The sequence below is a fragment of the Tiliqua scincoides genome, chromosome 8 (genome assembly GCF_035046505.1).
Source record: "Tiliqua scincoides isolate rTilSci1 chromosome 8, rTilSci1.hap2, whole genome shotgun sequence".
Classification (NCBI taxonomy): Eukaryota; Metazoa; Chordata; class Lepidosauria; order Squamata; family Scincidae; genus Tiliqua; species Tiliqua scincoides.
The window spans coordinates 28,439,466-28,554,137 of NC_089828.1; the positions used below are offsets into that span (position 1 = coordinate 28,439,466).

The window sequence follows — 114,672 nt, forward strand, 5'->3', positions numbered from 1 at the left end:
TTTTGCTGTGGTAGTTTTGGTAGGAAAGGGCTTGCGCTGTCATCCACTGCCAAGAATCGCCCTGCAGCCAGGCTTCAATGCTGTTCCAAAACCAGGGGGAAGCATGAGCCCTATAGTTGTCTGGCTGCTTGAGGGGCAAGAAGCAACCCCATTTTCTGCCCCAACAAGGACGGCAATCAGGGGAGCATGGCCAAGAATTGCCCTGCAGCCAGGCTCCAATGCTATCCCAAAATCAGGGGGAAGCATGAGCTCTATAGTTGACCGGCTGCTTGAGGGGTGAGAAACAACCCCAGTTTCTGCTCCAACAGGGATGGCAGTCAGGGGAGCTCAGGCAGGACGGTTGCAGTCCTTTTCCTCACAACTTGTTTAAAGGTAAAAAAAGGGGCCAAAGCCCCAGAAAAAAAACAGTTTTGAAGGTCAGGGAATCCCCAGCGTGTATACACTGCTGAAACAGAGACGCCTGCATTGGCTTGGTCATGTCGTGAGAATGGGCGATGGTCGGATCCCAAAAGATCTCCTCTATGGAGAACTTGTGCAGGGAAAGCGCCCTACGGGTACACCACAGCTGCGCTACAAGGATATCTGCAAGAGGGATCTGAAAGCCTTAGGAGTGGACCCCAACAGGTGGGAAACCCTGGCCTCTGAGCGTTCTGCTTGGAGGCAGGCTGTGCAGCATGGCCTTTCCGTTTGAAGAGACACTTTGCCAACAGTCTGAGGCAAAGAGGCAAAGAAGGAAGGCCCATAACCAGGGGACAGACCAGGGACAGACTGCACTAGCTCCCAGTGTGGAAGGGATTGTTACTCCCAAATCGGCCTTTTCAGCCACACTAGACGCTGTGCCAGAACCACCATTCAGAGCACGATACCATAGTCTTTCGAGACTGAAGGTTGCCAACAACAAGCTGACCAAGAAAAAACCCAACCTGCCTAGAGGCAAGGTCAGACTGGGGAATCGAGGGAGCCCGTCCCCTCCCGAAGACTTTGTAACCTGACCTGCCTGCCTGAGAGGGAGGAGCTTCCCAGTTGTCAAGGTCTGACCCTGCCATGGAGATTCCACTGGAGAACAGGTTGCTTGTGACCAAGAGCTGCTTACCCCTTTCACTGGAGCCCAAGGAGTCAGAGAATGAGGGTGCTGCAGACCTCAACCCTAGTAGCAGTAGCCCTTCTCCCTTACTTACAGAGTCCCACCATGAGGCCAGATGAGGTAAGAAATAACTAGGGTGGACAGAAGGGATCCCTATCCACTAACAAGGAAGCAAAAAGTATGATCAATGTTTTTACTGCACAGTCTCAAAGATGGAGCAGCATCTAAAAGAGATACACACAAGTGGGGTTGTGAACCATCTTGTCCTGCGAGCATGTTGTCCCTTAGTAAGTTACCCGACACAGATAGTCATCTAACAGGTGTCTTTGAGGTCTGACTGCACCAGTGAGTTAACTGTCTGTCATTGAGTTTGCAAAGCAACAGGGCCTGTCTAGAACAAAAAATAATAATAATAATAAAACTTCTGTCCCGCCCTTCTCCCCAAAGGGACCCAGGGCGGCTAACAACATATAAAACAGATTAAAACATAATTTCACAAACAGATAAAAACACATTAAAAAACAAGTAGGTCAGTAGCCCCAAACAGGAACAGCTGGGATCACACTGGTCACTGCTGCTGGGCATTCTTCAAGCTTCCCTTGTGATCTGCACAACTGGGCAAGTGGAGGTTCCCATCAGCATCAGTAAAACATGGTCTCTGGATTGGAATGTATACCTCGTGTGTGTGTGTGTGTGTGTGTGTGAGAGAGAGAGAGAGAGAGAGAGAGAGAGAGAGAGGTGCTACCTGGATCCATGTGCAGCGGTTTTCTGCTGGGGGCAAGACCATATTGGCTCAGAGCATTACTTTTCTCTTTCCTGATGGAGGGCTGCAGTGGAGCTCAGTGAGAAATGCTGCCCAGTTATACCCCATGCGGTACTGCTGCAGTCAGTCTCAAAAAACTAAAGGGCTCCAGAAGAGTCTCTGGCCACAGTGATAATTGCTGGAGTACATGGCATTCACCAAGAGAGAACAGAACATAAACATAAAAACATAAGAACAGCCCCACTGGATCAGGCCATAGGCCCATCTAGTCCAGCTTCCTGTATCTCACAGCGGCCCACCAAATGCCCCAGGGAGCACACCAGATAACAAGAGACCTCATCCTGGTGCCCTCCCTTGCATCTGGCATTCTGACATAACCCATTTCTAAAATCAGGAGGTTGCACATACACATCATGGCTTGTACCCCATAATGGATTTTTCCTCCAGAAACTTGTTCAATTCCCTTTTAAAGGCGTCTAGGCTAGACGCCAGCACCACATCCTGTGGCAAGGAGTTCCACAGACCGACCACACGCTGAGTAAAGAAATATTTTCTTTTGTCTGTCCTAACCCGCCCAACACTCAATTTTAGTGGATGTCCCCTGGTTCTTGTATTATGTGAGAGTGTAAAGAGCATCTCCCTATCCATTCTGTCCATCCCCTGCATAATTTTGTATGTCTCAATCATGTCCCCACTCAGGCATCTCTTTTCTAGGCTGAAGAGGCCCAAACACCGTAGCCTTTCCTCATAAGGAAGGTGCCCCAGCCCTGTAATCATCTTAGTCGCTCTCTTTTGCACCTTTTCCATTTCCACTATGTCTTTTTTGAGATGCGGCGACCAGAACTGGACACAATACTCCAGGTGTGGCCTTACCATAGATTTGTACAACGGCATTATAATACTAGCCGTTTTGTTCTCAATACCCTTCCTAATGATCCCAAGCATAGAATTGGCCTTCTTCACTGCTGCCGCACATTGGGTCGATACTTTCATTGACCTGTCCATCACCACCCCAAGATCTCTCTCCTGATCTGTCACAGACAGCTCAGAACCCATCAGCCTATATCTAAAGTTTTGATTTTATGCCCCAATGTGCATGACTTTACACTTACTGACATTGAAGCGCATCTGCCATTTTGCTGCCCATTCTGCCAGTCTGGAGAGATCCTTCTGGAGCTCCTCACAATCACTTCTGGTCTTCACCACTCAGAAAAGTTTGGTGTCGTCTGCAAACTTAGCCACTTCACTGCTCAACCCTGTCTCCAGGTCATTTATGAAGAGGTTGAAAAGCACCGGTCCCAGGACAGATCCTTGGGGCACACCGCTTTTCACCTCCCTCCATTGTGAAAATTGCCCATTGACACCCACTCTCTGCTTCCTGGCCTCCAACCAGTTTTCAATCCATGAGAGGACCTGTCCTCTAATTCCCTGACTGTGGAGTTTTTTCAGTAGCCTTTGGTGAGGGACCGTGTCAAACACCTTCTGAAAGTCCAGATATATAATGTCCACGGGTTCTCCCACATCCACATATCTGTTGACCTTTTCAAAGAATTCTATAAGGTTCGTGAGGCAAGACTTACCCTTACAGAAGCCATGCTGACTCTCCCTCAGCAAGGCCTGTTCGTCTATGTGTTTTGAGATCCTATCTTTGATGAGGCATTCCACCATCTTACCCGGTATGGATGTTAGGCTGACCGGCCTATAGTTTCCTGGGTCTCCCCTCTTTCCCTTTTTAAAAATAGGCATGACATTTGCTATCCTCCAATCTTCTGGCACCGTGGCCGTTTTGAGGGACTCACTACTATTAGCTATTGCAAAAGGAAGGGATAATTAAGCAAAAGAGTTTATAGCAAAGATACATCTGACAATAGTGAAGGGTCAGTGGTGGCGGTGGGGGTAGAAGACAGCTATGCATCATCAGTAGGTAGCAGCATGGGATTCCCTCCACAAAAGATAAGCAATACCTACATGAGGTATGTTGTCCTTGCTCCCCTTGAAGTAAAGAGTCCCCCTGACTGATTGTGTGTGGAGTCCTCCAGGGGCAGAGTCCCTGCAATAAGAATTCTGAGAAGACTAGTGTTTACAAAGTTCCTTGTCCTGCAAGTTCTGAGGGGCGGCAGGCTATGTACAAAGTGCCATTTCTCCATGTTTTACATCACCACAGTTAGAGTGTGCATGCTCTAAGTGTGCACAACATGTGCCAGAGAGGTATAGCTTCACACAGCATTCCCTGTCTTCTGAGTTCTGATTTACCTGGTAGGAGTTTTGCTAATAGGGTTGGTGTCCTATCATTGGCTATGAAGCGTAGCCTGTATCCTATGCTCTTTCATAGGAAAGTGGGTGGGGTGGAAGGGGGTCAGGAGTTGAGCTTTCCCGTTATTTCCTCCTTCCCCATTGTTTCCTACAGCTTTAAAAATTCCTAGAGCAGCTCTGATGTCGGTGTAGCCTTTTGCTGACATTTAGGGCATGTCTGTCATTTGGAGGGGATCTAGGAAATGGCATGTGTTGACTTCGCCCCACCCCTGTTTGGGATTTGTACTGCTGGTAGTTGTGCTGGCATCAGAGGTATGTCGAGGCATTTACTGGGCCACTGTGAGATACCGGAAGCTGGAATACATGGGCCTATGGCCTGATCCAGCAGGGGTCTTATGAAATAGTGTTGTGCCAGCATCTGTGGTGTATCTATCTATGGCACTGGGGCAATGCTGGCAGGACTGTTGTCTTGTTGGCAGCGCAGTTGTCATTGTGCTGGTGTCCAAGAGCACATGCCGTATCCTATGCTGCACAGACTGGCATCTCAGAAGTATAGGTTTATTTTATTTATTCAATTTTTATTCCACTTTTCTCCCAGATGGGCACCCAAAGCTCTGTAAATATTTGGGTAAATTAAATATTATAAAGACACCATATGCCTCCAGTAATTTTTCCTTCAAAGGAAAACAGGAACCTTAAACTTCTTAACCCCCCCCCCCCCCAAAAAAAAAAAACTTTCCACTGCTCAGGATAGTGAAGATTGTGCATAACAATATGTTGGTAGTTTAAATATAACCCGTGAAAATAATTTCAGTACTACAACTCCCTTTTTGGAACTGCATATCTCTGTCTCTGTCTCAGACTGTTTTCCCAGACTAGCACAGATCATGTTCATATGTTCCTAGGGCTGCCTGCTTCTGATGTTACAATTACTGATCACAGGTGGGCCCCGGGCCAACAAAAAGTAGGTTATTCAGCAGTGCAGACTAAAGAGAGACACAGAGTCAGTGATGTGATATACTTGATCAACTAGTATTGATTTGCAAGGCTGGGATTGCTTTCTTCTACAAAGTGCAGACATCAGAACAAGAGCAGGATGAGTTTTTCTCCTGGTCTCAGAATGTGTATTAATCAAATGCACTTTTCAGTTACTGTACACTGGCCAGAGTAGCTCTCCTGTCTGAGCTGCCAAAGAAACTGAGGGAGGAGAACCCAAATTTAGCTTGGCCCTCGTATCAGGGAGACTGCTAAATTTATTCTTGAACTGGCTGCCTTGTTATGCCAGTTTTGCCTTGTCTAACCTCTTGCAATTCTAATGTTTAATGTCTTGGACAAAGTAACAAATTACAAAATTGTCTGGACTGAATAGATTTTCATTTGATAGGTCTGAAGTAAGCTATTGGAGCATATTTTTGTGTGACCTCCGTTTGTAAATTTGTTTTCTAACCTGAACTGTGCAGATAAGGATTGTGACTTGTGATTCTTTCTTTTGCAATTGGCACAGGAAAACTACATCTGATGAAATGCCATCTCCTGTTAATCCCTCCTCCCACAGGCTTTTAGATTTTCCTACTTTGAGTGCTGCCACTATCTGAAGTACAGCAGGTGTGCATTTGACTGAGGGTCTTCTTGGTGACTGTGCCCTTTCTTATTCAACTTTCTACTCAGGGATGTTTGCTTAACCTATTTTTGCCCAGCCCACAGGTTTACACATTTGACCCCTGTTGCGTATATGCCATGTTGGGCAGAAATGGCTTAAATTGGGTCACTTCTAATGGTGTGAGAACTGCCAGTTTGATAGAGCCGACTGTTTTATAACCTTTTTAATGTCCAAGCCATGGCATGAGCCATGTGTCAGAACTCCGAGGAACACAGCCCCAGTTTGGCAGCAGCCCTGCTGGTGACTTGAGCTTTTTTCTCCCCTGTTCTAGGGCAGCAAGTAAAGGAGCTACCTCAGCATTGACTGGAATCTCCCCCAGCTTAATGCTAGTGCCCAGAGTTCTGGCATGGTGAGAGATTTAGGATAGACAAAAGGAGTACATCTTCACTCCATGCATAATTAGTCTATGGAGTTCATTGCCACAAGTTGTAGTAATGGCAACTAGCCTGGATTGTAAGGGAATTAGACATATGAATGGACAAGATTATCAATGGGTAGAGGTGGATTTTTCAGTGGTAACGAAATAAAATGCATAATATCACTTTCTGCACTTCTTATTTTAGTTTAAAAAAAATCTGCAAAATCTAAAACAAATAAAACCATTCTCAAACACTGCTACATATTCTCTAATACTTCTACATGCATGCATCTGCTAACACTGTATCACCTATATCACCTACCTAGTACACTTTTAACGCAATTATAAAAATGCACCCTTGGAATAAAAACATATAACACAACTTTCTGCACTTCTAACTTTAGAAAACACCAAAATCCATGAAAAAGTAATGGTACCTCTATTAATGGGTATTTACTATGCATTACCTTCATGCTCAGTGGCAATATGCCTGTGAAAACCTGTTGTAACAGAGCAATGTTGGAAGAGCAGTATGCCTTCCCCTCTTGCTTGTGGGCTTCCCAGAGGCAGCTGCTGGGCCGCTGTGGGAAACAGGATGTTAGATTAGATGGGCCTTTGGCCTGATCTGGCAGGGCTTCTCTTATGTTCCTATTGCTTACATGCAGCCTACAATGCCATGTCAAGCCAAGTCAAATGGGTGGTTCCTCAGGCAAGCAGGGCAGGCTCCCCTCCAGCATCTGCTAGCCCCATCTGCTCACTATTTGGCAGGACTCATCTGCTGCTTGCTCTTCTCCTTCTCGTCTTGCTTGAAGGAACCCTTTACCCTAACTTCTGGCATGTTTTGAGACACCAGGGTGTTAGCACTGGCAGCATAACATTATTCTTGGTCTAGCCATGTTTACCTCTGGATGAGCTTGCCACAGCTAAGAGCCATTGGCAAGATCTGGGTGGCATGGCTCCTGATGCCTTTGTTGATGATTTCAAAGCTATGCTTGATGTAATTAATTCTGGCACTACATTGTATAGATCAGAGCATGATTTTAGGAGCTTATTGGTTTCGTATTATGGTTTAATTGTGAATGACTTCAGGAGCTGTTACTGGGAAGTGAGATGTAAGTTTTTTAAATAAACTAACTTCTTGGTGGAATGTAACACTGGACCAAAGACTCTTGAATCACAGAACCAATTGTATGCTACCTCTTTATCTAATATCCATTAAACACAATCTGGTTGGAAAAAAAGTTAAAACAAATTAATACCTAGTAACAAGGACCTTTCAAGCAAGAGGGATCTCAAACAGTGTTGCAGATGGCCAGAGAATGACTACCAGCTCAACAAGGGGAAGCCAGGTGACCCAAGGAGCCAGTCAGCTTCTTCCTATATCCATAAAAACGTTCAGACCATGAACGAGCTCCTCTATTTAAGTTGTTTTTTCAATCAATCTTAGTCTCCCTCCCTCCATTGCTAACCTGATTCGTAGTTGAATGCCTCCATATAATAATTTTTGATGGGAGTGCTTGACAGGAGTGTGAATACTGGATTTATAGAGCAGTTTAAACCTCCAATAGCCTGTAGTATTTGCTGTTGATTTTGTGATTAGTTTTAAGATTAATTGTAAGAGGTGAAATCTGTGATCAGTAAGTAAATCCCACTGTGTTGCTTGCTGCTTGCTCCCAAGTGTGTAGAGGATTTCAGCCTTAAAGACTTTTTAAAAGTTAGTTAGTGCGTTCTATTCAATTAGATGTAGTGCAGCAAAATCCTATCTTGTGCTGTATCCAGTGCAAGATTGGAGCCAGAATTGGTTCAGCAGGAGGTAAGGGGAAACTCTTCCCCTTACCCCTGGGTAAACCACCACAGCTCCAATGGGTTTCCTTGGACCTGCACCACCTCAGGAGTTGCTCCACACTGCTCGGGGAATGGGGTTGGGATCCAGCATAACTGCCTGGTCCCATCCTTGCGGCCTGCCCCCTGGAACACCCTCCGCCTGCCCTGGAACACCTCTCTCTCGCCTCCTTCCCGCCCCCGAGCCCTGCATCAACCAAGCTCGGCTGGTGCAGCCTTCCCTTTCTGCGTTGGCGCAGAGGCTGGATGCCTGTAACATTTCCAAAGTAAAATCAGTATGGAAGAAACTTTCTGCACACTTCTCCAGTGTGAGAATGATATGTTCTCAGGATCAAACTTCCCACAGAGAAAATTTGGGAAGGAAATTAGGTAAAATTATTAAGACTTTAGACTAGAACTGCCAGGACAAGGCAATATTTTCAGCTTTCTAGCAACGCTCCTGGAGAAAAAAAAAAAAGTTAACTCCTGCCACAAATTTTGGGAAATTGACTTTGAATTGCAGCAGACTCCCACTATATTTCCCAGCAGCAAGTCTAGTCTTACTTGGCTTCCCTGACATTGCAGAGAGACGGTGTGATGTAGTGGAGCGTGTTGCACTAGTTCAAGACACTTGGGTTCATATCCTTAGTTGACCAGGAGACTCTCTGGGTGACTCTCTGAGTCAATTGTTGTCTCTTTGCCTATTTAATTCAGAGTTGTGCAGATAATGTGGGATAACCTCAGATACTGAGGGAGACAACGCACACAATTGTTAAATAACATAGTCCCTGCAATAAGAGTATTCTCTGGTCCTCAAATGGGATATTGCAGACACTTTGTGGTTATTGCCATGGAGGAGGGGCTCTAAATACTGTAAAGCTGGATATTTTTCCCTTAAAATCTTTGGTAGATTCACTAAAGATTTATAAAAATTCTAATATTTATTTATTTATTTGCCAGGGCTATACTAGGCAAAAACATGTCCTTGTGGAAACTAGGGAAGGAAGGCATTTTCTGTTGTAAGAAATCTGATCATACATCTGTACCCTACTTGGGCATTAATATCCTTTATGTGAGGAAAAAATAATAATGCTCAAATACCAAGTCTGAGCCCTGCATAAGAAATGAAAAATTTCAGTGTGCCCTATCCTGGAATGATAGTTTCAGCACCAGGTTTGGAACTTTGAGGTATCTATAGATCTTTCAAAACTGTGGGTCCACATCCTGACCCCTTCAACCCTAGCCTCAAGCTACAGAAACACTCATACTTTGCTTATTTTGCAAACAGTTCCAGTGCAGAGTGTTTCTAGATGCCTTTTCACCTTGAGATGGTTAATGAAGATTCTTGTACACTTTCTGGCACGTTTTGGCAGTCAAGGAGTTAGTCTTTTCCATACCCAGATAATATTCTCAATAGATCTGGTCAAGGGAAAAAGAATATTTACACCTGTCTTTCCTACCTCTGAGACCACTATTTCATTTTCAATTTGGCTAAGAGTTTTCTTTCTTTCATTCTATAGACAACAGATGCTAGACTAATGACAAAACAAATATACCTTTTTCTACTGCCCACTACATGATGTTTCACGCAAGAAATAGCTAGGCCCATTGTTAACTAGGATGCAGGGCTGGGAGGACTTCAGTCTCTCCTTTCCACACCTGACTGAGATCCTTGATAAGGTCACTTCCTTTTTATCTGGGGTAAATGCCAGGCAGAGCTTTGGGACTCTGGGCAGTGTGTGAGGAAAAGACCGATGTCTATGTTGTGTTGTCTTTGTATATTTTTGTTTTGTTTTGTTCTTTCTCTGTATTTTATGCCAATAAAGGTCTTACTGAACTGAACTGACAAAACAAGTGTGTTGATGACAGCATCCAAGATCAAGTCATTAACCAGAACTCTAGGCACAGGTTGGTTTTGTGGTGCTAGGAAGGTCAACCACCAGGCACAATGGTCTCTAGTCAGCTAGTCACCAGTCACCAGTCACAATGGTCTCCAGCAGCTAGTCACGGAGCCCACCAGAGGACAGGTGACTCTGGATTTAATATTGTGCGGTATGCAGGACCTGGTTAGAGATGTAAACGTTACTGAGCCATTGGGGAACAGTGATCATGCTGCGATCCGTTTTGACATGCACGTTGGGGGAAGAATACCAGGCAAATCTCTAACAAAAACCCTTGACTTCTGACGGGCAGACTTCCCCCAAATGAGGAGGCTGGTTAGAAGGAGGTTGAAAGGGAGGGTAAAAAGAGTCCAATCTCTCCAGAGTGCATGGAGGCTGCTCCAGAGTGCATGGAGGTCTGGTCTAGAGGGTAGAGCCTCCATTGCCTGAAGATTAACATCCTCAAGGTCGCCAGTTCGAGGCCACCGGCACCGTGCGACCTTGAAGCAGCTGGCAAGCTGCAGCTGAGCTGTTCCATCTGCTCGGAGCGTGGAAGGATGGAGGCCAGAATGTTAAACCAGATCGGAGTGTAACACCTTGAATGTAGTGGTTCTTGAAAGAAAGAACCTTCTTTCAATTTGTAAAAATCCCTGCGTGGATTTAATAAGCCTGCCTATGTAAACCGCCTTGAATAAAGTCTTGAATAAAGACCAAGAAAGGCGGTATATAAATACTGTATATTATATTAAAACAACAGTAATAGAGGCCCAGCAGAGGTGTATACCGCAAAGAAAGAAGGGTTCTGCTAAATCCAGGAGGGTGCCCGCATGGCTAACCAGCCAAGTTAGAGAGGCTGTGAAGGGCAAGGAAGCTTCCTTCCGTAAATGGAAGTCTTTTCCTAATGAGGAGAATAAAAAGGAACATAAACTGTGGCAAAAGAAATGTAAGAAGGTGATATGGGAGGCCAAGCGAGACTATGAGGAACGCATGGCCAGCAACATTAAGGGGAATAATAAAAGCTTCTTCAAATATGTTAGAAGCAGGAAACCCGCCAGAGAAGCGGTTGGCCCTCTGGATGGTGAGGGAGGGAAAGGGGAGATAAAAGGAGACTTAGAGATGGCAGAGAAATTAAATGAGTTCTTTGCATCTATCTTCACGGCAGAAGACCTCGGGCAGATACCGCTGCCCGAACGGCCCCTCCTGACCGAGGAGTTAAGTCAGATAGAGGTTAAAAGAGAAGATGTTTCAGACCTCATTGATAAATTAAAGATCAATGAGTCACCGGGCCCTGATGGCATCCACCCAAGGGTTATTAAGGAATTGAAGAATGAAGTTGCAGATCTCTTGACTAAGGTATGCAACTTGTCCCTCAAAACGGCCACGGTGCCAGAAGATTGGAGGATAGCAAATGCCATGTCTATTTTTAAAAAGGAAAGAGGGGGGACCCGGGAAACTATAGGCCATCCATAATTCATACCGGGTAAGATGGTGGAATGCCTCATCAAAGATAGGATCTCAAAACACATAGATGAACAGGCCTTGCTGAGGGAGAGTCAGCATGGCTTCTGTAAGGGTAAGTCTTGCCTCACGAACCTTATAGAATTCTTTGAAAAGGTCAACAGACATGTGGATTTGAGAGAACCCGTGGACATTATATATCTGGACTTTCAGAAGGCATCACCAAAGGCTGATCCCTCACCAAAGGCTACTGAAAAAACTCCACAGTCAGGGAATTAGAGGACAGGTCCTCTCATGGATTGAGAACTGGTTGGAGGCCAGGAAGCAGAGAGTGGGTGTCAATGGGCAATTTTCACAATGGAGAGAGGTGAAAAGCGGTGTGCCCCAAGGATCTGTCCTGGGACCGGTGCTTGTCAACCTCTTCATAAATGACCTGGAGACAGGGTTGAGCAGTGAAGTGGCTAAGTTTGCAGACAACACCAAACTTTTCCGAGTGGTGAAGACCAGAAGTGATTGTGAGGAGCTCCAGAAGGATCTCTCCAGACTGGCAGAATGGGCAGCAAAATGGCAGATGCGCTTCAATGTCAGTAAGTGTAAAGTCATGCACATTGGGGCAAAAAATCAAAACTTTAGATATAGGCTGATGGGTTCTGAGCTGTCTGTGACAGATCAGGAGAGAGATCTTGGGGTGGTGGTGGACAGGTTGATGAAAGTGTCGACCCAATGTGCGGCGGCAGTGAAGAAGGCCAATTCTATGCTTGGGATCATTAGGAAGGGTATTGAGAACAAAACGGCTAGTATTATAATGCCGTTGTACAAATCTATGGTAAGGCCACACCTGGAGTATTGTGTCCAGTTCTGGTCACCGCATCTCAAAAAAGACATAGTGGAAATGGAAAAGGTGCAAAAGAGAGCAACTAAGATGATTACGGGGCTGGGGCACCTTCCTTATGAGGAAAAGCTACGGTGTTTGGGCCTCTTCAGCCTAGAAAAGAGACGCCTGAGGGGGGACATGATTGAGACATACAAAATTATGCAGGGGATGGACAGAGTGGATAGGGAGATGCTCTTTACACTCTCACATAATACCAGAACCAGGGGACATCCACTAAAATTGAGTGTTGGGCGGGTTAGGACAGACAAAAGAAAATATTTCTTTACTCAGCGTGTGGTCGGTCTGTGGAACTCCTTGCCACAGGATGTGGTGATGGCATCTGCCTAGACGCCTTTAAAAGGGGATTGGACAAGTTTCTGGAGGAAAAACCCAGTATGGGTTACAAGCCAGTATGGGTTAAAATCCATTATGGGGTATAAGCCATGATGTGTATGCGCAACCTCCTGATTTTAGAAATGGGTTATGTCAGAATGCCAGATGCAAGGGAGGGCACCATGATGAGGTCTCTTGTTATCTGGTGTGCTCCCTGGGGCATTTGGTGGGCCGCTGTGAGATGCAGGAAGCTGGACTAGATGGGCCTATGGCCTGATCCAGTGGGGCTGTTCTTATGTTCTTATGTTCTTATGTCTCCTTAGTGCGTCTGGTCTGGATTGCAGCTAGTTCAGAGGCTCCTTCTGCTTTCCAGTGTGAGATAGCAGACAACATGCTTGCAGATTAAGGTCATGGAAAATGTTTGAGTATCACTACATTAAAAAAACAAAACTACTACTGATTAGTAAACATTTTTATTACAGATTGATATAGAGTAGTGAGTATAATCGTGGGGGGGAACAAGCTGTGTACACAATTTTCTTTCAAATTTAAATTGATGAAAACTGAGAATGAATTTTAATGTTTATGGTTGTTAAATAGCTTTTGAAATATTGTGGCTGTTAACCTTATTTTATTTCTAAGACTTGGCCTTAAACCTTTAAGTGGTTAGAATCTAAAAATTAAGGAATAGTAACCAATACAAAAATTGTAATTAGCGGGTATGAAAGATGATTGATTGTACCAAATGATATAATTACCGTAGTTCAATTTAGTTAATAAAACGAACTATTCAGGGCCAGGGCCTCTGAGAGGAATTTTATCAGGGGGTACAAAGTTTCTTTTGTGCCCCTTTGCAAAGGGGGAGGGGTGAAACAGAGCAGGGGAAGGGGGTGTTGGGTGAGCAGAACAGGGGCAGGAAGGGGCAAAGCAGGGTAAGGGGAGGGTAGAGACAGCTGAAAAAGTCTTTGGAGCCCAGAGCTACCCACCCATGTGGCATCAGTAGTGTCCCCAGCACCCCCAGTCATGGTAGTGTCCCCAGCATCCCATACAGGCAACAGGTCTGAGTAGACAGGAAAATATCAGATCCCAGGAAATTTCTGGGTCCCCTCCTTTGGCTCCTGGGCTGCCCTTTTGACCCTGGGCCCGGGTACAAATTATCCCCTTTACCCCCATCTACTATGCCCTGTTCAGGGCCTAAGCCTATCCAAGTTTCCAGCACTGATGCAGCTGTGCAATGGGACATGTGCGGCATCCTGCGGTGAGGGGCAGTCAGGGAGGCCTCCTCAAGGTAAGAGAATGCTTGTTCCCTTACCCTGGGGCTGCATCAGTGCAGGAAAGTTTAATAGGATTGGACCAGCAGTTAAACAGTTGCTAAAATATTACACTAATATCCATAAACTAATAACAAAATAGTTAACTGTTTGAAGAGGGATGATAATATTCAGCTGCAATCCTATGAGCATTTGCTTTGGGGTAAATAGTACTGATCTGAGCAGACTGACACTGGATTGGATTGCATGTCATATCTTAAAACTGGCAAACAAATCAGAACAATGAAGAAAAAAGAGATATATCAATGTCAGTATTGAACTTTAAAGAAAGTGTTGGAACACATAAAACAGAAATAACCAGAAACATGTGGATGAGAATTTTTTTAAATGAATAAATTAAGTGAGTTAGGGTGAGGTTGTAACTCAGCTGTAGAGGACCTTTGCTTGCATATGATCCTAGGCTAATCCCTGACAGCACCTCCAAGTAGGAGTGAGGACTTCCTGAAACCCTAGACCAATGGTTCTCAAACCGTTGGGTCATGAACCACCAGTTCATGTAAAGCTTTCCCCCTCCCTTTAAGTGGCGGGGGAAGGGGGAGGTAGTGATCCCCAGGATCGTGTCACTGAGGGGGGTGAAGGAGAGTGCTTTTACTTACTGTGGGCTTGTGCAAGGAGGAGGAAATATTATAAATGATTTTCAAAGTTCCACAGTTCCAATCAAAGAATAGTTTAGGAAACTGATGACCTGGAAAATAAAGTTTAAAAAATAATTTATAGGGAACTTCAGAAGGTAGAGAACTAGTTTGTAGACCAGGTAATTATTAGGCTTTTCCATATTTAGTAATAGTTTTTCTTCTGTCCTTCATTCAGCAGGAGTTCATCAAGGGTGTTTTGGGCCCTCCTTTCTCTATCTCTCCTTTCTCTTCGTCTTATTTGCCATGTTTAAAATTTATTATCACTCCTGCGCAGATGACATGCAGCTCTGTTTCTTCTGCTCTCTCTCTCTTCTCTTGTCTCTCTTCTGATCCTGACTAGATGTTGTCCTCACTGCCTGAAGCTTAATTAATCTAAAACTGAAGTATTTAATCTGTCTTTTGCAAATCTCTTCACATTCTCAATCTTTCTGTTTTCTGTTTTGTAGAGTATAGAACCTTTGACTCTTCTTTCTTTAATTCTAGTTATTTAAAAAAAACTTTAATTTCTAACTTTAAATACATTGCTAAACAATGTCTCTCTACAATGTATCTCTCTGCAAATGTCACCTTATTCTTTCTCATCTTGAATACTATAAAGGTATAACCTAATTATCCACGGATTTTTCACCTGTGGTTTTAGCTCTCAGTGCCATGAGAAATTAAAAGAAAAACATTCCTTTTAAAAACAGCCTCATATGCCATTGTAATGGGGGACAGCTAGCAACAGACAATCACTCTCTTCGGGCACTTAGAAAGGCTTCACCCAATGATATGCCTGCTCCTCCCACTCTCCAGTGCTCTAGCTCAGCACTCCCCTCCCCTCCCACCTCTCTGTCTCAGTTTTCCTTTCCCAGTACAGGGTTTGGAAGGAGAAGCACTGGAAGGGAGTAGATGGACATGATGGGTGTCCCTGCAACGTGTGGCCAGTTGGCCTCATGGATGGCTGACCCTGTACACAGGGCAAGAGACGCCCCATTCATTATGGTTTCCTTTCCACCATCACCATGTGCAGAGCCATGTTGTGTCCCCACAGATGGTTTAGCGATGGAGCAATGCAGGGACTGTTCCTGGTCAAAGAGTCTGTCAGAACATGGGAAGGTTGGGAACCCATGTGCTTATGGCCAGGTCACCATGAAAGAGCCCAATCCTGCCAGCAAAAGTGACCTGAGCTCCCCTGACTACCATTCGTGTTGGGGCAGAAAACGGGGTTGCTTCTCGCCCCCCCCCTACACAGCCGGACAACTATAGGGCTCACACTCCCCTCCAGTGTGAGGGAGAATATAGGAGCCTGGCTGCAGGACGATTCTCAGTGGTGGCCGAGAGCTCAAGCCCTTTCCTACCTAAACTACAGTTGCACCACAGTGGTAGGCTGCTACCCAGAAGCTGTGTGGAAAAGGCCTAACTATGCTCTATATTCATGCTCAAATGGTGGTGCTGACAAAACAAGCCTGTTTCCCACCAAAACACCACACAGCAGGCGCTGCCGAGGATGCTGTGAGGGTACAGCAGAGCAGTGACTCAGTCCTTCAGAAGCCCTGATCTCTGGGCAAGACTTTTTTCATTCAGTAACAGGGCACTTTGTGGAAGATGGCACGTCTCTCTAGAGACACCTGAGACTCCAAGTTCAAGTTCTCTGCCCCCTGCCTCTACCAACTGGGAGGAATTAACAGCCACAATTCAGAGCATGGTTCAGGCCAATGTCTCCTCCAGCATGGCCACAGCCATGGCCACCCTCCAGAGATCTTGGATCCTTGGATCTAGCTGCCTTGGGTGTCCTTCGGGGAGAAAGGTGGAATACAAATCGAATGAATGAATGAATGAATGAATCAATCAATCAATCAATCAATCACTGGCCCCTAATGTGATTCTGATCCCTTCTAATCCACATCAGGATCAGGCTGAGCTAGATGTTGAGCTCTCTCTGTTCCTCCCTCCAAAAAATCACAAGGTATCTAGTGGGCAAAACAGTGTCCATGGCAAGTTTCCCAATGTCCTAGATCTAGACATTGAGGAGGAAACCTCAGGCGTTTCATCTTTCAAGGAAGGGTTGTCTTTCAACCAAGAAATGTCTCCCCCCCCCCATCCTTAATTAGGTATTAAGACCCTCAATGCTGCAGGGGGTGGTTTTTACCTCAGAAACTGCTGCTGCAGTTAGAGAATTGTTAAGCTTGTGCCTGGGCACACTCCACTCCTCAGCATCTCAGCTGAGGGGGGTTTTTCAGCCTGCTCCATTGGGCATGGAGGCAGCAGTCCTAAGAAATCATGAGGCTGCCAACCCAGTCGCCCTTAACTGATGCATGAAATCCTGGCTAGGATTGTGTTACCCCTTTGCTTTTCAACGCAGTGAAGCAGAGGGTTCAGGAGCTTACAGACCTCCTGTTGGTCCATGCTCTGTGCTTCAGCACATTGAGGGCCAGGCAGGCATAAAAGAAATATTGCCCATCCTGTTCCATGCTCGTGAACCTTTTCTGCACAGCGTTGGCTGAGCAGTTCCTTACGGGCGCCATTTTATGAGTGATGGTTCCCTCAAGGCTTCCAGGGATGCAGCAGCCAGCATGCCTGAAGTCTCTGCTTTCTTGTATAGAGAGGCAAGTTCCCTTTATACATGGCATTGAGGGAAAGTGCTGGTTTGGCTGGAGGTCAGCCTGAGGAGGATTTTGGGACGCCCCTTCGGCAGCTGCTTTTCCCCAGGACAAGATTCCCCAGACACAGGCTGCCTTGCCAGTATCCCAGGAAGCACAAAATTTAGTGCAAGACTGGGTTGACAGGCTTGTGGACCAAATTGGGGAGACTCATGGGGACTCGACAGGGTGTGAGAAGACTTTAAGTCCCACAGGGTCAAGCACTAGCACTCATCTTCCCCTCATCTTCACAGGGTTTCACTTTCTCTGACTCTGAGAGGACTCCACCTAAGAGGTGCAAGGCCCCATCATTCTCTTCATCTTCCCTGCTACCTCAAAGCTCCAAGGTTTACAGGTAACATTTGTTCCCTTACCTTGGGGCTGCATTGCAGCTGCATTGATGCTGGAAAGTTGGTTAAGATTGGGCCCTTAGTCTCTGAATCTTGTCACAGAAGCTGGGTCATTGTCTGCCTCTGGCACTCTAACCAGTCCAGGGGCCAAATGTCTGTCTTTCCTCAGGGTCCAACAAAGCCGTCAGAGGTATTTAAGTTCATCTTGGAAGCAAAATGGGCGATGCCATCTCAGAAGAAGCATACCTCCAAATTGCTCAGAAAGCTTTATTCTCTGCCTCAGAATACTCTGCAAACTCCAAGTCGATGCTCCCATTGCTGCCTTGTCTTCACATGCTGTGATACTATCAGAGGATGAAGGCGGACCAAAGGACCCTTGTGATAAGAGATAGAGGTGGCCCTCAAAAGTGCCTTGGAATCTCTTCTTATGCTCTCAGGGCAACTGTCACTAACTCCCTGATGTCTAAACCTACCTATTTTGGGGTGGAAGAGCTGACCAATACAGACCACAACCTATTCAGGAGTGCCAAGGATACGCTGAAGAAAATTGCTCTGTCAGTAGCCTTTTCTGCAGATGCCTCTCTTGATTCTTTTCAATTTATTGCAAGATCCATAGCCTCTGTCTTAATGGCTAGGAGAAACATCTGGCTCCAACTTTGGGATGTCAACACTAATTGGCCAGGTTGGTCATCCTCACCTTTGAGAGGAATAAAGCTTTTCGGGGAGGCACTTGATGCCATTCTCACTGAGAACAGGGATAATAGAAAGGTTTTTGCCCACCCTTCAAATAGACAATTCCAAATATAAACACCAGTCATTTTGTGGTGACAAGCAATCCTTTCGTCCCAACAGTCAATCCAAGTTTAGATCTTAGTGGTCCAAATTTAAGCCCCATCGTCCCTCTGGCAGGTCTCCAAACTCTGCATCCTCCAGCCAGGGCTTGAAGTCCCAACAGAGGACGAAATGCCTGATGCCAAGCTTGCCTTGGAATCTGCTGAGTAGGTCAGTAGGACCCCATCACAGGTCTTCCTGTACTAATGGGGCAACAGAGATTAATAGGTGAGTCTTCTTATGGTAATAAATGGGGCACTTCAGCAGTTTTTCCAGCACATCAGGAGGCACTTCAGGGCATTCCTGTCCCTCAGACATTTAGGCTGCTGATAGACAAGGAGTGGATTACTCTGTCTAAGAGCAAAGCAAACTGCCTGAGTTGCCAGAAGATAGATCGGGCTGAATGGCAAATTCACTCCCAGGTGTTCTCACTGCTAAACAGGAGGGTTCGGCCATTGATGATAGACCTGTTCGTAAGCCAGTGCTACAACCCCTTGTCAGCTTTAGTACAAGTTATTACTTCTAAGGGCCTTCTAAGTAAGGATCCTATGAGCCTTACTGCCGGTGGTATGTGCATACTGCCAGCTCTGAATGCTGTAAAGTACATTTGATGATGTAAAGCATCATGAACATGCTCTAAAGCACATTTGTTACATCTGGAGAGCAAGAAGCACTGGTGCTGGGCCTCAGCCCTAAGAGGATGACAGTGTGGCGCTGCCAGCAGTATTACACCAATTGGCGGAGTGGCTTTTCAAGGCGAGGGGATGCAGAACTAGGCAGTTGGAAGGAGAGGATTGGGCCTGGGAGGGGAGCGGAGATAGCAGCAGCCTCTGCTGCCATATCTTGTGCTCCCTTCCTGCCCAAAAAGCCTGGGGCGGGTCTCCTTGACTCTGCACCTGCTCAGTAGTGGGCGCAGATCCGAGGACACCCATACTATCCAAGGTAAGAGAGCAAACAGTTCCTTTACCCCAAGGAGACTCCGGTGGATGCCTTGGTGCCCATAGGATACAGCGGCAGCCATTTTGGTGCTGGGGTGGATAGGACTGGGCTGCCCATCTCTTTATTATTTATCTCTTTGTGGTGAGTCAATGGCTCAGTGGTAGAGCACACGCTTTGCATGGAGGAGGATGCTTACAGGCAGGGTTTGTTTGTATCTAAACTTGATTATTCTACAGTGCCCAATATCTGAGGCTCTTTGTAATTGCTTATCTGTGTACTATATTTCAAGTGTTCAGAGTTATTGATTTAGTAATCCTTGCTGGTATAGGCCAATATTATTCATTTTTGTATTTCAGATGGGCTGAGGTTGTCTGAGACCATCTAATAAGTTCATGACTAGTCTGGGGTTGCTGCTGGATTCAACTCCATACCTGGATACTCTGGTGACAACTGTGCACAGGAGTATCTTTGTCAAACTAAGGTTGGTGCACAAGCTGTCCATGCTGACCCATCCCCTTAGTTACACTGCAGTTGGATTACTATATAACCATACTTTGGATCGCATGGGGAAATGTTTCCCAACACCAGAGATTTATGTGAAACAGCACTATTGGAGGTATCAGGAACAGTCAGGAAAGCAGTACTGAGTGGCCCAGGATGGACTGCTCCCATTGATGAGACTATCTGTCTCTGACATTCTGGGACAAAGAACATTGTAACAAATAAAGGAAGCCATGTTATTGAAGGTATGACATAATGCATTGGATGTGGAATGTCTTTGATGAAAGTTTGATGAAAGTCAAATGAAAGTTTGATGCCAGATTGACTGGAGCAAATCAATGAATGTGCAACTCCCCTGTTGAACCAACTTCAGTGGCCCAATTTAATATCATGTGCCTGACTTTAAAGCTTCTTATGGCTTTGAATAGGGTAACTCAGAAACCTTCTTCTCCTGTACAAGCATTCCCACCTATCAAGATCTCCTTGGGAGACTTTTCTGTGTCCTACTAACATCTGAGGCATTTCATTTGGGACACAGGAGAGAGCCCATGCCATAGCTGTGGAATTCTCTATTAAGGAAGGGAAGCCATACCCCTTTACCGTTGAGCAGCTTGTGAAGACCTTTCTTTTTAAGCATACTTTCCCTGTGGGGCTCTTACTTTCTTGTTGCTGGCTTTGGTATTGTTTATATTGTGTTGGAACAGTCCTGGAACGAGCTGGAATCCCTAGCATGTATGCACTGCTGAAACAGAGACGCCTGCGTTGGCTCGGTCATGTTGTGAGAATGGATGATGGCCGGATCCCAAAGGATCTCCTCAATGGAGAACTCCTGCAAGGAAAGCGCCCTACAGGTAGACCACAGCTGCGATACAAGGACATTTGCAAGAGGGATCTGAAGGCCTTAGGAGTGGACTTCAACAGGTGGGAAACCCTGGCCTCTGAGCGGCCTGCTTGGAGGCAGGCTGTGCAGCATGGCCTTTCCCAGTTTGAAGAGACACTTGGCCAACAGTCTGAGGCAGAGAGGCAAAGAAGGAAGGCCCATAGCCAGGGAGACAGACCAGGGACAGACTGCACTTGCTCCCAGTGTGGAAGGGATTGTCACTCCCGAATCGGCCTTTTCAGCCACACTAGACGCTGTTCCAGAACCACCATTCAGAGCGCGATACCATAGTCTTTCGAGACTGAAGGTTGCCAACAACATATTGTGTTGATTGAAGTGGTTTGTGTGTTTGTAAACTACCTTAAGCATGTCTTAATGAAATAGTGAGGTAACCATTTTTTAAATATTAGTGTCTCTGGGGCTTGAAACCTACCAATTCTGTGTATGATTGGGCTTCAGTAGAGAACAGAGGTGTACAACATCAGTTCCTGGGATTGGTGGCTGTGTGAAATCTCTAGATTAGCCAAGCCTAGAATAAACACTAAGAATCTGGCCTTCTGCCCTTGTCTGGTCAACAAACCAGGAACTTCTGTGTGCTGCATTTTTACCCCAGCAACTCTGAAGTCAGTGATGGAGAACACACATTGTGGGTCTGGAAGCACATCTAGCCAACCAGGCCTTACCATGGCTCAGGTGAAATCAGAACCAGATGCTTCCTAGCTACACTTTTGTGTTATCATCCCTCTTTGAGCTTTACTACAGAAAGAGAGAAAGTTTCCACTCTTTCCACCACAATTTGGCAGTATTATTTTCATAAACTAGAGAGGCATTACCTTTCATCTTTTCCTGTATGGAAGATGCTGCAACCCCTAAGTACACTAAAGCAAGGGTGGGAGGAAGGTAGAGCACAGACTACTTTTGGACTGCTGGCCAATCTTTGGTGAACCCCTCAGCACCTCCTGGGATTCTTCCAAAAAATACCTGAGGTGTGTCTTTGCCCCAATCCAGCAAGGCACTGGTATTTACAAGCACAAATGCAGACTTAGGATCACTTAATAGACTAATTATTCCTTAACTGTGAAGAGACCCTAAATTGGCACTTTTGCCTAAAAATACAAGCACCTTGCTGGACCACAGGGGTTGTAAGGTGGGGAAGAAAGAAAATTACAGTACACCATGCAAGCCTGAAGTCAGAATGCACTGCATCTGCTCAAATGGGTTACATAAATGCCAAGGATTATTAGAAGGGGGGGGGGGTAGGGGAGGCACCCAATGAAATGAGAAGTAGACTCAGAATAAAGATTTTCTTCACCCCAGTCATAATTAATGTATGGAATTCCCTTCCACAAAATGTGCTGGTGGCTACTGGCTCTGATTGCTTTAAAGGACGATTAGACAAATTCAGGGAGTAGGAGTGGTCTATTACTGACTGTTAATCATGATGGCTATGTGGAACCTCCAGGTTCAAAGGCTGTAGGTCTTTTAATATTAAGAATGGGAGCCATTACCTTTGTGCCTAGCTTTTGAGCCCTAGGGCCATCTCCATGCCACCACTGAAGACAGAAAGGTGTAAAGCAGCAGTTCCCAAACTGTGGGTTGGAAGTGGAACCCACTGGTGGGTTGCAACCTGATTTTTGGTAGGTCACAAAGCCCCAGAGCCTCCAATGAAAACACTGGTGATGGAAAAATTAGATAACTAATTGCCTCAAGTCCTGAAGCTATTTAAAAATTAGATAGCTGCAAATAATTGCCCTGCAAAGAGCTCAGCTCCTGCAGTTTGCAAGCATGTGTAAATATATGAAGATAAAATGCTTGAGTGTCTTTCTTCTGGTTATTATAACTGGTAAATATATTATTTCTTTCCAAATCTTTTTTAAAGTCTCAAAAACCTAGGTGGGTCTTGATCAAGTGTCATTTTTAAAAAATGGGTCCTGGTGCTAAAATGTTTGGGAACCATTGGTGTAAGGCAAACCTTATGACTAGTTTGAGGGGAAAGGAGGGAGAGATTTATTGCTCCTGCATCTGTGAAATATTTTCCCCTGCACATATGAGCTGCTATTGTTATGGGACAATTTCCTTATCAGGGCTGGTCTTGAATTAAAAGTGGATCAAAAAGCATGAAGCTCCACCTATATGCATCATGTTTACTGAGAAGTCAGTGGAGTTGGGTTCAGTCTGCTCCCAAGCATGCTTAAGGCTGTAACATTGTTCTTAAAAATGTGTTACCTTATGATGGGGAGGAAGTCAGCCTGCAATCCTATTCACACTGACCTGGGAGGAAAGCCCCACAGACTATAATGGAATTTACTTCTAAGTAGACATGCATAGGCTTGAGCTGGGATATAGGTGTCAGGCAGCCAAGCATACTTTTGAGTAATGCACTGAAGTGCATAGCACATTGTCAACATGAGAACCCAATCCTATGCATGTCTACTCAGAAGTCCCATTATAGTCAATGGGGCTTACTCCTAGGTCGGTTTGGATAGGATTGCAACCTCAGAGCCCACTCCTATGCATGTCTACTCAGAAGTAAGTCCCTTTATAGTCAGTATTGCTTACTTCCAGGAAAGTGTGGATAGGATTGCAAGCCTGACTTCCGAGGAAGTGTGTCTTGGGCAGCAACCCTATCCTCACTAACACGCCTAGGCTTGGGCTGTAGGATCGCAGCTAGGTTGTCTGCTAGACATTGGACTGGGCAGGAGTCACCATGCTCGGGATGCGCTGTCCTGAAGGAGAAAGTCTGTCCCAGGAGGCTAGAGCCTCAGCCAGGCATCTCCCAAAGGGGGGGGGGTCGTCGGTGGGGCTTTGGAGAGCGGGGCTGGAACGCGGCTAGCGGAGAGCGCTTCGCCTACCAGCTCGTCTTTTCCCTCCGGCAGCCGGGCACGAGGAGGAGGAGGAGGAGGAGGAGGAGGCGGCGGCGCAGAGCACCCTTGCCGCCTCCTGCTCGCCTGCGCCCGGGCGCGCGCGCCCTAGTTCACTGCTGCCCTCCTTCTCCCTCCTCCCTCCCGCAGACAGCAGCAGGGCGGGCGCTGCGACTGAGGCTGCGCGCACGGAGGAAGGCAGGCAGCCCAGCCAGCCGAGTCGGCGGCCGCTGCTGCTGCAGGCGGAGCAGGCAGGCGAGCCAGGTGCTGCGCCGCGGTCCCCTTCCCTCCTCCGCGCCCGGGCCGCGATGCGCCTCCCCGGCTCTCCAGCGTAGCGGCAGCAGCAGCGGGAGACTCCTCCTCCTGCCCGGGGATGCGCTCCTCTCTCCCGCAGCCGGGCCAGGCGGCTCCCGCGGCGGCGGCTGGGAAGGCCTAGCCGAGCTCCGCGTCCTTTCCAGCCGCACGCCTTGCCTGCGCCCGCACGCCCTTCCTGCAGCCGCCTCCTCCTCCTCCTTCGCCAGCTAAACCCGACCCGGCAGTGATGGCAGACGAGCCGCCGCCGCCGCCGCCGCCCGAGCCCCCCAACGGCGGTGGTCCAGCCGCGGAGGCTCCCCCTTCGCTGCCGGCGCTGGTGCCAGGGCTGCAGGGGGCGGAAGCCAGCGCGCTGCAGCACAAGATCAAGAGCTCCATCTGGTAAGACGGGGGCGATGGGGGAGGCCAAAAGGGGCGGGGGGCTGTGCCCCTATCTACACTTTGCTGTGCCCCTATCCACACTTTACTGTAATTGACTACAATGGCAGTTACTTCTGAGTAGACATGCCTAGGCTTGGTCTCTAAGGCTGCAATCCTATCCACTCTTTCTTGGGAGTAAACCCTATTGACTATAACGGGACTTACTTCCGAGTAGACATGCCTAGGCTTGGGCTCTTACTCATGCATGCGCTGCATGTGCACAGCCGCCTCCTGCTGCATATTTATCGGGTGCTCGCCGTGGTGGGTTGGGGTGGTGGTGGTGCTGCATTTGTGCACGCGCCCCCACCCTATTTCCCATTGATCTCCGTGGGGCTTCTTCCTCCCCACCCTCCTTTTGACACATGGGGGGTGGTGGTGGTGGTGGTGGTGGTTGTTTTCTTTTTGGAAACGTTTGCACCACCAGCAACACCACCTCTCTTGTGGTTGTTGATGTTGTGTTCTGGCTGGAAACCTGCAGTGCTATTTAAAAAAGGAGGAAGGTTGCAAGTTCCAGCACGCGACAGTGTGTGTGTGTGTGTCTGTCTGTCTTTCTGTCTGCAGGGTGGGGGAGGGGGAATGGAAAATGTGTTTACTTGGCTCTGCAGAGAGAGAGAGACTGACACGCGCGCGCGTGCGCGCACTCTCACGCGGAGGAGCGGAGCAGGCGGTGCAGCATAGTGTGTGTGTGTCAATGCAATGCATGCAGGAAGGAGAGCCCGTGGAGCATGCAACGCAAAGCTTCCCACACCCATCAGAACGGGGCTGCTTCTGAGACCATAGGGAGGGAATGGGGGTTGCATCAGCCCCACTTGTCTCCTGCGTGCAAAAGCAGGTCGCTTGGCAAGTGGGCATTGGGGCTGGGCAGGAGCACAGAGGCAAGAAATAGCAGAAGCCACAGAGGAGGGTGCTTGCTGCTCTGGAGGAAGGCTCATCTGCCTCTGCCGCATGTTTACATGCATGCCCTGGCATTGCTGCTGCTGCTTTTGCTGCAGACACCCAGAATGGTGTGACTTGCTCTCTTGTTTACAGCAGCTTCATCGCCTTCCCATGGAGGGTGTCATTTTTTGGGGGGGTTATGATTGGCCTCCTTTTTGGAATCGAAAGCAGGCAGACCTGCTCCTTTCAGTAGTGCTACAGAAGGTGTTCATTAAAAGAAAAAAAAGAAGACTGCAATACATGACCTGTGCTCCCCCACTAGATAGTGTGGCTTGCAGCAGCCTGCTATGAAAGAAATTGGGCACATGAAATGGAGGCACCTGATTTTTTTTATGATGGCATTTGAAGCATCTTGATCCCCTGTGCTGCAAGACTTGGAGGGTGGGGGCATAAAAGCATAATGCATGACTTGTCAAAGAAATGGCCTTTTATTATTTTTATTTTTAAATAAAATACTGCAAAGGCCTGCCCACCTTCCAATATGTGCATGCTACTCTTTTGAAACCTTTAGTAGAATACATCTGATTTCATCTTTTCAGGTTGACCGTTTTTATAGTATGTGTGTTTGGTATTGCTCCAAGTGATAAAGGACAGATTGAGAGCTGCACAATGAAAAATATGTAGGGTAGGAGACAATCTCTGAAAACAATAAGATGCACTGGAGATTGTGCTGTACCTTGTAGGAAAGAATTCCATTTCGAGTGGTAAGTATTCTGAGCAGGCTGTAGGAGATGCTCTCTATAAAGTTGTCATTAAAAAAAATAGCTTGGAAAATGTTGTTCTGTTTGCTGTCTCCATCGTCTGCACACTGCCTTTGTTTTGTTTACAGAATGCCATGAGTTAGAGGATTTCTTCGTTAACATTCTCTCCATTAGTGCCCTGGTTGTATGTTAAGGCTTCTCAAGCATTTGACTTAAAATTATTTTTTTAGTCACTGGTTTGGAAATACTCCTTTCATTTTCCTTAAGAAATCAGCTTCTTAAATAGTATGTTTACATCCTTGGTATTCAGATGAGGTGTAATATCCAAGTTGAAAGACAAAATGGCTACTAACTCAAGCCTCTCCCTTTTTGTATGCACTCACATGTATAGGCTTAAGTCAGACACAAAGCCAGAGGGTTCTTTTTCACTCAAACTCAAGCCTTTTTTTTTTTTTTTTAAGACGGTCGAATATATTGTTGATGATGAATTCACTCAAGCACAGCTTCTGCATAACCCCTGTCTTTTCCTTGGGGCTTGCTGAAGAGTTCATGGGCAAGCATGACCAGTGGCTGTGCTTACTGGGTTATGCTTTTACTGGGTATGTTATTGATGGGCCATTGCAAAATACATGAAGCTATCCATGGGTTTCATGAAGGTGACATAAATCGTGGAGAATTCTTTTTTCCCCCCCGTAAAGGTGATCCTAAGCGCTCTCACTTGTAAGGGTGCCCCCTAATTTCAAGAGAGGTTACTTTTTTAGTGTTTAGGTGTCTAACTCAGCATTTTCCAAATAGTGGATGGTGACTCACTGGTGGGGTGAGACCTGATTTTGGTGGGTCACAGGCCCACCACAACTAGGGAGCCACCACCCATTATGAACTGGAACCATTGCTATGTATCGCCCTGGACTGACTTGTAGCTTCCTGGTTGCAGTGGGCACACTGCAGATCAAAAATCAGGTCACAACCCATAGTTTGGAAATGTAATGCATCATGGCATGTGACATGGCCAATGAGGCAGTCCATGTTCCACCGTGACCTACACGTGACTTCTGGTTTACACCCCATAATGTCTGGTGGCCCAGCAGCTTGCATGGGCCCACAAACCCCTGTAGATAACTAGGTGGGTTATGGGGGGGGGCAAAGCTTGGGAACTGCAGATCTAGTTGTTTTGGGCACATGCTTCATAATAATAAGTATTCATTTCCATCAGCCACTTTGTACTCCAGGGCACCCATCCTGAAAATGCAAAGCAAAAAGAGAGCCCACCTTGAACTCCATGGGAGGAAGTTCTGAGTAAACATGCTCAGTAACTTGACCAACAGGATGAATACTCAAGCATTAAATTAAATTTAAATTCCAGTTCTCCTCTGCTTCAAATAGCTAAAGATAGTGTGTAGGAGGTTAACCCATCTGATTCTGGCCCTGCGAGAAAGGCTAGGCTGTGAGAGTGAGGGATTCGTCTGAGATGTGAACTAGGTTTGAGTGGAAGAATTTGAATGTAAATCTTCTTGATTCAAGGCCAGTGCAGTAGCCATTTTACACCATTTATTTCCCAGTGCACACCTGTGTGTAGGGTAGTGATTCAGATTCATATAGTCTTTTGGTGCTTTAAAGGGTAGCAAATTTTATTGTAGTATAAGCTTTTGTGCTGTGATCAGTTTTAGTTTTTGGGGTGGCACAAGACACTTATTGTGTTTGCTCCTGCAGACTGATATGGCTGTCCCTCTGAGAAGTTAAAATAATGTAATGTATTACACGATTAATCAGATCCTTATTAGTGAGAATAGAACCAAGAAGTGGAATTTTACTGTAGATGCAGTTTATATCCCTTTTAACTGTGTTTCTCTTGTGGAACACACCCTTTCGGTATCAATGAGCCATTCCTCATGTTGCATAGGAGATCATGTCTGTGAAACAATCTAAAAAACGTACAAGGTATCTTTAAATTTGTACAGTGCTCCCACATGGCAGTGCCCTTGCGCATGTTCTGCTCAGGGACCCTTTTTGTTTTGCTCTGACAATGGCTGGCTGTGGAAAAGGCATGTGCTGCTTCTACTGTGCACTGTGTGGCTAGTAAACAGTCTTCAGCTGAATGGGCTTATCTCTCTATTTACTGGTACTCATATGGTCAGCCAGGGTTGTTGCAAAGTGTTGCAATTTATATTAAGCATTGGTATGATTTTCTAATGCCATTCCTATCTAATGCTCTGAACCTTTGGGTTAGGGTGGGTAAAAATCCAGTAAATAAATGAGAAGGTCCATGTATGGTAGGTGGCATGTGGTTCATGGTGTCTGTTCAGTAGTAAGGCTTAAAGTGACATCTCGTCTTTCTGAGTTGCTATGCTGGACAAAAGCATTGAAAGACTGTTAACTCCCTAATCTTTAGGGAGGATTTAATTGATTGAGCAGTGTCCCAGAAGGGAATTGGGAAGAAGCATATGTCTTTTAAAGGTGTTTAAAACCGTAAGTATATGTTTGCTTGCAGGATGAATTGTAATTAGAACTGTCATTTGTTTAAAAAAACTCCAATTGATTGATCATCTGCTTTTAATAGATTAAACTGAAATAAATGTACATATATAAGTGCCTCTCATGTTCATTACTGAATGAACTAAAGCTCCCACTCAGATACTTTTTTTGCTTTTGCAACCATGCATCAGTGCCAAAATGTCATCTTCCATTGTGTCCTAAACTTGTAGCCCCAATAACTAATATTTGACCTTACCAATTAATTGATATACCTCTTCTAATTAATCCACTTGGGCTATAGTTGATTTTCCAATAGAACCTTAATCTCTCATTTGCGTTCTGTAAAAGTGTACAACAATAATATAAATTGTTATTATATGCTATATTATATATATTATATTATATTATATATTATATTATATATATAAATATAATTATATATATATATATATATATATATATATATATATATATATATATAATTATAAATATATTATATTATATATTATATATATTATATATATGTGCTGCTAAAATTGAAGAGTTGGAAGTCATAAACCAATTTGAACTTGTTCTTTTTTTTTGTAAGAACAACTGTTATGAATGTCAGCCCTCAGCACCACAGTGAATATATTTTTGCTTCTGGTTAGTTAATTTTGGGTGCAAAACCTAACCAACTTCCCAGCACTGACATAACTGTGCCAATGTGGCATGTGTTGCATCCTGTATTGGGGAGGCAGTCAAGATGGCTTCCTCAAGGCAAGGGCTTGCTTATTCCCTTAAATTGGGACTGCATTGTGGTAAGATCAGTGCTGGAAAGTTGGTTAGGATTGTACCCTTTGTTGATTAAAATAAGTTTAATAACACTGAAGTAACTTAGCAATTGCTAAGGTTGTCTTTAAAAACCAAGTAGGGTCTAGTTGCATTTGTTAGAAGTTGATAGGAACACCGTATGCATAAAGGATTTTTGAAAATACTACACTGGTTTCCAGAGACAGCCCTGTGTAGACCACATTCTAGGTGTTACTAGGCATGACTGGCAGTGGTGAGGTCTCTGTTCTCTAGGATAGACTGCAGCTGGCAATGGTAAAGGGTTGTCGTGGTATGTCTTTCACAGTTCACAAATATTGCAACTATACAAAAATGGGTAAAAGATACAAAGATAACCAGGATGGGATGATGCAAAAATGAGATTGATCAGCGCCCCTCCCCCAAATATTCAGAGGTCCAGTTGGGTTTTTTTAACTCACACACTTGAGTAGCACCAAAAAAGCCCTAGATTTTTATAGCTTTTGGTGATGTAAGCAATTATTGGTTAAAGAATATTTATATGCTATTTTTCAACAAATGTTCACAGAGTGGTTTTTGTGTCAAAAAATGAAGGGAAAAAGAGATCCTGTAGTAGAAGGACTTGCCATCTTAAAAAACAAGCATAAGTGATAAGGGAGATAGACACCACAAAGCAGCCACTAGAAAAGATGCTCTGCTAGGATGAATAGTTGCTTCTCCTCTGCAAAATATAAAGAGAATTGCCTCGTAAAATTATTAGGAGCATTTACAGAAATGTATCTGTTCTAAGATGTGCACTGTAAATGAGTGCAGGTCAACTGTGTATTGCAGAAACATCATATTGGTGCTAAGTAAATATACCCAACCCTACGTATGCTTACTGCAGTCGATCACAGAGTTAAGCTTCCATAAATCGGTTAACTTCAGCATGTTGAAGTACACTTACTCTGTGTCTGGATTGTGACCACTTGTTGTTAAGATTATTTACATATATAGCTTTTCAACAAAACAGTAATTCACCAGGTGGTTTGTGTAGCACATCTGTTCAAGTAAGTCCCACAGTTTCAGCCGAACTATCTTCCAAGAAAAGATATTTAGGATGGCAACTTGTGGACTAGTTCACGTGTTACAGTAATAGATTCCTACTCTTGGGAGCACAGAAGTGATCTCTTTGTGTGAGCAATTTGGGACTTTCAGGTTCTGAGAGCTGAAATCTTGTATGAAATTAGGTCAACTTTTTTTGTTTACATGTATATATGGGGCTAGGAGCATACCCAAAAACCTGTATGCACACCGTTTCCCCCCCTTGCCAGGCATTGTCTGTATCAGTGGTTCTCAAACTGGTGGGTTGTGACCCACCAGTTTGTGTAAAGAGTTCACTGTCCCTTTAAGGGGAGGGGGGTGAGGACAACGATGTGATCCCCAAGATTGTGTTGCTAATGGGGTGGAAGGGGGTTGGCTGCAGGAGGTGCGGGAAGCCCTGCACTGCCGTCTGCAGGGCTCCCTGATGCTTAGAATGTTGAAAAAAGCAATCACAAAGAACTTCTTCTTTACGTTTGCAACTAGGAAGTGCTTTGCACCTGATTTTTCAATGTTCTAAACATCGGGGAACCCTGCGGAGGGCTGTGCGGGACTCCCTGCACCTCCTGCAATGTCCTGCAGCTACCTGTAAGTAAAAGCACCCCCTTCCACTCCCGTTAGCTATGTGATCTTGGGGATCATGTCACCTCACTCCCTTCCCCTGCATAGACTTACCCTGGTAGTAAAATTCCCAGGAAGTTTGAGAACCACTGGTCTATATCATACAATGCTGATCAGAAGGCCCCAAATTATTGGAGACCTCCTGGATAAGTAGTGCAGGGTAGAGAGGCACTTAAGGTTGCAAATTGCCCCAGCCTTTCTGTGTTTTTTGGGATTTAATTTGTGCTTGTTTTTATTTTAGATTCATTAAAGTTTAGTGGTTCCTAAACTTTTTCGACTGGTGGCTTCCCATTAGGGCTGCAATCCTATATATTGTATACAGTGTCAGGTTTTTTGTGAGAACTCTGCAGCTCCCCTGATTGGATTCCCTGGGGACCCATGGTTCACAGTTTGGGAATCACTGCCTTAAAGCTTTTATGGTAATCACTTTTGTATCCAGACACATAAAAACTCAAAAGGGAGACCTTTGTTTTGCTCAACTGTGTGTGAATGTGGGGTTTCAGTTAATTTTAGGAAGAGAGAGTATTTTGTTTGTGTATGTGGAGGGGAAGTCGTTGGCCCAGAGATTGTGGACAGACATCTATGATGTTCCTGACCTTTGAGATTCTATCTGCAATTTCATTAAAGTTGCAAAAGCGCATGCCACTGATTCACACAGGCAGCACCGCAGGGAAAGAAGAGGGCTAGGGGGGGGTCAGTTTCACATTCTCAGTTTTCCAGACCCAAGAAGCATGCTGTCACTCCAGGGGGCTGGAGACAAGGGTGTGGTTCAAAACAAGGTTAACTTCCAGAGGAGGCTGGCTGGGATCCACACATGGTAAGAATGAACCAGAAGGTGGAGTTCCAGGATAGGCAGAGGAAGATCAGAAGGACTGTAAGCAGAAATACAGTAAAACAGCTAGGGCAGTGGTTCCTAAACTTATTAGAGGCCCTGCTTTGCTGCCTGATTTGTAAATGCCTAAGGGTGTGGCTGTAATGGTGATTGGGCAGCATACTCCCCCAATAGCAGCTTGTTTAACCCTTGATGCACATAGCTAGAGGTGTTTGAAAATGGTGTTATTTATTTTACTCGAAAGTAAGCCCATTGGGTTCAGTAAGACTTAGATTGTAAATCTATCTTACTCACCAGAAGCAAACACCTCTACACATAGCCTAATCTGCCCTGTCAGTTACGTGACCCAACAACAATTGAGTCAGGACCCACTGGTGGGTTCCACACCCATAATTTGGGAACTGCTGAGCTAGAGGTTAATCTGAGGCAGCTGCAGTAGAGGTCACAACCCACTGGTGAGTCCAGAAGCAGATGTGAGGTCAAAGTCAGGCAGGGATTGTGTTTCAAGGAAGCAGTTGGGAAAAGGGAGCCAGTTGTGTAAGCTAAATCCTCTCCCTAGCAGACTGCTAAGACTGAAGAGTTGCGTCTGAGGCCAGGGATGGTGGACAGGGATTGACCCTTGGGGTCAGCTAGCTAGCTGAATGCTCAGGTCGGCTCCCTTGAAGCCAGAGCTCAGTTTTGCAGTAGAAACACAGTACCTGTGGAGTACAAAGTGCTTCCTGGGTGCTTTGTTTGGGAACGACTTGCTTTCCTAGCAGATTGAAAAGTGTTGAAGATTTGAGAGCATAATCCATTGGCATCATTTCTGGTGGGAGGCCCTTTGAAAATGGGAGCTGCATGACATAGGAGGAGCTTATGGCTAGTGCTGGGACCTGTGTCTGGCCAGCAGCCCAGAAAGGGGAAGGGAGGTGGGATTGAGCCAGGGTTTCCTCCTTGCCTGCATGCCTCAGTGCTACTGTTCCAGGCCCAGGCAAGCATCATGTTGCTTTGCATAATGCTATCTTTTGTGCTTGGCTCTAAGAACCCTGGTCTGGCCCAGGATTTGCCTTGCCTTCCTCTCTGTGGTAGACTTGGCTGGTTAATTCACAAACTGAGTTGAACTTAATCTCCTTTCTTGCCAGTTTTTTGAGTTTCACTCCCCTGTTGGGATTTCCAAATTCACACCTGGGGAGGGATGGGGAGAGTCCCAGTAGAGGCGTGTCCCGTATCTGCGGGGTTTCTGTTCCAGAACCCTCCTCATTTAAGTGAAACTGCAGATACAGGTGAACGTGGCACCCAACCCTCCAGATCTGAAGGAAGCTCTGCTCCTCCTGCCTCCAGAGCAGGGGTGCTCACACTTTTTTGGCTCGAGAGCTACTTTGAAACCCAGCAAGGCCCGGAGATCTACCAGAGTTTTTTTACAATGTTCGTGCCATCATAACGTATAACATTTATGTGTACAATGTATGTTGGTGTACCTTGCATAACTGCATGAGCCAATATTGCACAACACAACATAATTAACTATAAACATTTTTTGTAATTACTTGAGTTTACTTTGATGACTTGCACTGAAGTGAATCAGCCAAGGATGCATAGTTCGGACAGTAGCTGCTGACAGCTTATGAACTACTCTTGTTGAAAAGTAGTATATAAGGCAGTTTACATAGTGAAATAAATCAATAAAGATAAAAAAATCGGGCATTGGCAGTTTCCCTGGTTCAGGGCTAAGCAATACATAGTGCCTCCAGTGAATTCTTTTGCTTCATAGTAGTATATTTGCTGGCATTTCAACATAATAGCATTTGCCATAACAGAATTAGATGTGTTGGGGTCAACCTTATGCATGTCTACTCAGAAGTAAGTCCCATTAGAGTCAGTGGGACTTACTCCAGTGTAAATGTGGATAGAATTGCAACCTCAGAACCCAACCCTATGATGTTACTCAGCAGTAAATCCCATTATAGTCAGTGGGGCTTACTCCTGTGTAAATGTGGACAGAATTGCAACCTCAGAGCCCAACCCTATGGTGTCTACTCAGAAGTAAGTCCCATGCTAGTCAATGGGGACTACTCTCCGGTAAGTGTGGATAGGAGCTTTAGAGCCCAATCTTTTGCATGTCCCCTCAGAAGCAAGCTCCATGCTAGTCAATGGGGCTTACTCCCGGGTAAGTGTGGAGAGGATTGCAGCTTGTGTACCCAAGCCTAAGCCTGTCTCCTCAGAAATAAGTCCCATGCTAGTCAATGGGGCTTACTCCTGGGTAAGTGAGGAGAGGACCGCAGCCTTGGGCGCCTGCATCTCTCAATTGCTGCTGAACTTCCCCAGCCAGAGGCTGCCACCACCCTGCATCAGCGGCACTTCTGAGTGGCCCCAAGCAACTCCTCCAGACAGTCCCGGGCTGCTCCCGAGCCCTTCTGGAGACACTCCTCAGGTTCTCCAAGGCACAACCGAAGTTCTGCTCCGAGCCTTCCCTCGGCGACTCCCTCCTAACGGAGCACCATAGCCTTCCTCCCGCCCCCGCCGCCGGGAGCCCCGGCACCTCCACCACAACTGCTGCCCCCATTGCCTCCAGCCCCACTCTCCACTCGCTGTCCCCTCCCGGCCCCCGTACCTCACCTAAGAGGGGAGGGTCCGCGCCCAGTGGCCGCTCTCAGCTGCTGGGAGGGGGGCTCAATGGCTCCGCAACGGCGGCCCCATCAGCGGCGTCTCCACCTGAGGAGGGACCAAGCCCCCCTCCCCGAGCCACTTCCGGTCCCTCTGCTAGGAGACAGGCGTGGGGAGAAGAGCGTCGAGTGATAGAAGAAAGCGCCCAGGCACTATAGAGGCAAAATGAGTTGATCGCGGAGCCCTTAGTCTAGTCTAGACTAGACTAAGGACTCCGCAATTGACTCATTGCCTCGCGATCGACCAGTCGATCGTGATCGACGTGTTGAGCACCCCTGCTCCAGAGGGTCATCTGAGTGGACTTTGCCAGGCTCAGACTGAGCCTTAGAACAAAAAGAAAGTTGCTTTTGGCTTTTTCCGTTAAAAAAGCTCCCCGGGGCTTCCCCGGGCCTCCCAATGACTTATCAGGCATTTTAAAAGTACAGGGAGCCTTATAATGCATTAAGATAAAATTATGGTTATTAATAGGCATTAAACGTACTAGGGCTCCCCTTGCCTCTGGAGTGGGTGCAAGCCAGAGGCGTGCACGGGGCGGGCCCCGTGGATCTGATACACAGATAAGTGAATCTGCAGGTATGGGATCTGTGGATACGGGGGGGGGGGCGTACGTGAGAGGTAAGTATTTCCATAGATCAGTGGTTCTTAAACTGTGGCTCATGACCTAATTTTTGGTGATATGTGTAACTGGCAGGGCAGATTAGGTTATGTTTATCAAAGCTTAAACAAGCTGCTATGGGGGAGGGAGTACTGCTGCCCAATCACAATTATAGCCACATCCCTTGGCATTCATAAATCTGGCAGCAGTCTCGAAGGCCTCAAAAACTTTGAAAACTACTGCCATAGATAATACTGTAGTCATAGAACAGTTTTCTGGGGTCAACTTATCTGGTGTGGCCGGCAGCCCACCCAACCTTTCTGAGAGGGATGGACTCTCACCAGTGGGCAATGCTACTTGTTTCGAGGCATTGCTGGTGCTCACGGGCCTACTGCAGGGCCTTCTGGGTCACTCAAAGTCTGCTGCCAGCAGGAAGACTGGAGGTACTGGGTGAGGTGCTGGAAGAAAGAAGTAGAAGCCCCTTACAGCCCACCTTAAGACCCCTGGCAGGGAGCTGGGTCAAAGAACGCAACCTGGGAGGGTTGCTCAAAGGGGTGGGGTGGGGGCAGTAGAGAGAGCCTAGTGGGGACTCCTGTTGGATTCAATGGTGGGCAGGAAGGAATGGAACCCATAGGGGATTCCACCATTTTTAAAGTTCTCTAGCAGGCCAATGAGGAGACTAATACTGTGCACAACTCCAAGCCTCTAGTGACCCTTGTAGAAGAACCGCACTCAGGAAGGAGGCAAGTGAGTGGCACAACCCCTTGCCCAGGGGTAGCTGACCCCAAGACCAAGAAGGCCAGGGGGCCCACGGCAAGTGCCCCCTCCCACAGATCCAGACAACAATGATGGAACAAGCTTCACTCAGTGGAACATTTTCTTTTATCTCTTTTTATTAAACATATTCAGGGCTTTAACAAAACATCCAGCATATAGATGAGTTACTAACACATGGAAATCTTGCTGTACCCTTCTTCCAGCCTATATCCCACCTCAGTAGCATGACCTAAGAGCCTCCTTTCAGTTTGTTTCAGACTTGAAAACATTAGAGAAGCAAGGGCCATATATAACAAAAAGTTTTTCCCCACTTTTTGTAGACCATATATTGACTTCTATGATTCACTCCCCAAGGCATAGGAGGTCTTTCAGGTTTGGACCTTGGCTACTGTGAACTCTTGGCTCTTTATTGAAGGGTCCTCTAACTTTCAGGGCTATTCTGTATGATTACCACCTTTTTCTCCAGGCTGGTCGCCTGTGGCACAGAGGAACAGAAACTCCTGTTTTTTTCATCTCCTTGCTGGGAAAATCTTCTAATTTCTGTGTGTCAAGTCAGGTGCTGTTAAAGGCACAGGGAATAGACTTGGAGAGGTAAGAACCTCACTTGCTTGGTCATGGTAGTGTTGATATAGAAGCCCATGGCTAGCTTACTGCTTATCATGCAAGAAATTTGCAGCTCGTTCTCCTCCCAGGAATGGGAAAAGCTGGTCCTTTTCTATTAGCTAAAGTTCTGAAAGGGGAAGGAGTCGAACACAAAGCAGTAGCACAAATGGTTGATCCCTAAACTCTCCTTTTGTTCCTCTTTCTGTAGCTCCCTGCCTCCACCAGCCATGATTTCCTTGAGTCTCTTCACCATCCTCTCTCACCTTCAGCTGTCCTCCCTGGCTTTCATACAGCATTCTTCACTGCCCAGCACTTTTGTTCTTTGTGCCATTGCACCCATGGGATCTGTGCTTGGGCAGAGCAACCTCAGACTTCTGCAGCTTTAACCAGGAAACTGGCACTTGCTCTAGGAGGGTGGACTTAGAACATAAGAAGAGTCCTGCTGGATCAAGCCAAAGGCCCATCTAGTCCAATTTCCTGTCTCTCACACTGGCCCACCAAATGCTTCAGGGAGCACACAAGACAACATGACACAATCTTTGTCTTGGTGCTTTCCCCTGCATCTGGCATTCTGAGGCTTCCTTGCTCCTTGGGCCGCATGAGCTTTTCTACACATAACTTTTCTTCCTGTTCTTTTCTCAGTTGTTTGGCCTCCCTCAGGCCATTCTGCTCATTCTGAGAGTGGTTTACATTGCCATTGAGGATCAAAGTATAAGTGTATAAAATATTCTGCCTTTGGAGTTCCATGCCACAGTCCTTAGATGTCTGTTTTAATTGCTGTCTAGTTCCAGAAGAACTCCGGTTTGCAGTGTAAGAGTTAACATTATCTTACCCTTCCCCTGGGAAGTTTGAGGTGATACACATAATCCCTCCCCCATTTTATCCTTATCAACCTGTGCAATAGTCTAGACTGAAAGAGTGACTAATTGAAGATTACCTGTTGAACTTTGACTGGAGGGGGGGCAACTTGAAGCAAGGTAGATTCAGTTCTGGCTCAGCACTCTCACTGCTACACCACACTAGCTTTCATAAGTAATAATTTTAAAAATCCATCCATATGCAAAATTACAGTGCAAATTGCTTGGTGAACTCTTTTGTTTAAAAGCTGTGTATAAACATTTTTAATGATAAAAGGTGGTTAAATTAAAAGGTGGATAGTTTAATACTGGAAGATTCTCTCTCTTCCCTAAGTGGTGATAAAAAAAAAAACAATTTGGCAACATTTTGTAGAAGTCTTTATACTCAGCCTCTCACATCCCTAAAGAAAATTCTGAAAATATTGGGGTAGTCACCAAGTTAGCCCTGTGTTGAAGAGATCACAAACAGAGTTTCATGGTGGGGGGGGGGGCATTCCATCAAGTAATTGGAACGTAGGCCTTTATGGTGAGTCTTAACCATGGCTCTGAAGTGAACTGGGAGCCAATGTGGCTAGAAGTGGGTAGATAGACTCTTGTGTCTCTGTATTTAGTAAACAGTCAAGTTGCAGTCAAGGTTTGTTAATGCTGGAAAAAACTTGAGACTTTGTGAATGTTAACAAAGTTGTTTGTGAGGCTCTTAATTCTGAGGCCCCTTTGCATTTTTTCTCTCACTTGAGGATGGGGTGCGGGGTGGCAGCATAGAATTTCTTACATGGTAGCATTTTCATTATAGATTCTTGCAGAAAGATGTTTTGGAGACCTTTCACATGACCAGACTCCTGAAACTAGAAGTCATTGGTACAGTTACAGACATTCCCCCAAATCTGAGACATGAGTGCTTGGTGCCACAATAAAGGAAGATAGATAATGGGCACAGGAGGGGTGGAGAGTCATGGATAAACGAACCTGCAGATATGGGAACTGCGGATACGGGGGGGGCGGATACAGATACTCTCAACAGCAAGCCTTTTTTTTTTTTTTTTTTAAGGAAGGCTTAGGGGTTGGGCTGGAATTTGTTGTTTCTGGGACCCTAGCTGCTATATCCAGAAGAGGGGAGAGTGTATGTTCAAAGAACCTGAAATGCCACGTCCATCCAGGTATATTTTTCCCATTGCTTAGGCCAGAGGTTCTCAAACTCTCAGGGAGACTTTGAGCTATAGTAAGTATGCGTGGGGGCGGGAGGAAGGCAGTGACACAATCCGTTGGATTGCACCTCTTTGGAGGGCACAGGGGCTTGCTGCCACTTATCAGAGCCTTTACCAGCCTCCACAGGGTTTCCCATGCTGCAGAGACCCTCACAATCGTGGTTGTGACCACTTGCGGTTTTGCATTCGCAAAACCTGAAGTGATTGTGATCACGGTTTTTCCTGACTCTGCAGCCTGGTGAGGCCTGTGAAGGCTGGCGCGGGGGCTCCCCAAACCCCCAGGAAGTTGCTGCAGGCTCTGGTAAGTGGCAGCAAGCCCCTGAGCCCCTCCAAAATGCTAGATCGCATCATCCCCTTTCCCCCCTCCCTGCCCCTTAAGGGAACAGAGGCCAGGGCTCTTTGGCTGGGACGTTACGATGCTGTATATTATATTAAATACTGTATATTATATTATATGCCCCAGTTTGAGAACTACTGGCTTAGGCTTTTGTGTGCTACATTTTATCTTCTGTCTATACGTAACCCAACATAAGTCTCAATAAAGACTTATTAGGTTGTTCTCCTTCCAAAGGAATTTCATGCTAGAAGTGAGGGCAATGGCCAAGCATCTTCTGGGAATGTAGAAGAGTAAGACCCAGCGATACATTAGCACTGGGTCTTAACCCTGTTTGCAAAGCTCTTTTTCTGTAATTCCTCATGATGATATTGGTTTCCTGGAAAATTCGGAATTTGAGCACTTTCCAAAACCTTACACAGGGCATGATTGGATAGTATGTCTTATTTGAGGTATATTTAGTTAACAAAATTATAAGAATACCCTATGATAATTTTTTATGTTCCAGTAGCCAAATATTTGAACAGAAATTTGATTAAGAAAAACTTTTCAATCAAATATGTGTTAAAGGTTCAAATTAAAAGCTTTTGCAATTGAGACCTCTACAGTTTTCTCCCTTCCCTCAGTGTCTTCACTTATGATGGTACAACAGATTGAAGTAGTCATAATGCCTCACTGAAAAAACAGCAAAGTAACTAAAAGCACATAAAAACTAACATCTTCTGCAAACACTCCCAACTTCCTCAGCTTAGAAAAAGAAATGACTTGGCTCTGTGTGTTTACTGAAAGGGAAACAAAAATTAATCAATGTTGGTTTTGCTTTCACATACCATCTGAGATAAATGTAGCTTTGGTTTTGATTTGATGAGATGAATTCATAACTTGATATTTGATTTGGATTGTGTATTTGTGGTTTTATTATTCTCCTGTTAGCAAATCAGTAAAACTCATGTTCATGCACTTCTTAGGAATCACCTGAAAAACATTTCATTACAACTTTGAAATTACCAAGCTTGCCTAATACTATATTGTATTGGCAGTGACATTAATTCATTGTTAATGAATTTTGCGAAACAATGAATCTTTTAGAGGTAGAAAAATAAAGCACTTCTGTCCTACATCTGAGAGTATACAAATTGTTTATTTAAGTTTATATCATGCCTTAGGCAACTTGCAACAATTTTTAAGGCAATAAAAAGCAACTAAAATAAAATGAAGCAACTACAGTATAACAAAGGGAGCATAGAAACAGACCATCAAAACAAATAAAGCAAATTGACAACTGATTAAGTGCTTAAATCCTTGAAGCTAAAGAAAATAAGTAGGTGGAGAAGGAGCCAGCTTGATCTCCGGTGGTAGGAAGTTCTAGAGCTGGTGCTATCATAGAGAAGGCCCTCTCTTGAGCTGCTACCAACAAAGCTTCCATTGCTGATGGCACCCAGGTTTGGGCCTTCTAATAAGGAACCATTTAATAATCGGGGCAATAATTTTGTCCTGCGCCATTTACGATTTTAAAGGAAAAGACCAGCACCTAGAATTGTAGATTTACATGGACTGGTAGCCAGTGAAAGTGGTTTAAGAGTGGTACAATCAGAGCACCTGGTGCTGATCAAATCTTGTGCAGTCATGTTCTGCACTATTGGAAGTTTTCGGATTGCCTTTGAGCACAACAGGACACAGTTGGTGCAAAGGTGCTGTGTGCTGCCTCCACTGTCTGGCATTCAGGAGCAAAATTCAGTCTAGAGCACTCCTAAACTATGGACCTAATCCTTCAAGGGGATCACAGCCCCATCTAGAACAGTTTAACAATCCTGTACCCATGTCCCAGGACTCATGATAAATAACTTCTTTATCTAATCTGGATTTAATTTTGGGGAGTTTGCCATCATCCAACTTGTCACTGACTTCAGCCAGTGGTTCAGGTCTTCCACAGATCATGTGGCATCTGTTGTGTGCAGAATTTGGGATTCAAATGATCTTAAATTTTCATTTAAAGAAGAAAAAATCTCTTACACAATCTAGGCTTGTTAGCTCTTTCAGGCATGTGTTGTAGAGCTCCAAGGGACCAGTAGATCAAGTAGCCCAACCCCTATAAGTAAAATATCTTGATAGAGCTGGCTAAATAAGGAGGCAAGAGAATGGATTTTGTGCGCTGTTGAGGGCGCTAGAATGAGAAGCAGCCATAATACTCGTGAAGCACAATTTAGTAGGAGGTTGACTTCAACACATCTTATTGAGATGGAGGGCTGCGTAAGAATGTGGTGATATGCTTGTGTGTCTCTCATTGATTTCAGTAAAGCTGTGACTAAAGAAGCTGCTGGTGGATTTTGCCCGGCTTTTAATGTTTTGGGTGGGTGCAGGATACTGTTTGGAATATTCTGCTTTGGGCACCAGAATGTCCTAGGCCTGCCCTCCTCATCCCTATTGTGTGCCTGTCTGGCTGCCATCCTTCATCACATTAAAAATGGCACTTTCTGGTGTTTGATATTCAGGTTTCCAATGTGTCTGGATAATGTTGGATGGATGGATCCTATTTTTAACAAACTGTCTGGTAGATCTACACATTTCTTCAGATGTCCACTGACATCAATGGACCTGTGCCTGGTGGTTGGACAAATTTCTGTGTTATCTGAAGTTAACTGTTGATCCTAAAGATGCAGCTGAGTGCTTTTAATTTCCCCACCACCTCTGAGTGAGGATTTTAACACCAGTATTGCAACATTCATTCTATAGCTTGCAGGACAGAAGAGAGCTTTGGCATATGGAATACAGGTACCCGTCATGTTATTCACTGGGGTTCTGTTCTGGAATCCCCAGTGAATAAAAAAAATCCATGGATACCAATTCATTGGAAAATAGTTTTAAAGACCCAGGTTTTGTTGGTCCTCTGTTGTTGCCCCTGAATGCTTTGGTATATAGACCAGCGATTTTCAACCTTTTTCATTTCAGGGACATGGACAAGATCCTAAAATTGTCAAGGCATGCCATCTCTTTTTAACCATTGATGAGGCACACCATGCTGCTGGTAGGGGGCTCATATCCCCCAATTACCCTACTAATAAATGGCCCTCCCCAAACTCCTACAGCACACCTGCAGACCATCCTCAGCACACCAGTGTGCCATGGCACAGTGGTTGAAAATCGCTAGTATAGATACTACAGGTGCAGCCTATTTATCCACGGATTTTTTATCTGCAGATTTGTCTCAATGAGAATGGGGTGGGGGGTACTGAAAGTCACACACACCTTTGCCTCCTTTGCCCTGAGCTGTCATCTTGCTTTAAAAAAACCGGGAGTGTTTGCCGAGCCTTGGAGAGACAGGTGAGGGTGAGCAGAGAGCCGGACTACAAGTCCCAGAATGCTCTGGGGCAGAGGAGTTTCCATGATGGCTGCGACCAGGGAGGGCTGCAGGAGCGGCAGCAGCGAAGAGAAAGAGGAGAAGCTGCAGTGCTGTCGGGAGGCTGCCTGGGACACAGAGGACTCCCAAGCAAGCTCAGGATCCCACCTGTGAAAGGGGAAGGGGGGAGGGGAGGGGATTGAGAACAGCTGCCTTAGTTTCCTTCCATCCGGAAGTGTCAGACTGCAGGCTGTATTTGCGTAACTCTATGGGATTTAGCACAACGTATTTTTTGTTAATCACACTGAGTCACGGAACGGAACTAACGTGGATAAATAGGCTGTACCTGTATACCACATTCAGCCACTAGATGGGGTGAATAATGGAATACGATGGAATGAAATTCATCTAGTGGCTGAATGTGATATAGCATCTATACTGATACATTCTGGGGTGACAACAGAGGACCAAGAAACCCAGAAATGGGTCTTTCAAGCTATCTTTAACCCCAAGAAGCTTGCAACCTGTGCTGTTTAACAGCGCAAAGGTAGGGAATTGAATTTTGGTGCTTTTTCCCCTTGTTACAAGGCATTTAAAGTTGGTCCCCGGTTTCAGCAGTGAGTCAAATCAGTGGATGCCAAATCAGTGGATACTGAGGTCCCACCTGTACTCATATTCACACTTGGTATATGTGTGTCCAATCCTGGTCCCATATTGTAGTTCACATTTTGAAAAACATTGTTTAAAATGTTTGCTAGGATGTTTTTACAGGAGGAGAGGTCATTTTGGTTAGAGACGTAACGTGTAGAAGCCATTAGAAAAAAATGTTTGGAAGCAATTAAAATACAGGGGCCCCCATATCCACGTATCCAGTATCCACTGTTTCACTTACCTGCGGATTGGGTCCGTGGTCCCCTCATGAGTGACCCCCACACATGTCCTCTCTAGAGACAAGGGAAGCTGAGGGTCTTCTGAGCCCAGCAGAAGCTGCATGCGTCTGCCCGCTGCCTCTGCCAGGCTCAGAATGACATTTACAGGCTGAAAAAGCTACTTAGGCTGAAAACCAGAAGTGATACTGTTATGCCTTTAAAAGGCACTAGGAAGGGACTAGAAGAGGGGACTATCCGCAGTTTCACTTAACCATGGGGGGTTCTGGAACGGAAACCTTGTGGGTGTGTGGGCACGCCTGTATATACATACACAAACTCTTACAAAGTTATGTAAAATTGAGCTGGGACAAACTAAGAGGTTGTTAAATTTCTGAAATAGAAATGTGTATTTAGTTTTTTTCAAATACTATACTAGAAGCTAGTGTTAGGATGCAGTAGCTTGCAGGTCTATCTGTAAAGCTACATTGTATGCACACTTGGAAGTAAACCCCTTTGAAAAAGGTGAGATTTACTTCTGAGTAAATACCCCTAGGATTAGGGTGCATGCTATCCAAGCATATATATGTTGCCAGTTCACAAAAAAAATAAGTATAGTAAAGGCCATGGTCTGGCTCAGTTGGTAGAGCTGCTGCCTTGTATGCCTGAAGATCTGAGGCTGCCAGTTCGAAACAACCGGAAGTACCCGAGAACTGACCACACACTGATATACTGATGAGCTTCCCTGAATGGCCATCGGTTTCCCCACTGGAAATTTATAAACTCATAACTTCCTTAAAATCAGCCAAAGCCCCCGGCCCAGATTTTATCATCAATGAAATTCTTCTTACTAATCCTGGTTGGTGGGCTGCTCCCTTGGCTTCTCTTTTTACCACGATTAATTCTACAGGTCTATTCCCAGATATCTGGCGTTGTTCATTTCTTCTTCCAATTTTTAAGAAAGGTGACCCCGCTTCTCCGTCAAATTATCGTCCTATAAGTCTTATATCTTGTATAGAGAAGCTTTATGCCAAATTCCTTCTTCAAAAGCTGTCATCCTGGGCCCGTTTGAAAAACCTTCCAGGAGTTGAACAATCAGGTTTTCGCCAGGGTGTTTCTACTCTGGATCATGCCTTTGCACTTTCTTTTTTAGCCCAGAAATATTCCATACATCATAAATCAAATCTATATGTAGCCTTTATCGACCTACAAGGTGCTTTTGACTCGATAAATAGAGCCCTTTTATGGAAAAAGTTATCCAACTGGGGCATTGACCAGAGGCTTCTGTTTTTGTTACAGCAACTTCATTCCCATAATAAATGTCAAATCCGTCTTCCTTTTACCAATATTCTTTCTTCTAGTTTTCCTATCAATAAAGGAGTGAGGCAAGGTTGCATCCTTGCCCCTCTTCTTTTTAATTTATTCATAGCCGATCTTCCTGCCAGCTTAACCACCACCTCTCATTCCTTTCCTGTAATAAATAAAAAGCCAATTCCGATTCTTCTTTATGCCGATGATACAGTACTTCTCTCACTCACAAAATCCGGTCTTCGTGAGCTCATTTCCAAATTTCAAGTTTATTGTCATTTAAATGACCTTGCAATTAATGTCAACAAAACTAAAATTATGGTTTTTTCCCGCTCCTGGACTCCTTCTATATGGTCAATCAACTCCCAATCTTACATTCAAGTTAAATCTTTTAAATATCTAGGTTTACATTTTCACTATAATTTATCATGGATTCAACATAAAAAGTCAGTTATTTCTTCAACAACTACCCACCTTTTGGCTATAACAAATTTTTATTTTAATGCAGGAAATCAATACATCCCAGCAGCGATTCAAATTTTTAAAGCAAAAATTATTTCTCATTTATTATATGGTATCCCGATATGGATACAGGCAGTTTCTAAGGATTTGGATCATATTGCTTCTTCCTTTTTTAGAAAGATATTAGGTATTCCTAATCTTATACGGTTGTCCACTATTCTGTTAGAACTTGGTTTACACCTTCCCTCCACTTATGCCTGGCTTTTTACCTTTAAGTTTTGGTTAAGGATTCATTTATCTCCTTCCCCTGACTCTTTAATTACAGAATTAATGAGTGACACGTATATCTTTATTTGGTTTAAAATAGTGGAAACTAAACTCCACTCTATCAACCTATCAGTAGAATTACTTGCTGATTTAAACTTATCTCAAGCTTATAAAATTATCAAAGACCACCTTTTTCTAGCTGAATTCAATACTTTAAAAAATTCTCTTAATTTGACCTGTTCCCCCCTTTCCCTAGGTCTTTTTCCGCAACATGTTGTTGCTACTTCAAACTATTTTTTTCACCTCACTAATCCTAGACTGAAGAGAGCCTTCATGCTCGCTAGACTCAACATATTTCCCTCAGCTGTTCATTATGGTCGTTTCATGCGAGTTCCTCGCGAGAAACGATTATGTTTATTCTGTGGGGAGACCCCGGATACTCTTTTACACATTTTGCTTTTTTGTCCCTCTCATGATTCTCATCGTAGGATTTATCTAGAATCCTGGATTTCTAATTTTCCCCCTCAGGTATCACCCCTTCCCCAGTTGTTGGAAGACTCTATTGCTCCCTTGACGTATTCAGTGGCTAGTTTCCTGGCCTATATATTACAAAAAACGCCGGACTTTAGTTCTATAAAATCTTCTTTAAAATTTTTGTAGTCACCTTTTTCCATCTAACACCTGTTTTATTGAAAGGATAAGGTTGTCCCTTCTGGCTCCTTTTCCTTCTAGATCCTATTTCTTTTTTCTCTATTTAGTTTTCCTGAACTAGTCTAGTGGATAACGGTTGTATTGTTCCACTTTGTTGTCAGTTGTTTGCTGTAATATTTATAATGCCAATAAAGGTTAACTAACTAACTAACTAACTACTGATGAGCTGACCCTTGGTGGCAGAGAGGAGTTGCCGTCAAGTGGAGCGTGGGAGGCGAAGGGCCAGAGAGAGGCCAGATCAGGAAGGAATCCAGATGGAAGGAGGAGTTCTATGAAAGACTAGAACTATTCAATTGTAAAAATCCCTATGGGGGTTTAGAACAGCCTGCCTATGTAAACCGTCTTGGATTAAAGTCTGAGGAGAAATCTGACGACCAAAGAAAGGCGGTACATAAATACCTGTATAAATAAATAAGTAAACAAACAACAAGGAAGGTTTCATTGTTTGAGAATAGAAATAGTACATATTGAGGACTGTCATTGAAATTGAACCAATTCTTGCTGCTTGAGAAGGAACTCAGAAAATGAATGGTGTTTTAGTAGATTAAAAGCTAGTGGTAAATTTGCAAGCTAGTAAGCTTTAATGCCAGTGCGCAGTTCATAGTGTATAGTATTGTCCTCATCAGTGGTAATTGTCTTCTTAGCAGAATGTCTATAATTTCCGCAACTCCAGATTTTAAGCCATTGCAGGGATCTTCAAATTCACAGCCTTCTAAAAGCTGTAGATATGCAAGAGTTGTACTTCTGAACTCCTGTCAGTGTTTGCTTGTTGCTTGCTTCTGTGTGTGCATTTCCAAATATGAGCCTGTTGGCTTCACTGAAGACAGAAGGTGGGAAGTGTGTGTAAGTTGCTGGAATGTTTTGTTCTGTGCACCACCACATTTTGCTAGTCCTGTTGGACCAGTAAAATACAGATTTTTATCTATTCAGTATTTGTTGTAAAACAGACTAAGTAAAGCTGCTAGTGAATCGGACAAGCTGCAGTGTGGAGTGAGAGCAGCAAAGTCAATAGAGCAGGTTACTCCATGTGGCCTTTTGCCTGGGGTCACTTGTAAGGCTGTGGACTTGTCCCAGTTTGAACTCAGACATGGCATGCTGAGTTCAAGAATTGCACAACAGCAACCTGTGTCTTGAGGATCACTAGCATCTTGTGCCAGTGACTCTTTTTGTGTCATCTTGAAGTTGGCAAAAAGTGTGCACAATGTGACTGTTAACCACTAACAAGTCTTACTGATCAAAAGTGGTTGTTGGATTTCAGGAATCTTTGTTTTGTTCAATTGTTGACTTCTGTTAACATGCACAAAAATGAAAAACCTCTCACCTGCAGATACGTTCCACTTTCTTTCTTAAACCTTCCCCCCCAAACGTCAGGCTCCAGTAATCCATATATATTTTCTGGTTGCTGTGGTCGATTAGGCTTTTGCAAAAATTTTTCACGTTAATGAAACATTGAGTTGGGAAGATGGTTGAGATGTGAACGTAGCTGCTGTTCTTGGGCCAGATGGTGTTACTGCACCAAAAGTGACTCATCAGGTACGCACAATGCCATCCTTTGCATGTTTACTAAGAAGTAAATCCTAGTATGTTTAGTGGGACATGCATTCTAGTAATTCTCTTGGGCAGTGGTTCTCACATTTTTAGCATTGGGGCCCACTTTTTAGAATGAAAATCTGTCAGAACCCACTGGAAGTGATATCATGACTAGAAGTGACATCATCAAGCAGGAAAATTTTTAACAATCCTAGGCTGCCACGAAATGCCGCCCTGCTGCCCGGGTCAGTGCTCCAATGGTGCGTCCTCCAAGTGCTGAAGCCCAGCACTGACCAGTGCTGGCCTCTCCGCTGGTGCAGTGGACTTATTGCTGGTGGCAACCTACCTTACAGCACTTGCACAATGGCAGTTGTTGGGGCAGTGCCCTGCCCCCAGAGCTGTTCCAGCATAGGATCGGGCCTGAAGAGTATCCAGCGTTGTTGGTGAGTTGGAATTTGAACCCAAGTCTCCTTGATCTGAGACAGATGCCCATTACATTACAAACCAGTTTTCACTTAAAAAACACTGAATAAATTACTTACGAAGTAAAAAAGGACAATATACAGTTTGCTTGTGATATTGTAAGGTAGAAATTGGGCACTCTCTTCTTGTAGACCAAGGGTCTCCAAACCCCAGCCTGGGGGCCAGATGTGGCCTGCGGCAAGCCTCTATTTGGCCCGCGGCCAACCTCTTGTCCCCTGAAAGCCTCTGGCCACTTGGCCAGATGTGACTGGAACTATGCTCTGGTTGCGTCTGGAGGGTGTTCAAGGGCCAGAGAGGTTGAATGAATGAGCCCATTCATTCATTTACTCATTCATCTAAGTTCCATCTCTAATTATTTAAATAAATTTTATATTTAAATTTTTTTTTTCTGACACTCAACATTGTGCCAGATATTTGATGCGGCCCTCTGGCCAAAAGTTTGGAGACCCCTGTTGTGGACCATTGGCTGCTTGTGCTACTGACAGGTTTTCGTTCTATTTTGTTTAATGTGCTTTTACCTGGGAGTGTTGAGAGAGTTAAGATGATCAGATAATTAAGGGCCAGCTGCACCCCAAGTGCCTGTCTTCACCAGCCATCCTGAACTGCTCCCCTTTACCTTTCCCAGCATTCTGCACCCTTCCCTTTTCGTCTCCTTGACTCACCCATCAACATTCCATAACTGTCGGTGACTAACCCAGCCTCCAGGTATAGGCATTGGCACCGGTTTGTTGTAGCTAGAAGGTGGCATGGTTACTGACCAACTGGCAGGTGGCGTGTGTGTACACTAGATGCATAGAGTAAATTTATGCTTGGGAGGGAGGTGGGTTTTTTCTTCCTCTCATCATAATGCAGCTCAAAGTTCATCTGCATGCAGTGTGCAATTTATGAGATTTAGGGCACAATTCTTACCAGGTCTACTCAGAAGTAAGCCCTGTTTTGTTCAGTGGGGCTTACTCTCAGGAAAGTGTGAGGATTGCAGCCTTACTATCTCTAAATGTTGTGATGGTCACTAACAACATATTTAAAGGGGGGTTTAGATAAATTTGTGGACAAGTAGCCCATTACTGACATTTGGAACTTCAGAGGCAGTCTGTCTCGGACTGCCAGTTGCTTTGGAGAAGAAGACTGTTGCCTTTGTGCCCTCCTTGTGGGCTTTACAGAGGCATCTGTTACCAGTAGTGGAAAAGAGCATGCTGGACTAGATGGATCTGATCTAGTCAGCAGGGCTGTTCTTAGGTTCTCTCACACCATTTTGCAAGGTAAACTTGTTGATATTCTGCAACCAAACTGTATTCCTGTGAGCAAGAAAAACCTGTGCGCTTCCATAGCCCCCTTTCTTTCTCACTGAAATTTGGTTTAAGTCAAACACTGGATAAAGTTGGTAAAATCTTTTGAAATTATTGCCATATAATTTGTAACTACAAAGGGAGACTTGGGAGCCTGTTAATTATCATTATCATCACTGGTTTTCCTGGACTCACAGCTCCTCCTGGATGTCCAGGTGTTGGCTGTGGCCAGGAGTGCCTTTGCTCAGCTTCAGCTGGTGTGCCAGCTGCGGCCGTACCTGTCTCGGGTGGATCTGGCCACAGTGGTCCATGCCATGGTGACATCAAGATTAGATTATTGTAACGCGCTGTATGTGGGACTGCCCCTGAAGACGGTCTGGAAGCTACAGTGAGTACAGAATGTGGTGGCCTGTGTAGTTGCTGGATGTCGGCGGTTTTATTCTGTCACGCCGCAGCTCCAGTGGCTGCACTGGCTGCCAAATTGTTTCCAGGCTGAATTCAGGGTGCTGGTTTTGACCCTTAAAGCCAGTGCTATTCAAACTGGGGGTTGCGACACCCCAGCCTGAGGGCCCTGGTCTCTGCCCCCTTAAGGGGCGGGGGCAACCTAGAGGTGGGGGGAAGGCAGCGGCGTGATCCCCAGGATTGCGCCGCTAAGGGTGCTGCAGGGGCTTGGGTGCACTTACCCAAGCCTCCTGCAGCCTCCCTGGGGTGCGGGGTGCCCGGCACGACTTCTGTCAGGGCTCCTTGCAGCAGGGAAAGTGGATGCGGAGCGATCGTGCTCCACTAGCAGGGGCGGGGCGGGATTGCTCCGCATCCACTTTCCCTGCTGCGGGGAGCCCTGCCAGAAGTCGCGCCGGGCTCCCCGCACCCCAGGGAGGCTGCAGGAGGCTTGGGTAAGTGCACCCAAGCCTCTGCAGCCCCCTGAGCAGCACGACCCTGGGGATCGCACCGCTACCTTCCCCCCAACTCCGCTGCCTCCTCCCCCCGCCCCTGCAAAGGCTTACTGGCTCTCAAACTCTTCCAGAGAGTTTGAGAACCACTGCTTAAAGCCCTTAAATGGCTTGGGACCAGTGTATTTTAGAGACCGCCTTCTTCCGTATAGTCCGGTCCAATCTCTGAAGTCATCAGAAAGGGCCCTGTTGGTTGTGCCATCGTTGAGAGTGGTGAAGGGGATGGCACCCAGAAACAGGGCCTTTTCGGTGGTGGCACCTGTACTATGGAATTCCCTCCCCTTTGAATTGAGGACAGCTTCCTCGTTATTAATGTTTTGGCAGGACCAGCAGATTTTTTTTATTTAGGAGAGCATCAAGGCCCTCTAAGGTCTGCTTTTATAAATTATGTCTTTTGCTGTGTTTTTTTTAATCTGCTGACTGATATGTATTTTATCTTGCTTTAATTGTTTTTAATTGTTCTTTTATTTTTAATGTTTGTTTGTATTTTACTTTTTTTGTATTTTGATCTTGATTCTTAGCCGCCTTAGGTGCCCTTGGGGAGAAAGGCGGAATATAAATCTAATAAATAAAATAAATAAATTTGTAGAGTTTACATTCAGTTTGGAAGAGGGGAGTACATAGGTACCCATTCTTCCTTTCAGCATGCTGTAAGGGTGCAAAGAGATATGTGTAAACCTTGACGTGTGTCCCTCTCCCCCTTGCTCCAGGTCTCTGGCCAGCAATGGAATCAGGATTATATGTAGCAGTTCTTGTAGTTCTGTGTAGTTCAGTTGGGAATGAGATCAGAAAGGGGCTAAACTAGAGCTGCCTCCCTAGAGCAGTTTTCTGGATGTGTTCTTTTCGTGGGCAAGAAAAGGGAAGGTCCCCTTCAGTAGTGGCACATGGATACTCTAGATCAGGGGTCTCCAAACCCTGACTTAGGGGCCAGATATGGCCCGCGGAGAGCTTCTATCTGACCCACGGCCAGCCTCTGATTCCCCGAGAGCCTCTGGCCCAGTTGACCAAACACAACTGGCCAAACACAAGCATTGACCAAACACAAGTTGACCAAACACAAGCATTAAAGTGTGCTTGTGGGGTGGTGGAATGGGTGTCCATTTAAGTGTGTACTTTACTTTGTGGGCTGTGTTGGTGCCTGGAGAAATCCGGGCCATTTGAGACAATTCATTCATTCATCTAAGTTCTATCTCGAATGTATTTATTTAAATTTTATATTTAATTTTTTTTTCTGGTCCTCGACACTGTGCCAGATATTTGATGTGGCCTTTTGGCCAAAAATTTTAGAGATCCCTGCTCTAGATAGTTTGTTTCTCCCCAGTTATGGTGGGGAGGAAGGGGTCCAACTACATAGGCCCGCAACAATTCTCTGCAATTAATTCAATCCCCAGCAAGCTAACTTTCTTTTTTCCTTTTGATCTGCTGCCCTCTGCTATTGTTGTTGCTTGTTTTCACATCATGTTTACTGTGCACTGTAATCTGGACTATCAGGAATGTGCTGTGTTGTCAGTGTGTTCCTGCTACACTGGGAAACATCAAGCCATTGGAACCTTATTGAGACAGCCCCGTCTTAATTTACTATATAAATAAATATTAAAGTATGCATTGCATAATAGAAAAATTATGTGAAAGGGAGCTTTGTGCATAGCTGGTTCAGAGGCACGTACGTCCTTCTGCAGTAACTATGAGGGGTGCGTATGTGTATGTGTGTGTACCCACCTGCCCATGAGGCCACCACACCAATGCAGAATTAGGCATCTGTCTAGTATGCAGTTTGGCATCTGGAGATGGTTGGTTGCCTTTGTTTAACTTTCAAATTTCTATCTCTTGTGGCTGCAAGTAACACTCTGAGAATGTTTGGTGGTGCCAATTGGTAGCTCAGAAAGCAAACTAATCTTAGACTGGGGGTTTCCAGTAGACAGTGGAATATCTGCCGCAAAATCCCAAGTTCTTTGAAAGTGAAATCTAGAGAAACTAATTTAAGTAAAAGGGACGTACAGGTATATGCAACACTTATTCTACAGGAATGGCTTATGTTAAGTCTTCTGAGTGCTGCAGCACTCTGTTAATTTTTTTTTCCTATGTACAGATATTGGACATAGGCATAGGCAGGGAAAAATAGTCACAGATTGTAAAACCTTCAATAAAATGCCTGTAGTAGGTAGATGTACTGTGGATTGACTGGCTACAAAATTATTGTATGACTGTCTGTACAAACTGCCAGCAAACATTGAGTTAATTGGCATATTAGTAGTTGTAGTTCAGCGCTGGAACAAAATGTGGCCTTTTAAAAAAAGCAAAGCACAACACAAGGGACTTGTGGCATGCTGAAGCTAAACCACTTGCTTGTGGCAGGTGCCTTCACTGGCTAGAAACTCTTATCAGGTGAAATAAGCTTTTGTCCATGAAAGCACAAGGTGCAGTAAATTTGTTAGTTTTCTGTGTATCACAATACTCCTTGCTGCAGCAGACAAATCAATCCACTCTGAATGTGTATCTTTTTTCCCATTGCAATTCCCATGTTAAGGCTTGTTTTATATGTTTTAGAATATCTATATACAGATTTTCAACAAAAGATTTCACAGAGTGGTTTACACAACAGAGTAAATGGAGAAAAAAATGTCCTGTCTCTACAGGGCTCACAATGTTTTAAAAAGGAGGGGGGGGGGCAAAGCAAACAACTGCTGGAAAAGATGCTGTGCTAGAATAGATAGGATAGTTGCACTCCCCCTGCTAAATATGAGAGAGAGCCACTGCTTAAAAGATGCCACTTTATCTAGTGAGTAGGAGAACAATATGGTATTGTGCTCAACACCCAGGGATAGTGAAAGGGGCTTCACATTGTGCTGCTAATAGGGGATAGACAAACTATATGTGATCTTGGGCGTAGCTGCTGTGTCTGGGTTCTGCATTTTATTACTTTATTTGCCACTTCAGCATTAGCATGCAAAGAGGGCATTGGAGGGAATTCATAATTGTGGTATTCAATAACCATCCTATTTTTGTGGACCAAGGAGACTAGAGGAGTTCTAAACCAAGTTATTGGTTCAGTTTATACCCCACTTTTTCATTAAAAATGCATGTCCAAAGCAGCTTTAAGAAAAACAAGATGCAGGTATAGAATAATGCAACAATTAAAACATACTGAAAAACTATCTACATCTACAGTTAAAATAACTTAGGTGTGTGTCAGGTTAAAAGAATATTAAACAGCTAATCAATTAAACATTAAAGCCTGACTGAAGAAAGAAGTTTTCAAAACCTACCTAAATGTAAGAACCCTGATTGAGCTCCCCAGCAGTGACTTTGCAGAGTTGTGATGCTATCATCAAAAAGGCTCTATCCCTTACACCTACCTTTCAAGCCTCTGATGGAGACAAGACAGAGTAAGGCTTTTGAAACTGATCTGGGCATGTTGGTTTTTGAGAGATTCTGGCCTGAACTCTTTATGACTTCAAAGGTCAACACCAGCACTTGTCCTGGAAACAAATAGGCAATCAGCTATTGCAGTGGTTCCCAAACTTCTTTGACTAGCAGCTTCCTTAACCCACTTGGCTGTGACTGCCATTATGGCTACAACCAGACAGGGGAGCAGCAGAATCCTTGCAAAAAACCCATTGCCCTGTGCCAGGGGTCGGCAACCTTAAACATTCAAAGAGCCATTTGGACCAGTTTTCCGGAGAAAAGAAAATCTTGGGAGCCACAAAACCCTTTTGACATCTAAAATGAAGATAACACTGCATATATAGTTTTTTTTACCTTTATGATCTGCTGCAAGCTCCCCTTCCTGTATTTGTATTGGCAACCTTCAGTCTCGAAAGACTATGGTATCGCGCTCTGAAAGGTGGTTCTGGCACAGCGTCTAGTGTGGCTGAAAAGGCCAATCCGGGAGTGACAATCCCTTCCACACTGGGAGCAAGTGCAGTCTGTCCCTGGTCTGTCTCCCTGGCTATGGGCCTTCCTTCTTTGCCTCTTAGCCTCAGACTGTTGGCAAAGTGTCTCTTCAAACTGGGAAAGGCCATGCTGCACAGCCTGCCTCCAAGCGGGCCGCTCAGAGGCCAGGGTTTCCCACTTGTTGAGGTCCATCCCTAAGGCCTTCAGATCCCTCTTGCAGATGTCCTTGTATCGCAGCTGTGGTCTACCTGTAGGGCGCTTTCCTTGCACGAGTTCTCCATAGAGGAGATCCTTTGGGATCCGGCCATCATCCATTCTCACGACATGACCAAGCCAACGCAGGCGTCTCTGTTTCAGCAGTGAATACATGCTAGGGATTCCAGCACGTTCCAGGACTGTGTTGTTTGGAACTTTGTCCTGCCAGGTGATGCCGAGGATGCGTCGGAGGCAGCGCATGTGGAAAGCGCTCAGTTTCCTCTCCTGTTGTGAGTGAAGAGTCCATAACTCGCTGCAGTACAGAAGTGTACTCAGGACGCAAGCTCTGTAGACCTGGATCTTGGTATGTTCCGTCAGCTTCTTGTTGGACCAGACTCTCTTTGTGAGTCTGGAAAACGTGGTAGCTGCTTTACCGATACCCTTCCTGTACTAACCAGACAATATACTTATTGTCAAGATAGATATATCTTGACTGAGGGCCCAATCCTATCTAACTTTCCAGCACTGATGCAGCCCAGACTTAAGGAAACAAATGTTCCCATACCTTGAGGAGGCCTCTGTGACTGACTCCCCACTACAAGATGCAGTGCATGCCTCATTAGAATGGCTGCACCGACACTGGAAAACTGGATAGGATTGGGCCCTGAGACCGCGCTCTGAGGCACACACAGGGTGACCAGATGTCATAACAATAAAAGACGACAAGTCACCCCAAAATGTAGGATATTGAAGAAAAATGTAGGACCACAAAATAAAAGCTAAAAACACTCATCTATATTGATTATATATTGATCAATATATAGATTATATATTTATTATATATTGTATTATTGATCTCATGTGCCTAATTTAAAATTACTTATTATTGAATTTAAAACTGTATTACATATAATTGATTAATTACAAGAGGGGATGCGTTGCTTGCTCACAGGGAAAAGCAGGACATTTAAGTTCTTTTCCAGGACATGGGGCTAAAAAATAGGACATGTCCTGGAAAAAGAGGACCTCTGGGCACACACTGGGACGGTGCATGCTAAGATGGCACCCTTGAATTTAGCACTCTTCATTTTCCCCAGGTCAACCCCCATCTTTCTTGCTCCTGAAAGAGCACCCCTTTCTAAGGCTCCCACAGCCCCATCTCTGCCCTCCTGCTCCCCATGGCACCCCAGAAAAGCAAGGTAAAGATGGAGTTACACAGGCAGCCCTTCCACAGCCTCCCTCTTCCCCACCCGCCCACCCTTGTAAAGTCAACACTCCCCCCTCTCCCACTGCTCTGCCTCACCTATTGCCCTACAAGACAAAAGTGAGATCATCCCCATTGCCTCACTGTGCCAAGCCCCACCCCACAGCTGTGTGCACAGGAGATGCCCACAAGGGGACTGCAGGCGCCTTCTGCCCTCTCCTGGGAGCTGCCCCTGCCTCCCCCCACCCAGGCAGCCCTGCCTGGGCTCCCCCTCCTGCCTCTGCGCTCCCCACCGACCCCCCACTGGAAACCCACCCACCTGGCGCCTCCACCACTTGCCAGCCACACTCAGGGTGGCAGGAAGCCAGGAGGGGGGCCTGGCTGCTGTCAGCCACACTCACCATATACAGGACGTAGAGGGCGCACAGCGCATTACGGGAGCAGGCGAAGCCCCAGCACACCATCTTCCCAGGCAGGAGTGGCCAAGCCCCCCTTTCCCTCCCCTGCAGCACAAAACAATCTCCCGCTCCCCCCAAGGGGAAAGCAGCAGCAGCCCGTCCTGCACAAAACAATCTCCCCCTCTGTCCAAGGGGAAAGCAGCCGCTGCCCGTCCTGCCCCTTTAAATCCCAGCCTGCAGGAGCCAGAGCAGCAGCTGCCCATCCTGCCCCTTTAAATCCCAGCCTGCAGGAGCCAGAGCAGCAGCTGCCTGTCCTGCCCTTTTAAATCCCAGCCTGCAGGAGCCAGAGCAGATGGCTGAAAGAGCCGCATGCGGCTCTAAAAACACAGGTTGCAGATCCCAGCCCTATGCAATGTATATACACTTATAGGACAGTGGTTTTTTTGCAAGGATTCTGCGGTTTCCACAGTTCCCTGGATTCCTAAAGAATTCTGCAAGGATTCTGAAGCAAAAAGTTTAAAAGAATATACATTGTATAGGGCGGCTGGTTTTTCAAAAGGATTCTGTGGCTCCCCTGGCTGGTTTCCACAGTTCTCCGGGGAGCCATGATTCACTGTTTGGGAACCACAAAGCTATTGGACTGAGGTTATATATAAAACTGAGACCAAGATACTGAAATTCCTTTACTTGTTGTATTGTTTTACCATTGAAAAGCCAAGACTGTGATTTCCAAGAGTGCCCAAACACCACAATCTTGGACTTTTCATAGTTTAGCTGAAGGGCATTGTTGGTAAAATATTCTATGCAGGCATTAACCAGTCTCCTTAATCCTATTTTAGTTCGAGATATCAGGGCCATGTCATCAGCATACAAAAGGAGAGGGATATCCACTGAACCTAATTTGGGGGAATGCGTATCAAAGTTTGCTAGATAGGGAGCCAGATCATTAATGAAGAGATTGAACAGGGTGGGAGCAAGAACACACCCCTGCTTGACCCCCTTGTTGATTGGAATTGGGGCCGAGAGGCCGCCCCTCGGAGATAATTTCACTTGGCATGAGGTGTTTAAATGAAGCACACGAATTAATATTAATAGCCTTTTGTCCACTCCCATCTTCTCAAGTTTATCCCAGAGTCTATCTCTATCTGTGGAATCAAAGGCCGACTTTAAATCTAAAAAGGCCACATATAGTCGGGCTTTATTTTGAGTACTTTGTTTGAATATTAGGTGTGATAATACCACACACGGATCAATTGCAGACTTATTTGGCCTAAAACCCGCTTGCTCTGGGCCTATGATGTTATGGTCCGAGATCCAGGCAGAAAGTTTCTTAAGTAGATGGGAAGCATACATTTTCCTTGCCAGGTCTAAAAGGCTGATTGGCCTGTAGCTGGGGGGAAGTTTTTTATCCCCTTTTTTAAAGATGGGAACCAAGATAGATCTAGTCCAAGTGTCCGGAAGTACCCCAAATTTATCAATTCTAGTGAAAAGTTCTGCAATTATTGGGGCCCACCACTCTGGTGCTTCTTTATAAATATCAGGAGGAATTGAGTCTGGTCCCGCTGCTTTACCCAGCTTTAACTGCTTAATGAGTGAAAGAACTTCATCCACTGAGACTGCAGGCCAATCAGGGAGATCTAACGGGAGTGGCATATTAACAATGGAGACAGGTTTAGATTCATCAAAGAAGATTGATTTAAAACGTGCTTCCCACAATTTAGCTGGAATTGCTGTGAAACCAAATGAGTTTTTATAGAAACAGCCTGATATAATTTGCCAAAAAATCTTGGCGTTTTTAGATCTCACAGATTTAATTAAAGGTGACCATCTCGCTGTTGCATTGTGGTGTAACGAAGTTTTAATAGCTTCCTTGAGTTGGGCAGACAGCTTAAAATATTGTAGTAAATTTAATCTACTATTAGTTACTTGAAATTTATTGTAAGCACTGCGTACAGCGAACTTCAGTGTCAAGCAAGTCTGCTCAAGCTTGGCAGAGTTCTTTCTCCCACCTTCTGTTTTTTGAGGTGGAGGTATCCAGCCCAGTTTGTTCTGGAGAGTTGATATTAAAACCTCGAATAAGGTCACAATCCCTAGTTGGTTATCTGGATCCAGAGTAGACAAGTGGAACATGTCCTCAGTTTGTAGTAGTGCGCAAAAGGACTCTTTAGTGGCTACATCCCATTTAATTCTTTTAACTGTGTCAGGGTGACCGTCCTCCACCTGAGAGTGGGAATTGTGGTGGCAATCTGAGAAGTAGGCCAAATCACATATTAAGGGTAAATGGTCACTAGACTGTGGGTATCCAACTCTAAAATTCACTATCTGTGGGAGAAAATAAAAGGGAACCAGAATGTAATCAATAACACTCATACCTCTAGTTGAAATATGGGTATACTCTCCTTTATCCCCCAGATAATCTAGGCCGTTTAACCAAGTGAGGCCATTGGCAATACAGAATTTAGCCAAAAGAAGCCCAGCCGCATTAATTGTTCTGTCTTTTGACTGCCTTTCAGAGAAACAAATCTCTGATAAGGTCATATCAGTAGGCAGATCTAATATTTGATGGAAGATGTCGTTATTTTGTCCCACCCTGGCGTTAAAATCCGCAGAAATTATTGGTACAAGAGAAGGAAATTTGCCAGTCAATTCATTAAACATGCCACTAAAATATACCCACTGTTTTTCGGTTGCCGCTTTGTCATTGACAGGTGGCATGCACACATTTATAACCATAAGGCTTTGGTGTGGCAGCCTCAGCTTAATTGCCTGGATTTTACAATAGCTATCGTCCATAAACAGCAACTCATGCTTAAAAACTGGTTTCACTAATATGGCGAGACCGCCAGCAGGACGACCTTTTGCTGCGCTCTTCCGCGCTGGTAGTGATGTTATGGAGAACCCTTCAAACTCAATGGGTAAGGTAGCCCATGTTTCCTGTAGCAATATAACATCTCTATCCCTTAGGATTTCATCTAGCACTTTCTCCCGTGACTTTGCTGACCAGCCAGCGATATTCCAAGACAGGATTTTCAGTTGACCTTGGAGGGCTTCAGGGAGTCGATGTGGAAGCAGTCAGTCTGATGGAATTAAGGGAATTTGAATTTCTGAGCCCCTCTGCGTGCTTGAGACAGGTGATTGTAGCTCTGGCTCAAGCATAATGGTCTCCGGTAATCTTAGCTTGGTTTCCAATCCATCCGGCAGATTTGTCTCTTCTAGAGCATTGCCTGTTGCTGCTACGGTTGGGGTTCCATCAGGAACAAGATGGATCAATGATTGTTGACTTGGTTGGATATCCACTGTTGAAAGCTGGGAGAGTTGTGTCATGGGTTCCTCTAAAACAGTAGAGGCAGGTTGCTGTTTAATTTGAATAGATGTATTGGGCATCTCCATCACCACACCCTCCATTTTATCATCTAGACAGCAGTGTTCGCTATCAATGGCCTCTTTTGATGGAGGGAGCAGATGGTTAAGGGGCTGTTTCTCACACTCAGAAGCCCAGGCTGAGCCAACTGGAGGAGGCACTGTAGAGGGAGAGCCCCCAAGAGAGAGGGAGTAAGGCATGCTTCCCCTGACTGGGAACTCCTGATGCATCTCAGTCTGATAGGTCGCCCTTAAGAAAGGGTCTTTGTCTGAGGAAACCATTGGAGAGTCCCGTAGAGAAGATGTGCTCTCACATGAAGTAAGGCGATGTGTGGTCTGCATCATATCTGACAGCTCCTTCCAGAGCATTTCCACTTTCTGCACAGTCTGTTCCTGATGAGGTAAGATTCTGAATGCCTCCAGGGCCTTCCTAGTCATCTTGACCTCATCCACATCCAGTTGAGGCAACTGGTCCATAAGCTGGGAGCTTACATTACAGTTGAAAGAATCAGATTTTGCAGATGGCTTCATTGTTTGTAAGGGGTCAAAGGACAAACCTTGGGGGGCGTTATCAGAAATTGGAAGCTCTTCAGAGCTGGGCAGAAGAGTCCTTAAAGAGTGTTCTTTGGCATGTTCTTTATCTACCCCCTCAGAGGCTGTGAGTTGCATGGTGAATGAAGCAAATCTGGGGCAAGAAGAGCTGTTATGTTGTTGAAGTGAGGGTCTGGAGCCAGCAGCAGTCCCGGACGATTAGTCATTTCTCCCACTTTGGTTGTTAGAGGGAGACTAAAGCTCCCTTGTGGTTTTCCAAAGCACAGTTCCTTTGCCATAGAGTCTTGGACCATATTAGCAGCTTCTATGATAGAATTTGACAGCTTTTTTGATGGTGGACTCAGTCCTATGGAGATATCAGACTCCATCGGCTCCCTCGCCTCACTTGTCATCTCAGATACCAGATCTTTTCCTTCATGTCCACGGTTGGGTTGTCTACTTTGTTCTAAGAGACTGTCCAATCTTATCTGCAGATCCTCCAGTTCATCACGCCCATGTACTTGATGTCTATCCTTCACAGTAGCTTGTCTTGCAGATACTGTACCATGAAGATCTGAGTTGCATGATGTTGGCATATCTGTCTTCCCAGTGATGTTGACTTCTACACGCTTAGCTTTTTTCCTGAGTAATGATCTGATGCCTAGCTCTTTAAAAACGCACTGAGGGAAGATATCAAATCTTCTGAGCCTTTGTGCTGCGTGAAATATCTGCTGGGGCACACTTGCTGAGCAGAAGTCAAGAAAAAGTCTTTTATACGTTGACTGGGTGGGTAAGAAATAAAAATACTTTATATCTGAATGAACAACCTGAAAGTTCAAAAGTTGGGAAAGAGACCGGAGTATTGTTTCTTTAGATTTCCAAAGGTGGGCATCTCTTCTGGGGAAGTGAATTAGTATCTGATTGTTTTGGAATAATTGCTGCACTTTCCTTTGTTTTCTGTGTTGTGCGCTGCTATAGTCTGTTGTCTCTGGTATGGAGGAGGATGATTTAATGGCGTCCTCGGCGTTAATTACCGGAGGTTGGAATCTGGCAGCATTCAGAGTTAGCTGAGATGGATTCTGAATTATGGCTTCTAGTTGCCCTTCTATTTTGTTTAGGCGACCTAGTATCACTAGCAGTGACTCTGCAGATATAAAACAGATTTCTCCTATTTGTTGGAAAGTGCAATCTGAGGCAGACTGCATTGTCCGGGCACCATTTGTCTTATGATTCTGTCCGGGAGAGGTTTGTTTTCCAACTTTTCTAGCTTTCCCCCTCACTTCAGCTGGACACAATCTGCTAATAGGCACCCCTATTGCTGAGTCATCTGAAGATTCCACAGGTTCAGTTGCCATTGCAGTAAGAATAATATTTGTACTTACAGCACACTCAGATCCAGTGGGGGTGGAGGAGGGGAAGAAGCTCTCCATTCTCAGTTGTTTCTTTTTTCTCTTCTTCAGGTTTCCCCTTTCTAGGCGATCTGGGCAATCTGTGCACGGGCTTTTCCTCTGTCTTTTCCTCCCTTTGGCAGGCGTTTGGATCTTGTTAGTCATGTTTGCTATTCAATTAATCCCAGCCTTGAGCAAGAGATACTGACTCCTCTCCCCTTCCCAGCCCTGACCGGAAGCATTTCACTACTGGCATTTCTGGTCTTCCCATCGTCTTACAGTAATTAATTCATCCAAACTAGCTGTTCAGGCTATTACTCGCTTTTTCTTCTCTTGGGGTAATTCATTCATTCCAGCTGCTCTCCAGGCTTTTAATGCCAAAGTTACACCTCAAATTTTGTATGGCATTCCTGTTTGGATGCCAGCATTAAATGATTCAATTGAAAAGATACATTCTAATTTTCTATACAAGATCTTAGGTGTACCGCATTGCGTTCCCTTTGCGGCACTTTGCCTGGAGACAGGCCAATATAGGCTGGAGTTTCTAGCTTGGTCCAGTTTCTTAAAATACTGGGCCAAAGTGTGCTTCAGGGCTGACCAAAATCCATTGTTAAAGGGGTTATTGACTGACTCGCTGTTGTCTCCTTGCTTAGCTCTATTCAATAAGAAAATTAGACAAATGGGTCTCGAGGAAGATCTACAAGGAGCTGCTACACTTGAGACTTCTATCAGGCTCTTGATAACAAGACTAATAGACATAGAAAAGAGATTTTGGCTGCAGCACAAAAAAAATGTTCACCCCTAAATTTCCATCTTAACAATACCTTTGGTCTACAACCAAAATACCTGTCCTTCTTAGAGTGCCCCTTTGAAAGGAGGGCTTTTACATTAGCCCAATGCCTTCTAATGACCTACTTGGTAGGTTTAGAAATGCCCCGAAGGAAGAACGATTTTGCAATTGTGGCCTCAGAGAGGTAGACTCTCTTCCACACATTGTTCTGCATTGTGCTTTTAATCAGGTGCTCAGAGACCAGTATCTCCCCTCATTATCTGGAAACAAAAAAGGTCTCTCTGAGATCACCTCTTTACAACTTTTGCTGGCAGGTGAATTTGAATCTGTGACCCTTCCAGTTGCTAAATTTCTACATGTGAGCAACTTGAAGTGGGCTAAGTTGCTGGTTCTAAGCAACTTGGAGTAACTGTGTAAGCAAACTGGTGTGTTTTAACTCTTATTTCCTATCTCTCTTTTAATATATACCTTCATACATGACTGTTTGGAGATATTAGTTGTAAAACTATATGCCTAATAAAGGTTTGTTGTATGTTTATAAAACTGAGATCTCACGTGCAAGTGTCTAAAACAGTATGGGAGGAAAGTGCACCGTACCATTTCCAGGAGTTGCCATATTTCTCCTTCCTCTTCACCCCACCTCAGAAGGCTTGCATTTCATTTCTACATATTCAGAGTGCTCAACAAACGTGTGTAGTAAAGAACTTCTTCCTGTTCTGGAAAGGGCTCTCGCCTGTCTTTGCACCATCTAAAAACCCTTTGTGTCCCTTGATAGGCAGTGGAATACTTGAACCCTTGAGGAGGAGGAGCAAATGCTCCTTTAGCAGTGGCTTTCTGTTCCTGCTGCAGCATGGGGGGGGCTGCACATGCCATGCCCTCTGTGGTGGAGCATTTCAACTCAGGGAGTTCTGTGCTCTTGAGTTGTAGCCTCAGGCTAGAGCCTTGCCAAGGAGTTTATGTGGTATTGGTGAACTGCAAAAGAGAGAGCATGTTTTGAGAGTGTGAGAGTTCATGCGGAAGCTTCCTTGAAATGGTGTTGTGTGTGCTTTCTGTTAGAACAGACAAATTGTTCTGCAAGTTTTTCACATGGCTGCTGGTGAGATGCTGTACATATGTGAGAGAGCAATTGAGTCAGTGCACCTCCGTCAGTCAATGACCAGTTTTACTAGCAGTCTGGTTTGGGTGGAGGACCAGTCCCCCACCAGAAGATTTACTGCCAAGTTCAGCTGCTTTGCCCTTCTCTCTTCCTTTCACAGTGCCTGAAATGGCTAGAGAATTTTGGGGTGGAGAGAGTCCGGCCAAGTAGCAGTTTCTCAGCTGCGGTTTTCCTGTATACTTTTTGTCATTTAAAGGCAGGGCTCTGTTCTTGTGGGATTTCTCCTTGGAGCGGTTACACTGGAGGTCAGTTGAAGTTAACCTTTGGAAGAAACTAACTGTTCAGTAGTGAAGCACGTTTTGCCTCTCCTTGGTGGTTCATCTTCAGCTATCTAGGGCTAAATCTGTGCATTCTGCCTCAGATACTTCAGTGTCTTATTATAGATCATGTTTGCTTTGTGTTTTGCTGTTCCATTGAATGGTCAGAACTTACTCGTGGAAGGCTATTGCATGCTTGAAAGAAGTGTGTGTAAAGGGAACAGGGTGCATCCTTTTGAAAGCAAACACATGTCGGGCAAAATCTCAGATCCAGATCCAAGAGGCCTGCAATTTTTCCCCTGAAATTAACACATCAGACTCTTATTTGTATGCACCTGGTTTCTAATGCATTGTTTCAATTATGTAATGAATAAGTTTACTAGTGGGAATATTTCCCATTGTAGGTGAATCTTCTTGGGTTTGCCTTACAAATGGCTCCCAGGCCTTGAAGGTACCGGAGAAGGATGCATTTCCCACAGCCTGTGTAGCTAAGTACACAAAAGTTATACTAACTTTGCCTACTTGTACATTTCCATGTACATGTTCCAAAAGGGAACCCGCTTCCCTGCGCTTCACTAATGCTTGACTGTGTGTGTGTGTGGGGGGGGGGGGGGTTTGCTAGAGACCATCAGCTAAGTGATAACCTGCCAGACTGCCTCCTGATGATGCCTCTAAAAAGCTAGTGAGATATGTTCCAGGTTTCTTGAATGAGCTAGCATCCATCTTGTGGATCCTTGTTTCTTTGTTGTGAGTGCATTTCCAGCAAGCTCCAAGTGAACCTTACCCAATGATGCCAGGTGGATTTCTCCCATGCCTGTTAGGGTGAGTGGAAAGGTGTGTTCACTGTTGTCACCTAAACTGTGCCTACTTTCCAACTGTGGTACTTATAGTGAAATAAGTCATGTGCACTTTATTTCAGAAGTGGTGATGTATGCTCCCTCCCCCCCATCTTATACAGAGTATATGAAAAAATATTGTGGTCTGGTTTAGGCAGTGGTTCTAAACAGTGATTGTAGTGTCATAGCTAAGTCATGGTTCTGCAATTCTCCCACTACTGGAGATTTGATTGGCAGGGACATTACGGGCTAGTTTTTGGTGTGGCACACCACTTGTGGAATGCCCTTCCTAGTAGTGGCGGTCCTGGGCATTTTCCCGCCTGGGGTCGCCACCCTGTTTACCATCCCCTGCGCTTGACTTGGAAGTAATAGGAGTGACATCATCACATCACCACAGCCACTTGCGGAATCGTGTTGGGAGTCCAAGCCTCTCTTGGCTCAATTCTGCGCTGCTCTGGGTGGCCCCCCTTCCTCTCCTCCACAGCCCAGAGTGGCACGAAATCATGCCAGTTGTCTCCTGGCATGCTTCTACTCTGACGCGCATCTTTTTTCTCCTCAGAGGAGATGAATGATGCAGTCCAGGCCCCAGAGTGGTGTGGAATTGTGCCCTAAGTGTCTGCCACTCTGGGTGCATGCTGCTCCGGGCTGTGTTTTGTCTCCTCCAAGGAAATGAAAAATGTAGCCCAAAATTGTGCCTTGTGTGGCTGCGAGTTGTGGCCACTCCAGCCACGATTCAGTGTCGTTCTGGGCCACCCCCATTCTTTATAGGAAGTTGCAATTCCCTGTCCCCTGCCGCTCTAGGCCTCCTCTTTCCTGCTCCTATAAAGGAGGAGAGAAGGGGGGCGGCTTGGAATTGCACTCAGAATGGCTGCAACTCACAGCTACTCCAGTCACGATTCCGCACTGCCTCCTCCTTCATCAGGAGGAGGGATTTTTTTAAAATGAAAGAAGCTGGTGCAGCTGCTGGCTTCTTTCACTTAAAAAAAAAAAAAAAAGGAAACCGGGGTAAGCAAGGCTGGCAGCACCACCCCCACAGGCACAGCGCTCGGAGCATTTGCTCTGGTTGCCCCTTCCAGGTACTCCACTGCTTCTGGGATGGCCAATTTAGCCCGTGTTCCATTGATATTTTGTCACTGATGAAAGCGTTTTATTTTACCATGCAATTGACTTTGACTGACCCCTTGTTTAAAAATTGGTTAATTTTTATTGAGTTAAGGCAGATTGTTTTTGTAATTTGTTTAAAGTTTTCATGTCTCACTCATTAGTAAACAAGGCTTCTGCAACAGCTTACAGAAAATCAGTTGAGGAGAAAATCATTGCAGTAGAAAGGATGGGGTTTAGGATGGGTTTTTTGTAACCTGCCTTGGGGATCTCATTGCAGTTTGTAAGATGAAATACAAATATTGGATGGATAAATAAAGCCTGAAGCTCACAGGCTCCCTCCCATTTCTTGCTCCACTTTAAGAATAAACTGCAGTTTACATATGAACTCTAAACTATGGTTTACTAACTAGAGTTTGAGGGTTATCTAAGCACAATTAGATTCTAGTTCCAGCCACTGTAGCCTAGAGAACCTCTGTAGAGCATTGCTTTATTTATTTATTTATTTATTTATTTACTTACTTACTTACTTACTTACTTACTTACTTACTTATTTTATTAACACACACACAAACATACAAACACATAACATACATTTAGGAGTGCTAAATACCATTACTAATTAATCATACTATATTGCCCAATCTACTTACTCATCTATTTCTACCTCTTATTGATTTATCCATTTACTTATATAGTATACAATAAATTTTCCCTAATGCCCTATACTATGTTTTCTAAATATTCACTTTCTACCAAGCGTAAACTAACTTCAGTTGCTCATTAATATTAAAACAAATAATCTAATTACCAAAATTATCACCTCAGTATTTCAACTCCAATCTAATTAAACTTTTTTCTTTGACATAATAACCACATATAAAACAATTCTTCCACACGTTTACATTTCCAGCTATATTTTTTAACACGTTCTAATTCATATTTATCAATTTCATACGTATTCTTTTTTTTCTTCAAATAAATTTGGACCATTGTTATTAGCTGAATAAATCCTCCAATTTTCTTTAACCCTCAGGGTTTTTTTTCTTTCTTTCCATTTTTTCTCCTGTAATATCTTTAATAATTTATCTCTATAACAGAATCTGATAAATCCACACTTTCTTATATAGGGTGTGTTCATTCTTCCAGTTAACTGGGATATATTTTCTCCTTCTTGTTCCAACAAATTTTGTGATTTGTGCACTCCTGTTACCCTGTCCATCTTATCTTTCTTAATCTCCATCAGCACCTCTTCTTCATCCTGTTGATCATCCTGTTGATTTTCCTCCTTGTCCACTTTTTCAATCCCTTGTTTATCTTCTGCTTGTTTCTTCACATCTTCCAATTGTTCCTTACAGACATCTATCTGTTGGGAAAGAGTCTCCAGACTGGTTTGAATCTGCGAGGACCAATTCAGCTGTTGTTGCTCCATAGCAAGCAATCTCTCCTTATTAATCAAGATTTTCTGTATCCACATTTCTGGAACAGAGTCCATTTTGCAATTTCTCTCTAGTCCACTAGATGCCCACAACATATTATTCTCCTCACTTCCACCACGTCATTACTACTCTGCCATCCGCATTCCTTACCTCTTGCAGATAACAGTCCAGTGCAGTTAACAGAGAGAAAAACGAAATGAAAGAAAACAGTCTCACTGTCTCTGGTGCAGAGAAAACAAATCTCTTTCAAATCTAATGAGAATTATATTTATATCCAGTTATGTCCAAGAATAATTCTGGATTTTAGTTCACACCCAAGTTATAGTTGTAATTTTAATCCACCACCAATTTATTCCATGACAGAGAAAAAGAGCACTTTCAACCTCCTTAAAAAGTCTCTCGTTAACGCCTCCAATATATCCAGGGCTTTTAACCAAATCAGTCAATCAGAGCCGGGGACAATATTAACACTTGCTTATCTTAAATTTCCAGCTTAAACTTTACACTTCACGCTTTTTTTTTCTCCATATGGCATCTCAGCTTAATTGCAGATCACTGCACCTCCCTCAATACTGTCACAAACGGTTAGATTCCTCTGAGAAGAAAGCCCCCCCCCCCCCCGGTCGGGCTTTCAGTTTCCCAGATACCTGCACCAATGAAGATCTTGTCTCTCCTAGCAAAGATCTTCAGGTCCTCTTCAGACCTGCAGTATTTGGGGAAAAACAAACTGTCTCCCAGGAGCTCTGGGGGGCATGTCTGTTCGTCCGCTATTGGTTCCTCCTCCTCTCTAGAGCATTGCTTTTATACGTAGTACATCATGGAATGGCAGGTGGTACTTTGTTCCTCTCCCATGGTGACCACCTACCTGACTCTGCCCTGTCCTCATAAGAGAAAGAAAATACTCAAGGTCCCTTTCTGGTATATGAGCTCCTTGAAATATTTTTTTCCCCTCAGGAAAAGTCACTGGTGCTCAAAATGCATTGAGCTCTCTGTATTAAAGTCTTCCTGTACTTTGAAAGGTGGTGGTGGTGGTAGTGCTGTTTTTAATACACCCCAGCCTGGCCTATCCCTGCTTGATTTGGAAATGGCTGGACCAATGGTGCACCAGCAGGCAAGCTGTGACTGATTGTGCAGCTTCTTTCGCCTTCCAAAGAGAGATGGGTTTGTAGGAGAGGGCAAAGCAAGGGTCAGAAGGCAGCATCAGCTTTTCCTTGTAGCAGAGAGTTAAGATATGCTGCCTGCTCCTGTCTCTGGTGGTGGTGATGCTTATGAAAGTGGTTCCTACAACTTGGTCCTGAAAGTAGTGATCCTTGCCTCTTAACACCCACTCCGCCAAAGGCTGAAAAGTCGTGCTGTGCAGAGTCTGAGGAGTCAGCTCTGTATTATCTAGATTGGCTCTATTATTCCGTTTAGCCTGCTCTGGTCATGGTGGTGACTGTTCTCTGTTCTTGGAGTTCTTCCAGTAATAAGATGATGAAAGTTCTATGAAACATTCCTTAGATGTTTCAGGAGAAAAAACAGGTGTTCAGAGAAATTAGTCTAACACTGGCATTTCCATCATAACTCCTTTGTACAATTGTGGGCAGTTATGAATCAGAAGTGAAATTGACAAAGGAGAGAGGGGTATGTAACAAATGGGTGAAAGAAACCCTTCTTATATTGGCATGTGATGACTGCATGTTGTTCAGTCACTGAATATGTGCCAGGGATGCTTTCTTTTGCCTTGTGCAAAACAATGCAGGTGTCAGTCATGCCTTGTTCTCCCCCCTCCAATTTTGCTGCCCTCCTCCTCTCCTTTCCCTACCTCCAACTGGTGCATCTGCCCACATTTCAGTCTAGTGCTTGATCGTCAGTTAAGGTCACGGCCAAATCCCTGGGCAGAAAAGTGGCTCTTCTTTCTCCTCGCCAGCTGCTCTACTTCCCTACGAGAGAAGTAGGGCGGGCAGCAAGTGGACAGATGGACTGGCAGCTTTGAGAGAGCAGACAGCTGATTTAACCCACTCAGAGAATGGCTTGAATCCTCCCCTCTCTGACTCCACTGCCATATGTTGACAGCTTCCACGGTTTGGGGACTTGCAGTTTTCTCCTGAGCAGAAGCAGCAGCACCTCCTTGACACAATTTTTGTCCTGAACAAGCAGATCTGTAGAGGTTGAGGGTGCTGAACAATGCACTTCCTTGCTTCTTTGGGATACTTGTAGTGTGGGCAAGGAAGGTTCTTCCATCTGGAACTCTGCAGATTAGAGAGGGAGCTACTCCTCCCCATCAACCTGGACTTTTTGAACCCTGGGGTTTATCTGAGACAATAACTGTACTTCAGGAGAACAAACTGGGAATGCCTGTTTTATAATCACTTGGCAGGACTGTAGCTTGGTGGTAGAGCACCTACTTTGCATACAGACGTTCTTTAGTTCAGTCCCTAGCAGTATGTCTAGTTTAGGCTGGGAAAGGCACCGCCTGAAACCCTGGAATACTGTTTTTAGTTGATGTAAACTGATGGTTCCCAAATTGTGTGCAACAGTGCTCTAGGGTGAGATCTTGGCCAGCCAAGTTGGCAGCACCTTGGAGAACCTGCAGGAAGAGGCTGCTGGCAACATCACAGGGACACTATGGCATGTCCCTGGCAGCCTCTGCTCCCTGCTGTCCTGGGCACCACCATCTTGGCTAACCAGGATCTCAAGATCTTGGGAGAAAGTGGTGCAGTGCTACTGCAACAGGGCACTGTGGGAGAAGGGTGCGGTAAGCTTGGGAACTGCTGGTGTAGACAATGGTGACTTAGATGGATCAATGATCTGACTCATTAGGCAACCGCTTCCTATGTTCATGTGTGTCGACATAGCCGGGTACTTGTTATGCCCCTAGCAATGTCAAAAAGGCCTAAAAGGCCTTCCTTCAGGTCACATGCACATGAAGATGAGCAACCTGTTCTTTAAAAAAGCTGTGTTGAGGGTGAGGCACACAGCTCCCTGGCACTCCCTCTTTGAATGCAAGCATTTAACAGAGGAACAAAGAGTTAAGCAAAATATTTCATGGGAAGGTGGAGAAGAGACTTTGAGGATGAGAAAGGGAACATGAAATGAACACCGAGGTGGATGTGGATAGAGCTTTGTAATGCTTGGGTAGCTGAAGGTGGTAGAATTGAAGGAGCAAAAGTCAAAGGCAGGGATCGATAGGAGAAATAATGGCCAAAAGATAGGGTGGAACAAGAGTGTGATGAGATTTTAGATACAGGGTCTGTGCTGAAGGGGGAAGGAGGTAGCAAATTGAGTAGTGTGTAGTATTGTGGTATTGCTTTTGGTCCAGTAAAGCAAAAGGCTTCAGGGCTGTGTTTGTAATGCTGGCCAATGTGTGTGTGTTCTGTTATCTCCAGATGGGAAAACGCATGGATCCCATTTCTACACAGTGAGAAATGGAGCTTGGTGTTGGGTTAACAGGTGTTCAGTACCATTCAGCATGTGTACCTGAGTTGCAGTTGCCTCTTAGTATTTGATTGCATCTACATCAGGATTATTTTTCTGTTGGGGAATTGCCATGTAAATTGGCCTGCTCTCAACTGAGGTAAAATGCAATGTGCTGGTCTCCTTTTGGCCATGAACCAATATTCTACTGTATAAATAAATCTTCATAAATAATTGCAGAGTAGATTAACTTTGGTTTTTCTCTTTCTTTCTCCCTAGCAAAACTGTACAATCTAAAGTGGACTGCATTTTGGTAAGTAGAACTTAAGCCTCTGGTTTTGTTGTTACACTTATCTGGTTTCTGTAAGGGGATTAGAAATGGATAAAAGCCAGACCTCCTGTAGGCTGGGGGTTTCCCCATTCTGTAAAACTCTGTCAACATTTTTTTTTCTCTTTAATCATCCTAGCGTGGGAGGCTGGAAGGTTGAAAGTGTTTACTTAGGGGACTGAAACTGGTTTTTTGTGGATTTGTGTACTCTGTGGATTATTGGGTATTTAGTTATTTCCAGGTAGGTCTAATAGCTGGTATCTTAAAAGTTGATGTTATGTGTATTATTTTAATATGTGCGTTAAATTGTCTCAACTGGAAACTATCATAAACCTCATTGGGGATCTGATCTTGGGCAGAGGCTAAAGATCTAAAACCAAATAAATCCTGCTATGAAATAAGCAACAAGTTCAATAACCTGCATCTCAATAGACACCGTCTGAAGAGGGGAGCAGAGGGATTGGTGTGCCTGGTTCAACTTTCATGCTTTGAATGAGGCAATGCAAGCTATAATACACACAAAATGAGGCTTAGGGTTCTTGTATCAGCATCATAGTTGTAGTGTTTGGGCTGCTGTTGAGAGTATTTCATGTACATGTATTTAGGAGGGAGCTGTAACTCAGTGGTAGAGCATATAGCAGTTTCTAAGTTCAGTCTGCTGGTAGGACTGGGAGGGACCCCATTCTGAAACCCTGGGGAGCTGCTACAGTTGGTGCTAGCAGTACTCTCCCAGATGGACTGGTGCTTTGACTTGACAGAAGGAAGCTTTCTGTGTTGTGCTTCAGCATGCTAGAAATTTTGCATTTGCACTATAAAATTGTATTGTAAACCACAGGTAACTTATTTTTTTAAAAGAAAGCAAACTCTCTCGCTCACTCCCCCCCAGTCAGATAGAAGGGACGCATCAGGAAAGCAAGATCAGCCCCTTTTTCTTTCTCTGATGAAGGCTGTAAAGTGCTCTGTTCACTTCTAATTCAGCAGTGAGGAGCAGTGGTATGGCTTAGTGAGGTGGGAGTACATTGCTCTGGGTACCACACCTTAAGGGGTGACAACCCTCATCCAACAGTGGAACCTGAGGTGTCCAGGAGGTGGACCAAGCCACGGGAAGGCCATGTGTGGCCTCTCCATGCCTCAGAAGGCCTCCTGGAGGGCCTCCAAAAGGCACTTGTTTTTGCAAAAACCTAAAGTGCCTTTCTAAAGCCTCCAAGAGGCCTTCTGTGGCACGGGGAGGCCACACACAGCCTCCCCATACCTCGGACTGCCTCCTGGAAGCCCTTGGGAGTGTTCTGGGCATCTGGCCTCCAGTTATTAAAAGTTTTTGTGCCCCCAGATGCCAGATCCCTTAGCTACTCCATTGGTGAGGAGTTGGGTTACAAACCAGCACTGTTCACAGACAGCAGCCATGAGAGTTTGGTGCTTGATGTGGAAAATTCACTGACACCCTGCCCCATTTATTGATTGTTGTGGGGCCCAGTTGTCTTAGTCTTGCTAGTGAGCACTCAGGGGAAGCTTACTTTTTGCTATGAGAAGAAGAGTGGTGGATGGAGCTTCTCTAGCACCACACTGTGAACATTCTCCCTAGTGCCAACCAACTGTTTTGTGAATGAGTAAAGTCTGCATGACAAGAGGAACAGTGTGCGTGGTCCCATATTGCAGCTGTACAATAATAGAGCAGACTCTTCAGTGGAACCATAAAGCAAATCTTAGTATTTGCTGGCTGAACCAAACTAGGTTAGACACTGAAGATCTGCAATTGGATCTCTGAAGGTCTCTCAAAAGCAGTTGCATGTGAGTGGGAGCTGGACTGGAACCATGGTGCTAGAGGAGGATTGTTTGTAACCCTTTCCCCAATATGTTTTCCTGTTGTAAATCGGTCATTTATGTCCCTCCTCGTGGTTCCTGTTCTACCCATGAGGGAAAACATCCATGTACCCCGATCATGGGTGTAGTCTTGTTCAGCCATTATCAACACTAGAAAACAGAGGAAACAGGATGGAGGTGGGTCCTAGTACAGTAGACACTTTAGCATTAGAAAAGGAGGGAGCTGGGGGAAGGAGGCGATATTGGGACTATTGCCTATCCCTATTCTGCTAGCCTCCCAGTATGTATTTAGGAGGCTGAAGTAAAATGTTCAGGGAGTGGGAAACCCAGAGGATGTTTAAACCATAGCAGTTTAGCAGTTTAGCTATGGTGATGTTTTCGTGTTGGGTTTTCTCAGCCATGCTGGCCGCTGACCTGATGCTGTTTTTGAAACCTTTATATTTTAGCAAGAAGTTGAGAAGTTTACAGACTTACAGAAACTCTACCTCTACCTTCAACTGCCTTCTGGGCCCAGCAATGGAGAGAAAAGGTATTTTCATACTTGAATGTTTGTATAATTCTCACTTGTGGCTACCCCAACCTGTGGTGAAGAACAGTCACCTGCTCTTTCTGGTGATAGTCTGTTTTTTTGAATAGAGCAGTGATTCCCAATGCTTTCTCACTTGCGAACCCCTTGGCAGCGCATTTCCATAAATTGTATCCCTCACATTAGCAAAATGTTCGTAACTAATATAGTTGCGGTTATTTCAAATGTATGTTTTCAACTTCTGATCTGTAATTGATAATACCAGTTTGATTACCAAAAACTTGCAATTGGTGGGGCTTTCACAGCCAGCTAATTGCCTTCCTTCCTAGACCTGCCTTTTTTGCCATTATTCAATTCTTTTTCAAATACCCCTAATGGTCCTGGCAAATACCTTTGGTGCTACACAAACCCCAGGTTGGGAAACACTGTTATAGAGGGCTAGGTGGCATGAAGTTAGGCGTATACTCTAGTGGTCTGTCTGTGGTTCTGCCCATGTTGCCCATATGCATGTCATTTCATACAAGACAGAAAGGGTTTAGCTCTGGCTGTATATTGCGTGACAGACCCTGAATGGGGCTGCTATGATGTAACTTTAACATCATACATACAAGCAAACTTTCCCCTGTAAACAAAAAACTTATTAATTTAGGAAGGGGTTATAATTCTGTGGAAGGGCACCTGCTTTGCATGTAGAAGATTCCATGTTAAATCCCTGACATCCTTTCTAGGCAGGACTGGAAAAGGCCTTGGTCTGAAATCCTGGAGAGAACTGCTGCCAACAATACTGAACAAGATGGGCAAAATGGGTGTCTAGTGATTAGTGCTCATGAACCCCTTTCTACTCTCTCAGCTTTCCCTTTCTATTGGGTCAGCGAAGGAGGTGGTGGTGGTAGTGGGACCTGATGCAGAGGGACCTGTGCGAGCATCTGCAGGGCTCCCCACAGCTTAAAAAGTGAAAGCACAGCGATTGCGCTCCACCTCTGCAAAACTGGAAGTGGTTGCCTCCACCCCTTAAGGGGAAAGTAGCCAGGGCTTTCAGACTGGGGCATTGGAATAGCTCTGTGTTAACCCAATGAATTGCCAATAAAGATGGGCAGGCAGGTAAGGAGTCAAAATGTAATCAGTTCATTAAAAACCCAAAAGGGATTAAATCAAATGGGGGAAAGGGGGTAGAGAAAAGTACAATAAGCAGTCTGAAGGAAAATGCCAGAACTCAGTTGGGAGGATATAAATAAATAACTGGACCAACTTGGATGTGGTAACTAGTAGTGTCCAGCAGAGGGCAATATGAAGTTACTAAAAAGCAAAGCACAAACAACTGGAACTTCTGAAGTTTTCAAGCTAGCCTGGAGTGAAAAGAGCCAATAAAATTAATTCCCAGAAAGCGTCTAGCTAGAAATGGAGACTCTTCTCACATTGTCCCAGGAATCCTAGTCCCCAAATTTACTGGAGAATAAATGGGTATGCGTTCTGCAAACCAGTGCCCACTGATGGGTCTGGCAAAGTACACCCATGCATCCCTCTGCTTGACCTTAAGAAACCTAGAGTTGCTTATATCATAGGGTTGCATGATTGGAGGAGTAGAATATACCTAGCCACTCCACCTTATCCCTTTACCTAGACAGACAAGTTTGGCTGCCCATTCAGTAGGCTCATGCCAATCTTAGCAGGTTTGGCTACTTCAGACATAGAGAAGGATGAAATATACTTCCAAGCACATGGTTGTTGGAGAATGGTGTTTGCAAACAAAGGACAAAAGCTACTTCAGGAGCATTTACCCAGGAACTTTTAGGCTGCTGGACCAGCACAAAAATTGCTGGAGGATTAGAAGTATCCAAAAATAGTGGGGGGAGTGGACTTATCGCACCATGAATTTTCTACTTCTGCTTTGTGTCCTCTTGACAAGTGTTCTTCATGACATCCTGTTGCAGTGAGTTCCATGGGTCCGTTATACATCACATGAAGTATTTCCTTTTGGAACCAATGTTTTTAAATAACTTCCTCTTCTGTTTTACCTCTTCTCTCAAAAGCTTGAACCTAGCAGGATATTCTTGTTGCTCCTCGTATGCCTCTGTTCAGGGGGAAAGTGACTGACTTAGTTCAAGATCCCAGTGTTGTTTTTCTGGAGCATCCTAGACATCCATAGGCCCTTATTGAAAACCTAAGTGCTAGGTTTTCTAGCACTGTTTTTGTGGTCTTCTAGTGCTCACCATGATGGCCTTTCTCAGTAGTGACCCTGTCCTGGCTCCTGAACTTTCCTGTACTACAGGATAGCAGCTGTACCTGGCCGCACCCTCAAGAGAAGGAGGGGGCAAAGCTGGCCTGACTGTGAGATGGTTGCCTATGGTGGCAGAATGACAGAGTTTCTGCCTCTACCTGCTCATCTTTAACCACTTCCCTTTCTTTTCCTTAGATTTGAAAAGGAAGTATGGAGGGAAGGAGAGCCGGACTAGAGTGTCTCCAGTGGAGGCACTCAACCTTAGTTTTTTTTCTAGCTATTGTTCCTCTCTCCTTCACACTTCTTCCACTCTGTTGTCCTTTTCCTGTTCAAATCCAAGAAGTGGGAGAAGCGTTGGAGGCATTGGCTGATGCTTGGAGGGATGGTGTATCTGGTCATGCCATACAATACAAGAGAATGCTTTCCTGGATGTGCATCAGAAAAGGCTTTGTTTATATGAGTCCTTGAACCTCTGTATTGTCAGGTTCTTACTGTGTAGGTCAGAGATTCCCAAACTTCTTGGGAGTTTGGGAACTGGGGTAAGTTTCTGTGGGAGAGGGGGGAAGGCAGCGACGTGATCCTCAGAGTTCTACTGTAGCAAACCAAAAGCTTTGTCGTGGTTCTGAGTTGGACAAAAATGTGTGTTTTTGAGTGGACAAAAATGTGTGGACAGGCAAAAGGAGAACATGATGGTTAAGCAGAGTATGTCTTTGATTGTTGGATGTTGAAAATATAGAAAAACAGACCAGGCCTCTGCATCTCCTGCTTGTAGGCTTCCTGAGGCATTTGGTTGGCCTCTGTTGGGGAGCAGGATACTGGACTTTGGTCTTATGCATCAGGGCTGCTCTTGTTTTACATCTTTATGTTCAGGTGTTAACCAATGAAATTTGCATGTTGTTAAAAACCCAGTGATTATGAGCTCCATGGCCTCAGTAAGATTGGGTTGGTGGCAGTGGTTTAGGACACCACATACTTTGGAGGCTAATTATAATTCTTGAACTGCCTAATAGATCATAACAGATCCTCTTCTCTTTTGGCCCAGCGATCAGCTTTCAGTGTCATCCAGCCGCGCACAACAAATGCATGCCTTCTCCTGGATTCGGAATACCTTAGAGGAGCACCCGGAGACGTCCCTTCCCAAACAGGAAGTGTACGATGAGTACAAGTGAGTGCTGCTGTATTAGAGTGGAGGGGGGTATGGCTTTGGTGCTGCATGGGAGGAAAGGAGACAGCTGTCTGGAGGGGTGGAGGTCTGGAGGGGTGTCTTTTAAATGATGGATTCTGTTTGTTGTAAACCACACAACACAAGAGGCTAGAGAAGGGCAAATTATCTTTTGTGTCTTCACCCATTCTGAGAGGCTTATGCGCATATTATCATGATGGCTTCTTCCTCTGCTGCTCCAGTAGCCCTTGGATAGGGGGACTGTGGAGTGGAGGAATTGTATAGTTCCTTCTGCTTTGAAGGCTCAAATGGGAGAAACCACATAGTGAAACCAATTACATGGTCCCTGCATTTGCTACCAGAGTGGTGTCAGAAGAAGGAAGTAGCTTTTGCAACACCGTTAACATAAATCAGCCAAAAACATCTTGAAGGCCATTTGACTGTCAGTAGACTTCTTTCCATGTTTGGTCTGAGTCTCTGGGTAAGCTGAGGGGTCTAGTGTTGCAACTGCATTTACTTGGCCATCCGTAGAGATGATAATGTGCTTCTACCTTGCTGCTTTCATACTGTCTCTCCAGTGGAATTGTGATAGAGGCTGGCCAATGGGCTTGTCATAATGTTAACCAATCAGGCGTCAGTTTGTTTGTGTAAGCACAGCAACAAAGGCTACATTGGCACCTGCTGTGCAAGAAAGGAGGGTGAAGTGGGGGCTGGGATGTATTGTTCTTAAATCTAATGTCTTGGTAAACAACGTGTGGTCTGGCTCAACAGTAAATCTCTTCTTTTCATGCTTTGCCATGTTTTTGAGTGCCCAATCAATTTCTTTCTACAGGCAGCATGTCTGTTTTTGCACCTTTTAATATTTTATTTTATTTTAAATAAAATTGAGTTGTAATCCCTTGTGACATAAGGATGCAGACAGCTCTGCGCTAGCTGGTCCATTAGTTTGGCTCAGTTTAAGGCAGTGGTCTTCAACATTTTTTCATGCCATGACACCAGTAAATAAAGTATGAAACTGGGGACCCAGCGCCCCCCTCCCAAGACCCGATTCACCCACTCCTCGCCCCTGTCACCACCCACCCTCACCTCTGCCTGCCACATTTTCCTCTAGTGCCTTCACAACGACCCTATGAGGTACCAGCCTGAGCAGGGCTGGCCTTAGAAGCTGTGGGGCAAGATGGCAAGAAGAGGTTGTGTGTACAATTATATCAAGAACTTAGTTTTTATAAGAAAGTACTGTTATTGAATTGGATCCAAGCCCTCTCTTGCACAGGCTTCGAAAGATTTCCGCAACCCCCCCCCCATAAGGATTCACAACCCACAGGTTGAAGAACACTGGTTTAAGGCAACTCCTTTTGCACTCACTATTAGAGATGGGCAAGCTGGTTCTCGTAAACCTCTGAATGATTAAAAAAATGACCCTATCTTCTCCTCCCACCTTGTATTGGATCTTTTACCAAACAGTCAAACTCCTTTGTCAGCTCTCCTGGTTCTCTAATAGTTTTCACACCAGCCTCCCGCAGCACATCCTTTACTTACTTGGACAGCAGTGGAGTTACTCCTCTCCTCCATTGTCTATATGTAGCATGCAAAGATGTGTGCCTCACAAGATATTTTCCCCATTCTCTCCAAATAGGAAATGAGACAGAGGGGGCTAATGGGAGTTGTAGTCCTTGCTATAGAAGTACCCCTTGTAATGCTGTAATTCATTGGATCTCACACTTTTAGCATCAGGACCCACTTTTTAGAATGAGAATCTGTCAGGACCCTCTGGAAGTGACATCATGACCGGAAGTGACATCATCAAGCAGGAACATTTTTAACAACCCTAGGCTGCAATCCTACCAACACATACCCAGGAATAAGCCCCATTGACTATCATTGTTAGAAGCATATATACAGTAGCCTTTTAAAAGTACAGATCTGTAAGATTTCCCCAAATGCAGTCACATACCATGATAGCATCCAGTCTAATATATGAAAAATAAAATATTGAAATGAATGGGGACCCACCTGAAATTGGCTCACGACCCATCTAGTGGGTCCCAACCCACAGTTTGAGAAACATTGCTATAATTTATTTATTATTTAAATAATTCCTACCCTACTTTTCTCCCACATATTGGGGGCATCCAAGGCGGGTTACAATATAAAAACACCATATAAAGTAAAAGATTAAAACAAAGCAGATTAGATCCCAATGGATCACCCAAAACTTTTAAAATTGCCTTAATTAAAAGTGCCAGCATATCATGTCAGCAGTCTAAAGCCTTCTTGAATAAAAAGGTCTTGAGGCCCCTCCGAAAGGTCTCCAGAGAGATTCCCATCAGCCCCTTTGCCTTTCTTTCTTGTTTGGAAAGAAAGGGGGAAAGCCTTGTGCAGCACAGATTAATCTTGGCATGCTACATACAGAGCAACAGTGAGGTACCAAAAAGAGTTCCCCCTGCCACTGGGATAAGCAGAAGGGGTGTGTGTGTTAGGCTGGTGGAGAAGTCTTATAAAGTGGGACCAAGTTTCTTCCAGCCTAGTCTCAGAAACTGGGTTTTGGGAGTTCATTCTTAGATACCCTTCCCCCCCACCTTGATTTTGTTTTTGAAGGATGGTGTGTAGTGGTTTGGGAGTTGGACTTAGACCTGGAAATCCTAGATCTCTGCTCAACCATGAAGCTTCCTGGGTGACTTTGGGCCAGTCACTTATCTCAGCCTCACCCACCTCCCAATGTTGGAAGGACAAAAGGAGAGGTTGTTGTGAGGACAAAAGGAGAGGAGGATCTATGTACACCATCCTGAGCTTCTTGGAGGAAAGGTGGTATAAAAATGTGAAAAATAAAATAAGAATGTTAGTGATATCTGTACTCACTATGACTTGGCTTTGTTTCCCTTAGAGCAGCGTTTCTCAAACTGGGTTGGGGCCCACTTTGTGGGGTGTGACCTGATAGCTGGTGGGTCCTGCAGAGCTTTCAGTGAAAACATGGGTGATGGAAAGATCTGGTAACTATTTGCCTCAAGTCCCAAGGCTATTCAAAAATCAGATAACTGCTAACTGCCCTGCAAAGAGCGGAGCTCCTGCAGTTTGCAAGCTTATGTAAACATAAGGAGATAAATGTTATCTTTCATATTACTAGACTACAAGGAACTGCCTCCCCTTTTATCTTTTAATCAAGAGGAGAGCTATACTTCATCTATAGAGTCTTCATGCCCTGATTTGACCTTTACTCACCTAAGGCACTTGGTTACCATTTCAAAAGGGAAAGAGCTTGCTTGAATGAGAACCAGGAGAAAAAGACAAGTGAGGACTGAACTGGAGTCTTGAGGATTTCTCTTGGCCAGTTTGTTTCCATGATCCTTGCCATTGTGCAGGTTTATTGCTTGATTCAGTGTAAGGTGAAGATCCATGCAGGGATATTGAGGCTCCCCTGGAAGATTATAGAATGGACCAATGTAGTTTTTAGTTGAATCTGTTGGCAGACTCAACTGAGAGCCTTGGATGCAGAATCCATTCTCCTCCCATGTTTTTTTTTTTTTTTAAATTGTTAATCTCTGCTGTACTGCCTATAAGGAGTGACCTCTTGACCTGTAAGTGGCTCAGGGTATATGGCCAAGTGGGGTGGAGAAGTGAGCTCGGAGACAATAATAAAAGCTGTGTGAGTGCTGAAGTGTGCCAGACTAGAGTGACCTGTCTGCATAATGTGAGCAGTGCGTTGTTCTTTCTGCTTCATGCAGAATATAACATTTGCCAGACAAGACTTTCAGCTTTGCTTGCTCCTCCAACATAAAAGGTTACATGGAGTAGGTCAGTGATGCTTTGGGATATGGAAAGTATGACTGCATCTGGTGATGAGGTATTGAATTCCTTCACCTTTTAAAAGTTAGCCTTTTCAGTCCTTTTGCAGCTTTCCTACGGCCTTGAAGACCTTTCTAGAGAAAGACCCAGGTCAGCTTCTTAGAGAGAGGCCTGTGACAGGTGCATCTCACTCAGTGACTTCCTTGGGAAAAGTCATACCTAGGAAGAGGTGGCAGCAGCATCTTGCCTAGAGATGTGAAGGCTGGGGGGTAGGGGGGTGGGAAATGAAAGAGTTTTAGAAGAAGAATGTGTTTTTCCCAATCCTTTTTTTCCAGTACGGAATATTGAAAAATCAGAGAGGGAAAATGGAAGCATGTATACAGTGTTCCATTCTGGAATAATGGATGAATGCTTTTTTAAGGTAGGGTATTTACAATCCATGTATAATATAAACCTATAAAACTAGATTGTAAGGGGCGTTTCTGCACAGAGAGGGTGCTGTTATTGCAAGAGGAGCAGCTGGGCAACCTTGCTTGGGGACTGTTGGTCACCACCTCCTGCTGCTACTGACCTTTCGACTTGGAGCATGAGAGAAGATACTAGACATAATGGCCCTGAATCTGATCTCCTGGTTTTGGCCCAACAAGCAATGTGTTCATCTCTGAGATTTCCAAAGGACTGCTTTGGGTAGCAAAGCTTCCTAAGAGAATCTTGAAGGTGGGGGGAGGGGGACTTCTTCCTTTTCTGGTTCCTGACATCCTGCCTAGAGTCAGGCATCATTTCTTGTATTTTGGGGAGAAAATTGAAAAGTTTCAAAGATGAAATGTTTGGGATATCATGTCCTTAAAAAAAAAAGGGGGGCACTTTTTTTTTTTTACACTGCCAAAGAGACTGTTTCTAAAGTCGAATAAAAACTTTCTTTTGCTGACACAATGTTGGTGGCTTCTGTGTTAAACTGTGTATTTTACCAGTTGGGGAAATGGGCTAAATGTGTGGGTCCCTTTGGGTATAGCACCTTGCAGCTCCATTTCTAACCCTAGATGTATTGTTTGACTAATAGTAAGGCATTTAGGTTTTAACATTTCATAAATAGAGCAAATGGTATAATTTAAGTGCTAACTAAGTTAAATGTAAAGCATTTGATGTGATGCATTTGAGTAGTCTTTAGGACTTAGAAGTAACATGAAATAAATATTACATGTATTTCAGTTTTTCCACAAATTTCCTTTTTCTTTTCCTGAGGGGGTGAAAAACATGTTCCCCATGGCTTCAGAATTTCTAGAAATTTTATGTCTCTAATCTGCCCATCTTAGCATAAGCTTCCATTCTTGCACAGTGAACCTCCCAAAGGAAGTGGCAGCTTCACCTCTGTGAGCTCTTAGGACAGCCATTTTCAACACATTAGTGTGCAGCGAATGGTCCCCAATCCTGCCGTGGGAATTTGGGAAAGGGTCATTTATTAATAGGACCATTGGGAGATGTGAGCCCCCCACTGGCAGCACAGTGTGCCTTGTCAGTTATCAAAAAACAGATGGTGTGCCTTGACCATTTTAGTGCCTTGCCAGTGTGCCATGAGATGGAAAAAGGTTGAAAATCTGTCCTAGGAGGATGGAGGCAGGTGTAAAATCTCTTGAATCCTCCTCCTATCTCTTGTAATGAGTAGTCCTCCAGTTTTGCTTCACAGGTGCTGGGAGAGTTGTGACCCAAGACTTGGGTGGCGCACACTGGAGGAGTAAACTGATGTCATGAAGAGTAAGAAGCAGAACCCCAGGGATCAGCAATGTCTCCTATTGTCTTGACTCAGAGGACTAGTGCCTCAAATCTTCTGCAGGATAGAAGTTAAAACACCACACCTGGGAGAAGCCAGAGGCTTCTTGGTTCATCCAGAGCCAGTGCCTGCAGAATAGGGCATGCATGCCCCTTAACCTCTGAGCTTTCCTCAAAGGGGGTGGAACTTCAGAGGCTCACCTCGCAGGACTGCTTAACTGCTGCTTGGTTTGTCTTGTAACCAGCCCCACAGTGAGCTGACCATGGTCCAGGCCTCCGCAACTGAGCTCCTGCTAAGCTTTATGCAGGATACCCCCATGTGGGCAGGTGGGAGGGGTAGCAGGAGGGAGGCCGTAGACTCAAAGGTTTTTTTAAAGTTGCACTAGATGCTATTTCCAACACATTCTCTTGTTGCAGAAATTCACTTGGAGCGTTCATACCAGAACACCTGCTGTAGTAGAAAATTGGTTTATATACCTATAGCACTCTTATCTGTAGGTCTGAAATGCAGTCATTCTGCTGCAGGTAGCCTAAGATCTCCTGGCCTTGAGGGAGATAGTCAAAACACAATGGAAAACACAGACAAGAAATACATCTCTACATTTGTTTTGCCCTTTGGGTGGTACTCCTCTTTTTGTCCTGCAGTTTACTTGCCCCTGGGGAGGGACTATAGCTTTGTGCTGGAGTGCTTGTTCTACATGCAGAAGTTCCTGGCCTCAGTTCCCCGAATCGCCAGTTAAATGGATCGTGGTTAGCAGGGCTAGGAGACTCTGGCAAGCTGCTGCCACTCAAACTGTATTTGACTTCCTGGACAAAACATCTGCCTTGGTCTAAGGTAACTTTATAGGAGGCATTACCAATGTCTTTGCAACAACACTTTGTTTTTAAAACAGCTACACAGAAGTGGTTGTCAAGGTCTTATTTTATGTACCGTACATACTTGCCTAGAAGATGAGAAATTTCGGCCAATAAATCAAGTGTAAATCATCTCCTCACCATATCTGTGGGTCACTCAGGGGTCAGGGCTCTTCAGACATAGGAAAAGCCCAGAGGAGAGCAAGAGGAAGATGCAGAGATAATTAGAGGGCAATCAGTCTCCAAGGCAATGAGGCTGCAAACTACAGCCAAACTTAACCTTTTCACTCCTCCTGAGAAAAAAGTAATCCAGGGCTCAAGCCTTCCATTTAAATTGAGAGAGCCTGCTTCTCTTTAGCAAACCCTTCTGCAGCCTCATTCCACTTTGCAAATGTTTGGCAGAGGTCTGATTTTTAAAACACCAGGATGTAATCCTTGTTTCCATCTGAGGCTACAATTCAGTGCACCATTACTTGAGGATAACACCCATGGAAAACAATGGGTCTAAGTCTGAATAAATTAGGTTGCAACTATGTGTAACTGTACTTGTTCAAGCTCTTTCCTTCTTGCTTGTCTTTATACTGTGAATTGAATTGAACACTCCAAGTTATGTGTTATAAACTGTATGTTATATGTAGAGTCTTTGGCTTAACACACCAGGCACCTTAAAGAAGGATTTGATTAATACTACCTGGTGTGTTGTTTACAGTGCACTTACTCTGATAGTGTTTACAAAAAGGTTGTGACGACTAGAATTTAAAAAGTTAATGAATAAGAATGTATCTTAGGATCTTTTACTACATTTTTAATAAACTAGAGACAGTTCAGTTCTTGGGTAACAATTACTGGTAGGTTATTTTTCAGGATCTGGCCTCAGATAAAATCAGACAAAATTATAGTCAGATACCCCCATAAGTTTAACCCCCCACTTATTTAAGGGTAATAGAAAATTGATTTGTGACTCAAAGACTGCCCTCGACTTATATGTGAAATAGACTTATATGCGAGTGTCTGTGGTGAGCTGCTTTCAGGGAAGTGGATATCCTAACTGAACTGGCTTCAGCCAACTCCCATTCCGCTTTTCCAGGTTCAGGTGTTTTCATTACTTTGGTTTGCAGGTACAACAAAGGAATGACTTCAGGATTTGGAAGACAAACTTTCTATCAATGAAGTATAGTGGCGAAGATTCATATGTTATAGGGAAGATGTTTGTCTGTTCTTATTTAGCTAACTGTAATGGTTGATTTTTTTGTCCATGAACACTCAAGGTAATATGAAGATATTCTAGTATTAATTGGGGGAGCAGCTTTGTTTATTAAGTTCATTGTCTTCTGGGGTCCATTATGGGGTCCAGGTCCATTCCCCTGGGGGCTGGGGATAAGAATAGGCCCTCAGTTTGGCTGTACTTGTCGTAAGAGGCGACTAAACAGCCACCGGGTAGATGGGACTCGTTACCCTGGGATGGCAGCTCATCTGAGAGAAGGAAAACTCTGATCCCAAACCTCCGCTGCCTTGTGGCTACATCCAGTTACAGAAAAGGCTTCAGGAGTCAACTCGAGGCAAAATCCGGAGCCGGAGTCGTTCTGGCAACTCCTGCGACACCGCTGGAACCAACCGTTTTGGCCTCTGCCTTACCATTGGACCATTTCAGTGACATGGAGAGGGGGGATTTGCTGCATGGGTAACAGCCTATCCTCCATACCTACTTTACCCAGACTTCGCGCACTGGAGAGGACACTCTGTTCCAGAACCACCATTCAGAGCGTGACACCATAGTCTTCCGAGACTGAAGGATGCCAACTACTTGTCTTCTGGGAAGTTGTCTTGGGCAAACCACATTGAAATGAATGGGAGATGTGCAATAATGCCTGCTCATTTTAATGGAACCTGTGCCGGAGATCTTCCTAGAAGACTGTGCCCTGTGTATATGGCATTCTTCCTCTGCTTATTAAACTGGTGATGGTAGTCCAAGTGAAGTGACCCTTGTAGACTGGAAATGGGCAGGTTAGTTTAAGCAGAAGCCACTAGACTGAGCAAAAGGCAAAAGTCTGCTGTCCCATATAAATGACATCAGACACAAGTGTTCTGGAACCAAGATTAATGAAGGAATAAAGTATAGACATGCCAGATAGCTAGTGCATTCCAATGCTATGTTATGTCATCCCTTTTCACTGCATCTCTAGAGGGCAAGCTTTCAAGAGACATAGATGTATGACCCCTGCACCAATTACAGTATTCTTAGAAGCTCCTCCCACTTGTGCTGTGTATCTAAAGGCTTGCTAATAGATCTGTGTTGGCCAGCAGCATCAAGCATGTATTTTTGCACCATAACTTCTGAAATGATTCACTGCGCAGGAGCAGTCTGTCTCAGTAAGAGGTTGCATCTTAGCAGCAGTAGCTTTCAAAGTCCACAGTTACTTATCTCAAATTTACTTGGTGGAGTTCAATCCACAGGGTAAATGTTTTATGTATGAATATATATACACTTAGAAACTAGGATAGAGTTTTTAGACTTCTGAGGGACTAGGGTCTGGGGAAGAATCAGGAGCTTGTTGAGGCATGGAAGTGATTAGTAGCCCAGTAGGTGCCCCAGTGTAGCAAGGAGACTTGTACAAAAGCCTGGCTAGGTTGACTCCAGTTCCTTCCTGCAGTTCATCTACTGATTGAAGATGCATCTCTCCTTAAAGCAAAGCAGTTCTTTTGAGAGCTGGATATGAACAAGCAGCAGCCCTGGTCACACGATTTCCAGCACTTCTTGGTCAGACGACCTGGAGGCAATGATGAACAACCAGGAGTCTGGCCAGAGCCAAATGCACCATCTTGGGGAAAGTGGAGTAAGGCATGAAATAGATGGGCAATCAAATCCCATAGCAGGCTTTGTCTTCTCTGGTTATTTTTATGCAAAACATTTACATTACACCTTTCTGCAAAACAGTCTCCAGAGAGACCTCAGGTTCATAGCAAAGCTTTAGAAGATGGCAGGCAGTTTCATATTAGAGTGAGGAGGAAATGGTTCTTAAAATACCCTAGTCAGAGATCATTATTAATAAAATAATAAACATATTTATATATCACTTTTCAACAAAAAGTAATTGACAAAGGAGCTAAATAAATCAATAAATGGTTTTGTGATCTTAAAAAAAAACAAAAAAAAACTTATTGGTCAAAACCAGCCCTTTGAATGGCAGCCAGGAGCAGACAGGGTGCCAGTGAAGATCTTTCAGCAGAGTAACTAAATATATTCAGAATTGTGAGTTCTGACTGATAACATAAAAGACGTTTTCTGAACCAGTTGCAGCTTCTGAGTGGTCTTTAGTGGCAGTCCCATGTATAATGCATTGTGGTAATACCACTTGGGCAAGATCAAGTCCCTGTCCCCGAAGAACTTACAATCTTAAAAAAAAAGATGTAGAAGAGTCACCAGCACAAGCCCCTGAAAAAGACATTATGCTGGGGTGAAAAGGGACAGTGGCTTTCCCCTTGCTAAATGGAAAGACACCAGTGTAAAAGGTGCCTCTTCTCCCTCTTAACACGGGCCCAGGCAAAATCATTTGTGTCACCTGATGCCCACTGAGTTAATAATCTGTAGTAAATTCCAACCAGTTGTGTTGGTGGCACCTAAGCATATCACTTTGTTTGGCAGATTTTTGAGCAAAGCATTGTGGTGGCGTGGACAGTACAATGCTTGGGTAAGGCTTCTTGCAGCACCCGAGAACTTGGTTGTTCTGCCAAGCTATATCACTGATAGGAATAAAGGTGGGACCCATGTGGGCAGAACAGAACTTTTATTGTCAGCATAGCATGCTGCTTTGTTTCCAGGAGTACTATCCACTGATAAAGCAAAAAAGGGGGGCATCAAATTCACCTCCTTTGTGGATACCCCCTTAAGTATTGTTCCAACAGCCTACCAGTCTGGACTTTTTCAGGTCTTAGCTAGACATGACATTAAGCCTGTATTTGCAAGGCAGGCTTAACATACAGATGGTCCTTTCAGCTTTAAAAAGTTAGCAGTGAAGGGCTTCATCTGAGCTGAGAATATGGTGCAAAACCAGGAGTTTTCTAAAACTTCCTCCCTATGCTGTGTTTCATGGCTGAAAATCCCCCTGCCAATGGCTCCTAAAAACTGCTGTTTACAATAAATGGCTGTTTCTGGGATTAATATTTGAGTCAGTGCAGAGAGGGGTTTTCACTGTGAAAATAGCAGAGGAGGAAAGTGTATTCGCTACCCCCACCCTTGCTTTGTGGTGAATCCCCCTCCATGCTGCTAATTCTTAAAGATGAAACAATCACTTTTGCAGAAAGCCTGAATTGCAAAGACCTGTCTAACATCAAGTTTGACCCTCAATTCCAGTCGTCTTCATCTTTGCTTTCCTTTTGTTTCAGGAGCTATTGTGACAATCTTGGCTATCATCCATTAAGTGCTGCTGACTTCGGAAAGATCATGAAAAATGTCTTTCCCAACATGAAGGCTCGCCGTCTAGGCACAAGAGGCAAATCAAAATATCCTTTACAGAAGCAGTTTTCAGCCATTTCTTTTCAGGTTTCTTAAAGGTGATCCCTCTTGGTCATTGGGGGTTTTGCATTGGGAAGCTCTTCTGCCCCTGAAAAAAAAATTACAAAATAGATGTTTTGTTGACTTCAGTTCTATCTAAGGAAGTTCAGGGAAAGAAAAAAAAACCTACTTGCTTCAGCATCAGTGTATTGCATTTGTATTCAAAGGCTAGTAGTTATTCACACCTTAATTTTTTAAATCACATATTGCTATAGTGGACTTCGGAAGAAAGCTTTCGTGCAGATGCCGACACTACCCAATCTTGACTTCCATAAAACTGGAGATGGGGTAAAGTATACACTTACAGACATATGCTCGCACCGCAATATTCATATAAAGGCATTGTGTTGTTGTCCATGGCTTAATAAGGCATAAATAAAGGCCATTTAATCAGAACAAAATTAAGAGGGCTTGACCCATCCGTAAGGCTGATTATGGTGCCTACTTGTTTCTGTTGCTGCTCCATCTTCTGCTGTCTGAATTCAGAAAAAAGAGGGGAATGGAAACATCTTCCTTTTCAAATTAGTAAGCAGATGGAGGTGGGAAAGCTGTTTGCATCCAGGGAACAGGAGGAGAAGGAAGTAGTGACTGCTGTACCACTGAGTAAGGGGGCAGTGACACCTGGTATACTACCACCAATGTTGGGAGTTCATGAGTTGGCCCTGAAGTTTATGCTCTATGAAAGTGCTAGCACATTGAAGTAAAAACTTACAGCACAATCCTGTACATGCTTACTTGGTCCCACTGTTTTGAATGCAGCTGCCTTATAGGTAGGGGTATATAGGATCGCAGCCTCAGTTATGGTTTGCACAGTAGTAATGTTTGGGGAGAATGGGCAAGTCAAGGGATGATCCATAAAATAAAGGTTTGTCCTAACAATTGAAGACTTACATTTTGCATGTGTTCAGGGAAAGGTGTGTGTTACTCCTCTGCTAAAATGCCTTTAAAAGTGTACTGAATGTGTTTGAATCACTCTCAAGTGTGTGAGTTTATACTGTATAATGATTTTGAAACCCTGGGGCCACACAGCTATTGTAACACATGGTGGTCATGTTTTTACATTAAAGGTGTGCCCCAGTATCTGCAGGGGATAGGTTCCTGGCTCAGTGGAGAAACTTTCATGCTATCATTCTGTGACTTGTGCTGATGCATCACAAGCTCCATCAACATAAACACTAGATAGAATTGGCTATCTATCAGTAAGCAGATTTGAGGAAGAAACTGTAGTCACACACACACACACACACACACACACACACACACACACACAGATTTCAGGGTAATTTTAGCAGTGTGAATACCAGAAACCATGGTTATGAGGGACACCTGTTTCCACCCCCACCCTCCGAGTGCCGATTAACACATCTATTACTTACCATCTATAAGCTTGTATGTGTAAGCACGACACTTTTCACTTTGATAAATCTAACAAATGTACGAATGGGCATGGGGGTGGAGCTCCCCACATCCATAGACAAGCGAAACCCCAGATATGGAATCAGCGGATATGATCCTCCCCGGTAAATTTTGTGTGCTTGGTGACATAGATGTCATACCATGTCCACGAGCAGCAGCATGAAAAATGACCATAAGCTAAGAGTTGGGGTTTTATCTGTCACTTTACAATATGGAGTTTAGTAATAGAGAAGTTTATATTTTGGGTTTAGTAATACCAAGATTGGTATTGAATACCATGAAAAATGAGAGCTGGTGTTGCATAGAGGTCAAGAGTTTTATTATGAATTAAGATTTTACTTCTGCCACAAACTTTCTAGGTGGCCTTGAGCAAGCTACCTCCTGTCTGCCCCAGGAGCAATATTGGGATAACAGCACAATCCTATGCTTCTCTTCTCAGAAATAAGTCCCATTGTGTTCAATGAAGCTTACTCTCAGAAAAGTATGTATAGGATTGCAACCTAAGAACGCTTAGGGCTATAATCCTATACTTGCTGTTGTGGGAGTAAGCGCCACTGAACACAATGAAACTTAGTATGCCTAGTACTGTGTTGTTACTCTCTCCTTACACATTGTATGGACAGCATTAATGTTGTCAAACATTTTGCGCATGCAAATAGTGTAATGCAAATACTTCTGATTGATTTTTTTATTTTTTGTTTGATTTATTGATTGATTAAAGTAGGTTTTCCATACATGTTTTATCAAAGTAAATTAATCTGGTTTGGGGTGGGTGTTGGTGGAAGAGGTCAAAATAGTTATTTCAACTTAAAGATATGATTCTTACCATGTAAAGGAGATCTTGCAGAACCATTGTGATGATTTCCAAAGTCATTGCTTCTGTATATTTTTTAAAACAGAAATATATCTTGGGTGAAAAGGCCAAATTGAGTGACCAAAGCCACTCCAGATATTGCAGAGTGAGCTAATCTAAGATTCCCTTAGATTTTCAGGAAATTTAAGGTCCCTGCAAAATGCTAATATTCTTTACTCACCTTTGAATTTTATGCAAGAGGCGTCAGGAGAATGGTGTGCAGTGTACCTTTGAAGTGTACAAAATGGCCTCTTGTTCAACCTCACAGCTGGTCAACCTGAGCCAAGTGGTTGGTTTAGATGCTGTGCATACACCATTTACTGTGGGTTTGTTTAGGCTTGTGGCAGCTGCTCGAAAACTCCTTTTTGTCTTGGTTTCAGCTGGAAGGGGCAGAGCCTTCTGGTCACCTGCAGAGTGCTGATGAGGAAGTTGTGTCAGCTGCCTGCCAGCTGGTCTGCGAGTGGGCCCAGAAAGTGCTAAGCCAGCCCTTCGATTCTGTCTTGGATTTGGCCCGCTTCTTGGTCAAAAGCCACTACATTGGCACTAAATCAATGGCAGCTTTAACTGTGATGGCTGGTGCTCCTGCAGGTGAGTCTCTGCTCCATTCGCTAGTTGACATGTCATTGGGAAGAGCAACCATTGCATTTCAGCAAACACAAACCAAACCCTATAGTGGAACCTTGGAAGAAGCCAGGAGGTTCATTTTCTCCTTCCTCTAGATAGTTAAAGTTGTGCCTGCACTGAAATCTTCAGCTCCTTGCTGAAGCTTTGTTGATTAGTTTTCCTTTGTCTTTGTTGTATTTATGTTAATATTGTTATAAAACACTTTGAACTTGTTTGAAAAAGTGGTATATAAATATTTTCATAAAATCAGTAGTTTAATAGCCCAGTCCTATCCCATTTAAGCCCATAGCATGCACAGCCATTGACATCACATGTACTGCATGCTATGTTGGGTGATCAGATGGCCTGGGAGAGGTAAGTAAGCATCTTTTTTACTTCCCTCTCCATAGGCTGTCTGGCCACCAGTGGATCTCCTTGGACTTATGTCAGTTCTTCAGCTGGCATAAGTCCAAAGAGAGTCTGGGTGTGTTGGGCCAGGAAAAGGGGATAGAATTTTTAGCATGTGCCACCAAGATCCTCCATCTCCTACCCCCAGCTCTGCCCTCTCTCCACCCCAAACTGCCCATGATCCTCCTCTGTTGCCCCGTCCCCATATTGGTGGCAACACAGGACAGGAGGTTCAGTGGGCTGCTGTCACCTGCACACAGCCGCTGACAGTTTGCCCTAGTGGCTGCGGCCTGCAGAACAATGGAGCAACTTTTGTGCTATCATTATGGGACTTGTGCTGACACATCACAAGCTCCATCAACATAAACACTAGATAGGATTGGGCTGTCTATTAGTAAGCAGATTTGGGAAAGAAACTATAGTCTTTACTATGCTATCTGCAAAGGTCAGGGTGTCTCTCTCTCTCTCTCTCTCTCTCTCTCTCTCTCTCTCTCTCTCTCTCTCACACACACACACACACACACACACACACAAATTTCAGGGTAATTTTAGCAGGTTGAATTCTGTGCTGAATTCTGTCATAAGGATCGCTTTTAAATAGAGAGCCAAAACAAGCATTTAGTTATTACTTAGGAATTTACCCACTTGTCGTATGTACTGTGGTGATTTTTCACTTCACAGTGCATTCAAAAGTTCAGAAAATGGAGTTCACTTGTGTCAATCATCCTGTGGCAGTAATCAGGTTTACTTGTGATCACACACGCACAACACCTTACCAAGTGAATTTCCTATCAAGCATTGCTTAAATCAGGTGGAAAAGTCTGTTATGATTTGGAGGGGGGGTCCATTGTCAAGTGGAGTGTGTGAAAAACAAATCATGAATAGAAATATCTACATGAAATTGCAATCAGACCACCATAAAAACAATGAACATAATGAAAAAATGTGATAAAGATAACTTCTGTCACAAATACTTCCCTACATGGATCTGAAAGAGAAGACAGGGATGGACATATGTCAGTCCTTACACAAGAACATACAGTTCCAGAAATACCTGTATGTATTGATGTTGAGAATTCAGCAGTTGTGCACAAAAAAGTACATACTTGAGTCCTACAACAGTATCATTTGAGAGTGCAGGTTGGAGATTGTGTGTAAAAGAACTTTCCTAATTCTAGAAAGCTAGCACTTCAGGGAGAAGGTTCCTAGCCCAGAACATTCTCCCTGATGTTGTGGTCTTCTTTCTACAGGATTGTTCTCTTTCTTTGGCAAGCAGTAAAATGAACCATTACCTCACCTTCATTTTCAAATTGTAAAGTCCAAGGAGGGCTACACTCTGTTGCTTTTTCTGAAAGTAGGAGTGCAGGTCTAGCACACAATACAGACTGCACACAGTCCCTCTTCACTCTGTCCCTTTTTGTCTTAGAATAGTTTATAGTCTGCTGTACTTTTAAGCAGCAGCAACTCAGCACAGGAAGGGAAGGTAGGATCTAAGCCTCTCTGCCACGAACACTCATGACTTTCTGGTGCCAGTCCTATAGTTCTATAAACTTCTGCTGTTGGCTGAAGTGAACAGAACTGTGTTTCATTGTGTTTGCCTGCTCAGCAACCCTGTAGAAGTCCTTATGGTGACTCCTGTCCTCCTATCCCTGTGACAGTGCACATGGCTCTTTTCCCAACTTCCTCTTGCTTGGTGGCTTCCCCCCATATAACTCCTGTCATTTCTATATATAGATAAAGAACTTGGGACGCACTGAGAAATATAGGATTCTGTAGTCATACTGAGGATTATACCAAATCTGTTCACTGCCACCTACTGTTAGTTGTGCAAGATGTACAGAGCAATGGCCTTTTGAGAGCTTATGGGGCCTTTAAAGGTGTGGGCATTTTGATAAGTTTGGGTTTTTTGTTTCTCCAGGTACTTGTGGGGGAGGGTCCAATCCTCTCCTCCTGTGAAAGCCCATTATAAATTAATAAGGATAAGGTGTGTGCTCAGCAGGGATGTATGGAGAGAGAGAGAGAAACTTCCTCATGTGGTTGTTCCTCATGTGGTTGTCATCCTACTACTACTACTTGTCATTTCTCTTTCAGGAATCAAAGGAATCCCCCAGCCTTCTGCTTTTGTTCCAACTGCAGAGAGCAATTCCTTCCAGCCTCAAGTAAAGACCCTTCCCTCCCCTATTGACGCAAAGCAACAGCTGCAGCGTAAGATCCAGAAGAAGCAGCAGGAGCAGAAGCTGCAGTCACCGTTGCCAGGAGAGTCTCCGGCCAAGAAATCAGACAGCACAACAAGCAATGGGGTTCCCACCATTTCTAACGGGAGTCCAGCAATCTTGTCTCCTCAGCCTATTGGTATTGTTGTGGCTGCTGTCCCCAGCCCCATAACGGTAAGGCTCATTACTGTGGGAAGCTGCATTTCAGATTTAGTACATGGGGTCTGGTGAAGGGTCTGCAGGCAATGAGAAGGGATTGAGAACAGAACCCTTAGGGACCCCAGGACTGGAAAGCAGAGAAGGAAGCTTCTTGCAATAGAAATCTTGACAGGTACGAAGAGAATCATTGAGAAGAGGCTCACAGAGATTATGATATGCAGAGAACCAGGGAGAGCTGGGCAGGAGGAGCTCTCCAGTGACTGGTGAAGAGATTGATTGTGATTTTATGGAGGTTGTTTTTGATTATGTATGGAGGGCGAAAACTGGATCACAGTGATTTTTAGAGAGGAGTTGGGTGAAAGAGAAAATTGAGACAGTAAACAGCATGTTCCAGGAAGTGAAGGGGGCAAAGGAAAGATGGGAATGGTTGACTTCAGACCTTCCAGCACCTGAGGCTGAACGCCAAATGCCACTGCACTTATAACTGGTGGCAGCAGCCACTTCTCTTTCTTTCTCCTACTCCCTGGATTCAGAAAGAGAGAAATGGAGTGGAAGAGGAAGTGTGGTGGAGAGGAGAACAGTGGGTTAGAGCACCTTCCATGCTCTATTCCCCCGTTTTCAAATCCAAGTATTGGGAGGAGAAGGAGTTATAGGTGCAGTTGGACAGAGGCGAATGCCATTCTGTCAGTCCACAACCTGAGTCAACCTCCTTAGTTGGCCTTGTAAGACTGGACAAGCATTAGAGGGGTGGAATGAGTGGTGGAAGAGCTTTTTGACAGTGAGAACAACAGAAATGTGTTTGGTAGCTGTTGGAGAGGAATAGATTGAGAAGGATGAGAAAATTAGGAATACATTGGTTGTTATGACTGGGGGGGGGGAAACAGAGAGATCGATCAATCAGAGAAACAAGAGATGGTGGGGATCTTTGAACAGTGGACATGGTTGGAAAAAGGGGGTAGCCTACTTTAGATTGTGGATGTGCTTAGTGTTACTGATTCTATACTACACAGAATATTTTTTCCTCCACCAACAGGTGCCTAGGACCCGCCAATTAGTGACTTCACCTAGTCCAGTGGGCTCGTCAGATGGCAAAGTCCTCCCACTCAATGTTCAGGTGGTCACTCAACATATGCAGTCCGTCAAGCAGTCACCAAAGACTCCTCAGAATGTTCCTGCCAGTCCAGTTGGTGACCGTTCTGCCCGGCATCGATACCCGCAGATCCTACCCAAGCCAGCCAACACCAGCGCTCTCACCATCCGTTCCCCAACAACCGTGCTCTTCACCAGTAGCCCCATCAAGACTGTTGTTCCTGCTCAGCATATGAACGTGGTCAAAATGACAGCAATATCTCTTGCTCCAAGCAGCACCAGTAGCACGCCAGTCAAACACACTGCTTCGTTTGTCAGTGGTTCAGGAACAGCTGAAGAGCTAAGGACTGTCCCACAGATTAAGAATGGGTCTGTTGTTTCACTTCAGTCTCCAGGATCCAAAGCGAGCACTGGAGGCTTAGCTCCTGCTGCATCTTCTGTTGAGGTCAAAACAGAGCCAGAAGTGGTGCTAGATGAAAACCTGCTGCAGTGCCAAGAGAATCCGGACTCATCTAAAGCTGTCAAAGTTGCTCCAGGTGTGTCTGCTGGTCAGCAGAGGAGAAGTGAAACAGAACTGCAGAAAACTGAGGAGGGCCTTGGAGAAGCAAAATGTGTTCAGGGCTGTGATTCAAGAGTGGAAGATTCTGGGAGGAAAAGCCTCATCCAACCTGCTGAATCCAACCCTCTTCCTGCATCCGAGAGTCAACCAAACACTGTCACTTCCTTGGTTTCTCCTCAGAATTTCTCCAGCACCAGCAACAATTCACCTCCCAGTGGGGAGAAAATGTGCACTAAAAGTCCCAGGAAGAGGCTTCCTTCTCCCTTTCCAGAATCACAGGGCCCTCCTATAAAGAAACTGTCAGTAGGTCCAAGCCCTACAACTAGCACAGATGCCTCCAAAGTGGGTGGCATTAAGAAAGTACAGCAGAGGATGGTGCCTGTAGTGAAAAATGACATTCCTGCAGCGCTTGTGCAAATTCCTGGAAATGTAACCATCAAAGTCAGTTCTTCAGCATCAGGCAACCTGGTGGCTAACTGTCCCCTGGATGCTGATATTGTCTTGAGCTCTGGTGATGCTGCTTTGGGGCAGCAGCAGGTGACCTCATCTCCAGAGATCAAAGTGAAGTTGGAAGGAAATGTGTTTGTCTTGGAGAACACTTCTAAATCTGATGGCAGCTTTAATCCCAATGTGTGGCAGCAGCTGGCAAAGAACTCAACTTTTGCACCTGTGAACTGTGAGCAACAGCAGGAGGAGGAGGACATCAGTGTTATGACGCTGCCTGGACCCTCTGGCTCTGAGGACTTGCCCAAGTCTGTCTGGGAGCCAGTGCACTTTGAAGGACTTACACAGGCTGCGTACAGCCAGCAGCTACAGAGCCAGGTGCAGGAGCCATCTTTGGAGCAGCTGCAAGCGCAGACATCAAGCCAGTTACCTCTGCAGTCGGAGCTCAAAGACTTTGAGGATGCAGCTTCACAGCCTAATGAGAACTTCTTTTCCTTTGATGATGACCTGACACAGGACAGCATAGTGGAGGAGCTGGTGCTTATGGAAGAGCAGATGTCTATGAACAACTCCCACCTGTACAGCACTTCATTAGGAATGGCACTTCAGAACCAGGTGGCAGCTCAAGGAGCTGCAGTATCTTCCCACTCGAGTAACACTCACTTCTACCACCCAATCCATAACAGTGGCACTCCTGTTCACACCCCCACCCCAACTCCAACCCCAACCCCCACCCCAACTCCAACCCCAACATCTGAAATCATTGCTGGATCACAAGGTGTCTCACGGGAAAGCCCGTGCTCCCGGATGGCTCAGACAACCCCTGTCGATAGTGCTTTAGGAAGCAGCCGGCACACTCCCATTGGCACACCACATTCCAACTGCAGCAGCAGTGTGCCGCCAAGTCCTGTGGAGTGCAGGAACCCCTTTGCCTTTACGCCAATAAGCTCCAGCATGGCCTACCACGATGCCAGCATTGTGTCAAGCAGCCCAGTGAAGCCAATGCAACGGCCAATGGCTACCCACCCTGATAAAACCAAACTGGAGTGGATGAATGCTGGGTACAGTGGAGTGAGTAACCCAGCTGTTTCTAGCCATGGCATCCTCCCAAGCTACCAGGAGTTGGTAGAAGACCGCTTCAGGAAGCCTCATGCCTTTGCAGTTCCTGGCCAGTCTTACCAGTCTCAGCCCCGGCACCATGATACCCATTTTGGCCGTGTGACTCCAGTCTCTCCTGTCAACAGCAGCAGCACTACCACCACTGCCACTAACAAGCAAGAAGGCTTTGCTGTCCCTGCACCTCTTGACAACAAAGGAGCAAGTTCATCTCACAACAACAATTTCAGGTGCCGGAGTGTCAGTCCTGCTGTCCATCGCCAGCGCAATCTTAGCGGAAGCACAGTTTGCCCTGTTGCTAACATGCTACGCTCCAATGTGGCAACATCTTTTGGTAGCCCAGTCACTCCAGAGATCCCCAACACCTTTGCAAATATCCCTACAGACACGAGTGCCAATAATCTAGCCCAGAGGAGTCAGTCGGTCCCGTTGACTGTGATGATGCAGACAGCTTTCCCGCCTCCTCAGAAACAGACAAATGCTAAAAAGATAACAAACGTGTTGCTAAACAAGCTTGATTCGGACAATGATGATGCAGTTAGGGGCCTGGGGATAAACAACATGCCCTCAAACTATACGGCAAGGATGAACCTTACTCAGATTTTAGAAACCTCTGCCGCCTTTCCGAATGCCAACACTCAAAACATGCTCAACCCCACCTCTTCTTCAGTTTTTGAATTCCAAACACCAAGTTACCTCACCAAAAACAGCAGCCCCGATCAGATCTCTTTTTCTTCTGGAGATAACCAAGCACAATTGGAGGCTGGGGATCAGCAGTTGGATTTCAGCAGCACTGTTAAAGACCTCTTGGGAGAGGGCAGCTTGCCAACCAACCAGCAGCTGGTGAATCAGGTGGCATCAGATCTCAGTAATGTTGCTTCCGTCTTCTCCAGTGACATCAGGTTGACTTCCGAGCTCTCAGGCAGCATTAATGATTTGAACACTCTGGACGCAAATCTCCTGTTTGATCCGGCTCACCAGCAAGGTCAGGATGATGAGGCGACACTGGAAGAACTGAAAAATGACCCCTTGTTCCAACAGATCTGCAACGAGTCTATTAACTCAATAACTTCGGCAGGTTTTGATTGGATGGAGAGCAAGGACCATCCTGCTGTTGAAATGTTGGGTTGACATTTTTACAGAGATACACACACACACACACACACACACGCACACACACGCACACACACACACAAATGTATGTAGCACACTGTATCTAAAAGACAGACGTATTGTATTTGTCTTAATGGAAGTGCCTCCTGCAGCAGAAACATTGACAATTAATTGTGGCATTTAAAAAAAATTGCTCTACCAGCTGCTTTATTCTTCAGCAGGGAATTACCAATTTTAAAAACATTTCTGAAGGATATTGCCTGTTCTGGAGCCAGTATTAGATTTTAAATTTTACTTACTAAATAGCATTTCTTGCTATTGCAAAAGAAAAAAAATTCAGGGTACCAAAGAGTCTAAATTTATTCAAAAAGACTCAGTCCCACAAGCAGTGTTGCTGGGCTATCCTCATTCATTCCAATCAGCTTTGCATTGAGTTCAGTGTTGCATTATCTTGCTTGGCAGGGTTACCAAGCAAGCCCCAATGAAAGGAATGGAGGTTATGCAGCAACAGTGTTTAGTGGATCGCATTGAGTGAGCAGATCTGGACTTGGTCTTGCCTCTTATTTTTGTTGCTATTAGTGGGATCACACTGGTGGTTTTGCATCAGTGGATTGTTGCAGAGCAAGGCAGCTGTTGCTTTCTGAAGGCTAGCCTTACAGTTAGAGAGGAGAGTGTCTTGGAAAGTTAGGTGTGAGAAATGTACACATTGCCAATACATCTTGCAATAAAGGGCTAGAAGAGGAAGAGCAGTAGTTAGGAACCATCAAAGGTAGAGGCACTTACATTTTTATTTAAAGCTAAAGGAATTGTCCTTCTTTAGTAATACTAATGTTCACAAATTCATCTTAAAGTATTTTCAGTTTTTAATTTTCATGTTGATTTTAATATCGTAGAGAGAAAACAAATTCTGATGCCTGAGATATAATAAATCTGCATTCCATTGCATTGCATGCCCATTCTGTAGTGTTTGTAGGGATGTATTCCATTTTTATTTTATTATTTCTCAGAGTTAGAAAAACCTGACATTTCTGTTGTGGATTCCCAACTCACCTACCCTCAAAAACAATGATTGCCTTTTCACTAATACCTAACAGATCTGCACTGTTTGACAGTGTGAAGAGTCTGGCTTGATAGTGTTTAAAGATGAATTTTAATAGAGCCATAACACTACCAGATTCTTTACAGACACGCCATGGAACAAATCATAGTTCTGGGACTCAGTCCCCTGCGAAACTCTCCTGCACAGACCCTGTGCAAATGAATACAGGAGAGTTGGTACCTGTCTGTTTTTGCCCGTTTGTCATTTATTGCAAGAGGACTTGCCTGAAAAAGGTTCCCAAGGGCTTACACTCTTTGCCTTTATAAGGGTTGTGATAAAGGAAAGGAAGAGTAGTGGTTAACCAATTGGAGCCTTACTCATGCAGAGAGATCTGCATATAAGAATCTTCACCTACCCTGGGTCAAACTTTGGCACCAAATGGACTGGTGGGAAAATTCTCATTGGCTTCATTGAAGCCAAAGTTTTAGGTCATCATCTCCCTGGTGCTCAGGGCAGGCGGTGCCTTTGTAGCATTGCTTCCTCTGGCTGGGACTAATCATTTTTCAACTGCAACACTTAAGCAAGGCAGGAGGGCTAGGATCTTGCTGGAGGGAAGGAAACACAGGCATACTCACAGATGGCTCTCTGCAAGGCACAGCATCTAGTCACTGCAGTGTTTTGAAATTCTGGTTGTCAGTCAGAGATGTTGACCACAAAGTACATACGTGGAGCTGTTTCAAAGTAAATGGTTTCCCAGTAGCTATTTAGGTCAATGTACTGATGGAGAGCATCTTTCTCAGGCTTTCTGTCCCTCTTGCATTTCAGTGTGCTAATGAATAGTTGCTTTTCCTCAGGCCTCAAGATAGTAAGCTCTTATCTCAGAGCTTACATGCCCCATAAAAAGGATGTCCATGTGGGGTTACCAGCGCTTTACTACACATTCAAGAGCCATAGTCAAGTTAATTAAATGTCTGCATGGGGAGGTGTGAGAACCAACCCAGGGTGGGACTGGACCACTTGAGACATGGAGTGGAGCTAAGATAGCACATATATAGCTTGACTGTAGAGGCGAAAAGGAGAGTGCTTTGAGGAGCAAGAAGCCACTCTTGAGTGCTCACAAGATAGCCAGACAATGGAAGAAGCAGGGACTCTCGCAGCTTGACAACCATGTGCCATCCTACTTGGTTTTGAAAGAGTTTTAGCCTACTTTAGCTAAGGAATTTAGCTATTGCTAAGGTTTTTTTATTTGGTTTTTGTTTGTATTTCTTGAAAAATTTGCATCCTAATATCCCTTTTTAAGAAAACAAACCAAGTGGCATCTGACCTTTCTATTTCCCTTGAGCGCACGTAACATTTGTTGGAGCAGCCCCTGAAGTAGATGCCTCACACATATGGGCATAGGATGACCCTCCCTTTAGAGCACCTCTGCTGGACAGAGGAAGTGCTGCCAGAAGTGCTGACATTTTGAAGTCCCATTGATTCCTTCTTGTTGGCTTGTCTCCAGATGTAAATGCAGCAGCCTTTACAGAAAGCAAATGGGGTGCCCCGCTAATGTGTGTCACCCCCACAGGTCACTGTTTAATGCTTCTGTGTTGTCCAGGAGGGTGAAAATAACTGAGGACCCAATCCAATCCAACTTTCCAGCGCCAATGCAGCCCAGAGAACATTTGTTCCCTTACTTTGAGGAGGCCTCTGTGACTGCCACGACCACCGCTGGATGCAGCGCACGCCCTATTGGCACAGCTGCCATTGGCATTGCAAAGTTGAATAGGATTGGGCCTGAGATCCAGAGCACCTGGTGGGGACTCTTCTATCCCATATTTTAATGTATCAAATGTAGATACAGATTCCAATTCTGTCTGTTTAAATAAATCTTAAGAGTGAAACTTCTGAACTATCATGTGACCACTATCAAAGTATTTTATTTTTAAAGTTGGCTGCCCTAATTTTTAAGTGCCACTGTTACATTAGGACAGAGTTGGTAGTTCTCATTTGACTTCATTAGTAATCCACTGGGAATACTATGCTAGCTTGAAGAAGTTTCAGGATGGGGGCTACAACCTTTTCACACATACTTTAATGGTGCTAGGGCCCAGGTTAAGGTCTGTGCTTGTTCAAAGGTGCTTGTTTGGAGGTCTCCATGTGTTTGGGATTGTAATGAACAGGCTGCCGGGTTGCTACGTGCAGCATTAGCAATTCTTTGTATTTGAGATGGGGTCCTGCTTCACACCAAAGTACGCAACACCCAGAGGAGATTGATGGAAGCCTGTTTAAAATATAAACTGAAGCAACTCTGACCCTCTGTTTACATTCTTGGCTTCTAACTAGGAAGGGCAAAACTGGCTTTGAGAGCTGCTGTTTTGGGCTGAAGACCAGTGACTTTGTACCCGATGTACAGAAAATACTTGAGATTTGGCTAGCTTGCCCATTCAACTGTGCAGGGCGTCTCTGTTGCACTAAAGCTTCTGTTGAACTGTGGCAGGCACATTCCTTAGGATAAATGCAACCAATACAGCCCACAGATCGAAAATGAAAAGAAACAAATGAAAACTATGGAAAACTTTTTAATGTGTTTCATTATTAAAAGGCAAAATGTCATCCAAATGACAGGTAAAATTTGTCTTATGTAGCAATGTGCATTGATCTCAATGAGATGTCTATTTCTTATTCTCTTACCTGAGAATATTACAGCAGGAAAAGAAAAAGATTTTGTTTGCCTCACCATGTTAATACATGATCACCCACGTGCATGAGTGTTATATTGACTTACCTTGTACAGTGCTAGGTAGACTCCTGTAACCACTCGTCTTTTTTTGTTTGTTTTTGGTTTCTTTTGCGCTGTATTGAAACTGGTTCTGTTAACCAGGCAAGCATAGCTGAATCACCCGTTAGTTACATTTCTTTTTTTTATGTTTACTAATTCTGCTTACTTATTGTTAAATATGTTCTTTTCTTGATTATTTTTATTGCTCTGGTGTTGGGAAAAAAACCCTTTGGCATCATTTTTTTTCATGATGAGAATTCATGAAGTAAAGAATTTGCAAATAATTGCAATCAGCACTGACTTTTGAACTGAATAGAAGGAAATTGTTTCTCGTGCAGTGCATCTGAAGTTTATATAAAGTCTTGTACTATACTGTGCTTTCTATAAGGAAAGGAAAAAACCCACCCTGTTCATCTTTTCATCTAGTGCACAGTCAGATTTTCCCCAGTGTTTTGTTGTCTGTTGTACTGCTGAAATTACAGTAGTTGGATATTGCAGTAGCATTTCAGTTAATTTTTTTATTGAAAGTGCTCAAAATTTGTTTTTTTAATGTTTTCAGAAACAATAAAAAACATTTTATATTAAGCCAGACCTGAGGAGCAATTTCTTTGAATGCATGTTAAATGTTGACAAAACATGGGGTATTTCTCATGTCTGTGAATGCAAGGGTGCAAGATTTGCTCAAGCTGTGTTGACAAAGCTCTCCCAAGCTTTCACAGGCCTTCACTTACATTATCTCTGCTATACCACATCAAACATGTCAGTATTGTTGGGGGGGGGGGGAAGATGAGGCAGAGAGAACGGAACATACACACCCTAAAATAGAGGGGCTAGGGAATCAAGAAGTTTCTCACTCTGCTCCAGTCCTAGAGGCTCTGGAGAGGTCCGTAAACAGCTACTCCCTAATCTTATTTCTCTCCATTCCTGGCTGGGCAGGACCTTAGGAGGCTGTGGGGTATTTCTCAGCCAAGAGGACAGTTAGAAAGGAGCTGCCATCTTGCCCAGAAACAGACTGCTTATGGCTTGATTTATTTACTAAGTGTACAGTATATGCCGCCCTTAAATTTAAAACCACTCACAACCAACAACCACACAAAATTCTCTTACCTGTGGGCAGTGCTTTTTTTGTAAAAAAAAAAGTGCAGGAACTCACAACTTGTTAAATAAATAAATAAATATTATTTATTTTTAAACCATTTTTAATTGGAGAAATAGGTAATAAGATACAACTAGACAACACATGATTAACACGTACAGAGAGGATAACAAAAAGGCATTCAACACTATTGAATATATTAAAAATAAAATATTGAAATGAATGGGGATCTACCTGAAATTGGCTCATGACCCACCTAGTGGGTCCCGACCCTTAGTTGGCAACCTTCAGTCTCGAAAGACTATGGTATCGCGCTCTGAATGGTGGTTCTGGCACAGCATCTAGTGGGTCCCGACCCACAGTTTGAGAAACACTGTTCTAATGTTAAATGCACTAAAATACACTGTGCCTATAGTTATCAAGTTAACCACTCTTTGCCATTGGCAAAAAATAGTTTAGGATGTTCTTTAATCTATATCAAAGACTTGCAAAACTGAGGGTCAGAAAAACATTTTATCAAAATTTATGGTGGTTTTTTTAAGAATTTGGGTTGCTGATTCCAAAAATGGCCATAGCATAGGCTTCCTCATGAGGAAGCTCCTTGAACCATTCACTAACGAGACTATGCCATATTTCCAAAACTAGAAATGATAGGGTTTTTGGAATCAGCACCCCAGTGGCGTCACTAGGATTCGCGTCACCCAGTGCTGGAGGCCTGTGCGTCACCCCAGGTGGTGGGCATGATGATGTATCATCACCCTGCCCCCACTGGTTTATTGGCTGTACCTTTTGTTAGAACACAGATATTTCAATGTGGTTTGTTTCATTGCATTCTGCATGAAATTACGCATTGTTGTTGGCAACCTTCAGTCTCGAAAGACTATGGTATCGCGCTCTGAAAGGTGGTTCTGGAACAGCGTCTAGTGTGGCTGAAAAGGCCGATTCGGGAGTGACAGTCCCTTCCACACTGGGAGCAAGTGCAGTCTGTCCCTGGTCTGTCTCCCTGGCTATGGGCCTTCCTTCTTTGCCTCTTTGCCTCAGTCTGTTGGCCAAGTGTCTCTTCAAACTGGGAAAGGCCATGCTGCACAGCCTGCCTCTAAGCAGGCCACTCAGAGGCCAGGGTTTCCCACCTGTTGAGGTCCACTCCTAAGGCCTTCAGACCCCTCTTGCAGATGTATCGCAGCTGTGGTCTACCTGTAGGGCGCTTTCCTTGCACGAGTTCACCCCAGAGGAGATCCTTTGGGATCCGGCCATCATCCATTCTCACAACATGACCGAGCCAACACAGGCGTCTCTGTTTCAGCAGTGCATACATGCTAGGGATTCCAGCTCGTTCCAGGACTGTGTTGTTTGGAACTTTGTCCTGCCAGGTGATGCCGAGGATGCATCGGAGGCAGCGCATATGGAAAGCATTCAGTTTCCTCTCCTGTTGTGAGCGAAGAGTCCATAACTCACTGCAGTACAGAAGTGTACTCAGGACGCAAGCTCTGTAGACCTGGATCTTGGTATGTTCTGTCAGCTTCTTGTTGGACCAGACTCTCTTTGTGAGTCTGGAAAACGTGGTAGCTGCTTTACCAATGTGCTTGTTTAGCTCGGTATCGAGAGAAAGAGTGTCGGAGATCGTTGAACCAAGGTACACAAAGTCATGGACAACCTCCAGTTCATGCTCAGAGATTGTAATGCAGGGAGGTGAGTCCACATCCTGAACCATGACCTGTGTTTTCTTCAGGCTGATTGTCAGTCCAAAATCTTGGCAGGCCTTGCTAAACCGATCCATGAGCTGCTGGAGATCTTTGGCAGAGTGGGTAGTGACAGCTGCATCGTCGGCAAAGAGGAAGTCACGCTGACATTTCAGCTGGAATTTGTACTTTGCTCTCAGTCTGGAGAGGTTGAAGAGCTTTCTGTCTGATCTGGTCCAGAGATAGATGCCTTCTGTTGCAGTTCCAAAGGCCTGCTTCAGCAGGATAGCGAAGAAAATCCCAAACAAGGTTGGTGCAAGATCACAGCCCTGCTTCACTCTGCTTCGGATGTCAAAGGGATCTGATGTGGAGCCATCGAAGACAACAGTGCGCTTCATGTCCTTGTGGAAAGATCTGATGATGCTGAGGAGCCTGGGTGGACATCCAATCTTGGGGAGAATCTTGAAGAGGCCGTCTCTGCTGACCAGGTCGAAAGCCTTCATGAGATCTATGAAGGCTATAAAGAGTGGCTGTCGTTGCTCCCTGCATTTCTCCTGCAGTTGTCTAAGGGAGAATACCATATCAGTGGTGGACCTGTTGGCTCGGAATCCACACTGCGATTCTGGATAGACGCTCTCTGCAAGTACCTGGAGCCTCTTTAGTGCAACTCAGGCAAACGGCTTTCCTACAACGCTAAGGAGAGAGATGCCGCGGTAGTTGTTGCAGTCACCCCTGTCACCTTTGTTTTTGTACAGCATGATGATTGCATCCCTCATGTCTTGAGGTGCTCCACCTTCTCTCCAGCAAAGACAGAGGATTTCATGCAGCTCAGTGACGATGATCTCTTTGCAGCACTTTAGGACTTCAGCAGGGATGCTGTCTTTTCCAGGTGCCTTGCCAAAGGCAAGGGAGTCCAGGGCCACGTGAAGTTCTTCTAGGGTTGGTTCACTGTCAAGCTCCTCCAGCACAGACAGGCACTCAATGTTGTTCAGCGCTTCTTCGGTGACTACATTTTCTCTGGAATATAGCTCAGAGTAGTGCTGCACCCAGCGTTCCATCTGCTGCGCCCGATCCTGGATGACCTCGCCTGCGGCAGACTTCAGAGGGGCAATTTTCTTCTGTGTTGGACCTAGGGCCTGCTTGATACCATCATACATCCCCTTGATGTTGCCTGTGTCAGCTGCTATCTGTATCTCGGAACAGAGCTGGAGCCAGTAGTCGTTAGCACATCTCTTGGCAATCTGCTGGACTTTGCTGCGAGCAGCTCGGAGGACCTGCAGGTTGCGCTCACTGGGACAGGCCTTGTATGCTGCTTGAGCTCTCCTCTTTTCCTCAGTGACTGGTGTCAATTCCTCAGAGTGGGCTTCAAACCAGTCTGCCGCCTTGTTGGTCTTCTTGCCGAATATGGACAAGGCGTTGTTGTAAACGGTATTCTTGAAATGTTCCCATCTGTTGGATGCATTTGCGTCTGCTGGGCCTGGAAGAGATTCCTCAAGCGCTCGTGCAAATTCCTCCACTTTTCTCTGATCCCGGGTCTTGCTGGTATCAATGCGAGGTGTTCCTTCCTTTTTCGTGTGATACAGTCGCTTTGTTTGCAGTTTCACTCTGCTGCACACCAGGGAGTGGTCAGTGTCGCAGGCAGCACCCTGATAACTGTGTGTGATCTTGATGCTGGGAAGGTTGGAGTATCTGGTGAGGATCAGGTTGAGCTGGTGCCAGTGCTTTGATCTTGGGTGTCTCCAAGAGACTATGTTGGGGCTTTGTGTTGAAGAACGTATTGCTGACACAGAGACCGTGATGACAGCAAAACTCTAGCAGGCGTTGGCCATTTTCGTTCATCCTCCCAGTGCCGAACTGACCTAAGCAAGTGGGCCATGAACTGTTATCAGAACCAACTCTAGCGTTGAAATCGCCGAGGATGAACAATGGCTCTTTTACAGGGATCTTCTGATGGCCAGGTCATCATAGAATTTGTCTTTGGCTTCTGCTGGAGACGACAGAGTCGGTGCATAAGCACTGATGAGAGTGACAGGTCCTGCTGATGACTGGAGCTGCAGGGACAAAATTCTTTCACTTCCCACAGTAGGTGGAATGATGAATTTCAGCAGGGTATTTCTGACCACAAAGCCAACGCCATGTTCCCTGGTTTCATTTGGCGGTTTTCCCTGCCAGAAAAATGAGAAATTTCTCTCCTTGACAGATCCAGAATCTGGCAGCCTCGTCTCTTGAATGGTGACGATGCCCATCTGCAGTCTGCTCAGCTCCATGTCGATGACAGCTGTTTTGCGTGCGTCGTCTATTTCTTACAGGTCATCAGAGAAGCCAGGTGTTATTGTCCTAACGTTCCAGGTGCCCAGCTTTAGGGCAGGAGTTTTCTGTTGCATGGTGCAGATTTGTTGATCCGCTTGTCGGTTTTCACCCTAAACCCCACGCACTCCATGAAGTTAACGGACCATGGCGAGGCAACACCTTACTGGCTGGGGACTGCCCAGCTTAAGGCGGGCAGTAGCTGCCCAATGAGATGCAATGATCTCTCCCATCATCAGAAGCAGCCCCTGACGTCATGCTCTACGCCATTCGAGCGAAGACTTATAACCGGTAACTGCTACTTCCCGTGTTGTGCCGATGCCGTATGGCAAAGTTGGAGTGTCCTCTCCAGTGCGTGAAGCCTGGGTAAAGAAGGTATGGAGGATAGGCTGTTACCCATGCAGCAAATCCCCCCTCTCCACGTCGCTGGAATGATCCAATGGAAAGGCAGAAGCCAATATGCATTCTGGTTCCAGCAGCGTCACAGGGGTTGCCAGAACGTGACTGTGTTCAGCCATGAACTGCCTCAGGGACTCCGGCTCTTGATTTTGCGTCGAGGTTGACTCCTGAAGCCTTTTCCACAACTAGATATAGCCACAAGGCAGTGGAGGTTTGAGGTCAGAGTTTCCTTCTCTTAGATGAGCTGCCTTCCTAGGCTGACAAGTCCCATCTACCCGGTATTGCAGAGGGAGAGTAATACTTCCCTTTGCCTGCTCCCTGCTCGCCCTCTGCAAATACACACTCGGGGAGGCAATCAATTGCACATAGATTGGTATAAAACATAATAGTATTGTTCCTCCAAATTCTGTAATTTTGAAAACTTGTAGAGTCACACACACCCCTGTGTCACTAACAACTTATGACAGCAGTTCTCAAACTTTTAGCACCGTGTTTTGCCAGATTCCAAGGCCAAGTTCTGCATGGAGAATTATGCCCACTTTATGCAAATTAGCTCCCCTTCTTTCCCCCAACAAATGACCCTGGTTCTGCCCTGCAGTCCTGCTGGACCCCACCTCCAGGGTGACTCAACTGTTCAACCTGCAGAGGTCCTCTTTCCTGCCAGCAGCCTCCCGCCACTACAGCAGACCCTTGGTCCTCAGCAGGTCTTAGGCACAGCAGCCACACACCAAACTCCAATGTCTCCAGCAGTCTGTTCCAGCAGTCTCCAAAGTCCATTCACCAATCAGTCCACCAGCAGTCCATTAGCCATCAATTCCTTAGCCCATTAATCCAGTCTCCCCTGCCTCAAGCTTTCCTCCTTCTGCTGCCCACAAACCCTTTCTGCCTCAGGTGCTCCTTATATCCCTGAGGGCCCTATGGCCTTCAAGTGGCTGCAGCTGTGCAGCACATTCCCTGGAAGCCCAGGCCTTACCCTTAAAGGGCCACCGCTGACACCACAGCCTACCTCCTTTTCAGATCTACCGAGATTCCAATACACACCGGGACCCACTTTTTAGAATGACAATCTGTCCAGGACCCACTGGAAGTGATGTCATGGCCAGAAGTGACATCATCAAGCAAATTAAAATAAATAATTATAAATAATTAAATTAAAAGAAATAATTAAATAAGGGGGAGCCAGTCCTGTTACACCAAGTGAATCTACTCTGAAGTAAGTCCTATTGTGGTCAATGGGGCTTACTCTCAGGAAAGTGTGGGTAGGATTGCAGCCTGTGAGCCCAATCCTATGCATGTCTACCCTGAAGTAAGTCCCATAGTGGTCAATGGAGCAATAGGGCTCAATAGACTGCAGCTGGGAGGGAGGCAGAGACCTCCTTCTCCCTTTTGTGTTTTTTGGGGCTGCATTCATTGGATCAGGACCATTCTGACATCCTTGGAGTCCTCTCAGCTGCCCTTTCCAACGGACTACTAGCGAGTAAACGTGGCCACGTGGCTTCCTTTCTGGCTCAGGCTTGCAGCTGGGAGGGATGGGACCTTCTTGGGTGTTTTTGGGAGGCTGCATTCATTGGATTGGGGCCATTCTGGTGTCGTTGGATTCCTCTCGGCCTGCCCTTTCCGACGGACTATGGCAAGTACACCTACTCACAAGTAAACACGAGCTACGGCTCACTTTCACTTTCCAAAGGGCTCCATTCATTTTTTCCTGCAGGGGCCTGCTTAAAAAAAGGTGCAGGAACGCCATTCCGGTGCGTTCTATTACAAAAAAAGCCCTGCCTGTGGAATGTGTCCTAAGTTAAATGTAACTTTATGATAAGGTAGGGATAGAAGAGCCATTGTGGTAAACCAATACGTGGGCTCAGCTGGGGCCTTGACTTGGCATGTTTATAATTGATGTGGATTTTAACTGGAGATTTCTGATCTCACAGCTCACAGTTTTAGCTGCTGCACTATATTCATTGATGCTGCATTCATTCTGCCTATAAAAACAGGTAGTTCATAGCCCTGCATGGTTTCTGATCTCACAGCTCACAGTTTTAGCTGCTGCACTATATTCATTGATGCTGCATTCATTCTGCCTATAAAAACAGGTAGTTCATAGCCCTGCATGGTTTCTGATCTCACAGCTCACAGTTTTAGCTGCTGCACTATATTCATTGATGCTGCATTCATTCTGCCTATAAAAACAGGTAGTTCATAGCCCTGCATGGTTTCCCTCTTTTACCTGCCTCCCCATCCAACTCTTCCACTGAGACAAAGTAGTCTGATTTCTCGTGTTCTTACCCAAGCCATGCTTTTTTCTGGATTAACAGTTTGTCATGTCATGATAGATGCTCCCTCCATTCTAAATTAATTGTGAAAACTTTAAATACTAGTAGAGGTGTAACAAAGCTCCATCACTCAGCTTCCTACCCTACCTTTCAGCCCATCTCACAACAGTGCAATTTCCAGTACTCGAGGTAGTCCATCACTCTCTGTTGGAGGAATCTTAAAAAAATGGTTTCCTCTTTTGGGGGGAAGCAGAGTAGCTTCAGCAGCAGACCCCCCCTCTTGCTGGATATCAACTCAGGGAAGCTCCCACACCCGGCTGACTGCTAATCAAGAAAGACAAACAACAATGGCTGGTTGAAGTTGCAAAAGAAAGTCATTTACTCACGGTTCCATAGAAGCATGTTTACAGCATCTGATTATGATCAGAGATTTCACTAACTTGAGATAGCAAGGCCCTAAAGCTGCCTCGCCCTGCATGCCATGTGCTTCAAGATGGCAGCGCCAGCAAAGCCCTGCTGTGTGCCATCTCAACAGGTCGGTGGTCAGTGAGGAAGAAGAGGAAGAGAGCAGAGTAGAAGGGAAGGTTATAGGGTCTGGGCCACACCCCCACATAGGTCACAAAGGGGACAGGTAAAGAGTAGGGTCACTGGGCCATGGCTTAACCCTTTCAGGACAGTATCCTGCCACCTCTGTTCAGAAGATGGAGTTGCTCCAAACTCCAGCACTCTCCACCTACTGCATTTTCTCTTCCTCTTGTCAAATCAAAGGAGTGAGAGGAGATCAGCAGTGGCTAGTGCACTGTCAAGGAAGAGTGGCATATGGCCAGGAGATCAGTGAGCCGGTCCTGAACTCTCTATGAAAGGACATGCTGTATTACCTGTAACAGCCTGAAATATCTGGAAGAAGTTAGGGAGGCAAAGTATCACCATAAGTATATTTATCCGTTCCAGAGGACAGTAGAACCATCAGTGAACAGGACGGGGGAAAGCAGCAGCACCCATTCAGGTGAAAATATTATACCCAATATTACCTATGAAAAGGTTGTTTTCACCCAAGCCCACAAACCCAGGCACCTTTGGACCAAGAAGAAGTTTATATTTGACTGCAGATCTATTTCCCAAAAGAATGCAGAAACAGCAGCCATGCTGGCTACCACAGTGACAGGACAGAACAACATAAAAGTTTTGATGGGGGTTATGAACTCTTGGTCAAACTTACACCAAGTCAAACTCTTGGTCTGTCAAGCCCAATGCTATTAACTCAGGCTACAATCCTATCCACACTTACCTGAGAGTAAACCCAATTGACTATAATGGAATTTAGTTTTGAATAGACATGCATAGAATTGGGCTCTTCAGGATCTCTGCCTGAGACATTTTGGTGTGCAAACATCTGCTCGTGGGGTTCTGCATGGAAATAGTTGAATGAATGCAAGCATGTCTTAGACCAGAATAGCTAGGAGCATCTTGCTAAACAATGTAGCAGCCTGCAAGTCTAGCCAGCTCTCCTGCATCTTCACCAACTGTCTGCAATGTGGCTTTGTTTGGTAGCCACTTCACTCTTGTCCCTGGGCTAGTAGCAGAACAAAGGAAGAGGCAAAAAAAAGTGTGTTTGGTGTTGAAAGGAGCAGTTTATTGGGCAATACAATACTTGTCAACTAAAGGGCAAAGGGTCTTCTTGTGTACTTTAATTGAAAGAACACACTTAGAAAGAATATTCCCAGAATAAAATATGTGAAAAGACATTACTACTGATGAAGGCATAGGCTGGGGATATCAAGGTAAGGTACCCTATATTTTCCCAGCCCTTTTTGGGGATACTGTCAGGGATTCAATCCCTCTCACACAACACCAGAACCATGGAACCTGGGGACAGCCATTAAAATTGAGTGCCAGAAGAGTTAGGACAGACAAAAAGAAAATATTTCTTTATCGAGTGTATAGTCTGTAGAACTCCTTGCCACAGAATGTGGTGATGGCATCTGGTCTGGCTGCGTTTAAAAAAGGATTGGACAGATTTCTGGAGGAAAAGTCCATCACATAGGTTACAAGCCATGATGGGTCTGTGCAACCAACTGGTTTTAGAAGTAGGCTACTTTTAGAATGCCAGATGCAAGGGAATGGCAACAGAGTGCAGGTATCTTGTTGTCTTGTGTGCTCCCTGAGGCATCTGGTGGGCCACTGTGGGATACAGGAAGCTGGACTAGATGGACCCCCTTTGGCCTGATCCAGCAGGGCTCTTCTTATGTTCTTAAGTAGGAAAATTTTTAATACCCCCATACCACTAAATCAAATTAAGTAAGTAATTTAAAAGTTTACAATAAGTATACATTTAAAAATTTATTTAAAATAAAGATGAACCCTCCGTACCCTCCCAAGCAGGCTGATCTGTTCAACCCAGTGTTTCTGAAACTTGGGTCAGGACCCACTAGGTGGACCATGAGGCATTTTCAGGTGGGTCCCCATACATTTCAATATTTTATTTTTAATATATTAAACTTGATGCTACCAGCGTATGTGACTGCATTTGCGGCAGTATTATAGCTAAGGGGATGCAGGGGGTAGCAGTTGTATCAGGCATCAAGCTTTAGGGGGGCAATAAGCTGAGCTTGACACTTGTGACCAAAATTGTGAAAATCTTGGTATATATGAATAATACCATCATGTTATATATTAGGGGTGCCCAAACCCCCGGCCCTGGGGCCACTTGCGGCCCTCAAGGACTCCCAATCCGGCCCTTGGGGAGCCCCCAGTCTCCAATGAGCCTCTGGCCCTCTGGAGACTTGCTGGAGCCTGCACTGGCCCAAAGTAGCTGCTCTCAGCATGACGGTCAACTGTTTGACCTCCTATGTGAGCTATGGGATGAAGGCTCCCTCCTCTGCTTGCTGTTTCACATCTGTGATGCATCAGCAGCAGCAAAGGAAAGGCTGGCCTTGCTTTGTGCAAGGCCTTTAATAGGCCTTGAGTCAGTTCAGTTCAGTTCAGTAAGACCTTTATTGGCATAAAATACAGAGAAAGAACAAAACAAAACAAAAATATACAAAGACAACACAACACAGACATCAGTCTTTTCCTCACATACTGCCCAGAGTTCCAGAGCTCTGCCTAGCAATTACCCCAGATAAAAAGGCAGCGACCCTATCAAGGATCTCAGAGTCAGGTGTGGAAAGGAGAGACTGAAGCATGATTGAGTCCTCCCAGCCCTGCATCCTAGTTAGCAAACGGCCTAGATATTTCTTGCGTGAGACGTCATGAAGTAGGCAGTAGAAAAGGGTATGTGTTATGGTCTCAATACAATCCCTACCACACTTGCATTTCCTCTCCGAGTAGGGAATACCACTGAACCTGCCCGATAACACGGCTGATGGAAGAGCATTACATCTTGCAAGTGTGAATGCTCTCCGAGCCTGTGGGCAGTCCAGGTGATAAAAGAAGGAGGCTGGTTTCCTGAAACTGTTTGGAACATGGAGATAGAGTGGAGAGCATGTGGTTCTGGCGGCACTAAACAGCTCTTGTTGTTCAATGTCAAGAATTCTTTCTTTGACGATTCTGTAAGCAGCATCACAACCAATCATGCCTAGCTGTGCAGTGTCCAGCCCTATTGACTTGAGTTTGGTTAGAAGATCAGTGATCTCTAATGGCAGGACTGAATCCGACATTGATTCATTGAGTCATTGCAAGACCTTCTTTCATTCATATAAGTCCCACCTCTAATATATTCATTTATGTAAATTTATTCAAAGTTTAAATGTAAATTAATTCTTTTCTTTCCCACCCACCCCCCGACACAGAGAGATGATGTGGCCCTCCTGCCACCCCTGGACACCCCTGTTATATATCATTGGAAATGTAATTTAATGCAAAATGCAATGAAACAAATTGCATTGGAATATCTGTATTATATCAAAAGTTATGGCCAATTAATCTAAAAAGAAAACAAAACTGCCTTATGGAACAAAAGGTGGATTTTCTCAACTCAAAACTGACTTATGAGACACAATTGTTTTGAGAGCCAATGCGATGTTGTTATGATACAGCATGGAACTAATAAGGTATTAATGTGAGTCAGCTCTTATTTCCATGTATCATAATATAGTCACCCCTGCTAACTGGGTAAAAAGGCACTTTTTCAAGTGGGGCTCCTCTTATGTTTAATAATATATTAAAGGATATTTAATTTATAAATATAAATTTATTTATTAAATAAATTATTTATAAATTATTTTTATTTAATTTAAAAATATAAATAAGTATTTATATAAATATATTTAATAATATCTTAAATAATATATTAAAGGGCAGGAGGTGTGGTCTAGAGGGTAGATCCTCTAGCCCGAAGATAACATTGGAAGGTCGCTAGTTTGAGGCCACAGGCAGCTCCCTGAACGGGAGACCTTTTCTTTTTAATTTTTTTTTTTTACAAAAAAGGAAAAGATTTATTCCTAGAGAAGTTTGGTGTCTGTGCAAGAGATTTCAGGGCCCTTCTGCAAGTGAATGGGTGCCTTGTTTCATCAGGGTGGGCTGAAATACCCAGTTATCAGTAATAATAAAAAAATCAATATAATATTCCTTATCCAGTTCAACAAAAATAATAAAACAAAGTAAAAAATTACAGCTCAGTAGAAAAGCCAAGATCCTGCCCTGTTCCCCATCTGCAACCTCTGAAGGAGGCAGAAGGGTGAAAACTTAATTAAAAAAAGAAATTACCCAGAGAGTTTTCCTCTTGCAGCAGAAAATGGCAAAACAATAACACACCCAGAGCAGTAGGTCTAGCCTAACTTTTCCCAGCTGGCCAAATTTGGTCCCATAGCCTACTAGTAGCCAACCATTACCTTGAGGACATTCTCCCCCCCAATGCATGCTCCTTGTTAATCATGCATGCCCAACCCCTTTCCTGATATGTGGGATGCCCTCGCAGCTCCCTACACACGCTTTCCCTGACATTTCCCCATTCCACGCACTCACTCTGCTAGTTTCTCTTGGTTTTGATTCGTATTTTTTCTATTCCACCCTGAGATGGGGCAGTTCTTTAGAATATTTTATTCAGTGCCCCTTTCCCTGGAGACCTTGAAGCACCTGACAAACTGAGCTGAGTTATTCCACCTGCTCTTTGGTGTGAGCAAAGAAGCGTCTTCGCTGCCCTCCATGTGAGAGATGAAGGAGCTGCTTGTCAGCCTGCGTGGGAGGCAACTGGAGGCCAGAAGTGAGACCAGACCAGAAAGATCCATCTGAAATGTGTGGTTCTTGAAAGAGAACCTTCTATGATTATAAAAATCCCCTTAAGGGATTTAGAAATGCCTGCCTATGTAAACCACCTTGAATAAATTCAGAGAACATAAGAACAGCCCCACTGGATCAGGCCATAGGCCCATCTAGTCCAGCTTCCTGTATCTCACAGCTTATCTGCCTGGGCCCACCAAATGCCCCAGGGACCACACCAGATTACAAGAGACCTGCATCCTGGTGACCTCCCTTGCATTGGCATTCTGACATAGCCCATTTCTAAAATCAGGAGGTTGCACATACACATCATGGCTTATAACCCATAATGGATTTTTCCTCCAGAAACTTGTCCAATTCCCTTTTAAAGGTATCCAGGCCAGAGGAGTAATCTGATGATCAGAAAGGCAGTATATAAATACCTAGTTATTATTATTATATTTAGCAGGAGGAGAATAATCATCCCTCTCACCTCAGCACAGTGTCTTACACCAATCAGGGCACACTTTTTATTTATTTATTTAATTAATTTTGATTTTTGTCTTGGGGAGGCAGGCTAAAAATCTTCTTTGACCCTAGGTAGCAGATAGATGCCTTAGCTATGCCACTGGCTGGGGGGGGAGGAGGTAGCAGACCAAGTGGGTGGCGATCTGCTGGGGGGAGGAGGCAGGTTTCCCCCAGATTTTCACATTTTTATAAAGCCTGGGCGTGACATCACTTCTGGCTGTGACATCTCTTCTGGGGCATCATTTTGAAGTTGGCACTGGGCTACATGATCATTAGCTACACCACTGATTTGGGGAAATGTTATACATCTGTACTTTTAACAGGCTGTATATGCTTTTACCAATGATTGTAAATGGGACTTACTCCTACATAAGTGTGGGTAAGATTGCAATTTACGATTGTTAAAAATTTTCCTGCTTGATGATGTCACTTCTGGTTATGACATCACTTCCGGTGAGTCCTGACAGATTCTCATTCTAAAAAGTGGGTCCTGGTGCTAAATGTTTGAGAACCACTGCCGTTTCCACTTTATCCATGATGTCACTTCCAGTTATGACATGACTTCCAGTTGGTCCTGACAGATTCTCATTCTGAAAAGTGGGTCCTGATGCCAAAAGTTTGAGAACCAGTGCTCTATCCACTTTATCCATC

General features: G+C 44.7%; 1 protein-coding gene across 1 annotated transcript; it reads left to right on the forward strand.

Moving 5' to 3' along the window:
• Positions 1-23,635: 23,635 nt before the first annotated feature.
• On the forward strand, positions 23,636-96,816 carry RFX7 (regulatory factor X7). The gene is made up of 9 exons (XM_066636201.1): positions 23,636-24,126; positions 70,035-70,068; positions 72,351-72,433; positions 75,691-75,813; positions 86,599-86,715; positions 86,971-87,055; positions 89,417-89,624; positions 92,139-92,434; positions 93,453-96,816. Exons 1-9 carry the CDS (start codon positions 23,975-23,977, stop codon positions 96,756-96,758), a joined length of 4,404 nt encoding a protein of 1,467 aa, XP_066492298.1. The 5' UTR covers positions 23,636-23,974; the 3' UTR covers positions 96,759-96,816.
• The last annotated feature ends 17,856 nt before the right edge of the window (positions 96,817-114,672 follow it).

What these genes read in the sequence shown, in the direction of transcription:
- RFX7 (XM_066636201.1), top strand. Translation starts at nt 23,975, where the DNA reads ATGGCAGACGAGCCGCCGCCGCCGCCGCCGCCCGAGCCCCCCAACGGC. An exon ending in GGCACAAGAGGCAAATCAAA is followed by an intron (nt 86,716 to 86,970) that starts ATATCCTTTACA and finishes TTTTTAAATCAC; the next exon opens with ATATTGCTATAGTGGACTTC. An exon ending in CTGTCCCCAGCCCCATAACG is followed by an intron (nt 92,435 to 93,452) that starts GTAAGGCTCATT and finishes CTCCACCAACAG; the next exon opens with GTGCCTAGGACCCGCCAATT.